The sequence below is a fragment of the Pelobates fuscus genome, chromosome 2 (assembly GCF_036172605.1).
Source record: "Pelobates fuscus isolate aPelFus1 chromosome 2, aPelFus1.pri, whole genome shotgun sequence".
NCBI classification, from domain to species: domain Eukaryota; kingdom Metazoa; phylum Chordata; class Amphibia; order Anura; family Pelobatidae; genus Pelobates; species Pelobates fuscus.
The window spans coordinates 138798176-138942354 of NC_086318.1; the positions used below are offsets into that span (position 1 = coordinate 138798176).

A 144179-nucleotide genomic window follows, 5' to 3' on the forward strand; every position below is an offset into this window, starting at 1 on the left:
TGGGTATGTATGGAGGGTTTTATTCTTAATGCCCAAGGGTACGACTATGCACCTGTCATGAACTAGGGAACGTTAGTGGTCCTTTTAAATCTCATGTGTGCCACTGTAATACAATTAAGTGTACTCAGCAAAATCTCCTAAGTATAGGTAGTACTGTGTAAACTTTATTTAATTTTAAAATAATTCTTTGTGTCAATTATCATATATTATTTTTTGCAGTCCCTTTGCATATTTAAATAAACATTTACTTACCTTTCTACCAATGCCAACAACAGTCCCCTCACGGCAGTCTGCTCCGCCCCTTTTGACGTCATTAGGTCTGATGACATTGGTCCCAATCCATGGCTTCTGATAGCGCATTCTAAGACACATAATCAGCCAATCAAATGTTACTCAGAGAGAAGATATGAATGCAATCCAGAATGTTTAGACTTGTGATATTTGAAACATTTTTGCTTTGCTGAATAACTTGGGTTATGTATGCATTGTTTGGAAAAAAAGGGGGTAATTTCAAGACATATCAAAAACTACTGTGGTCAGCTCCAGCATTTGTCAACCTTTCTTTTTTATGTGGAAAGTATATGGGCTCTGTGATGTTACTCATCTATTATCAATATAGTACAAATAAACCTAGTTTTTGGCTCTAAATCACATCAGTGTACCCATCTACCTATTACTTAAATGCTTGGCTATAGTTTAAAAAAAATATATATATACCTATTATGTCTCCTCTCTCTAATTTATATTGAATAAGGTGTACTGTGTCGGTCAGAATAGGTTTGGTGCCACCTAGAGATGCACCCAGGTAGCACATGCATACATTTATTTCCAAAAATTATAAAGGAAATCACGGTATCACATTACATATACAGTAAATACATGGGGCATGCAGACTGGAACACAATTGGAACACAATTGGGGAAAGAGATAGACACACACACAGACACAAGGTTATTGATTAAGCAAATTAAAATCTGAAATTTATGACAATAGCTCAATTCCTGATCTACCAAATGAGTTATGTTTGAAATAAATTGGCAATTTGTTTTTCAGACAAATTCTTGGTTACTGTAATAACAAGTTAATAACCAACTAATAATAAGTTATGCTACAAAAACAATTTGTCTTATTTACACATTTATTGTAGTTCATGAATTAGTTCCCACCCCCGATTTGCAGAATTACCTGCAAAGAAATATATTTTACAGACAAACCTTCCTATGCTGACCTCCATGCCTCCTCACGTCATCACAGGTGCCTCATTCCAATCACAGGTTTATCATAGAGAAGCCTGGGATTGGACCAATTCACTGGCTCAAAGCACATGCTCCAGACCAGCAAGGGGAATGAAGGGGAGGAGGAATAAAAGAGGAAGAGGACTTCTCCCAGTTTTAGATTACAGGGAGGCAAAAGGGATCGCCGACAGGGGGTAGAATGTGAATATCTTTATGCTTGTTTCCAACGTGCTGTGCGTGCTGTTGACGGACAGAAAATATGCACAGAATTGACATTAGGAAGCCTGAAACAGAGTTCTCGGCTGCCTAAGTCACGGATGCAACTAGCCTCTAGCACAAATAAAAATATCTCAGTATGTGCAGTTTTGCTAGGGATATATATACTGGCCATTTTATTGCTCCAAACATGGGGGCTTAGGGGTGTCTTGGTACATCCCTACAGTTTAATCAGTTAGAAATGGGGCCATTTGCACAGCCATGTAATGTTATCTGGTATTTATATTGTTATATATTGTTATTATTGGTGGGGTCATTGTCAGGGGTAATTTATGTATGGGGGGGATGTTGGTTTTAAATATACTAATATTTGTTGGCAATGACCCAGCCTCATTATTTGTAGGTGGCATTATACGATCTTATCAGCATTGCTTCTGTCTTTATTGGTATTGATAATACAACAGATATTGACCAAGATCGATTTTTGTGTGTAAACATAGTATATGCATCCTTTGTGCCATTGGGGTCATAAAATGCATCTTTGAATGTGTTGCCAAAACTCGTTACACAGGCCCTGGCCTAGGGTAGCAAAAATTTGAATAAATACATCACCTGGCTTAACATAGTGGGACGTATGGTACACGAACAAGCAAAAATATAAATGGGGTGTGTAAAGGGGAGGGGATAATTTAACCATATCCAAGACTGACACTCAAAAGTTTTTTCACCCAGCTGACCCTGATCCTTGGTTCACCATGAAAGGAAATTGTTTAAAAACAAAATTAACAAAAATATAACTGGATGGAAGACATAATCAATAATTAGGTGTTCTAAGTAGATCAAAGTCAAAGCTTAAGGTAAAACGCTTTTTTATTCAGTTTATGAGATGTGGACACACTCTGGGGTACGTGTTTCTATTACAGAAACTTTTCATTTGGTTTGACAGAATTCTAAATCCGTTTCCATGACATATAGAATGTTTAGGTCAACTGCCATTATTGCCTCAGAAGCACACATTGTATTTAGAGACAGCTTCAATAGTAAGCATATTTATGTTAAAGAAGCTGAAAAAAAAATCCCTCACACTTATTGACAGTCTGCTTATAAATAATGAACAATAAAAGGAAGAATAGGAAAGGTGAGATCTGGAAGCAAAGACCCAGGCCGTATTTCACTAAATGGGAGGAGCGTTGTTTGAGGAAGGCACAACAAAAAGAGGAGAAACCAGAATGGAAGGCCGAGCAGAGTAAGCAAAAACTCTGGCCCCACCTAAAGAGGTTAGCCACAGCAGTGGGGAAACTTTATGAGCAGGGACTTTGTAGACAACAAGGGCTGTGTCTGTGGATCCCATTCCAGGATGCTGCTAATTCTCTCACCAGTCTTTACAAAGAAAGTATGGATGCTCATCAACAATGCTTTGGCTTAGGATCTGAAATAGGACATCAAAGGCTCAATAAAGAACTGTTAGCCTGGGTAAATCAATGTCAACCTACTATTATGAAAGAAGATTTAATAAGAGTTCTACTTGAAAAAGTACCATCTCCAAGGAGCTCACATGATCCACCACATATGGCTGATGAATCATCCGTAGCAGCATCTCTCCACGGTTTATTAAATGGCAGAATGGCAAGCATGAGTACTCACGCAACCATCCCAGCATCTAGCAGCAGGTTGCGAAAGCGCACCTTGACACAGTGCTGCGATCTATTTACAGATTCACCACCCTGTAAACGAAAGAGACTGATTTGACTACATTTCAACTGTTTTTAGATAATGATTGTTTTAAAATATGTATGTATTGATATAAATAAATAATTTTAAAGGATAAATCTTATGTTTTGTTGTGTATTTTGTGAGGTAGTAAATGAGAGTGAATTCATTTTTATTTCAAAGTTTGGTATTTTATAATATGGAAATCACATAAGAAAAAAAATTAAACAACCTCTCTTTTGGTCCTCATTCTGTGTAACGCAATGTGCATCCTATACAAGGCATAACATTTCTACTTTATTAGTCTATTGTCATTGCAAAGCTAGATAATTTTTTTTTAAATTGATTGTAACTCATCATTCATGACATATCTGATAATTCCTTAAGATGAACCTTTTGAAATGTGAGGTCCTCGATATCACCACCCTGACAGATGAATATGATAATCTGGAACCCAAATTCCCATTCCGCTGGTGCACAGAAAAAAAGGAAGTTTCTAGGTACCTGGGTGACGGCTGACCCAATCGATCTCTACCATGCTAACTTCCTGCCTCTAGTACGCAACACCTTTGAAGACCTCAAGCAGGGGTCATACCCATATATATCCTGGTTCGGACGCATTAAATAAATTATGTTAAAGGACAAATCTTGTGTTTTGTTGTGTATTTTGTGAAGTAGTAAATGAGTGTGAATTACTTCTTATTTCAACATTTAGTATTTTATAATAGGGAAATCACATAAGAAAAAAAAAACTCTCTTTAGTCCTCATTCTGTTTGATGCAATGTGCATCCTATATAAGGGATAACATTTATACTTTATTAGTCTATTGTCATTGCAAAGCTAGATCATTTTTTTTTTTTTAAATTGACATTGGATCGTACAGCTGACTGATCTCCGGTTTGCCACACTCTATGGAACTGGAAGGCACTTAGAGGCCTGAATCCTATCTCCCCTTAACCGAGTCTCCTCATACCTCTGCAACATAACAAAAACCTGGGGGGGAGGGTTACCTTCCCGTGCATGGGCCTTTATAGACAGAAACTTGTTCATCTCTATTCGCATGCAACACTTCCTGTCAATCTCACAGGCCAGCCCCCTAAGGCAGGACCAGGGCCGGACTGGGGATATAATTCGGCCCGGGCATTTTTTATTCACAGCGGCCCACTGAAAAGGGGGCGGGGCCAGATAGGGTGTGTTTTGTCATCCCCAATGACAAGCACGCCCCATCTCAAAGTGAGCATGTTGGTTCAATGCTCTTCCAGGGCATGCGAAAAGGGCCCTGTATTTGTTCTGCACAGCGCAAGCAAATTTAATAACATGCTTGCGTTGTGTTTGCTTGAAACTTGTCTCAGGGGTTTCCATAATTGGGATACTGACGGTATCCCATTTATGGAGACACTATGTGTTTGCTTAAATGGAATCTAGTGTGTGCATAGGGTATCCAGAGTGTGTATATCAGAAATGTAGTGTGTGTGTAGGTGGTGCAGCGTCTGTGTGTAGGGGATCTAGTGTGTGTGAAGGAGTGCGTATAGGAGATCTAGTGAGTGTGTGTGTGAGTGGTGCAGTGTGTTTGGAGGCTGCTGTGTGTGTGAGGGGTGTAGTGTGCATTTGTGAGGAGTATAGTGTGTGTGGGAAGGTGCTGTGTGTGTGGGAGGATGCAGTATGTGTGTGTGAGGGCGCTGTGTGTGGGTGCTATGTGTTAGGGTGCTGTGCGAAGGTGTTGTGTGTGTGTGTTAGGGTGCTGTGTGTGTTAGGGTGCTATGTGAGTGAGGGTGCTGTGTGAGCTAGGGTTCTGGGTGAGCGTTAGGATGCTGGGTGAGTACGTTAGGGTGCTGGGTGAGTGTTAGGGTGCTGGGTGAGTATGTGAGGGTGCTGGGTGAGTATGTGAGGGTGCTGTGTGAGTATGTGAGGGTGCTGTGTGAGTATGTGAGGGTGCTGTGTGAGTGTTAGGGTGCTGTGTGAGTATGTTAGGGTGCTGGGTGAGTATGTTTGGGTGCTGGGTGAGTATGTTTGGGTGCTGGGTGAGTATGTTTGGGTGCTGGGTGAGTATGTTAGGGTGCTGTGTGAGTATGTTAGGGTGCTGGGTGCTGTGTGAGTATGTTAGGGTGCTGTGTGAGTATGTTAGGGTGCTGTGTGAGTATGTTAGGGTGCTGTGTGAGTGTTAGGGTGCTGTGTGAGTATGTTAGGGTGCTGGGTGCTGCGTGAGTATGTTTGGGTGCTGTGTGAGTATGTTAGGGTGCTGGGTGAGTATGTTAGGGTGCTGGGTGAGTATGTTAGGGTGCTGGGTGCTGCGTGAGTATGTTTGGGTGCTGTGTGAGTATGTTAGGGTGATGGGTGCTGCGTGAGTATGTTTGGGTGCTGTGTGAGTATGTTAGGGTGCTGGGTGAGTATGTTAGGGTGCTGGGTGAGTATGTTAGGGTGCTGGGTGCTGCGTGAGTATGTTTGGGTGCTGTGTGAGTATGTTAGGGTGCTGTGTGAGTATGTTAGGGTGCTGTGTGAGTATGTTAGGGTGCTGGGTGAGTGTTAGGGTGCTGTGTGAGTATGTTTTTTTTTTTTTTTTTTGAAAATCAAAATTTTATTAGTAGAAAAGTAGGGATAGTGGTGAGCACGCAGGCCCCCGAGAAAACAGTTAGCGAAATAATGCAGTAGATTAATATTTTTACAGATGACATGGTTACATACAGGTGTAAACAAGGTTTTGTCCCATTGCTTGTTACTTAACCAATAACATTGTGTAAAGTGTTCCTGTTCTATAGGGTGGAGTTCAAAAGATCGGAGCGTCAATATGTTTCGGGGCCGAGAGCATCCGAGTGTTTTAGGATTAAGTAAGCATAATAGCGGTCATAGGTATATAACAAGTGTGGTTCCGTGGTCGCAGTACCTTCCCAGACCGTCGTCTATGAGGGTATGTCGTACAGATCGATTTGAGGGAGGAGGGCGATCTACCTAGAGATCGTGTGGAGGAGTGAGTAGTGTTGGGGTGTTGTTAGGTGTATTGTGTAGGGACAGGGGAAAATAGTGGGGGAGGCGATCCGTGCGGATCGAGGTCGTTGTGTAGTCAGTGTCCCCCTATCTCGTTTCATACGAGTATATTTTGGTTTCGCTCTTAGAGCAGTTATGTCTCCCACCCTGAAGTGGGCATAGGTGGTCAATCGTAGGGAGCCTATTACAGTATCTAGTTTGGTAGTAGGTATATGGCCGGGAAGGGTGGTCGTTTTCCAGGCAGATGTTCTATCTAGATTCCCTTGGTTGTGTTGCGGCATGACGGGGGTAAAGAGTGAGGAAGTTTGCCTGTTACTTGCCTGGTTTAGTGTAATCGTGGGTCTATCTTGCTCATGTTTTTCTGGGAGGAGGTGATGTAGGGGTTTGGTGTGTGTATGTTGTGGCGTCTCGGGGTTGCTGCACACATCCCAGGACCCTACTGCAAAGTCGTCCTATTAGTGGTGTAGAGTCCCCGGTGGTGTCTGTGCGGGGTGCACTTCGTTGTGGTCACAGTGGGGGCGTGGTTGTCAACTCTAAGAGTCTTCCCGTGGCTGTGGTAGAAGGAAGTCTAGGGTTGTCACTGTAGGGAGTGTAGACTTATGTGCTCGTCCAGTCGGTAGGGATGTGTTCGTCTCTCGACCGTTTTGTGGCATCTGTGTGGTATGTTAGCGTCTCAGTCTGATTGGGTGGGTGGGGAACATTGGTCTCGGGGCGTAATGCGTGTAACGTGAGTGCTGCGGACGTGTTACTGTCCCACGGCCCGTCTACCTCCCGGGTCCCCCCTATGGTCTTGCACGGTAGGTGTACCACGGTGACCAGGCTTCAGCAAATTGTGTTTCCCTGCCCGTCAGTTCCGCTTTTAGGGCTTCGGCTGACCTGATGTCCTCGACTCTGTGGATCCATTCCTCCCGTGTGGGTATGCCTGTTTTCTTCCAATATGTGTGAGTATGTTAGGGTGCTGGGTGCTGCGTGAGTATGTTTGGGTGCTGTGTGAGTATGTTAGGGTGCTGTGTGAGTATGTTAGGGTGCTGGGTGCTGCGTGAGTATGTTTGGGTGCTGTGTGAGTATGTTAGGGTGCTGTGTGAGTATGTTAGGGTGCTGGGTGCTGGGTGAGTGTTAGGGTGCTGTGTGAGTATGTTAGGGTGCTGGGTGCTGCGTGAGTATGTTTGGGTGCTGTGTGAGTATGTTAGGGTGCTGGGTGCTGCGTGAGTATGTTTGGGTGCTGTGTGAGTATGTTAGGGTGCTGGGTGCTGCGTGAGTATGTTTGGGTGCTGTGTGAGTATGTTAGGGTGCTGTGTGAGTATGTTAGGGTGCTGGGTGAGTGTTAGGGTGCTGGGTGAGTATGTTAGGGTGCTGGGTGCTGCGTGAGTATGTTTGGGTGCTGTGTGAGTATGTTAGGGTGCTGTGTGAGTATGTTAGGGTGCTGTGAGAGTATGTTAGGGTGCTGGGTGAGTGTTAGGGTGCTGTGTGAGTATGTTAGGGTGCTGGGTGCTGCGTGAGTATGTTTGGGTGCTGTGTGAGTATGTTAGGGTGCTGTGTGAGTATGTTAGGGTGCTGGGTGCTGCGTGAGAATGTTTGGGTGCTGTGTGAGTATGTTAGGGTGCTGTGTGAGTATGTTAGGGTGCTGGGTGCTGGGTGAGTGTTAGGGTGCTGTGTGAGTATGTTAGGGTGCTGGGTGCTGTGTGAGTATGTTTGGGTGCTGGGTGAGGGTGATGTGTGTTTGCAAGGATTGTGTATGTATTGTGTAAATGCCAATATTGAGTTATTGAGTTTTTTTTTTTTTTATTATTTAAAATAAATATATTATATCCCCTCCCCCTTCCCTTCTTACCTGTAGCCTGGAAGGGGGGGGGGGAGCGCTGACATCCATCCCTGGTGGTCCTCGTGGTAAGTGAACTCTAGCGCGAGACCGGGCCGGTTGCCATGGCAACGGCCCGGATCTCGCGAGAAAAACCCGGCGGAGCTGCAAGTTAGAGCTCCGCCGGGTCCGCCTCTCCAGGCTGGCTCCCTCCCTCTCTCTCTCCCAGCCGGCAGCCGCATTTGAGAGCATGTGGGCCGGTGAGGGAGATCTTCGATCTCCCCACCGGCCCTTCATGCAACACAGCGGGGCCGGCGCTCGGATAGCGCCGGCCCTGCATAGACCGGCTGGATCTCCCCGGCCTCGGCCCGTGGCCATCGCGGCCCACCGGGCATTTGCCCGGTTTGCCCGATGGCCAGTCCGGGCCTGGGCAGGACATCCAGAGTAAAGGGTAGTGCAAGCACAGCTAATGCTTTATGGGGACAGTTCCCTGGCATCCCAGAGTGGAACACCAGGGAATAAAGTCAGGGCTCTCGTGTCATGTAATATTTCCTGAAAACAGAATGACCATCTTCACACACCCTTGCTAAGTTTTGGAGAAAATGCAAGGCTGAATTAATAACTATCCCACTGCAGGTTATTTTTTAATGGCAAATAGACTGATCTTCAATGATACATTTTGGGGCATTTTAGTAGCTCACACATTTAAATTGCTCCACAAAATATAAAAAAAGCTTTTTACTTGCTTTTTTCCAGTACCAAGTTCAACTCCCTCAGCGCTGTTCAAGGCCGGATTTAGGGTTGTGCGAGATGGACAACCGAATTTAATAAAGCCCCTCTACAAACACTACATTCTTATACACACACTATACATGGATGGGGGGCAGTAAGGTCGTCCCTGGCGCTGCTCATGTCCCCACCTTCCATTGCCATTGGGGACATGATGCACATGTGCATCCAAGCTCGCATCCATGCTTCCCCATAGGAAAGCATTGTATACAATGCTTTTCTATGAGCTTCCATGTCATGTGACTGAGTTTTATGCAGTGGGTGCAGCAGAAGCACCTCTAGTGCCTGTCAGGAGGACAGCCACTAAATATTTATTTAACCCTGCAGTGTAAATATTACAGTTTCTAAAAAAGGTTTAAACTGACAAGACCACTGCACCCAGACCATGTTATTGAGAGGAATTATAGCCCATGGAGCAGCACAGCTTAGTGGAATAGGGCCGTGTCAGAGCTAGGAGGCGGGCATTCATAGTTAGTGTGTTTGGATTGGCTAGCAATCTGGGATGGGCAGGCAGATACATATAGGGCAGCCATCTTATAATTGTCCCATTCTAATGCTTTCTCAAAGACCTTGTTGTTGCCGCCCCTCCCACCCTCCCTGATTTTGGTTAGGTTTGGAGTTATCCTCCATCTGGTCACAGCACCTGGATAGGTAAATTGGGGGCGTGGAATGGGTTGTTATTATGGATTGAATTAATTATGTGTCTGGCAATTTAAACAAAAATAAAACAAACAAAAAGAAAAGATAAAACAATACAAAAAGATTGGGGGCTGTGGGTGCAGCGCTACCCCATCTTTTTGTATTGTTTTATCTATTTGTTGAAGGATTTGAGGGGTTTTCTTCGTTTAGGTTGCTGCCCATTTACATATTGTCTGTTAATTAGCGCTGATTTCCTGTTGTATTTTGTAAAACAAAAAGAAAAGTTTTGCTCTTCTGAGCACTAACTCCTCTAACTGCTTTTGGGCAGCTTACCCGCTTCCAACCATATAAAATACACATTTTTGCACAGATCCTTTTTTTTGCAAATAAATGTTTCCTTTCTCCTTCAGAACACAAAGACTCTTGTAGGGAGAAATGCAGTCTCGCACACTGCTTGTCCGTCTCCCTGTGAATACCTGACAGGGAAATTTTATAGCAGTCCTGTGCTAATCATTGCCAACAGGTGAGCAGCTATCTGGGTGATCCAGAACTCCTGGGTTGGATTGCTCACCTGCTGTGCTGTATATAAACTGTGGAATGGAACACTGGCCCTCCCTTCACTCCAAATGCTCCACCCCCGGAATCCATATTAAATTGCAAAATTGCTCTGACTAAAACAGACAGACCTTCTTCCTGGAGCTATTAATATTCCAATACTATTGGAGAAATATACTCTCCATCTATAACAATACCTTGCACTCTGTCACACATCCTCCCCCTCAGCTCAAACAGAGTGGGGTGAGTGACCATTGTCATAAGGGTATGTTTTCGTGAAAATTGTTATAGCACATGAAGGACTCTCTTCATGCGCTGCACATTTTGAAACATCCCGAAAGATACTATACAGATGGTATATGGTACCAACCCATCTTCAATTTACCCAGATCAATTTACCCGGAAACAGAAGACATATGCTGGAGGTGCCATTTACATAAAGGTACCATGCTGCACATGTGGTGGTCATGTGATAAGGTAAATACTCTCTGGAAAGATATAGAATTAGTAGCTCAGGAAGTTACATCTTATAAGATTGAACACACACCGAAGATGATACTCCTTAAAGTCCTTCCAGGAAACATAGACAAAGTCTCACGGAAAATCATATTTCTTCTCTTATCAACAACAGCAACACTAATAGCCAGAAATTGGAAATCTTCAAACTTGCCATCTTAACAAGAAATAAAAAAATTAATTACCACTACAGTGGACTATGAAATTATCATGTGGAATCAGACAAAAATAGGAAAATTAAGCCATAAAGTGGCAGACTTATTTTCAATAACCTCCTTATTAATTATTAAATGTGAAAAGTGAAAAGATATTGGATCAGAATCAAAATCCAACTAACCAATAATTAACAAAACAAATGTATATCGGCACAGAGATTTTATTTTTCTTTACCCCTACTTCATTCCTCCCCTTTTCCTTGTTTCTCCCCTCTTTTTATCTATTTATTTATTTCCCATTTTCCCTACTCGGGACCCAAATGGATTTATGATTTAAATATATTCAATATTAGAACTAGATAGTAGCTCAATAAAATAAATATACTGAATATAAGATAAGTTAAACCTTAAGATAAATATCAAATAGACATTATTCTAATTTGAACACTATATAGAGGTGATTTACATAATATGTAAAAAAAAAAAAAGTGAATGTATGTTAACTCAACCCCCTCTCTTTCCCTTTTTTCTTTCTGTACCCCTTTTATTGAATAAAAAAAAAATGAATAAAATTCCAATTGAAAGGAAAACAAAAATAGCTGCTTGTGCCAGGAGCACACATATTCTAAACTCCCAACTGGCATTGTCTCTAAAACAAGTCGTTGAGGAGCCAACTCGTAAAGAGGCCATACTAGATTTAGTGTTAACAAATGGAGATTTGGTATCAGATATTACTGTAGGTAAAAGTTTAGGATCCAGTGATCATCAGTCAGTGTGGTTTAATATAAGAACAGTAACTGAGTCACACCACACAAAAACAAAAGTTTTAGACTTTAAAAAAACAGACTTTTCTAAAATTAGAATATGTGTAAAGGAGCCATTATCAGACTGGAGCAATTTAAATGGAGTCCAAGAGAAATGGGATTATTTAAAAGTTGCACTGCTGAAGGCAACTGAAAATTGCATTAGGCTTGTCAATAAAAGCAAAAAACCACTGTGGTACTCCGCAGATGTGGCCAAAATAGTAAAAAACAAAAAGTTAGCATTTTGTAATTGTAAAAAAACCTAGAGTGAGGAAGACAGAATGATCTATAAGATTAGGCAGAAAGAGGCTAAGCAAGTTATAAGAGCTTCCAAATCACACACAGAAGATAAAATAGCACAGTCAGTAAAAAAAAGGGGGCAAAACATTTTTTAGATACATAATGAGAAAATGAAAGTAAAACAAGGATTAGTTAGATTAAAAACAAAAGAAGGAAGCTATGAAGAAGAGGATAAAAGTCTAGCTGACTGCCTCAATTAATATTTTTGTTCAGTATTTACAGATGAAAATGAAGGAAAGGGACCACAGTTAGGAAAAAGAACAAATGAGTAATTTAGTACATGTGAGTTTACAGAGGAAGAGGTTATATTTCAACTGTCAAAAGTAAAGACAAATAAGTCAATGGGACCTGATGGAATGCACCCAAAGTTATTAAAAGAGCTTAGTGGTGTACTAGCAAAACCATTAACAGATTTTTTTAACCAATCATTGTTAACAGGAGTAGTCCCAGAAGATTGAAAGTTAGCGAATGTTGTGCCCATTCACAAGAAAGGTAGTAGGGAGGAGTCGGGCAACTATAGGCCAGTAAGCCTTACTTCAGTAGTGGGGAAAGTAATGGAAACCATGTTAAAGGATAGGATTGTTGAACATCTAAAAACACATGGATTGCAAGATCAGAGACAACACGGGTTTACTCAGGGAGATCATGCCAAACTAATCTTATTGATTTTTTTGATTGGGTAACTAAAATAATAGGTCAGGGTGGTGCAGTAGACATTGCTTACCTAGATTTCAGTAAGGCTTTTGACACTGTTGCACATAGAAGGCTTATCAATAAATTGCAATCTTTAAAGGACCACTCTAGTGCCAGGAAAACATACTCGTTTTCCTGGCACGAGAGTGCCCTGAGGGTGCCCCCACCCTCAGGGACCCCCTCCCGCCCGGATCTGGAAAGGGGAAAGGGGTTAAATCTTACCTTTTTCCAGCGCTGGGCGGAGAGATCTCCTCCTGCTCTCCTCCTCCGATCCTCCTCTTCTCCTCCCCGTCGGCTGAATGCGCACGCACGGCAAGAGCTGCGCGCGCATTCAGCCGGTCACATAGGAAAGCATTCATAATGCTTTCCTATGGACGCTTGCGTGCTCTCACTGTGATTTTCACAGTGAGAATCACGCAAGCGCCTCTAGCGGCTGTCAATGAGACAGCCACTAGAGGACATAGGGGGAAGGCTTAACCCATTCATAAACATAGCAGTTTCTCTGAAACTGCTATGTTTATGAAAAAATGGGTTAACCCTAGAAGGACCTGGCACCCAGACCACTTCATTAAGCTGAAGTGGTCTGGGTGCCTAGAGTGGTCCTTTAAGTTTGGATTCCAATATTGTTGAATGGGTAAGGCGGTAAGGCAGTGGCTGAGTGACTGGCAACAGAGGGTTGTAGTCTATGGAGTATATTCAAAGCTTGGGCTTGTCACCAGTGTGGTACCTCAGGGATCTGTACTTGGACCCATTCTCTTTAATATTTTTATTAGTGATATTGCAAAAGGTCTTGATGGTAAGGCATGTCTTTTTGCTGATGATACTAAGATATGTAACAGGGTTGATGTCCCAGGAGGGATAAGCCAAAGGGCAAATGATTTAGGTAAACTAGTAAAATGGTCAGAATTGTGGCAACTGACATTTAATGTGGATAAGTGCAAGATAATGCATCTTGGACGTAAAAACCCAAGGGCAGAGTACAGAATATTTGATAGAGTCCTAACCTCAACATCTGAGGAAAGGGATTTAGGGATGATTATTTCTGATGACTGAAACATAGGCAGACAATGTAATAGAGCAGCAGGAAATGCTAGCAGAATGCTTGGTTGTATAGGGAGAGGTATTAGCAGTAGAACGAGGGAAGTGCTCATGCCATTGTACAGAACACTGGTGAGACCTCACTTGGAGTATTGTACGCAGTACTGGAGACCATATCTTCAGAAGGATATTGATACTTTAGAGAGAGTTCAGAGAAGGGCAACTAAACTGGTTCATGGATTGCAGGATAAAACTTACCAGGAAAGGAAAAGGACCTTAACATGTATAGCTTGGAGGAAAGACGAGACAGGGGGGATATGATAGAAACATTTAAATACATAAAGGGAATCAACACAGTAAAGGAGGAGACCATATTTAAAAGAAGAAAAACTACCACAACAAGAGGACATAGTCTTAAATTAGAGGGGCAAAGGTTTAAAAATAATATCAGGAAGTATTACTTAACAGAGAGGGTAGTGGATGCATGGAATAGTCTTCCAGCTAAAGTGTTAGAGGTTAACACAGTAAAGGAGTTTAAGCATGCGTGGGATAGGCATAAAGCTATCCTAACTATAAGATAAGGCTATGGACTAATGAAAGTATTTACAAAATTGGGAAGACTAGATGGGCCGAATGGTTCTTATCTGCCGTCACATTCTATGTTTCTAAGCATAGCTTTTAGGGTTTTATTGCATCTCTCCACCAAACCATCTGTTTGTGGGTGATATACTGAGGTTTTCAGCTGCTTTATATGAAGGAGATTGCATAATTCTTTTGTGACTCGGGACATAAATGAAGTTCCATGATCTGTCAGTATTTCCTTGGGAATCCCAACCCTATTGAACATCAATTTAACTTCCTTAGCAATAGCTTTTGCTGAAGTTGTATGCATAGGTATTGCCTCAGGGTAACGAGTAGCATAGTCTACTTTTACGAATATGTACTGGTGTCCTCTAGCAGATTTTATAAGAGGGCCCACAAAATCCATACCAATGCGTTAAAATGGAGCCTCTATAATGGGCAAGGGTACTAAGGGACTACGATATGTTGTAAGAGGGGCATTAATTGGCAATCAGGACAGGATGAACAATAACATGTCATTTACACCATTACACCTGGCCAATAAAACCTCCTGAGAATTCTCTCTCTTGTCTCAGTGTCACCAAGTATCCCTATGTCTCCCAGTGTCCCCAAGTCTGTGCAGCTCTAAAATTACCTGGGTTTACCTCTAGGTCAGTCAGTTCTAGAACATAAAAGAAATAAGAGATAAAGTGGCGCAAATAAGAGAAAGAATCGCTAGTGCTGCTAAAAAAACAAACAATTAAAACTGTGATTAAAAACAAAGTGATTAGCGCACATAGATATCTGTAGTTTACCTTTAGAACAAGGGTTCTTTAGTGAATATTATGGTAGAGTTTCTTTTCCCTGTGTCATAATAAATATAAAATAAATACACAGAGTGTAACTTGTATTTAACATATATTGATAAGTAGAAATAATCCGAAAACTCACACTTTTAAGAGCCTAATAGAGGTTGGCTCAGGACTTATGGTGCATATCATGTCATTGGAGAGATATTAGATGAATTTGCAGCAGTCACACTCACAAGAACTCAATGCCGCTTTAAAACAGGAACTCCAGAGTCCAAAGTGGATATTTAAAAGTATTTAACACTAAATTCTAAAATAGCAAGTTGAAGAACAACGCGTTTCGACCTATAAAAGGTCTTCCTCAGGTAAAGATATGTCATAAGATAAACATACATTCTTCTATACATATTATAACTAATTTTAAAAGCATCTCACATGTGGAGAAAGGGCTTAACATTCCCTCCCACTTCCAAATATGGTCTGGACTGGATATGGCTTGCCATCCCCAATATGGCAGCATATCCAGTTTCGGACAGAGTTCCTCACCCACCCCAACATGTCTGTTCTTTCATTTTCTTTGTTCCTTCTAGCGATCTGTGGCGTCACTTCCGGTGACATACTTCCAGTATTGCGCGTGGTTGTCACTTCCGATGACCCTTTTCGGAAGCTCGGTCTGTTGTTTCTCCGGACTGAGGGAGCAGATGGCAAATCTCTGGTTCCATTTTTGAAAAGGGCATATTCGCCCATAGTTCATATTAGATAGCATAAAACCAATTGAAAAATAGTAAGAGAAATATATATATGTATTAGTAAGATACATTAGTAGAAGTACTTACAATAAGAAAAAAATATAAAAGAATAGACATAAAAAAGATATAGCATATAAACACACACTATAATCACATAAAAGAAAGTGTGTTTTAAAACCAATAATCAGAGAGAGGGTGGATTGATCGTAAAGGGGAGGATAAGGGCAATAAAATATTGGAGTCTTATAGAATACAGTTGATCTCAAAATCTATATTCAGACCATGTTAGGGTTTGCATTTGAAAATCCATTTTGCCTCCTGGGTACTCAATCTCCTCCTCTCCAATGTATATTCACCTTTTCTATTGCAAAAAAATTCCAACATTTTTGGATCTGATCCATGATTTTTTAAAAAGTGTTTTGACATACTGTGGTTAATGAATCCTTTTTTAATGTTCCTGATATGTTCACCAATTCTGGTTTTAATTGGTCTGGATGTTTTACCTATATATCGGTACCCGCATGTACATTTCAATAAATAAATGACATTATTTGTATGACAAGTAATAAGTGATCTGATTTTGTATTAAAATTAAAAACTAAACGCTATTACATTCTTATTAGATAAATTATAATTTTTACATGCATTGCACATGCCACAGTGGAAAAAAACACTTTGTGTTTGTGTCCAATTAGTAAAAAAAAAAATATTATTAAGTTTCTTGTCTATAAAACTTTTAGTTAAAATGTGTTTTACATTTTTTTGCCCCTCTAAAAACTAATTTTAGTTATTCACCGAGGAACTCTTATTTCATCTTCCTGTTTCAGTATATGCCAATTCTTTTAATTGTACCCACATTGTTTTATGTGTTTTCTTCAATGTGTTTTCTAATGTGTTTTCTTCAATGTAACCGTTTACATCTACATGTTTAACCCCTTAAGGACGGTGGGCGTTCTATGCTGTACTTAGGGAACCAGCTCTAAACGCCGGAGGGCGGCATAAAGTCACCCAAACCGTCCTTTCTACTTACCCGGTCACCGGCGATCCCACACCGGCGATCGCGGTATGGGGACTTACCTGGGAACCCAGGGAGTCCCCCTCCGTCCTCTTTGGCCCCCCTGGGTCATGTGATCGCAGGGTCCTTGTGAGGACCTTGCAATCACATGGACGTCATAGCCGTCCACTGCAATGCCAGCAGGGGGAGTGTCTGTAATGACAGGTACTCCCCCTGCTGCCTGGAAATAGTAAAAAAATTAAGTTAATAACAGTTTAGAATAAAATATATACATACATACAATGTATATATGTATATAAATATCAAAATACACGTACAATGATATTGACTAAATATATATTTATATATAATATAAAAAAATATGTAAATACGTTAAAAATTAATTAAAAAAATTAATTACAATTTGCGGGACCTGCCTGGCAACCCAGGCCAAAAGTCCAGGGAATTTATTTGCTAGCACTATATTTAATCCTGTAACTTTACAAGACACCATAAAACCTGTACATGAGGGGTACTGTTTTACTTGGAAGACTTCGCTGAACACAAATATTAGTGTTTCAAAACAGTAAAATGTATTAAAACGACGATATTGTCAGTAAAAATGACATTTTTTTACACACAAATGGCACTTACACGGACAATATAATTGTTGTGATACATTTTACAGTTTTGAATCACTAATATTTGTGTTCAGAGAAGTCTCCCGAGTATAAAAGTACCCCTCATGTATAGGTTTTATGGTGTTTTCAAAAGTTACAGAGTCAAACATAAGGCTTGCATTTAGTGTTTTCACATTGAAATTCGCCAGGTTGGTTATGTTGCCTTTGAGACCGTATGGTAACTCAGGAATGTAAATTACCCCCATGATGGCATACCATTTGCAAAAGTAGACAACCCAAGGTATTGCAAATGGGGTATGTCCAGTCGTTTTTTAGTAACCACTTAGTCATAAACACTGGTCAAAATTGGTGTTCAAATTAGTTTTTGGCATTTTTCACACACAAATATTAACGTTAACTTTGGCCAGTGTTTGTGACTATAGTATGTGTATATATGCTATATCTTTTTTATAGTATGTGTATATATGCTATATCTTTTTTATGTCTATTCTTTTATATTTATTTCTTATTGTAAGTATTTCTACTAATGTATCTTACTAATACATACATTTTATATATATATATATATATATATATATATATATATATATATATATATTCTTACTATTTTTCAATTGGTTTTATGCTATCTAATATGAACTATGGGCGAAAATGCCCTTTTCAAAAATGGAACCAGAGATTTGCCATCTCCTCCCTCAGTCTGGAGAAACAACAGACCAAGCTTCCGAAAAGGGTCATCGGAAGTGACGACCACGTGCAATACTGGAAGTGACGTGACGGATCAATAGAAGTAATAAAGAAAATGAAAGAACGGACATGTTGGGGTTGGTGAGGAACTCTGTCCGAAACTGGATATGCTGCAATATTGGGGATGGCAAGCCATATCCGGTCCGGACCATATTTGGAAGTGAGAGGGAATATTAAGCCCTTTCTCCACATGTGAGATGATTTTAAAATTTGTTATAAGATGTATAAAAGAATGTATGTTTATCTTATGACATATCTGCACCTGAGGAAGACCTTTTTTAGGTTGAAACGCGTTGTGCTTCAACTTGCGATTTTATAATAGTGTTAAATAAATACTTACTTTTAAACATCCACTTTGGACTCTGGTGTTCCTGTTTTAAAGCGACATTGAGTTCCTCAGTTCTTGTGAGTGTGACTGCTGAAAATTCATCTAATATCTCTCCAATGAGATGCTATGCACCATAAGTTCTAGAACATGTTCAGGGCTACTAGATGGACCTGTATCACTCTCTTCAGTGTTATTTACAACTAGGGTTTCCATAGGGGTTGAATGCTTGTTTTTAGCAGCAATTTCTGTGTCCAAGTTATCCCCCAATAAATCGGAAAATGGAAAGTCACTAAGAGCACCCTCTATGGGTACTGATTTATCCGGCTCAGTGCCGTCCATAAATGCAAAAAATGGGGAAGATCCCTGCCAACTATCATTTCATGGACTAAATGCTTTACCAGACTTACTGTATGATTTACAGTGCCACTTTGCATCTCAATTATTAGCTCAGCAGTAGGGTACTGATGTATGTCACCATGTATACAGGCAATTTCTAGATTCTGGGAGTCATTTATTTGAATATTTCTTAACAGACCTTGGTCTAGAAGCGTAACCATATTCCCAGAATCTAGTAAAGCATTTATGTCTCTTCCCTCTACCCTTACAGTACACCAGGGATGGCCCTTCAGACAATCATTTTTGGTGACTGCATATACTGAGTGAGAGAAGAGAGTAATCATCCCTCTTATCACCAACATTACATTGCAACAACATTCTCAGGACAGTCCTTTGCAATATGCCCATATTATTTGCATTAAAAACACTTAATGTTATAATTAGGCATCATTTTGTGTAGAATCTTTCAGCCTAACAAAATTATTGCCCTTTGCTGGATTGTACAAACACATCTGCTCCTCCCAAGACTCCCTTTTCTCTGCAATAGTCTTACCCCATTTACTGGGACTCTGGATCTTTGGGGCTCTAGGTCTCTCCTGGTTGGAGAGTTGCAGAAACTTTCCTGCAGACACATACCGTTCCACTAAAGCAACTAGTTCAGCCGCTTTAGGATCCCTCTGGCTGATGCAACGCCGTAGGGAAACAGGCAATCCTCTCAGGAACTGGTGCATCACAAGCTGTTCCACAATGTGACTGGATGAATTAACCTCTGGCTGCAACCATTTCCCGGCAAGATGTATCAAGTCAGACATTTGTGACTGCACATCTTTGTCTTGGCTATAATTCCAGGAGTGAAATCTCTGGGCACGAACCGCTGTTGTGACTCCCAAGCGGGCCAAGATTTCTGCTTTCAGTTTCTTGTAGTCTCAAGCTTGTTCAGGCTCCAAAACGTAATATGCCTTTTGGGGTTCTCCACTCAGAAATGGAGCGAGGAGGCTTGCCCATTCAGACTCAGGCCAACCTTCTCTTTCAGCTGTCCTTTCAAAAGCCATCAGGTAAGCTTCCACATCATCTGTGTCCACCATCTTTTGCAAATAATTACTCACTCTCAGAGCCTTTAACTATAATGTGGCATTTCCACAGTATACCTGGCCAGCCTCTGAGGTTCTGGATCTCCTGCTGCATGGCACGAGTGGCATTTTGCTGCTCTTCTTTTTGTGCAAACACCAGTTGCTGCAGGACTGTAATATTGTCTTGCTGGGTGGCTGTAGCTTGTTGCTGGGTTGCAGCAGCTTGTTGCTGGGTGGCTGCAGCCTGTAGTAAAGCCTTAACATCCTTCATTTTGCTGGTATTGGTTCCTTTTAAAGACTGTCAGTGTGATGCCCGCATTCTCCACCATATGTGACCATACAATCACACAGTCTTAATGATAGGAACACCACACAAATCGAATTTCTTGTAAATGCAGTCTTTTTTTTTGTCAATCTGTATTTTATTGAGGTAAATTAGATAGAGTACAGAATAAAGAAAGGGAAACGTGCATTTATAACACAGTATTGGGTTCAATAACAATGATATCTAACATTTCCTTAGTAGTTATACCTCTTTTTTTTTTTTTTTTTTTATATATTATAGTTTAACGTTGCGTTTGTAATCAGGATCAATCAATATGTAGTTTAAGTCGCTTAACATTAGCCAGTAAATAGGGATTAAGTGCGCAGGCTTTGTATCAAATAAACATGCATGTGACATCCCTAGGTACACCAAGATTCAGTAGCATATTTAGCAGGGTAAAAATTAGTTATTAAGCTATGACAACAGCAGTACTATCGTATTAATAAAATTAAGTGGTTGCTATGTGACAATGCTTGATTGGATGTGTCATGTTAGGGAACAAAAAAATAACCGGAACATTTTCGAGAACATAACTGTAGTGATGGTTAGGGCAGGTTAACAGTACACTTAACATGTCTATCACATTTAATCCTCATGCTGAATTGTACGGTCCCCATATCTGACTAGGGCATGGCCTGAGATCTGATTCTAGGTGTGTAGTCAGTGACAATATGTGGAAAACAAACACATGTGTAGACATTTATAACAGGCAAATAGTTTAGCTATGTCGTTAAGATTTGAAGAATAAAGTGAGTAACGTATATCATTATTACAGGTTAATGTTAATCGCTATTTAAGTATTGGCAAGCTAGGGTTTGATTGCACGTCCATAAGGGGACATGGGTACCTTGCTCGAGGGTATGTAGCACGGTCAGCCAATACCTCGGCTTGGCAGGCCCATGTCTACCCCGGAGTTTCTCCTGGTCGCCTGGGTGTTGGCACCGATTCTCTGGAAGGTCCACATAGGAGCAGCAGGGTGCGGACGGGTGTCGGTCGCCCTCCAGCCCCAGGTCGGTGGGAAGGCCTGCACTTGTATACCACTGACTCGGTTTCTCTGAGAGGCCGGGTCATCCCTTTGTCGGACGCCGTGGGGAGCTCGGATGTCTTGCCGCCGCCCGCGACGGGCGCTCCTCCGGCGTTGTGGTCGGTGCTTAGGACAGTTTCTCCACGTGGTCTTCGGCCTGGGAAGGTATTGTGAGCGGCCAACGATGTTCTCCTGAGTGAGGTGATAGAGGCTCTGGGTGGCCCGTCTCAGCTTACGGGTGCCGCACTTCTGCCGCAGTGGGAGATGCTTTGGGTCCGAAGGTAGGTCACTGGGCCTAGCCAGGGTCCCACTGACGGTGCCTGTGACAGTGGCTTGCGGGTGTGAGGCAGGCCGTGGGCGGGTACGCCTTGTGTCCTTCATTCTTGCTTGACTATGCAGGTGTGATTTGTTTTGCCGCCATATTGAAGCTTGTTGTTGTGCGGGCTCCGGGCGTATGTGTCTTAAGTCTGGCAGTCGCTTCCGCGGCAGTTTGGCAGCCGGGTAGGTCTGGGCTGGATGGAGCATCCTATCCTGTAGTTTCTGCCAAAAGTTTTGAAAGATGCTCTCTAGTCTGGCCGCATATCCCTGTACGTCCTGGCTGCCGGTAGGCCGCGTGGTCGCCGCCATCTTTGGTGAGTCTCTCAGGCCATCGGCGGGTTTCTGTGAGATTGTGGCTGGGAGGACTCCCAGTAGTGGTCCGGGATCACCCCCACCGGTCCATAGGGGTGGGTTGCGGGGTACCCGCGTGTGACACTCAGCTCTCGGGTCACTCCGGGCTGGGAGCTCGGCCGCTGCTCCCCGCCATTGCGCACCCGGCCACATGCCTCCACGGGTATAGCCTGTTGCCTGTCGTCCGTGTACGGTCCGCATCACCGGTTTACCGTGTGGACTGAATGTCAGGTCGTCGTTTATGGTCAGTCTATGCCGTTTTATGCTGTTTGGAAGTGCCTTTTTAGCTTGTTTTTCATAGCTTATTCAGGAGCTGCAGTTAAGCACGTCTTCCCTCCATGGCAGTCAGGCCCCGCCCCCCTCAATGCAGTCTTTTTATTTACTAAGAGGTCTGGCAATTTAAACAAAAAGAAAACAAACAAAAAGAAAAGCCTTGCTCTTCTGAGCACAAACTCATAGTTTTTTCTCTAACTGCTCTTGGGCGGCTTACCCGCTTCCAACCATACAAAATACACATTGTTTGCACAGCCCTTTTTTTTTTTCCAAATAAATGTTTCCTTTCTCCTTCAAAACACACAAACTCGGGGGCGGGGCCGGACTGCCGAGCAGAGCGGACGCTAAGCAGAGCAGCTCCTGCTCACGACCGCACAAATTGTGGCATAACTGCTCGAAAAGTGCATAAACTCGACAAATAACGCGGCCCAGCAACCGGTGAAGCTACGGGGCATCCAACGGTACCACTTATGCAGACCCACCAGCGAGAACCCCCCGACCGTACCTTGAGGCCTACAAGCAAGGCAGTAACGGGAGAGACGGCCGCTCTCCCACTGCCTCATGAAGCTGGAAGGCTGGCTGCAGGCCCTTGTCCTCCCCCCTATGGACCGGTGGGGGTTATCCCGGTCCCAGGAGGCCGCCCGCATGCCCTAAAGCAACGACTGCAACTCACTACTCCTGGCATGGCGGAACACTCCTGTGGGCCTCCTGCAGAAGCGAAGCCACGCGCTACACTCGACAGCATCGACGCCATCTTTGCAGCCTTCTGGCTCCGTCTGGAGCTGAGAATGAGAAGCTCTCCTCTGCCCACGCAAAGCCACTCACCTACCAAAGGTGCAGAAAACCTCTCGACCAGGCCGATACCAGTCAAAGCACAGATGCAACTAAATACTCGGGCTGGGCCGACCCTGGGCTGGAGTAGTAAGCGGAGCGGAGAGAAGCGGGGAGCGAGCAGACCCTCCCAGGGCACAGCTACCACGTCTCGGCAACACACAGCAAATACGGGCCCTCCTGGGTCGAGAGCCCACGTGGAGGCACACTCCCGGCATCGTCCACATAAGCGGAGGCTCCGACGCCGCAGGCGGCATAGAAACATCAGGAGCTCCAGCTATCCCCGACATGGGAAGGATCCGGACTCCAGCACGAGCCACCGAAACCGTGGAGCTAAGATGCGAGCTCTCTACAGAACCTGGGGCCGGAGGGCCACTGATCTCTGCCCCTGTCGTCTAACGCCCCACAGCTGCTTCAAGGAGAGCCAGAGCACAGGTGTAGGTTGAACACCAACGACATCGAGGGAGGACTTAAGCATACCCGTTGCCCGACTACCAGCCTGGAAACACAATAGGACTTGAGATGCTCTGATTGTCACTGCTGATAAGCATACTCTATTGATGTCAGACCTTTCCGTTTAAACTTTGTTTTATGTTAGACGTTTAAAATGTTGAGATAGGACTTGTAACAATCCTTAGTTTAACCATATAACTATTTTGACGTACTGCTGGGCCTTCCTAGCTGCCATGTTAGCTTAGAATGTATAGCAACCTAAGGCAACGCAGTCGATAATAGTTTATGCTCACTCTATAGCAACACTGTGGTTTATCAATTCTGTGTACACATCTTGAAATATCAGTCGCAAGCTGTCAGCTAGCATGTACTGTTGTTACTGCTTCTTCCTAACAAAAGGGTAATGTGCCAAACCTAGCTATTTCATGTTAAGACTTGATTATGCATCTTGTTTTCCTGTTATTATGTACTACGCGAGGTCTAACTTGTCAATTGCTATCTGCCTGCTTTCATTTTTCCCTATATGACATCTAATTAGACTAACGCCACTAGCCTGTGAATTAATGCACTTACCTAGAAAAGCTGAGCCAGACTGCCTGGTACTCATGTAATACTCCCCAATGTCTAAACCGCATTACTCGCTCAGTAGACACATGATTATTTTCACTCTATTTTAGTATCTTGTAAGCTTTTATGTATCGCCTATATGTGGTAACGGTGCTTAGCGTATACATACCTCATCAGCCTGTACAGTGTCACAGAAGTTCTATTGTTACTTGTTATCTTATTCATGTATAATCACTTTCTTTACTACTACACGAAACTTAAAAGAATAACTTTCCATAATATAAAATGAGGCTACGAGATTTTCAGGGATGATGTAAATTGCACTGTATTATACCCGAAATGTACGACACTTTATCGTCTCCCTTCTTCTATTCTGTATCCCATATAATTTTATGCCTCAATAAAAAAAAGAGATTGACAAAAAAAACAAAAACACACAAACTCTTGTAGGGAGAAATGCAGTCTCGCACACTGCTTGTCCGTCTCCCTGTGAATACCTGACAGGGAAATTTTATAGCAGTCCTGTGCTAATCATTGCCAACAGGTGAGCAGCTATCTGGATGATCCAGAACTCCTGGATTGGATTGCTCACCTGCTGTGCTGTATGTAAACTGTGGCCCTCCCTTCACTCCAAATGCTCCACCCCAGGAACAAATATTACATTGCCAAATTGCTCTGACTAAAACAGGCAGATCTTCCTGGGGCTATTAATTTACATATTCCAATACTTTTGGAGAAATATACACTCAATCCATAACAATGCCTTGCACTCCGTCACACGTGTCATAGGGTTCATTGACAATTACTTTTTGCATTAAAATTTATATTATATTACATTAAAAGCTGTGGACATCATTTTAGCCAACATATTGGTGTCCGTGCATTTTTGGGTATGTATGGAGGGTTTTATTCTTAATGCCCAAGGGTACGACTATGCACCTGTCATGAACTAGGGAACGTTAGTGGTCCTTTTAAATCTCATGTGTGCAACTGTAATACAATTAAGTGTACTCAGCAAAATCTCCTAAGTATAGGTAGTACTGTGTAAACTTTATTTAATTTTAAAATAATTCTTTGTGTCAATTATCATATATTATTTTTTGCAGTCCCTTTGCATATTTAAATAAACATTTACTTACCTTTCTACCAATGCCAACAACAGTCCCCTCACGGCAGTCTGCTCCGCCCCTTTTGACGTCATTAGGTCTGATGACATTGGTCCCAATCCATGGCTTCTGATAGCGCATTCTAAGACACATAATCAGCCAATCAAATGTTACTCAGGGAGAAGATATGAATGCAATCCAGAATGTTTAGACTTGTGATATTTGAAACATTTTTGCTTTGCTGAATAACTTGGGTTATGTATGCATTGTTTGGAAAAAAAGGGGGTAATTTCAAGACATATCAAAAACTACTGTGGTCAGCTCCAGCATTTGTCAACCTTTCTTTTTTATGTGGAAAGTATATGGGCTCTGTGATGTTACTCATCTATTATCAATATAGTACAAATAAACCTAGTTTTTGGCTCTAAATCACATCAGTGTACCCATCTACCTATTACTTAAATTCTTGGCTATAGTTTAAAAAAAAAATATATATACCTATTATGTCTCCTCTCTCTAATTTATATTGAATAAGGTGTACTGTGTCGGTCAGAATAGGTTTGGTGCCACCTAGAGATGCACCCAGGTAGCACATGCATACATTTATTTCCAAAAATTATAAAGGAAATCACGGTATCACATTACATATACAGTAAATACATGGGGCATGCAGACTGGAACACAATTGGAACACAATTGGGGAAAGAGATAGACACACACACAGACACAAGGTTATTGATTAAGCAAATTAAAATCTGAAATTTATGACAATAGCTCAATTCCTGATCTACCAAATGAGTTATGTTTGAAATAAATTGGCAATTTGTTTTTCAGACAAATTCTTGGTTACTGTAATAACAAGTTAATAACCAACTAATAATAAGTTATGCTACAAAAACAATTTGTCTTATTTACACATTTATTGTAGTTCATGAATTAGTTCCCACCCCCGATTTGCAGAATTACCTGCAAAGAAATATATTTTACAGACAAACCTTCCTATGCTGACCTCCATGCCTCCTCACGTCATCACAGGTGCCGCATTCCAATCACATGTTTATCATAGAGAAGCCCTGGATTGGACCAATTCACTGGCTCAAAGCACATGCTCCAGACCAGCAAGGGGAATGAGTGGGAGGAGGAATAAAAGAGGAAGAGGACTTCTCCCAGTTTTAGATTACAGGGAGGCAAAAGGGATCGCCGACAGGGGGTAGAATGTGAATATTTTTATGCTTGTTTCCAACGTGCTGTGCGTGCTGTTGACGGACAGAAAATATGCACAGAATTGACATTAGGAAGCCTGAAACAGAGTTCTGGGCTGCCTAAGTCATGGATGCAACTAGCCTCTAGCACAAATAAAAATATCTCAGTATGTGCAGTTTTGCTAGGATATATATACTGGCCATTTTATTGCTCCAAACATGGGGGCTTAGGGGTGTCTTGGTACATCCCTACAGTTTAATCAGTTAGAAATGGGGCCATTTGCACAGCCATGTAATGTTATCTGGTATTTATATTGTTATATATTGTTATTATTGGTGGGGTCATTGCCATGGGTAATTTATGTATGGGGGGATGTTGGTTTTAAATATACTAATATTTGTTGGCAATGACCCAGCCTCATTATTTGTAGGTGGCATTATAAGATCTTATCAGCATTGCTTCTGTCTTTATTGGTATTGATAATACAACAGATATTGACCAAGATCGATTTTTGTGTGTAAACATAGTATATGCATCCTTTGTGCCATTGGGGTCATAAAATGCATCTTTGAATGTGTTGCCAAAACTCGTTACACAGGCCCTGGCCTAGGGTAGCAAAAATTTGAATAAATACATCACCTGGCTTAACATAGTGGGACGTATGGTACACGAACAAGCAAAAATATAAATGGGGTGTGTAAAGGGGAGGGGATAATTTAACCATATCCAAGACTGACACTCAAAAGTTTTTTCACCCAGCTGACCCTGATCCTTGGCTCACCATGAAAGGAAATTGTTTAAAAACAAAATTAACAAAAATATAACTGGATGGAAGACATAATCAATAATTAGGTGTTCTAAGTAGATCAAAGTCAAAGCTTAAGGTAAAACTCTTTTTTATTCAGTTTAGGAGATGTGTAGACACTCTGGGGTACGTGTTTCTATTACAGAAACTTTTCATTTGGTTTGACAGAATTCTAAATCCGTTTCCATGACATATAGAATGTTTAGGTCAACTGCCATTATTGCCTCAGAAGCACACATTGTATTTAGTGACAGCTTCAATAGTAAGCATATTTATGTCAAAGAAGCTGAAACAAAAAATCCCTCACATTTTTTAACAGTCTGCTTATAAATAATGAACAATAAAAGGAAGAATAGGAAAGGTGAGATCTGGAAGCAAAGACCCAGGCCGTATTTCACTAAATGGGAGGAGCGTTGTTTGAGGAAGGCACAACAGAAAGAGGAGAAACCAGAACTGAAGGCCGAGCAGAGTAAGCAAAAACTCTGGCCCCACCTAAAGAGGTTAGCTACAGCAGTGGGGAAACTTTATGAGCAGGGACTTTGTAGACAACAAGGGCTGTGTCTGTGGATCCCATTCCAGGATGCTGCTAATTCTCTCTCCAGTCTTTACAAAGAAAGTATGGATGCTCATCAACAATGCTTTGGCTTAGGATCTGAAATAGGACATCAAAGGCTCAATAAAGAACTGTTAGCCTGGGTAAATCAATGTCAACCTACTATTATGAAAGAAGATTTAATAAGAGTTCTACTTGAAAAAGTACCATCTCCAAGGAGCTCACATGATCCACCACATATGGCTGATGAATCATCCGTAGCAGCATCTCTCCACGGTTTATTAAATGGCAGAATGGCAAGCATGAGTACTCACGCAACCATCCCAGCATCTAGCAGCAGGTTGCGAAAGCGCACCTTGGCACAGTGCTGCGATCTGTTTACAGATTCACCACCCTGTAAACGAAAGAGACTGATTTGATTACATTTCAACTGTTTTTAGATAATAATGATTGTTTTAAAAGATGTATGTATTGATAGAAATAAATAATTTTAAAGGATAAATCTTATGTTTTGTTGTGTATTTTGTGAAGTAGTAAATGAGTGTGAATTAATTTTTATTTCAACTTTTAGTATTTTATAATAGGGAAATCACATAAGAAAAAAATTAAAAAAACTCTCTTCAGGTCCTCATTCTGTTTGACGAAATATGCATCCTATACAAGGGATAACATTTATACTTTATTAGTCTATTTTCATCGCAAGAAAAAAATGGAGTAATAGGCGCTCTCTATAGTAGCTAACGTGCAGGCAGCAGTATACAAACAAGGATTCCCAAACCTTGTGAACAATGTACAGAAAAAGGAAAGGTGTATCCCGCGCCTAGTATATTATATGTGCAAAAAATACATACATATATTCTCAAATATATCAGGAAGGAACCGAACCTCAGGATAAAAACAGAGAATAAAACACAATAGTGCAATACAGTAATAAAAAATATTTTTATGGTGGTGAGTACGGCTATATATAATCCACTCACATTTATATGAGCTATAACAGAGCTCAGCTGTGCAGCGCTTGGACGGTACAATCCCCGTCTTGGGATATGTTGTTGTAGTATATGCAGGTGCTTCCAAAGTGCAATATGCGTGGTATATGCAGACAAAAGGAAAAATAGCAGCCAATGGTGAAGTAAGTCCCAATAATGGTGTAAATAATGAATAGTATTGTACTTACAATTAATAGAGCATGTAACCTGCTCTAGTGTGGTCAGCTTAGGTGGTATAATCCCCACCAAGGATATACCGGATCCAGGAGGTAAAAGAATGAATATAAAAAGTAACTTTAAAAGTATACTTTAATATTAATACAATATAAACAAAAACCATAAAAGGTATAAAAAGTAATGTCCCACTTAACGCGTTTCGCCTCACAGGGCTTCTTCAGAAGTGTGGTGCAACCTCCTCTCAGATCCGTTTTTATATGGTGGTAGATTGGTGGATTTTCGTCCGGTGTGTTTCTTCTTCCTAGTTCCGGGTGCCGGTGGAACGCATACAGCGCACCGGAAGTGACGCGGTACTCGCGTCGAGCCGGAAATGACGCGGTGCTCGCGTGTAGCTGGAGACCGGCATTGACTGATACTGTTGCGCTGGAACGCACGTAACGTCCATGATTCGGCGTGCGTTGCGTTCCAAAAGCGCTCATAAGGGGCCAGCATAGAGAGCGCCTATTACTCCATTTTTTTCTTTCCATATTTGTATATTCCCTTTATAGGCAGCCCTATAGAATGACTTTGTTTGAATATCGAGACAATTACACCATATATATCAATGATGTATTTAATGAATTAGAAGAATTCAATATAGATGAACCATTAATTATCTTCGATAACTTACCTGAATTACTTAAAGAACTAGAATTTTCCCTAACAAAAGAAATGAAATTAAGGTGGGAAATAGCAACGCTAACCAAATATATAGAAGAGAAAATAACTCCGAGAGGCCTGAGATTTTTTAAAATGCCTACATCAGATACTGAAAATAAAAATTTTATGGAGGAATGGTATAACCATCTAGAATTTTGCTCTTTTGGACTAATGAAAAGTCTTATAAAAGTCAAAAGTGAAAAACTATCTATAATAGATAAAAAAATAAATGCATTAAGAGAACAATTGATTCCTTTTGGTGATACTGAGGAGTTTTACAACTCATCACAAAAAAATTAAAAAAAATGTAGAAAAAATTGAAATGGACATAAAAAGGATAAAAATTCAAAAATATAATCGAGACAAACACGACTATGCACAAAAACAAGTTCGCACATATAACACAAAAAAACCCAACACACAAAATCAATGGAAAAATGGGGGAACGCACCATAACCCTTACACACAAAATAGCTACCGATTTAGATCCAAAAGACTACAGAGTCAAGAAACACACGAAAGGAAACACTTTTATCACAATCGTCACAGATCACCAATTAAATCTCCTGTAAGATTTAACACTAGAAATGATAGATTTCACACTAATCACCACCAGAACACTAACCACCACCAGAACACTCATTTTCATAAAAAATCTTTTGAAAAATCAAACACACACTACCTAGAAAAAGGAGAAGTTAAACCTAAATACACCACACATCGAGATGTTCCTATATCACCTCTGATTGTGAGACCCAAGACACACAGATATACCTATATACGAGACTCCCCCAAACAGAAACAAACAAATAGCAAGTACTCCTGGGAGAACCCAAAGATGTTATACAAAAGACAAGATGATACCAAACCACTATCACCACATGATCCAATCAAAAACAATAGATATCATGCCCTATCTTTCTGCGAACAGTTCGATGAAACTTCTTTTTTAGAAATCCCTTCCAACAGAGAGAGACAAACCCATCGTCTGAACATCACACCAATAAAAAGCCGCAAGAGAGAATTAGAGGAAGGAGATCAGGGAGAAGACAGCAAAAAAGGAAGGCTAGAAAGCTTTTAGATCAGAAATCACAGAACATACCTACAGGCATTTTTAATTTATCTGACAACATTTTAAACACTACTGAGATTAACATTTTAAAACGTGGTCTTAAGTTTGCTCCAACCAAGTCATACAATTCGTTCCTTGCATATATAGATATAAACAAATTTGTAAGGAACGCCACTTTAAAACGTTTTTATACTATTAAAGATAACTCTGACACCAATTTAGGTACCAACATAAGTGACACCAACACAAAAGAATATAGAAATAGCGAACTTAAAAGTAAATCCACTTTTTATCCTGCATATTTTAAATCAAGTGCTTTAGATATATTTGAAAAGAAAGTATGTAAGGACTTAAAAACATTAGATACGAAAAAAATCAATAACAGACCAAATATGAATAACAAGGAAATGAAAATACTCAAAGATTTATATAATGATACAACCATAGTGATTAAACCCGCCGATAAAGGCGGGGGTTTGGTTATCCAATCCAAAGAAAAATACGAAAAAGAAGCTCTGAGGCAACTAAATGACGGTGACACATATGTCAAACTACAGAAAGATCCAATAGCAGACATTAAATCTGAATTTAAGGTATATTTAGATAAAGGTAAAGACATAGGAATTTTAAGTGCAAAAGAATATAATTATATAAATATAAAATTCCCAAAAACCCCAGTAATATACTTTCTCCCTAAGATCCATAAGAATCTGAATAACCCCCCTGGACGACCTATCGTGTCAGGTATTGGATCTCTTCTTTCTAACTTATCCGAATATATTGATATAATGTTGCAACCATTTGTCAGACAAACAAAATCATATTTAAAAGATACGATAGACCTTTTAAAAAAATTGGAAACTATCGCTTGGAAGGAAAATTATATATTTATCACTTGTGATGTACAGTCATTATATACTATCATTAAACATGACAAGTGATGCAAAGCCATTCGATCCATTTTAGAACGAGATAACTCAATACCTCAAGAACAAATTAATTTTATAATTGAAGGCATAGATCTAATTTTAAAACATAATTATTTTTGGTTTAAAGATAGTTTTTATTTACAAAAGACCGGCACAGCTATGGGTACCAGGTTCGCACCCAGCTATGCCAACTTATATATGGCAGAATGGGAAGACCTGTCTGTCTGGAGAGGGCATGGCTGGGTGGAGAACCTGGTATCCTATTCTCGGTACATAGACGACCTCCTGTTTGTTTGGAATGGGTCTATGAGCACTGCTAAGGATTTTATCTCTTTTTTAAACAATAATGAAGAGGGTATTGTTTTAACTGCGGATTTTAGCAACACTATGGTGACTTATTTGGATCTAAATATTTATGTTGAAAACAATAAGATACAAACAAAAACACACTTCAAAGATGTTAACGTAAATAACTATATAAGTACAGATAGTTGCCATAACAAAATATGGCTAGAAAATATACCGAAAAGTCAAATCATGCGTCTTAAAAGAAATTGCTCTGATACATCCATGTTTCTTAAACAAGCCAACACAATAAAAGAAAGCTTCATACAAAAAGGGTATAATGCCAATAAGATTGAGTCAACAATAAATGAGGCAGCTATCATAAATAGGAACCAGCTTATACATAAAACAAAAAAGGCCCAAGTGAATCAAAGTAATCCAGACTTCACTTTACCAATTGTCTTGGATTACAATAATAAGAATAAACAATTGAAGACAATTTTAACAAAGCACTGGCACCTATTGAAAGAAGATGATATTTTAAAAAAAATAATTCCTGATAAACCCAAAATAATTTTCAGAGGGGCACCAAATCTTAAAATGCACCTAACGAAGAATTTTACCAAGACTAGCCCAAATAAAATCAATAATTTTATGGATAAAAAGGGTTTTTATAAATGTAACAGCTGTATGGCATGCAAAAAAACAAAAACTACAAATAGAACCATTACTAAATTTAAGTCAAACAATACTGGTAGAATATATAATATCAAAGAAGTTATTACGTGCAATAGTAAAAATGTAATATATCTATTAGAGTGCCCATGCGGCCTCCAGTATGTAGGCAGGACTATAAGATCACTCAAAACCAGGATAGCTGAGCATTGCAGGAATGTGGAAAAGGGTTTAAAAAACCATTCAATACCAGCCCACTTCTGTATACACAATAATGATCCAAAATACCTTTCTTTTATTGGGATTGCAATAGTTAAGAATCATTGGATTGGAGGGGATGTTGTTAAAAAGATCGGTCAAACAGAGATGCAGTGGGTATACCAGTTAGATACCCTACACCCTAATGGGTTAAACGCTGACTTTGATCTATACAACTTCCTATAAATCCTCCTACATTGTTTAATACTTTTCCATATACACTTTTTTAACTATTATTTTTTAGATTATTTTTGTCTTTTAATAGATTCTATATAGGTTTTTAATATTTCTTAGCGTATGTGTTTATATATGTACCTCTTTTATTATTGCAATCCTAAGTTTTGTTCATATATGTATTCTCTCTTTTATTACCACTGTTTTTTAAAACTTCCCCCCTGCTTTCTATAAGCATATATAAGAAACTGCATGTTGTTTTCACTTTAAAACTTTACTGTATATACATATATTATTTTGGATCATTTTTGTATTATACTTTATCAATATAAATACTTTAAAACTTTACTGTATATACATATATTATTTTGGATCATTTTTGTATTATATTTTATCAATATATTTGTAATATGGAAGCCTAATAAGTGCCATCAATGACTAATATCTGTTTCCCATATGTTTTTATATTCTATGCCCTCAACCAAGATGGCCGCCGCAGTACTACGACTAGCATGGAGAGAGAAGATATGCCCCCTCTCCATGCTTTATATCTTGCTTAGCTGGCCCCTTATGAGCGCTTTTGGAACGCAACGCACGCCGAATCATGGACGTTACGTGCGTTCCAGCGCAACAGTATCAGTCAATGCCGGTCTCCAGCTACACGCGAGCACCGCGTCATTTCCGGCTCGACGCGAGTGCCGCGTCACTTCCGGTGCGCTGTATGCGTTCCACCGGCACCCGGAACTAGGAAGAAGAAACACACCGGACGAAAATCCACCAATCTACCACCATATAAAAACGGATCTGAGAGGAGGTTGCACCACACTTCTGAAGAAGCCCTGTGAGGCGAAACGCGTTAAGTGGGACATTACTTTTTATACCTTTTATGGTTTTTGTTTATATTGTATTAATATTAAAGTATACTTTTAAAGTTACTTTTTATATTCATTCTTTTACCTCCTGGATCATTATTACACCATTTCATTATTTACACCATTATTGGGACTTACTTCACCATTGGCTGCTATTTTTCCTTTTGTCTGCATATACCACGCATATTGCACTTTGGAAGCACCTGCATATACTACAACAACATATCCCAAGACGGGGATTGTACCGTCCAAGCGCTGCACAGCTGAGCTCTGTTATAGCTCAAATAAATGTGAGTGGATTATATATAGCCGTACTCACCACCATAAAAATATTTTTTATTACTGTATTGCACTATTGTGTTTTATTCTCTGTTTTTATCCTGAGGTTCGGTTCCTTCCTGATATATTTGAGAATATATGTATGTATTTTTTGCACATATAATATACTAGGCGCGGGATACACCTTTCCTTTTTCTATTTTCATTGCAAAGCTAGATCATTTTTGTTGAATTGATTGTAACTCCTATCATTCATGACATATTTGATAATTCCTTAAGTTGAACCTTTCGAAATGTGAGGTCCTTCGATATCACCACCCCAACGGAGGAATATGATAATCTGGAACCCAAATTCCCATTCCGCTGGTGCACATAAAAAATGAAGTACCTAGGTGACCGCTGACCTATTCGATCTCTACCATGCTAACTTCCTGCCTCTACTACGGAACATCTTAGAAGACCTCAAGCGGTGGTCATAGCCGCATATATCCTGTTTTGGACACATTGCATTTCTAAAGATAAATGCTCTGTCGTGGTTGCTCTACCTCTTCCAGACAGTGCCACTCTTACTACCAAGAGCATTCTTCTTCTCATTGAACTGCCTTGCCTATCCAGACAGTGGGGAGGTCTAGCCTTACCTGACTTCAATAAATAGCATCAGGCAGCCACACTGCAACGTATCCATGATTGGCACCACCCACGCACCACACCAGCAATGGCCATCACTGGATTGGGAGGGACTCGACATACACATGCATGCTGCTGTTTGGCTTGGATAGTCTGAGACATTGGATCGTACAGCTGATGGACCTCCGGTTTGTCACACTCTAAGGACCTGGAAGGAGCTTAGAGGCCTGAATCATATCTCCCCTTAACTGAGTCCCCTGATACCTCTGCAACATAACAAAAACCTGGGGGGAGGATTACCTTCCCGTGCCTGGGCTTTCATAGACAGAAACTTGTTCATCTCTATTCGCAAAGCACTGGGTGATGCTGGTGTTCTGGGACTGCAGGACCTCATGGGGGAAGAAGCCCTGACTCTTATCATCAGTTACCAACACGCCTAACTGCAACACTATTACCAACAGCTGCCTAATAGAGCACTGCTGCATCGGGACTTGACCTGGTTCAAGAGCATCTTTGATGGAGGCATCATCCTGGAAAAAGTCATATCGGTCCTTTACAAACACTTACTAATAGGGGACAAAACTGAAAAAACTACCTTTAAATGTTGATGGGAAAGCTTTCTTGGTAAGACTTTCACTGAGGCACAATGGTAGAATCAGCTCTAGATATCAGGAAACTAACTATAAATTGCTATCGACGTGGTATCCAGAATAGGGAATGCCGTGCATGTGGAGGATTCTGATTGAAGGCAGTAGATGTACTCTCAGGCAGGCTTCCCCAAGCTCTGGCCCTCCAGATGTTGCTGAACTACAACTCAGCCTATTTCATTCATAGAATCATGGGAGTTGTAGTTCAGCAACATCTGGAAGGCCAGAGTTTGGGGAAGCCTGCTCTAAGGAGTGGGATACACTACCTTGATATTTCCTGACACAAATACCCATGATTCCATTGCCCGACCAACCCCACACCAATTTCAGCCTGCATGTAAAGCCATCACTACCCCCCTCACCACTTCCCCCTCTTTTTTCTCTCTTTCATCTCTATTTCTTTCTCCTCTATTCATTTCCCCCTTACTTCTTCTCTCTCTCTTACCTCTCTTCTGTTACTCAGAGAGATTTCTAATCAACATCTCTCCCAGCTCTCAAGGCATCCCTCAAGTCAAAATAGGACCTACCAAATGGTAATAGCAGATCACAGTGGAGTGTATATGGGGTGTCATGATGAAGATGGTATACATCACCAATTCAATGTTAGAATCTTAGAGACCCTTAATATTAATACGGCTATACGCTATCACAAATACTCGCTATCTATAGTACTGTATACAAGGTGCGCAGTGCACCCATGGCACAAATAGGGGACTGTACGTGGGTGTTATGGCTCCTTTACCAGAGCTTAAGTTAATTACACAAGGGATACCCCCCGCACCTTCCCCCCATATTTCTGGAAATGGTATAATTATTAAGTAACGCTTGATCATATGTTACGGTTGATGTATAACTGTTAGATATAGTACTGCACACCTCTCTACATTGATCTCTGATCTATCCTTGCACAGACTGAAAACTCAATAAAATTATTTCAAAAAAGACATATCTGATAATTATGAAATGTACAGACAATACATTAATGAAAGCACACGTATATTGATTTTGTTGCATTGTTTTTGCATGACACTAACTAAAAGTTTTGAATGCAACATCACTATAGTGTAATATGGGCTACTATATTTATTTAAGAAAAAACTGTTTAACATCTTAGCTGGGGTCTGGAGGCACCACAATACACTACTTCTAAAAGACAGAAGCTCCTCCTAGGAGCCTCCGTTAGCTCTCTGGAGCTAAACCCTGAAGCTCATTGGCTGAGAATATCAGCTGGTTGCTTATGCTTCAGCTGAGCAGTGCCTAGCAGGCCCCATATAAGATGTCAAACTGCTCTAAATTGTTTGCCTACTTACAAATGGGGGGTGGGGGGTGACAAAGCAGTCCCTCCCTAACCGCTGTAGCAGATATGGTGCTTGGAGTGTTCCTTTAAACATGAAATCACTAAATCTAACAAATCTTTATAAAAAATGTAAAAAGTAAGTAACTGTATGCTTTGCACTTGTTATCTCTATGGGTGTGTATATAGCATACACGATACAGCACACTCACTCACTAAACACCAACTTCAAAGCTACAAAACTTAAATGGAACCTCTTGTGAAAAAAATGCACTTTTTAAAAATCCCTCCCATACACAATGAATACACTATATATCACAAAGATACATTCTGTGTTCATTGTAAAATATATTGATTTACTCATCTTTCCTCCATTCCAGGCTGCTTCATTGCTGTTACTCTTTGTGTAACACCCACCTCTGGGCTGTGCTCTGCTCCACCTCTTCTTTGATTTGCCCTGCTTGGGACATCTCCATAAGCAGGACAAACCTCCCCAGTGATGTTGGCACACTGTCTTCATTGCCAGCATGCCGACGTGGGAATGGAGTGACGTCACGTTATCAGGGATAGGCAACCTTTGGCATCTCTCTTTAAGTGCATTTAGGGAGATGTAGTCCAAAACATCTAGAGTGCCAAAGATTGCTTACCCCAGCGTTACACTGTTCCCATACTTCCTGGTCACCTAGTTCTGCAATCCCTGCTGGGTTTTATAGTAGTCGCTAGATATAGAAACATAGAAACATAGAATGTGATGGCAGATAAGAACCATTCGACCCATCCAGTCTGCCCAATTTTCTAAATACTTTCATTAGTCCCTGGCCTTATCTTATAGTTAGGACAGCCTTATGCCTATCAAGAAAGGTAGTAGGGAGGAGTCGGGCAACTATAGGCCAGTAAGCCTTATTTCAGTAGTGGGGAAAGTAATGGAAACCATGTTAAAGGATAGGATTGTTGGATTGCAAGATCAGAGGCAACATGGGTTTACTTCAGGGAGATCATGCCAAGCTAATCTTATTGATTTTTTTGATTGGGTAACTAAAATAATAGATCAGGGTGGTGCAGTAGACATTGCTTACATAGATTTCAGTGAGGCTTTTGACACTGTTGCTCATAGAAGGCTTATCAATAAATTGCAATCTTTAAGTTTGGATTCCAATATTGTTGAATGGGTAAGGCAGTGGCTGAGTGACAGGCAACAGAGGGTTGTAGTCAATGGAGTATATTCGAAGCTTGGGCTTGTCACCAGTGGGGTACCTCAGGGATTTGTACTTGGACCCATTCTCTTCTTTAATATTTTTATTAGTGATATTGCAGAAGGAATTGATGGTAAGGTATGTCTTTTTGCTGATGATACTAAGATATGTAACAGGGTTGATGTTCCAGGAGGGATAAGCCAAATGGCAAATGATCCCACGCATGCTTAAACTCCTTTACTGTGTTAACATCTACCACTTCAGCTGGAAGGTTATTCCATGCATCCACTACCCTCTCAGTCAAGTAATACTTCCTGATATTATTTTTAAACCTATGCCGCTCTAATTTAAGACTGATGCATGATGGGGGTTAAACACTGGGTTTAGATTTAAGAAGGTATATATGAACCAACCATTTCACAGAAAGAGCAATTCACCAGGGTCTTGGACAGGGATAACCCTGGATGCCGCAAAGAGCCAGACAAAAGTTCTCACAACAATAGATTTTAGACTTTTAAAAAAAAAAATACTACCAGAGACAGCTCTTCTGGTGATATACCAGGTGGAAATGGTGGAGTTAAAAAATATATATATATAAAATAACAACCCACTTGAGTAAAATGTATAACTACAACAATATTAGTATAGCAGATTATCCATTAGAGAGATAAAAAAAAACGGGTCCCAATAGACTTATCTAGACAATATGCCCCCAAAGTTGTTTGAAGTAAATCCTACGAGACAAAAGACTAGATGTACAAAAATAGATTATGCTAAAAGACTCCTTTAAGAATCTGCCACAATAATTTTTGATTAACGAATATTCCAAATATAAGGATTAGTAAGACAAACTAAAATATATTTTAGTTGGTCTGCCTCAACAAGTTCCATTCACGCTTTCTGTACGGACGTAATTCGGTCAATTTGCTAGCGTCCAAGACTAAATGGCAGGCCGTTCGGTCATAGCGTATGCTGGCATCACATGAATATGGAGGAAAGAGGAGTATTGTGGGAAAACTTTCTTTGACACAGGAAATGGAACTGACTTAAGCTCCTCTCTTGGTCAAGTAGTCCCAACTTTGTCCTATGTTTGAAATAAAACTAGATCAGAAAGGAAGAACAGGTTCTGAGAGAGGAAGACAAGAGGAAAGGTAAATAGTGGAAAGGTAAAGTTCGGCGTGACAGTGCAGCAAGGCCTTCCTATAGAGAGGGTCTAATATGCTCGAGGCATTCACCTTGAATGCTCATTAGTGACCCCATAGGGTGACGGCATAGTAAGTGTTAAAATACCCTTACTGTACTTACCCGATCCCAGTGCCGTCACTGTCACTGGGGTCGGGTAAGTACAGTAAGGGTATTTTGACACTTACTATGCCGGGAGTAAAGGAGCGCAAGGGAGCACTGTGATTGGACTAATTTGCTGGCTCAGAGCACACGCTCAAGACTGGCAAGTGGAATGAGTGAGAGGAGGCTCACAGTTTTAGAGTGCAGGGAGGCAGAAGGGATCACCGACAGGTAGTCGTAGTGGTAGTGGTAGTGGGAGGGGAGAGCGCCTGCAAGGAGAAGATTTTTATGTCTGTTGCCAACGTGATGTGCGTGCTGTCGTCAGACAGAAAATATGCAAAGAATTGACATTAAGAATCCTGGACCAGAGTTCTGGGCTGCCAATGTCAGTGTGCAACTAGCCTCCAGCACCATTACAAATATCTCAGTATGTGCAGTTTTTCAAACTGAAACACTGCACAAACATACTCCTACCACAATAGCCACATCAAATCACTGATGTGGTCATGGTGGTTGGAGTAACATTTAATGTCACATTATTGGCAGTATTATTGCTGTGAAGCTCTGTAATTCACTCACACACACCAATAATATGGAGCTCCTAGAAAAGAGGGACATTAGGATAGAAAAGAGGGGTGTTGGGATTTGTTCCCAAAAATAGGGACTGTACTCATTTAGGAGGGGAGATTTCTGCTATCTGTACTTGAGTCTCTCTATAAAGATGTTACCCACTGGGTGGAATATAGAGAGAAAGTAAAAGGGTTGATGTTTCAGATTATAACTTTTCCCTAAATGAAGTGAAGCACACCTTGGAGACAGTCCTAGCTAATCACGTGCTGATATAATGTAAGGTTATCATAGAATATTCAGATTCAGTAGATGCAGTTTTTAAATATGACACTTTTGTGAAGGAAATAAAATGTCACCATTAAATGTCCATATGTTGTCTGATTGGACAGTGCTGACCCACGGTCAGGGTAGGATTGGTCTATAGCCCATGGAACAGAACAGCTAGGGGAATGGGCCCTGATAGGGCCAGGAGGTAGGCATAGCAACCAGTTTGAATTAATTAGCAGTTGGTTAGTTGGGGGAGGGGCTTGCTGGGGATATATATATATAGCGCCCATTTTATGAAGTGGCCATTTTAACCAACCAAAACTTACCTGTTAGTTCTCCATCCCACATTCCCATTTGTCTAATTCTTGTGGGCAGGGCTGATCCTGGGATCACTGACGCCTGGGTGCAAGAATATTTTTGGTCCCCTTCTGTGGGTGTGGCTATATTGCTAACCCCTCCCCTTTACAAATATAACACTTTTAATCATGCCTATTTTCTATGGAAACCACTCCACCCCCAACCCAGGTCACATGTCACCCACTTCCTACAGTGCCAGCTTTGTGCCCAGCTTCCCAGTGCCATCTGTCTCAATATAGCTCATCAGTGCCATCTCTCTGTCCCAATATAGCTCATTAGTGTCATCTAAGTCAAAAAAGATCTTTGTCTCCATCTTATCAGTGCCACTTTTGTGTCCAAACAGCTTAATAGTAGTGCAATTTGTTTGCCCAAATCGCTGACCAGTGTTATTGTTGTCCCAAAATTGCTAATCAGTGACATTTTCTTTTCCTCGGAGAGCTTGTCAGCTGGTAGTGTTTTTGTATGAACTGTGTGTAAGCTGGGTGAATTTTGCGGAGAGTCAAAGCATTGTAATGCAATGCAGAAATGTAGAATTGTAAATTAATGCATAAATGTATTTCCAGATGTGTACAGATGCAGTTATTGAATATTTGTATGAAATGTTTTAGCAAGTGCAAGAATGTATTTGTAAGACGTGTGTATGTTTATATGTATGAGTGTCCTTCACTGGACATTACTGTGTGTACATGCATTGTTGTTTTCAGCAGTATGTTTGTTTATTTTTCTAAAAGTCCCTGTGTGACATCTCACCATTTACTTCCACTTTTGGCTGTTTCCCATCCCCAGGGGCGTTGCGATGTGGACCAGGGACTGCAGCCCAAAAATACATTTGATAACCCCTCCTACAGTTGACATTAAGCTTGCCCAATAATCCACCTCAGCTGACGTAAAAAAATCAAAAAATAATAAAAATTGATGAAATGCTGGCCTTCCCTCCTCACCACAAGTAAGCAGGGGCGGACTGACCGGTCGGGCACTTCGGACATGGTCCGAGGGCTTGGCCGGGAGGGGGGCCCGCCATCAGGGGGCCCGGCCGCCCCTTTAAATGCTGCAGCCGCCTGAGCGCTCTCTTAAGAGCCTCAGGCGGCTGCAGCTTCTCACCTCCCCTCCCCTGTAGCTGTGCGGTCCGCGGTGCCCGGCGTGATAGGAAGGTGCTCAGTGTGCACCTTCCTGTCAGTCCGGCCGGGTACAGGAAACAGAAACTTCTGTTCCGCGCGGAACAGGAGTTTCTGTTTCCTGTACCCGGCCGGACTGACAGGAAGGTGCAAACTCAGTGTGCACCTTCCTATCACTCCGGCCGGGCACCGCGGACCGCACAGCAGCTCGGCCACGCTACAGGGGAGGGGGTAAAAAGAGAGTGGGAGGGGGGGTGTTAAAAAGAGAGTGGGAGGGGGGGTTAAAAAGAGAGTGGGAGGAGGGGGGTTAAAAAGAGAGTGGGATGGGGGGGTTAAAAAGAGAGTGGGAGGGGGGTTAAAAAGAGAGTGGGGGGTTAAAAAGAGAGTGGGAGGGGGGTAAAAAGAGAGTGGGAGGGGGGGTAAAAAGAGAGAGGGGGGGTAAAAAGAGAGTGGGTGGGGGGTAAAAAGAGAGAGGGGGTGTAAAAAGAGAGAGGGAAGGGGGTAAAGAGGGAAGGGGGTAAAGAGGGAGGGGGGGTAAAAAGAGAGAGGGAGGGGGTAAAGAGGGAGGGGGTAAAAAGAGAGAGGGAGGGGGGTAAAAAGAGAGAGGGAGGGGGGTAAAAAGAGAGGGAGGGGGGTAAAAAGAGAGAGAGGGGGGTAAAAAGAGAGAGAGGGGGTAAAAATAGAGAGGGAGGGGGGTAAGAAGAGAGAGGAAGGGGTAAGAAGAGAGGGAGGGTGGGTAAGAAGAGAGGGAGGGGGGGTAAGAAGAGAGAGGGAGGGGGTAAAAAGAGAGGGAGGGGGAGTAAGAAGAGATGGAGGGGGAGTAAGAAGAGTGGGGAGTGGGGTAAGAAGAGAGGGGGGAGTAAGAAGGGGGTAAGAAGAGGGGGAGAGAAGAGTAAGAAGAGGGGGGAGTAAGAAGAGAGGGAGTGGGAGTAAGAAGAGGGGGAGGGGGGTAAGAAGAGAGGGGGGAGTAAGAAGGGGGTAAGAAGAGGGGGAGGGGGGAGTAAGAAGAGGGGAGGGGGGAGTAAAAAGAGGAAGGGGGGAGTAAGAAGAGTGGGGAGCGGGGTAAGAAGAGGGGGTAAGAAGAGGGGGAGGGGGGTAAGAAGAGGGGGAGGGGGAGCAAGAAGAGGGAGGAGTTAGAAGAGGTGGGAATAAGAAGAGGGGGAGGGGGGAGTAAGAAGGGGGATAAGAAGAGCGTGAGTAAGAAGAGGGTGGGAGTAAGAAGGGGGGTAAGAAGAGGGGAGGGGGGGTAAGAAGAGGGGGTGGGGGGAGTAAAAGGAGGGCAATTGCCCCCTCCCCTGTCCGCAGGCACCGTGCGGGCAGCCAGCAGGGGAGGGAGGAAGAGAGGACCCGGGAGCTCAGCCTGCAGCTCCTCTGGGTCCTTTTTGCGCGAGCACAGATCGTTGCCGCGGTTACCACGGCAACGTTACGGCTCTTGCGAGAGTAAACTCTCCAGATGTTTTGTACTACACCTCCCATGATGCTTTGCCAGCATTATGTGTGTAAGAGCATTATGGGGGATGTAGTCCACAACATCTGGAGAGCCGAAGGTTGCCTATCCCTGGTATAGAAGAAAGATTTCTAGGTTTTATCCAAATCCGAAGTTCAACTGGAGAAGGTTTAACTGAGGCAATTTTGTCTGAACCTGAAAACCTCAAGATCCCAGCTGGTGATATGAAAGGACAAGGATACGATAATGGATCCAATATGAAGGGCAAACACCAAGGTGTTCCGAAAGGGATCCTGGATTTAAACTTGTATGCCTTTTATATTCCCCTCATGCATTAAATCTAGTTGTGAATGATGCAGCCATGTCATGTAGGGATGCTGCAACCTTATTTCCTATTGTACAGAAAATCTATGTGTTTGTCAGGATCCACAGTTCGATGGAATGTCTTGAAGAAGCACATTGGCAGGTAAAACCCTTGTCTGACACCAGATGGTCTTCAAGAATAGATGCTTTTGGTCTGTTTAGGTTCCAGGTTGGAGTAATTTTTTATGCTCTCTCTGATGGAACTCTCACACGTCAATGGCACAGTCTGATGCTGAATCGCTTTCAAAAGAACTGAGTAACTTTACATTTCTGTGTCTTATTGTGTTGTGGTATAACATCCTAAATAGAATAAACTTTGTTAGCAAACTTCCAAAGTAGAAGTATGTATCTTCCAGATGTAATAGATATTCTGGAATCCACAACCACTTTTTTTTTTTTTTAAAGAATTATCGTTCTGATAAAGGGTTTGGAGATTTACTGGAAGAGGCAAAAGACCTATCATTGGAAATGGAAATAGATCCTGTTTTTCCTTCTTTTGTGCGGCAAATTAAAAAAAAAAAAGAGGATGTTTTGTTTTGAAGCACCGGATGATCCAATTTGAAATCCTGCAAACAAATTTCAAAATTGAGTGCTTTTACAGCATTTTGGATGTGTGTATTAATTCTCTTAATGAGAGATTTGAGCAAATTAAGCACCACAGCTTCCAGTTTATTTATAATATTCAAAAACTGTACCAAGGGAAGCAGTTATGGAGTACTGTATAGACTTGCAGAATCTTTTGACTGATGATAAATCAGAAGATGCTGATCTGGATGGAGCACATTCTCACTTTGTTTGTGTGCAAAATCTGTTAAAGCACTTTACACTTTAGGTGAAATTGCACTTGAAGAAACCCAAAGCGTACAGTTTTATTCATTGTATAAAAGTTATTTATAGTAATATTTTTGTATGTTAATTTCAAAGCACCTTTATACTAGTTGCACTATGTCATGCAGTTTGAGTAATAGTTACGGGTTTTGCATTGATATTGGCTCTTTTAGTATAGCTATATCCATCTGTTTTACCATGATTATTGTGCATTATCTGGAAATGCAGGCCCTTTAATAAGACTAGATGTAGCTATATCAGCCAGTAAACTTTAACAAGTACTCTACTGAAACTGTGGTCGTCCTTTCCATTAACATGTAAACACCTTTAGCTCATATCATCCAGTTAAAAGAAACTTTGCACAATTGCATGCACTTTAACCCCTTAGTGACCAGGCCGTTTTTCTAAATTCTTGCCGCTGGGACCAAGGCTCTTTTTACATTTCTGTGCTGTTTGTGTTTAGCTGTCATTTTCCTCTTACTCGTTTACTGTACCCACACATATTATATACTGTTTTTCTCGCCATTAAATGGTCTTTCTAAAGATACCATTATTTTCATCATATCATATAACTTACTATAAAATAAATTATAAAATATGATGAAAAAAACACACTTTTTCGAACTTTGACCCCCAAAATCTGTTACGCATCTACAACTGCCAAAAAACACCCGTGCTAAATAGTTTCTAAATTTTGTCCTGAGTTTAGAAATGCCCAATGTTAGCATGTTCTTAGCTTTTTTTGGAAAGTTATAGGGCTATAAGCACAAGTAGCACTTTGCTATTTCCAAACCAATTTTTTTCAAAATTACCGCAAGTTACATTGTAACACTGATATCTGTCAGGAATCCTTGAATAACCCTTCACATGTATATATTTTTTTAAAAGAAGACAACCTAAGGTATTAAATCTGGGGTATTTTGAATCTTTTCATGCAGCCATTTTTGCCAATTTAAAAAAAAACAAACATTAATAATTGGTGATTTTTTGGAGACACATAGTAATTTAAGAATATATGTACTGAGAACATTAAGGGTTACTGCCAAAGAACACCCCAATATGTGTTCAGCATCATCTCCTGAGTACAGGGATACCACACTTGTATAGGGATGTCGGGTTCTCTGGGGGCTAAAAGAGCGTGCGCATTCCAGTTTTTCAACTTGGAATTTTCACAGTTAGTTATCATGCACCCATGTCCCATTTGGGAATTTTTTTAAGCCGGACAATATAATTTACCCCATCAAACCATATATTTTTGAAAAGTAGACACCCTAGGGTATTTCAAATGGTGGTAGTTTTTGTAATTCTTTATTTTTGTGTGCAGGGTTTATGACAATACAGCCCATATGGCCACAACAGCCGTCCGGGTTTCTGAGTTTTCATGATATCACAACATATTTCAGGCATACGTCATTCTGTCAGTTCTAACCTGTGATGTCAGAGATTTCTGTACATTTTTATTTGTGGGTCAATTGAGGTCAAATTAAGGCTTCTTTGGGGTAGAATTCGAGGTGCCTGTCTGTCCCCTTCTATTTCTAAGGTTGTGTTCGCGTGGGGGGTGGGTTGCCCGAGGATCGTCTGTCCTGGGTTAGCTGGTCGTGTATTCGTCCCCCTTTATATGCTTCAGTTGGGGTGGTTGAGTGTATACATAGTGGGCCTTAGTGGGGTGTATGTGTTCGAGTGAGTATTGTGAAGTCTGCGTGTGTCCATGTGTGTTCACTTGCGCGTGTACAACTGGTTGTCGCTCTTTGAGCCAGTTGAGCCTGTACGGTCGTCTAGTGGGTTGGGGTTGACTCCTTACCGAGGGAGTCGCGGGGGGGGGGAGAAAGTATAGTTTCCCTAGAGCTTATGTTGTCCTATGTATTAGATTAAGTCTCGTCTGATGGTGGGTCGATACCTTTCTGGTGTTGCGTGAGTTAGTCTTGTGTGAGGTATAAACATCGACAATATCTTAATATCTTAAAACAACCCAAAACAAAGGGCAATGCAATAACATGTTAAAACTGTGTGAGCTTGCTAGCTACGGCTTTTGCAGGTTAGGTCAGTTCACTCCGGATCCCTCTGTTCCTGGGGACGAAAGTCTTTCTCTCGGGGTCCCAGACGAGAGTTGTCGTGGGAGATTCTTGTTCCGTTGTTCCGGTGTGTATTCCCAGTACGCTCAAGAACTGTCCTGCCTCCTGCAGTGAGCAAAGATTGTGTGTGGTGCCGTTTTTGATTACGATCAGAGTACTTGGCAGAGTCCATTTATATTCCAGGTCAGCTTCGCGTAGACAACTCGTCACCTGTGCCAAGGAACTGCGCCATAACAGTGTGTTTCGTGTTAAGTCCTGGTAGAAAGAGATGTGTGATGACTCAAATGCAAGTGGTGTCTTTCCCCTGACCGCTGTGAGGAGCTTGATCTTGTCCGCCACTGAGTGGCACCGGATGATGACGTCTTGTGGAGCTGTGGCTGGGGCTTGTCTTGCTTTTCTGACCCTAAAGAAGCCGTCTAGTGCAAATTTTTTGGCTTGGGCGTGCGGTAGCAGCATGGTCATGAGGCGCCTGAGGTAATGGGGTAGTTCTGTGGAGTCAACGCTATCTGGTATCCCCCTTAACTTTAAGTTGGTGCGTCTATTGCGGTCTTCTGCAAGGTCCATTCTCATGGTGAGGTTGGGCTGGGATGTTTGCATTGTTATTACTTGTTCTTTTAGCCCCTTTACCTCTCGTGTCAGGTCTAGGATGTCCTCTTCGTTGGCTTGAGTGCGTGCTGTTACTGCCTGCATTTCAGTCTTTAACAGGTCCATATCTGCTGCGTGCATTTGTCTCATCTCTTTGAGCAGGTCTGCTATATCTTGTTTAGTGGCCGGTGTGAGGTTGTTCCCATTAGGCTATTGCTCCCTCATTTGTGGAGCTGCTGTTTGGTCTTGTTCAGCTCCGGATTGTGCTCCCTCATCATGGAAGGTATGTGTGTGGTCCAGAGTGGCCACCATCTTGGACACCATTGGGCGTTGCAACAAGTCTCCTATATCCTGCGTGGTCCTGCCTGCATTCTGTGTGGGTCTCTGAGATTTGCGGCCCATGCTGTACTCTTCAGGTGCAGCTGTAGCTGTCTGCAGGTAGGCGTCCTGGTGTGCACTCAGGGCCGCGAGTTCCTGCGCTAGCCTCGTGGTCTGATAGGCGGTGTAGGCCCCGGTTTTCCGACGGGTCCGTCTTACCGCTTGTGGAAACTGGAAAGGCATCCGCTTGTTGCTTGCCATTTGAGGTCGCCCCGGGGGCCGGTAATTGCTTTTGTATGCGCCTTAATGCCTCGTTATGGTGTCTTTTTTCCGTCGTTTGTACGGAGCTCAGAAGTGATGCATCCGTTCCTGTCTGGCGCTCGGCTCCGCCCCAAATGGTGGTATTGTAACACTTTTCATGCACTAATTCTACCACCAGTCTCTGTCAAACGTTTGGGTAGTCATTTTTTTGTGTTATTTTTCACACTTATTCTACTTTAGGCATGGATTCTCAGCTCCTGTTAGGTGTTACTGCCAAAGAACACCCTAATATGTGTTAAGCAACATCTCCTGAGTACAACAGTGCCCCCAATGTACAGGTTTTATGGAATTTTGCAATCTTACAGGAGTCAAATGTAGGGCTTTCCCCTTTTTCATGTTTGCACATTGAAATTTGCAGATTGGTTTGCTGGGACTATGTTGCCTTTGAGACCATATAGCAGCCCAGGAATTAAAATTAACCCCATCATGGCATACCATTTGTAAAAGTAGACACCCCATTTTGAATACCCTGGGTTATGTCCAGTCTTTTGTAGTAGCCACTTAGTCACAAACGCTGGCCAAAGTTAGCATTTTTCTTTGTTTTTTGCATTTTTTTTACACAACTGCACTTTTACTGGTGATTTCATTGTCGGAATACGTTTTACTGATTTAGAACACTCATATTTGTATTCAACGAAGTCTCCCGAGTATAACAATACCCCCCATGTACAGGTTTTATGGTGTTTTGGAAAGTTACAGGGTCAATATTGGACTTGCCCAATCTAGTTTGCCAGATTGGTTTGCTGGACCTTTGTTGCCTTTTTAGACCATATGGTAGCCCAGGAATGTGAAATAACCCCATCATGGCATACCATTTTCAAATGTAGACAACCCAGGGTATTCAAAATGGGGTATGTCCAGTCTTTTGTAGTAGCCACTTAGTCACAAACGTTGGCCAAAGTTAGCACTTTTCTTAGATTTTTGTCTTTTTTAACACAAAGTGCACTTTTACTGGTGATTTCATTGTCGAAATACTTTTTACTGATTTAGAACACTCATATTTGTGTTCAACGAAGTCTCCCGAGTATAGGGAGGGAGGGGAGATGGAAGGAGAGACAAACTGGGGAGGGAGGGGAGAGGGAAGGAGAGACAATCTGGGGAGGGAGAGATGGGAGAGAGAGAAAATGAGAGACCACCGGGGGGTGGAGGGAGAGAGGGAAGGAGAGACCATCAGGGGGGAGGGAGAGAGGGAAGGAGAGACCAAAGAGGGTCTCGGGAGGGAGACACACAAAGGGGCTGGGGGGAGTAAGACACATAAGAAGTTAGAAGGATGTAGGAAAAATACAAAGAGGGGGGATAAGAGAAAAACAGCCCTTCAGCCCCTATCCTACCCCACAAACTCTTTATTTTACAACACACACACACACACACAGAAACACATAATGCTTCCTTTACACACAGAGAAACACACAATGCACCCATTAAACACACACACAATGCATCCCTTGCACACATATACATAAACACACAATGCATCCCTTACACACACACACACACACACTGCTTCTTTTACACACACTCAATTTACCCCATCAATGCACCCCTTACAGACACACACCTTGCATCCCTTACACATACAAACACAGATTCACACAATGCATCCCTCACACACATAATACATCCCTTACACATAAACACACACTGCTTTCTATTCTTTACACAAAAACACACTGCATCGCCTACACAAACTGGTATCCCTATACTATACATTCCATAAGCACACACATTAGATCCTCTTTGGGTGGGCCTTATGGGCATACTCACCGTCAGGCCGCGGAGGCGCAGACCTTGAGCTGTGTAAGGGGCCCCCAAAAATGGAGCTGCTTCACGTTCCCCTAGAACATTGATTTTTGTGACCACAGTTACAAACAGCCTCCAGAGAGCCTGTTCTAAACCAGACCACTGGAGCCAGACTGCAGCTAGAGCCCATCCTCATCCTCATCTGGTTGTAAGTAGGCATTCTAGTATATTATTCGTGGCACTAATCTCTAATTTACCTCACATTAAAGGGACACTATCGTCCCCAAAACACTGCAGCTTAATAAAGTGGTTCTGGTGTCTATAGCCTAGGGCGGCAAAAATCCTTGCACCGGCCCTGCCACTATGGCAAAACCAATGCAATGTACAATAAGAGTTAAATGGCTTTATCTCTTAAAGAAAGGGCCCTTTACATCTAAACACCTCTGACATTACAAAAATAAATGTTAGAGAAGTCATTATAAAAAACATTTAGCTATATAAACATATAGGTGTGTGTATCTCTCTATCTTTACAATCCAGTGTTTTGTCACACAAATCCTTGCACCGCCCGTCTGTGAGTGAATTTTTCTAAATGCAAATTAACTCGCTAGGTTTACAGTCAGTGAAATATAAACCATATATAAAATGCATGCCTGACCTGCTAGGAGGGGGAAGTTGACTTATCTATAGTAACAAATTTCCGGATTTGCCAGGTTTTAGGGTAGGGCTTTTTATAGTGTGGATGACAGATAGTGATCTGCTTCTTTGTAGGTATAGACACCGTGCTTGGGTTTCAACACGTTTACTTATATTTATTTACATGAGTTACATAAACACAGACATTCCTGGACACAAAGGAAAGGAGCCTTTGCTGACAGGTAGACGCATGAACCCAGCAGGACAACAACTCAAACTTATCAGCCGCACCTTGTAAAACCAACAGCCCAACTACAGGAAGCTCGCAGAACAGAACACAGCCCGACAGTGCGCCATCTGGCCTGCAGGGTGCGCTGTGCTGCATACACCTGGCCTGCGCGCTGCACCGTGTTTCCCACACCTGGCCTGCAGGGCGCGCTGTGCTGCACACACCGGGTGAGCTCCATGTCCAGATGCAGATGGATGTGGCCCCGAATGTCACTGCCAGTGAGGGGCCAGGGCTCTGGAACTTGGAATATCTGATCACCTGCTTCGCTGATGAGAAAGTCTGCGTGTCCTTCGGGCTCTGGATCCTGTCCTGCCTGTTCTGGTTCACCTCCATCTCCCTGTGAGTCAACTTTCTGTCCGCTTTCTTTTTTTGCTTAAAGTAGCCTTTCTTTTTTTTTTGCTTAAATAGTAATCACTATTGTGATTAGTAAACTGACTTTTTTTTTTAAATAGTTGTTCAGCCAGTTTTCCTGGAATACTGTACGTATGCAGAGTTGATCATGGGGGAAAAAAGTGTGGTGATATGTAATTTCTTGTGACTGCTATTCGGATGGGTACAGGGCCGGGGGTCCTATTGTATCCCTCCCACTCATAGACTTATGTAAGGGGAAGAGGCACTGACACGTGCTGGGTGACAGGGCTAAGTGCTGGTTTTGGGAGTTCTGGTTTTCTGTCCTGAAAGCATTGATTGGGCTTCATGATTTACTGGTACTGCAGGGGTTAAGTCTGGATGTGAGCAGGAGGGGTGGATGAGGATTATATCCTGCTAGAGTCTTACCTGGCTGGCCCTCATTAAGCAAACAATGCTGATATATTGTGTGCTCCACAAGCCTTGAGTACATAAAGCAATACTGTATTATGGGCTGTATTTGTCAAAGCACATTGGACACTTGGGTGCTATTCTGGGACAAAGTGCTACATATGAAACAATCACCATAGAAACCAAGAGACTTTCTGTAAACATTTGTACATTGCAACAGAATAGCTCATATTTGCCTTGATAAATCTTAAAAAAATCCCCCATACGCAGGATACATAAATAACACTGGCTGGATATGAGAAGCAATTTTGGGGGGCATAACCAAGTTCATTTATAAAGGTGCCACTGCACTTTCTCTAAACTAACATAATTGGAGACACTAAAGCTTTTCAGCAAGCTAAAGTGCTTTTGTTATCTGGAGTGTCCCTTTAGTACAGGGGTGCTCAAAAGATAGATCCCCAGATGTTTTAAAACTACAGCTTTCATGATGCGTTGTTATTCCAAAGGCATTCTAAAGCCATGCAAAGCATCATGGGAGTTGTACTTCTGCAGCATCTTTGGATCTACCTTTTGGGCACCCCTGCTTTAGTGGTTTGCTTACTAAACAGTGAATAGAACAATTATAAAAATGGCAATAGGTCAAACTGTGACTAAAACTGAAATGGAGATTCTATTTTTACAAATCAGAACGTTTTGCCTACATTGTGCAATTTGATATCCCCCCCTGAGGGATTTACACGCTAAACTAAACCATGCATTATGAAGGCAACAAAAGGGAATTGTAACTGTAGGTTAGTTGGAAAAATATCTAAGCTGGAAAACCTTTCAGTTCCGTACTTTTCCCAGTATAGTGAATAAACCCCTTTATGTTCAATCTATATGTAAAGTGATTTTGCTTTTGGACAGTAATGTATTAGTATATTAACTTAGCATAACAAAATGACATGGGGCTTGGCTCTTTATCCAGCTCCATCTAATCGCTGTCTGTAAATAATAATGTTCAGGCTTTCACATTGTCTTTCAGGCATTTCTATTTGAGATGCAAAAGAAAATCCACTCATCATGTATCTGTGTTCTGGCATGTCTATAGCTTTTCCGGATGCATGTGTAATACAATTGGAGCTCTCTTGTCTAAGCAGCTAACCATCCAGGTATGTTTCTTATTCCATGCTTGTCTTTATCTGATAAGTCATATGTTTTTACCAGCACACACTAACATTCACTTTACTAAATTGTAAAGGTTGGTTGGTGACTATAAAATGTGTAAATGTTTTATTACCCGCTGATTGTGCAGCACTGCAAAAATGTAATTCTGTCTTGAAATAGAATTTTAATGAGGTTTCTAGAATTGGTTAATATTAACATTTCATTGTTTTATCATCTATTTTCCTCAGTGCTGTCCCTCAGTAGGAGCCGTGGAACGAAGACAGCATTTATAGAGCTAGCAGATACATCTTATAACTACGTATATATGCCACTTGCATACTTAGTCTTAATTGAATTCCTTTTTCCTGGGCTTGGGCCTTGGGTTCAAATCTGACATTCTAGTGCAGATTTCTATCTCCTGCTCTCTGATAAGCCAGTTGTTTTGGTGACTTCTTTAGCCATTGGAGCCATTATGACATCATCACGTTTAGATTTATCTAAAGGCTCAGAAGGCAACTCCCTACTGGTGCCTGTCTGCCTTGAGCAACAATTTCATTTTTTTTCAAAAGCTGGTAAATTATGTATAATGTCACCCCTCCTTAATTTCTAATGTCACTGAAAATGGTTGAAGTCACAATCTGTTTGGAAACAGCAGATATTACGTATCTTCCCATTGTTTGGCTATATGCACCAATATAACACAGAGCCAAAAGGAATTTAATTTTTTACTATGAATTTATGGCTGTAAATGAAACACAGATACTTAATTGTCATTTGTATTAATTGATTGATTTGTCTTCAAGGTGATCACTGGGAGTTATATGGCAGCAGCAGATGTTGTACATTTTATGTTAACTCTCTTCCCTGTCTGCCATTCTAAACACAGATCCAGATCTGGTATGTAGCTATGTGTAATGGTTCATCTCTGTATTTTATGATTGATTTACAAGATTAGCAACACCAAGGTCCACAGTGTGGTTAAAAATATTTTAGGGTTGTTGTTATGTTAGCCAGGTTTCAGTGGGTTTATTTGCATTTGAATGTAAACATGTAATAAATACTGTATTAAGATTATATAAGACTCCAGAAAATGTCTTCTGTCTCTAGAGATTGAATTACCCAGTAGCTGCTGTTAACCTGCCTGAGTTTGCACTACAGATTCAGGGAGCAATTAGTTACTTGAAGGGGAACCTAAAGTCCTGAAAATAACAATCATCATTTTGGGACCATCCATTGGTTCCCTTCTGTCGATGTGATCACTGTCCAACCCCTTTGCTCTGTGAAATTGATGTTAAATATAGCCAACTTGTCTCATTTCCAACCCTTAGACTCCTTCACTGCAGCTTCCAGCTCCTCCTCCATAGATGTAAGTAGCCCTGCTGATGCCACACACCATCTCGTCCAATCCAATGCTTCTCCAGGAGTAGCATTGGGGATGAGAATGCATGCACAGCAATATGTTGCCAGTCATCCAATCAAATACAGAAGCACCTCTAGTGGCTGTCAGGAAGACATGTACAAATGACTTGCACAGTATCTCTAATAGATATCTATGAGAGCTCTCACGCATGTGCTGTTGCATTCACACACCCCCACTCCCAAAAATTAATAAAAAATAAATAACATGTAGGGACTGAGCTGTAGTTTATTGACTATGTACAGCACTTCCATTGAAAACAATGGGAGGTTTTAGTCACTTACTGTATCCTGCAGAAGCTGTATCCTTGAAGCTAATGCAATGTGATTATCTTTCATTGTACAGTTTTGGGGCTCATTTTGTTTTGTGTGTTAGTGCTTTGTCTCACCTAAATGTTTGGCCTGAAGTGACAGATTAACTTTAATGGCCATTGCAGTGTTTCTAAGACCTCTGTTATTTAAATGTGCATTGCTGTTTGGGATAGTACACGGGTAGGTTTTTTGTTTTGAACCTATATTAACCATCATGACATATATTAATTGTCCAAAACAGGACAGTTATCCACCATGTTTGTTTTTAGAATTCTTCCATTGTAGACTCGTGTGTAATTTGCACACAATTAAAAAGACGTTTGTATTGTGTAAAGACTATGTATCTTGACATGAATTTTGTGTTTACTAAGCTTTAAAGATAAAACAATAAGCTTATGTAGATAAAGACCTGTATCCTATAATTTAAAATATATATATATTTTTTATAGATCAGAAGAATTCTATAAAAAGAAAAAGGCACAAAGCCATACTTTCTGCTCTCTCAATTTATTTATTTGTCGGCGTTGGGTGTTACTCTTTTAGCCCAAACAGATATACGTATGGTGAAGTAACTCACACTAATCAAAGGCGTTTGCTTGGGACCGTTTTACAGGTAATTTAAAATACTTAATTTTGCAAAATATTCTAACCTATTTTTATACGTTATGAAGAGCGATTGATAATTAGGCACTTGATTGCAACTAAGCACAACTGTCACCTGAAAAGTATTTTTAACGTAATAATCCTTTAAATGGAATTAGTTTTTTTTTTTTTTTTTTTTTATGAAATCTATGTAAAAATTAATAAAAACCCATCCCTACCTGTAGTATATGATGACAGGATCCTCAGCCATGTACATGCACTTAGGGTCAGAGAGTGTTTACATGTTTTTTCTAAATGACAGTCGCTATATTACTCCGTTTCTGTACAGGGAGTAAATCAGGAAAGACTACAGACTGTCTGTTTTCAAACACTGTCTGACCCAAGTTGCATGTATATGGCTGAAGGATTATGTCATATATTAAAGGTAGGGATGAGTTTTATTCATTGTTGTTTTTTTTTTACGCATACCTATTTTAGAGAAACATGTTTTCCCTTTAATTTGGATTACATTATTTGCACCCTGGTGTTTTTCTCCCTCATTCAGTCAAGGCCAACCCCCGGAGTGGATAAGGAGGGGGAGCATGACTGCTGCCCGGAGAGGTTGCCATGGTGACAAAAATTGATACAATGTTTGGGATGAACTTGGACCGGGGTCACTGGGAAATACTTACCAGACCACTGGAGAGCACGCTGAGGGAACCTAGCAGTGCTGTTTCTGGTCACCTTAAAAAAGAAAAACTGCTGTTACTGTTTTAAAACTGCTGTTCCAGAATTTTGCCACTGCAGTTAATAACCTAACATCATGGCTCATGTCCCTGACATGCCCAGAGAGGCTCTACTCACGATTTTGCAGGCCTTTCAGAGGACACACGGCGCAGAGTCCTATGCTGCACTGCTTCACAGCGTCCAAAACACCCAGGAGTCTCAAGAGGGGTCGGGGCCCACCAGAGGACGTCGTACCCGCCGTTCCAGGCCGCCATCCAGATTGTCTCCCAGTCCGGTGAGGAGAGCCAGGGCTGTGCCACCAACTACTACCAGTCCAGGGCCGAGTGAGGCTGGCCCCCTGCGGAGGAATCCGGTTTCCGGAAGAAGAAGGAGCGGGGAGAGGTGTTCCACGCGTCGGATGGCCCGGTCGGGGCCTGGCCATCAAGATGGCGGATCCCAAGATGGCGCTGTGGGAGAGGTGAGGTCGCGCAGTCCTCACCTTTCTCTTCCGGCTGCAGCGGATGTGACGTCAGGGCGTGCGGCCGCACGCCGGAAGAGGCGGGGCGCCGCACGCCGGAACGCCGGTGGCGCGTACGTGACGTCTGCGGGTCAAGGAGCGCAGACGTCACAGGCCACTGCCGAACCCGGAAGTCCGGGTGAAGATGGATCCGGGGATTCCGGAACGGAGCACCGCTGGCCCCCCGAAAGTGGAGATGGCCAGCGGGTGCAGGCAGGCCGGCGGAGGAACTCGCCAGGGCATCTTGGGACCACCAGGGAGAGGAGAGGGACGCAGGATTCCCCTCTTCTTCATCACCCCAGGAGACCTGAACGTGCTTCTGCAGCCACAGAGGAGGGAGGGACGCAGGATTCCCCTCCACACACCCACCCCAGAAGATCTGGAGCTACCATGGGGGTGAGCCGCCAGCCCCCTGGAGGGCAGGCTGGCAGGCTGGCCACAGGACCTGTATTGACGGATGGATCGGATGTGGAGCTGATGGAGAGACCCCTGCTCCAGAACCGTGAGTTGGAGTGCGCACGCGCTTGGTTAGGGACAGAGGAGGTCTCTGGGCTGGAACAAGGGAATACTGGGGAAGTCATAAAATTGCTGCGCTTAGTATTAGATCGCTTAGGGCAGGTTGGCTTAACTGCGCAGGACGCTTCACTTCCCACGGGGCCCCCTCCGTTGGGTTCTATGGAGGGTACTGCAGGGGGGCCGGTGTGTGACATAGCCCCCCTGGGGATGCATGTGTCGCTGGAGGTGAAGGAGAAAATATTGAAGGGTGAGTATGTGGACCTCATATCGTTAGTCCCTTTTGATAGGGAATCTGCGGATAGACCGCGACGTGGTGAGGCGACGGAGATTGGAAAAGGTAAGGAGCTCCCCCGTACCTTCGGTAATTGGTTGCAAGGATTTGCAACTTACGCTAGTATTTTGTCGACGAGGTTTCCAGAGCGGGCCCCGTCTTTGTTTTCTTATTTGGATTTAATCTGGGGGGCTTATAAAGTTTATGGGGGTCAATGCTGGTTTAAATACGACCAGCAATTTAGACAAAAAATGGCGGTTCGACCACACATGCATTTTGGAATGCAAGATGGTAACCTTTGGTTACTTCTCATGACCCCGTGCCGTCCAGCCTCATCGTCCTTTCCTTCGGCCGCCGGCGCTCCTGGTGGAGCGTCGGCCGGGATCAAGAAGGGCATCTGCTGGCTCTTCAATGAGAGTCAGTGCAGGTGGTACAACAGTTGTCGATTTAAACATGAGTGTTCCCACTGTGGTGGGGCTCACCCGGCGGTTCGGTGTTTTAGAAGAGGAAAACCCCTCCCCAGGACGGCATCTAAGGATGACGCTCCTCGGGGGGAGGACCCCGGTACGGGCGGAAAAACTGCTTCCGTGGCTCGCACGGTACCCCAGGCATAGAGATGCGCGGGTGCTTTGGGAAGGTTTCACCGACGGTTTTAGGATCCCATTTACTCCGTCTGGGGAGGCGTCGTTTGCGCACAATTTGTCATCGATTCGGGGTAGGGAAGGGATTCTGGCGGCTAAGCTGCAAAAAGAAGTGGACTTGGGACGGATGGCGGGTCCGTTTTCCTTTCCTCCGTTTGATAATTTGCGGGTGTCCCCATTGGGCCTCGTTCCTAAGAAGGATCCGGGGGTGTTTCGGCTGATTCATCACCTGTCTTTTCCAGCGGGGGCTTCGGTTAATGACGGGATTGCGAAGGAGGATAGTCGGGTCCGATATGCTTCTTTTGATCGGGCTCTGGATCTCGTTCGGGAAGCAGGGCCTATGGCCCTGATGGCTAAGTCTGATATTCAATCGGCCTTTCGGTTGCTCCCAGTTCACCCTTCCTGTTTTCATTTGTTGGGATGTCAGTTTCAGGGGGAATTTTTCTACGATATGTGCCTCCCCATGGGTTGCTCGATTTCTTGTTATTATTTTGAAGTTTTTAGCTCATTGCTGGAATGGATCATATCGGAGGTGTCAGGTTTTTCTTCCCTCTTGCATTATCTTGACGATTTTCTGTTCGTCGGTCCGGGTCACTCTTCGCAATGTGAATTCTTGTTGGGACAGTTTAAGGCAGTTATGCGAGATTTAGGGGTTCCAGTGGCAGAGGACAAGACAGAGGGCCCGAAGGCGGTTATTTCCTTCCTGGGTATAGAGATTGACTCCATCGGTTTGGTCTTTCGTTTGCCCAGTGATAAATTGGGGACCCTTACGACCATGGTTGATCGGGTGAAGGGTGCGCGGAAGGTGCAGCTTCGTCAGATGCAATCCCTGTTGGGCCACTTGAACTTTGCATGTCGGATCATGCCTATGGGTCGGGTGTTTTGTAGACGGCTGTCTCTGGCTACTGTCGGCATTAGCCTTCCCCATCATTTTATTCGGGTCACCAAGCGGCTCAAGGACGATTTGAATGTCTGGAGTGAGTTCCTCGCAGGGTACAATGGTCGGACAATTTGGCGTCGAGAAGCGATATCTAACGTGGCCCTGGAGTTGTTTACGGATGCCTCCGGCTCCCTGGGCTTCGGGGCATTTTTTCGGGGACGTTGGTGTGCGGAGCCTTGGCCTGCTGCATGGCGCGAGGCGGACCTGATACGTAACTTGACTTTTCTCGAGCTTTTCCCTATTGTGGTAGCAGTGGAATTATGGGGGGAGGAGCTTGCGAACAGGCAGGTGGTTTTCCGCACGGACAACATGAGCGTGGTCCATGTGGTGAATCGTTTATCATCTGGCTCGGTTCCAGTATTGGCTTTGTTACGCCGGTTGGTTCTGCGTTGTTTGGAATTTAACATTTGGTTCCGAGCAATCCATGTTCCCGGAGTGTCTAATGTCATTGCCGACTCTCTTTCTCGCTTTCAGTGGGATCGTTTTCGGGAGGTCGCTCCAGGAGCCGAGGAAGCCGGTCTGGTATGTCCCACGTGCTTATGGACCCTCGATTTCGGAACCTAGCAGACCTGTTCAGGAGATCGCTGGCTCCCGCTTCGTGGTCTGCCTATCGGGCAGTGTGGGATCGGTGGCTGGTCTTTGCGAGAGAGTTCGGTTTGTACTCCTCTGAGGGTAGGTTGCTGTCTACTTTGGCTTTCATGTCCTCCTTACGGGAGCGCGCAGCTTCGGTGTCATCGGTGGAACGCAGTTTAGGGGCTCTTTCTTTCCTGATGCGTTGTATGGGGTGGGAGGACCTTTCAAAAGAGTTCGTGGTCCAGAGGGTTCTTCGGGGATGGAGAAGAGAAAGGGTTCCTGATTGTAGACGGCCGGTGTCCGTCCACTTATTGGATGATCTCTGTGGGGTTCTCTCTGCGGTGTGCTTCTCCCCCTTCGAGGCGCTGCTCTTCAGGGTAGCCTTTTCTCTGTGTTTTTACGCTGCGCTGCGGATAGGTGAGTTGGTGGCCGCGTCGGCTAGGGCTCTGGCATCTCTTCGAAGGGGGGACGTTCGCATAGGGCAGAGTGGAGTGGAGGTTTTCATTCGGAAGTCCAAAACAGATCAGTTAGGTCGGGGGAGGTCGGTTAGCATTGGTGCTACTGGGGGTAGGTGGTGTCCTGTGGCGCTGGTAGGTCAATACGCGCGATTACGGCCGGAGGCTGCAGAGTCCTTTTTGCTTCACGCAGATGGGTCAGTCTTAACCCGGTCTCAGTTCTCCAGTGTTTTTAAGACTAGTTTGCGGGCTTTGGGCATAGAGGATAAGGGATATTCTCCCCACTCCTTCCGGATTGGTGCAGCAACTCAGGCGCGACAGGTAGGGTTGTCCGATGCTGCAATTCAGCGCATGGGTCGATGGGATTCTCGCAGGTTTCAACTGTATATACGTCCTCATCTGTTATAGTCTGTTGGTAGTTATGATGTGTTGTTTTCTTCACAGGTTCCCCCCGGTATGTTTGGATCATCGGTCACTCCTTTATTTATTGGGCGGCTAGGCGCGCTGAGCACAGACCATACGGCCGGAATCTAGGGCTCCCGCATGAGCAGGTTAGGGTTCGATGGCGGGGGATACGGGGTTTGGAGTGGCACCAAGTGTATCCGGAGTGCGTCGCGCTCCGGCGCTTCGTGACCGGGTCAGTGGTTCTGGTACTTCATGCCGGGGGTAATGACTTGGGACGGTGCCGAGCTGTGGATTTAATTTACGCGTGCAAGCACGACTTGGCCCGCTGTATGGCGCTTTTCAGCGAGGTCACACTGGTGTGGTCCGAAGTTATTCCTCGACCGGCTTGGGGGGCGCTGCCACACGCCAGGGCGGTGGAGCGCGGCAGGCGTCGTTTCAACATGACGATTTCACGTTTTGTGCGTAGGCTGGGTGGCTTTGTGGCACGTCATGTGGAGCTGGAAGGGAACAACGCAAACATAATGAGGGCTGATGGGGTCCACCTAAACGAAATTGGGCTGGATATATTTAATTTGGGGTTACAGTCAGCCATTGAACAGGCGCTGGCTTCGGGGGGACGCAGTCCTCTCCAGGGATAGGGGAGAGGCTGCGGTGGCGGTTTGTCCTTCGCCAGCAAGTGGAACTGAGAGCAGTGCCCGGACGGGCTTGGGGAGTCGCAGCCTGGTCTGGTTGAGGACGGACTTCAGGCTGAAGAGGCTCTGGAAGATTTGTTGTGTTAGCTGTCTGCTGGGAAAACCCAGCAGCTGACAGTTGGTTTAAATTATGCTGGCTTAATAATAAAAGCTGTGGCCGTTGCCCTTACCCACAATTTGGTTGTCTGTGTTTTATTGGGGGGAAGGGTAACGGAAGATAAAAAGGGAGAGGGTCAGCAGTCAAGGCCAACCCCCGGAGTGGATAAGGAGGGGGAGCATGACTGCTGCCCGGAGAGGTTGCCATGGTGACAAAAATTGATACAATGTTTGGGATGAACTTGGACCGGGGTCACTGGGAAATACTTACCAGACCACTGGAGAGCACGCTGAGGGAACCTAGCAGTGCTGTTTCCCGCCCACCCTCCCTGGGTTGGTGTGAACACGGGATATGTTATGGTTATATGTGTTGTGTTTGGTGTGTTTTCTTTTCTGTTTCTTTTGTCACAGCTGCGGTTTGTCCTTCGCCAGCAAGTGGAACTGAGAGCAGTGCCCGGACGGGCTTGGGGAGTCGCAGCCTGGTCTGGTTGAGGACGGACTTCAGGCTGAAGAGGCTCTGGAAGATTTGTTGTGTTAGCTGTCTGCTGGGAAAACCCAGCAGCTGACAGTTGGTTTAAATTATGCTGGCTTAATAATAAAAGCTGTGGCCGTTGCCCTTACCCACAATTTGGTTGTCTGTGTTTTATTGGGGGGAAGGGTAACGGAAGATAAAAAGGGAGAGGGTCAGCAGTCATGTCTTTCAGCCCCCACTTTGTGTCTTTTGAGTTTCTGTTCATGTTAATATTGGAGCTTATTTTCGGGAGATGCTCGTAATATAAGCCCTAGTCGTTTGCTAATCTATGTTCGGGGAATTTTCAATGTACTAATGCCAAAAACATTGGTTTTGGTTTTTTTTTTTTGTTTTTTTTTTAAATTGCTATTGAAAATGTAGATCAATCGGCACGAAACATTCATTCAAAGTATGTGAGATTTAGAAACTCAGATATTTGTCAATGGTCTCAACATATTCAGTACTGTGTGTACAAACACTTACTCTAAACACCATAGCACCTTCTGTTCTGTCACTTATTTCAGTGCAACACAAGTCTATCCATGTGTTTCATATGTTACTCTCCTGAATGGCAATTCCCCTGTGCCTACACTGTTTTCCATAATCCTTTACAGGATTTAGGGCTATGGGATATAATCAGATTGTACAGGCCAGAAACACAAGCTCCTGATTGGTTGAGCATATGCAATATTTTTGCATATTTATATCATACATCAAGAAAATTGGATCCACTTCCTGCCTACATTTTTAGGATTGCAGGCTGCTTGCAGGAGTTAGAATTTGGCATGGTGAATGTCACAAAGCTTGGCATTTTGCAGATAAACAGGTTTTATTTCACTTGCTGCCACATGATCACTCATCAGTAGGAGAGTGAGCACTCACAGCATCAGAGTACACCCAGCCAATCAGCTCTGACTGTCACACTGAAGAACATTGTAGGAGATTTAACAAAATATTATGATCTTAGAAGTGACGCAAAATAGTGTAAGTGTTTTCACAAATGGAATGTACTTCTTGGTTCCAAAGTGCTTCCTCATCACATATGGGATTTATTCCTTTTTTTTTTTTTTAATTCTTCACACCATTTATTAATATATTATGGACAATTTTACTTTGGCAATTTTACACAATTTATTTACTTACCTGGTAAGTGCTCCCTTCTCTTCTTCTCACTATTCCATGTAAAGATGCAAGTTCATTCCCCCTCCCCTCCCCCCAACCCCTCCTGTTATAAATTAGCAGGAAAACAACCTTCACTGTGTCAGGAACAATGCAGTTAGAAGCAAGGTGCGTACAAGGTATTATATATGCCTGTACTGCAGGGCCGCCACCAGAAATTATGGGGCCCCTAACTCAGCTCAGGGTCTGGGCCCCCTGGGGCCCGCCTCCAAAAACCGCCCACTGGGTCCACACACAGACACAAACACACACACTGATACAAAAGGACACAGATACATACTAACAGACACACATACTGAAACAGACATACACGCATACAGGCATACATACTGAGACATACACACAGGCATACATAGTGACAGACAGACACATACAGACACACATGCAAGAGGACATAAAGACACATACATACATACATACAGACATACATAGACATACATGCATACAGACATACATACATAGACATACAGACAGACATACACAGACAGACAGACAGACATACATACATACATACATACATACATACATAGACATGCATGCATACAGACAGACATACACAGACAGACAGACAGACAGACATACATGCATACAGACACAGACATACATACATGCACACACACAGCTCATTTTCCAGCCACCCTCCTGTCTCTTACCTTTTCTTTGCAGGAGGGTGGCTGGGGATGATGGGAGTCGGCGCTGCTCCCTCTTCACTGCCTGGCTCTCCCTCTTCACGGCTGGGCACGCGCGTGCTCCTCCCGCGCGGAGTGAGCTCAGCAGCACTTGCGGCTGCTTTTTTTTTTTTTTTTTTTTTAAATAAAGGGGCCCGGTCGCGCGATACAACAGCCACAGCGCTGAACGGGCCCCTGAAGGAGGGGGCTCATCAGGTGGCCCTAATTGTGTGGGCCACCCGATGGGCCCCACACGTGGGGCCCGGGCGGCCGGGCCCCCCAGGGCCGCCGGGCCCGTGACAACTGTTATGGTTGTCACCTCCTGATGGCGGCCCTGCTGTACTGTATTAGATGCTTATATCCAATACCCTGTATTCTATCTCTTTCAGGAGAGTACAGACATTGTAGGATTCACACTTGGAATAATTGCTGTAATTGTGTCATGGACAGTACGGGTGCCTGTCATCACAAAAGTAGTGAGTATTTAACAATAAAACGTGGTAGTCTATAGCAAACACTGAATATGTAGTGCCTCAGGGAATTCTTGTGTCAACTAGCTATCTTATTTTAACTAGCTTTCTGCATTTCACTAGGGTTTTTGTTTGTTTCCTTTTCCAGATGTTGATATGAAAATGTTTTATTAGGTGAACACTGACTTTGATGAAAGAAAAGTTTTGTTTTTTTAATTGGGGAATAAAAAATGTATTTAAGAAAAAAAATGGGAAAAAACTAAACAACTCAGTGACTAAAATAGCTTCTTGTAAGTAGTGAACTCAACTGATGTTCAGTAACTATCCTGCTTGGTACCAGAGTGCCCTGAAACGTGAGCAATCATAAATCTGTTAAGAGTTGTCCTTAAAACAGATAATCAATGAGTTAACAGTAAATTGCAGTTACTTAACAGTTTCACTCAAGGCAATTCTAGTGTCATTGACTCATGTTCAGGTTTTTCCAGACATCTCTAATGACATTTTGTTCAGAACATGTCTGCTTCAGGCAAATTTGTAAAATTATTAAAACGTTCTCTGAATAACTTTTGAAGCTGGAAAAACATCTCAACTTTTAACAACCCTTACGCCACATTAAAAAAAAAATTCCCTCTGATTTTAACAGAAGTTCATGTGCCACCTTTAAAATTCTTTATGTGAAGATATCACTAAGAATATATCTTGTAGAAATAAAATGCCTATTTGAGAAAATTATCAAAAATCATAAAGTCATTAAAGGGTTACCGCAAGCATCATAACCTCTACAGCCCACTGTAGCATTTAAGATGCCAGGAGTACCCTAGCTTGGTAATGGAACAAACTGTTTGTTTGCCGGTTACTTTCTTACCTGGGTCCCAGTGGGGCTCCGAGACATCCTTCTGCTGTGGTGACTATCTTCCTGCCTCTGCAGACCTGCAGAAGTAGGTAGCTGATCTAGTCGCCATTCATTGACTGAGAGCATCAGCCAATAAATGGGAACTTTGCAAAACAAAATTGACATTAGCGAGCCCCGTAACTTCTGTTGCTGGAGGTGGAGTCAAGGGGTTAAACTCAATCTATGCAGCATTTTACAGTGAAACGCTGCACATACAGACTCCAGGCATGGAGTCAAAATTCTCATGTATTTGTGGTCACGGTGTTTGAAATAGCCATTTAAAGAGTTGACAGATGCAAATATAGAAAGTCTGATACCTGAAATTTTCCAATAATTTTATTGAATGTTAGAGAATGTAGGTTATCATTGGCTCACATAAACCATGGAAGATATAACTAATATATATAATTTCCTGCTCTAGGGGCCACAGGTAAGATAGGATACACCTGTGCTCCATGTCGCACAAGAACCCTTGTTGTATCACATGCTAACAATCACTAATGAGTAGCAAATTATACAGAATTTCTCACTTGGTATCTTTTTTTGTCCTTTATCCCTTTCTCTTTATTGGATAATAACTATGGTAATTGTATTTCCAGTGCAGAGGTATGGTGTTTTCTGTTGTGCATATCTGGGCGGTCTTCTTCTCCGCGATGGCCAGCATTATGTACACGGCAGCAATTATGTCTCACAACCGCCATCCGGAATATTTTCTAAGAGCAGCACCTTGGTTCCTTATCTTCATAGGTTCAGCCGCCATGGATATTGCTGTATCCTTTTTTTTTTTTTTAAATGTATTTTATATCTGTGACAGTCCAGCCTTTATACCACGGTACAGTAAGGTTAGGTCAGGGTTAGCTAACCGGTAACTGAACTACAATTCAGCAAGGTTCAGTAGCAAGACATTGGACTTTTACTTCTATCACTCTTGGCCAGCTTGACCTCAGCTAGCTTCTGGTTGAGGTTCCAAAGAGATGAAGGTAAACTATATGCTAGAACCTGCAATCATTTTTGCATTTTCTATGGAGAGACCGTTGTCCTGACTCCATGCAGTCTGTCAGTTGGCTCCTCATCATCTGAACAGCGTAACTTTAGATTAGATTAATCTGAAGACAAGCTTGAGTCACATATATTCAATATAGGAACTATGGTGCATTGACGAGGGAATTGCAAGTTTTATCCTAAATTATAGATTTGGGAGAATAACAGAGTTGAAGAATTATTTTCCAACTTGGCAATTTAGGCCTAAAATTTGCAATTTCGATTGTCAGAACAGCATAGTTAATGACAAATAAAAAACATATTTTTCTATAAAATATCTGTGTATCAAGTCCTTTTATTTTGCCTTTGGGATTGAACCTGGAAATCTTATTTCATAATTCCTTCTAAATAGCAGTTTAAGTATGCTAGGATTACTGTAAAGTAAGTATGGCTGGCTGGGTGTGATGACCTTATTACTGCCATTCTTTCATTTAGCTTGGTATAGTGTTTTTTATGAATTAAGGCAGCAGAGGACTAATTGAACAGTGCAAACAGAGATTCTAAAAAGGATGAATCCCTTAAGGACTCAACTTCAGAAATAAAAACCCAACATGTGTCCTTGAGGGGTTAATATAGATATATCATGTACCATTGCTGTCTCTGCTTAGAACACTAATTTTCATTAAAATACTAATTTTACAAAATCCCTGGAAATGTTCTCCAATCCAACTAGTTTTCCAGCTCTGCTGTTTGTTGTAAAATTTGCACTTATTTTTTCCAATGTATCTCTTCCTGTCACTCCATGTAGATTGTGCTTTGGTTAAAACACAGCTGCTTCCGCTGGTTTGTTCTTTTGAAAGGATGCGTTGGGATGAATGCTGTGCCATATGGTAGTTCATATAATCATTTTAAAATTTTCAGCATTGTGTAGGGCATATTATAGTCACTTTCAAGTTGATGAACTAATTGGCTATACAGCCATGTATTCCCTTTCCACACCCACCTACCCAATATGTTCCAATTAAGTTCGGTTAAGTGTGTGTGTGTGTGTGTGTATTTTTCTTTCCCAATGTTTGAGCACTGAAAAGATTAAGAAAGGCAGTAAACACTGTTCTCACTGATCAAACAAAATCAAGTTATATAAAGTTAGGACTGAGCAAATGTAATCTTGTCAGAAAATGTGATAACTAGAAAGTTTGATTTTGATCTATTTTGTTAGCTGATGTATATTTCTTTTATGTTATAAATCATTGAAACATCCTTAACAATACTCTGACAGCTCACAATTCTGTCCTGCATGATGAAAAACAGATTTATGTATCAGATGGGGTTTGTAGTGGAAGCAACAGGTGAAGAAGATAACTGTGAGCTGCTGGTAAAAGACAATAAAGAGGAGAAAGATAGAGGTGCCAGTCACACACCCAAAGATGATGATGAAGAGGTTGGTAGTGAATGTGTGACAACTGTCTCAGCACTAACAGGGTTATACACATTGACACATATACACAGATGTACATACACACATAGACATGCACTCAGACATACACACACGTGCCACACAATCCAAACAATCTATGTGTGTGTATAGACGCAACAATTTTTATTTTAGTCAAACAGTAAACTTTTGTTTCCGGAAGGGGGTGAGATTGGGGGACACTTGAGAATGCTGTGCCAAAAAGTGCTCATTACTAACCATGGCCAGAATCTGGCCTTGGATTTGTATGTACCCAACTAGTGGCTCGAGCCCCTGTCAGCTGCCCCAAAGCAAAGCATACCTGTGTGATGAGAGGATACAAGTCAAATGCCAAGAAGTTATGTGACAATCTGTAATATGACACCACCTAGAGTACACATGCAGAAATGCCATGGTTGTGAAGTACAAGGCACAAATTAGAGAAATTAATTTGAAGAGATTTGCAGCAGAAATCAAAAATGTTAATTTTTACCGTCATCCTTTCATTTTAATCAAACATATCTGAACATGTGTGTTTGTCAGATGTGAGGGGGGAAGCCTGTAGATTAGGGGAGTGAGGCGGGGGGGGGGGGGGGGGGCAGCCTGTAGATTAGGGGAGTGAGGCGGGGGGGCAGCCTGTAGATTAGGGGAGTGAGGCGGGGGGGCAGCCTGTAGATTAGGGGAGTGAGGCGGGGGGGCAGCCTGTAGATTAGGGGAGTGAGGCGGGGGGGCAGCCTGTAGATTAGGGGAGTGAGGCGGGGGGGCAGCCTGTAGATTAGGGGAGTGAGGCGGGGGGGCAGCCTGTAGATTAGGGGAGTGAGGCGGGGGGGCAGCCTGTAGATTAGGGGAGTGAGGCGGGGGGGGGGCAGCCTGTAGATTAGGGGAGTGAGGCGGGGGGGAGGGCAGCCTGTAGATTAGGGGAGTGAGGCATGGGGGAGGGCAGCCTGTAGATAAGGGGAGTGAGGCATGGGGGAGGGCAGCCTGTAGATAAGGGGAGTGAGGCATGGGGGGCAGGCTATAGATTAGGGAAGTGAGGCATGGGGGGCAGCCTGTAGATTAGGGAAGTGGAAGTGAGGCATGGGGGGGGGGGGCAGCCTAAATGAAGAGTCAGCAAGGAGCAGGAAGGTAGAGAAGGAGCAGAAAGGAGAAGGAACAGGAAGGGTCTGCAAGGAGCAAGGGCAGCAAGGAGCAGGAAGGGTCTTTAGTAACACGTTTTATGTAAATCAATGGAATAGTACAATTTTCCCAAGGGATGTTTGTTTCCTGCTGAAGCCCAAATTAATTTACTGCTCTCGAATGAAAGGCTGCCTTAAAAAGGGATTGGGTTTCCATTACTTTGGATTATGGTCGCTGCTACCACCTCTCTCTCTGACGTTTACCAGACCGATACATAGGTCCTCTTTTATCCCATAGGTCTAATTTTAGCTTAATATGTACTGTCTGCAGACGCTAAACTTCCTTACTTTAGATAGGGGGATTTTAAACTGCTCTCTTGAAAATTTAACAAATGTTGCCTGTTTAAAGTTTAAGTTGTTTCAATGAATTTTTTTAGAATTCTAACTGGACACCGTTAAAAATAGTTCCAAATCGAAGCCATAGCAACAGAGCATCATTTGATCGTTGTGTGAGCCTGAGCATTGAGCCAGTGCAACAGGTAAGATGGAGAACAGATGTACAGTAATTGTGTAAGAATGTCGTTTATAGCATAGTGGGGGCTTTTTGCCAGAGTTTTATGGCTCTGTCTGTTTTTGTTTTCTGTGGGACTGGCATGTATTCATCTTATCTATCAAATCTACCTATTATAGCTAGCTATCTCTGCCAGCTTGCCAGTCCCATGCTTAATGCACAATAGAGAACTATGCTTACAGTGACAAAAGCTGCAGTATAGATACATTGCTAGGTGGCAAAATTACCAGCAACTTCAGCCCAAGGGTTAATTTTATGGACCGTTCTCTTTCAATCTCAACATATGAATAAAAAAATCCTACTATTTGTAATATTAAAAAAATTAAAAAATTTGATTTTTTTCTTCAAATGTTCACTGGAGCCCCTCCGGAAATCAACCCTATACTAAGTCCAACTCTAAATCCTAATGTGCTCTGTAATTCAAATTGTGACACCAACTGTTTGATTGAATTCAGAGGATTAAATAAACCTATATTTTTAAACTCCACATCTACTGTATTAATCTGTCATCACACTATATTAAAACCCAACACCTTCAGAAGTTATCACAGTATAATTAATGCCAAAACTAGTACTGTCAAAATAATATAATTGGAGGTAGCGTAGTATGAGCGACTGTTCTGCCTGTTAAAAGACCCTTCTGTACTTGCTCTAAGGTGTCTGCTGTTTACCAACAAGAGCAGAGGCTGCTGGACTCTAGGAACACTATACAGTATTCAGTTTAATAAGCCTGGTATGTACATGGCCTCACCTCCTCATACTGAACACAGTGCTCTGTGCATGGCCCCGCCCCCTCACAATGAACACAGTGCTCTGTGCATGGTCCCGTCCCTTCAGACTGAACACAGTGCTCTGTGCATGGTCCCGCCCCTTCAGACTGAACAGAGTGATCTGTGCATGGCCCCGCCCCTTCAGACTGAACAGAGTGATCTGTGCATGGCCCCGCCCCTTCAAACTGAACACAGTGATCTGTGCATGGCCCCGCCCCTTCAGACTGAACACAGTGCTCTGTGCATGGCCCCGCCCCTTTAGACTGAACACAGTGCTCTGTGCATGGCCCCGCCCCTTTAGACTGAACACAGTGCTCTGTGCATGGCCCCGCCCCTTTAGACTGAACACAGTGCTCTGTGCATGGCCCCGCCCCCTCAGGCTGAACCCAGTGCTCTGTGCAGGGCCCCGCCCCCTCAGGCTGAACCCAGTGCTCTGTGCAGGGCCCCGCCCCCTCAGGCTGAACCCAGTGCTCTGTGCATGGCCCCGCCCCCTCAGGCTGAACCCAGTGCTCTGTGCATGGCCCCGCCCCCTCAGGCTGAACCCAGTGCTCTGTGCATGGCCCCGTCAGACTGAACCCAGTGCTCTGTGCATGGCCCCGCCCCCTCAGACTGAACCCAGTGCTCTGTGCATGGCCCCACCCCCTCAGACTGAACACAGTGATCTGCAGGAGGAAGAGGGGGGAGATTGTGGCCAGCTCATTAATGACAAGTTCACAAGCTCCCCCACACTGCTAGAAAATGTCTTTCTCCAGTGTATACACACACACACCCTGTTACCCACACTGTGCACACATTACTACACACTGCTACACGCACTCTACTACACATACTGTTACTTGCACACACTGCTGCCCACTCTGTATACATTCACACTAGTACACACACACATATACTGCTACACGCATTACTATAATTTTCTGCTACACATTGACACATATACACAGATATATATACACACATAGACATGCACTCAGACATACACACACGTCTACACGTGCCCACACAATCCAAACAATCTATGTGTGTGTATAGACACAACAATTTTTATTTTAGTCTAACAGTCAACTTTTGTTTGTGGAAGGGGGTGAGATTGAGGGACACTTGAGAATTCTGTGCCAAAAAGTGCTAATTACCAACCCATGCCAGAATTAGGCTTTGGATTTGTTAGCCCCTGTTAGCTGCCCCATAGCAAAGCATACCTGTGTGATGAGAGGATACAAGTCAAATGCCAAGAAGTTATGTGACAATCTGTAATATGACACCACCTAGTGTACACATGCAGAACTGCCATGGTTGTGAAGTACAAGGCACAAATTAGAGAAATTAATTTGAAGAGATTTGCAGCAGAAATGAAAAATGGTTGTTTATTCACTAATCACTAAATCGTGGTGAATTGAAAGCTTGTGGTTGATTTCTCCAAAGGGTATTATTTTCCCATAAAACACAAACCACTGTAATGCATCTTTTAATATAACTTGAGTTAGTGCTGGTAAAAGTACTAAAGGAATGTAGGTGTTAATGTTTAGTGTAGTGTACAGGTTAATGTTTAGAATAGGGTTTAATCCCTTAAGGACACATGACATGTGTGACATGTCATGATTCCCTTTTATTCCAGAAGTTTGGTCCTTAAGGGGTTAAGGTGAGAACTTTATTGTAAGAGTAACACATACATGTCCCACACTGCCCATGATTAGTGGGAGTAAACGTGCCTGGCAGCACCCCCACTATTCTTGGACAAACCAGCGCATGTGTATCCTGGTCAGTGCCTGAGATTATGGCCCCACACAGCACAGATTTGATTCCTGTTCGTTGTGGGAAGTAATTCCATGAATGATATTACCATCCATACCGTACAGCATTTAAAAACATCTGTCCCTTTAAAGAATGGACATCCCATGTAATGTGCACTTTTTATGCAAAGAGTCTTTGCTATTTGTGCAATGTATTGATTATCTCTCGGAAATAAATAGTGATATATGCTAATTGAACTAATACACTGTGCATGATCCAATCATCGATTTCCCTTTATGTCAGGAAGTATCTGCTAGAGAGGGGGTGCTGTTAATAGTAAGGGGTAAGATATACCCCTGGGGATATCATACCACACAAGACACACCAGCACATATTCATCTTCCAGGCTTGGCAATCTATATAGTAATAAAAACTTTAAAGTAGGATTATATCTTTGCTATTGTGTTTTCTAATTGGGGTAAATTTTACTCTCTGCCAGTCCTTCCAACATAGCTCACTTTTAATAAGCTGTTGAAGTGATGACCATTCTGGTGAAAAATCCCAATTTTGTCGGGGGGGGGGGGGGGGGGGAAGCTGTTAGATCTCAGGGCTGTTGCTTTTTTAACATTTATATTACTAGAATTTCATTTTAACTTCTAGTGCAGCTATTAGCAGACCTTTCTGACTTCCATAGGAGAGATTTTACTATTAAAGAAAGTATGGCATTGTATACTACACAAAAAGATTGCCCAAAGTGTTTATGTTAAATAATACAAACAATGGTTTAATGTGCATTGTAATGGGCAGACAGCAATACGTAATAAGCCGGTGACAAATTATTAAATAAGGTAAGAAGAACCTTGCTTATTCTATGAATATATAAACCTGGAATGATTTTATGGTTATGAATCCCTTCCTGGCAGTTGTATTATAAAATGTATATAGTTTGTGATAAGCCCTAGTTGCTCCTCCTGAAATTGTTTTATTGTTATAGCCTTCTCTAATGTTCAGGTAGGGTTTGGTGCAGTGAGGTTACCTGGAGATGGACAGACCAGTACTGTGAGCCTTTTCAAACAGGAGACACTCTATTACCCAGACATACCTGTGTTTACTCCAGCTCATGCCACCCATACCAAGTGGTCTTCTCCCAGTTACTCTGAGGAGTCCTCTATTAACACTAAACTTGAGGTACGTGCTTTTTTTCCTCCCAAAATGCATTATTGCATCAGCTCTTTTTAGTCGCCTCTTACATCAAAGAGTTTGTAATGACATTTTAGTAAATGGACAGGAAGGATCTTAATGGATTTAAGTATACAGGCGTCTTGGAGACAAAACTATAGATTTCTATACACTGCTTGTTTTGTTTGTTTTGAGCCATCACAACTCTGAAAAAAAATGTGCTATTCTGTTCAAAAGAATAGGCTGTTTGCTTATAATATTCCTGTTCTGCACTTTTGCACTTGGGCATCCATGACATCACAAATGTCAAACTGCAGGTTATCATATGAGCTGATGATATTGCCTTTAACACTTTCCTTGCCATGTTGAGCACATTCCATGGCAGTAAAAGAGTTATAGTGCTTATTGCACTGGGTGCTGCTGTACAGGTCCACATGTAGCAGCTATTTCTTTATGTGCAATTACACCCAGAACTTCTGTCTTCTAACTGTTCTTAGAACACAACTCCCAGAATGCTTTGTCAATGCAAATATACACTATATGGACTAAAGCATTGGGACACACCTCTTAATTAGTGACTACAGGATTTTCAATTGGACCCATCACCACAGGTGTATAAAATCAAACACCTAGCCATGCAGTCAGTTTGTGAATTTTATCCCTGCTAGAAATTCCACTGTCAACTCTAAGTGGTATTATTGGAAAGTGGAAGTGTTTAGGAACAGCAGCAACTCGGCCACAAAGCAGAAGACCAAATAAGGTCACAGAGCATGGTGCGTAAAAGTAGCCAATGTTCTGCTGATTCCATAGCTGAAGAGTTCCAAACTTCCACTGCCATTAATATCAACACAAAAACTCTGCGGCGGTAGCTTTACGTAATAGGTTTCCATTGCCTAGCAGCTGCATGCAAGCCTCACATCACCAAGTACAGTGCAAAGCATCGGATGGAGTGGTGTAAGCAGTGGAGAAGTGGAAACGTGTTCTGTACAGGGACAAATCACACTTCTATGTTTGGCAGCCTGATTGGCAAGTCTGGGTTTGGCAGGTGCCAGGAGAACATTAGCTTCATGACAGCATTGTGTTACCTGTAAGTTTGGTGGAGGAGACCTATAAACACACACACACGTAGTCACAGACCTATATACACACATGTAAACACAGACCTATACACAAATGTAATCACAGACCTCGCTGGTTAACTGTAGTCTACCAAGCAGACTTTCAGAGACTTTTGGATTGTGGACATTTTCTGGGTCTTCAGGGGGAAACCAGGGGCCCCGCAGGAAAGGAGGTACAGGCACAGAGGAGATCTGATTAAGTGTATTGCAGCTCCCTCGTTCCTGTTTACTTGCCACTCTTTCTCTAGCAGTCCAGGCTGCGTTGATCATATCAGTCTGCTTGGCTAAGCAAGTCAGGTGAACGTGACTGTGGAGATTCAGGAGTTTAGTTAAAGGACCACTCTAGGCACCCAGACCACTTCAGCTTAATGACGTGGTCTGGGTGCCAGGTCCAGCTAGGGTTAACCCATTTTTTTTATAAACATAGCAGTTTCAGAGAAACTGCTATGTTTATTAATGGGTTAAGCCTTCCCCCAAATCCTCTAGTGGCTGTCTCATTGACAGCTGCTAGAGGCGCTTGCGTGATTCTCACTGTGAAATTATTTTAAATGCTTTCCTATGCGACCGGCTGAATGCGTGCGCAGCTCTTGCCGCGCGTGCGCATTCAGCTGACGGAGTGGATAGGAGGCAGAGAGCTCCCCGCCCAGCGCTGGAAAAAGGTAAGTTTTACCCCTTTTCCCCTTTCCAGAGCCGGGCGGGAGGGGGACCCTGAGGGTGGGGGCACCCTCAGGGCACTGTAGTGCCAGGAAAACGAGTATGTTTTCCTGGCACTAGAGTGGTCCTTTAATGACTTATAACTATCACTTCTTCCTGGGAAACACAGGGAAACACAGAGTGTTCATATGGTCCTTTTGATAAAGTGGAGAGACTTTTTGTTTTGAGGCTAACTTACTGTTTTACATTCTATACTTTACTACGTTCATCTACTGGATCTGCAAGTCCACACTTGGAATAGGATATTACTTAAATGGGCCTGCAAGGCCACGAAATCGGAAAATACAAAATGTGGTGATCTGCTTAGATAGGCTTACCCAGCTTCCCTACTATGCTCTGGGAGAGATGGAGTTGATCTTCTATCTGGTGACCAGTGGTTGCTGCTGTGATGAGATCACTGTGCTCTTCCTGCACAGGTCCCTCGCGCGCCCAGTAGGGATGCTGATGAATTCCTATCCAGTGGCGTACCTACCATGGTTGCAGGGGTCGAACTGCGACCGGGCCGTCACTCCAGGGGGCCCAACCGCAGCTGTGACTCCTGCTACCGTGGGCAGCCTGCAAACCTCCAGGGTGGTGCACTGTTACAGGTCACCGGCAGGAGGGGAAAGCTGTGCTGCTCCCCATCTGCCACTGTGTGTAGCGCTGCTGAGCAGTCTGACAGGAAGTGCTCATAAAGACGCATGGGGAGGGGGACCCAGGACAATTTTTGCACCGTGGCCCTGTGATTTCTAGTTACGTCTCGGGTCATATCACAACTGCCGGATTACTGCAGTGTACACAAGGGAGTTGTGCAGAAAGAGCACAGTAAGTAATGGGCTCCCATATCGCCCGGCAGCCTAGGCGGCAAATGGGATGCACACAAAAGGTTTAGGGCCGTGGGTTGGACATGCCTGATTTAAACAGTTTGTCCTAGCATTATCTGAAAGAAGCGCAACAGAAAGAGAATGTCTACAAAATGCCTCAGATAATAACTTTTGCCTTGTCTTCCATTATGATCAGTATTTATAATGGATGGAATCTTTATTAATTTGTAGGCATTTGATATAGTAGGGGGGAGACTTACACAAATTTTATTAATATAAAAGTGTGCAAGTTCCAAAAGTGGATGGTTTAATCAATAATGTTCTATAGGTTTCCATGGTGATTGGTTCACTTTTAGATTACTGCACTACTTATCTAAAAGTAAAACTTTTATGAATTCAAATCGTTTATCTAAACAAATACATTAGGCTCTGATGGCAGAACATTCAGGCAGAACAAATATAATAATAAGCAGTTCTAGAAATTATTTTCATTTCATGCCAGTATGACAATTTCAAATGCAGACAGCTGTTTTCATTTCATTGCACATGATAAAAAAAAATCTGCATTTGTAATACTCTCCTAAGCCACTAGAGGGAACAATTGGTTAATATACCATCCATCTACATATGTTTCTCATAATCTATACACCAAAAAACACTTGCGCTAAATTTGGTTTGGTGCTTAGAGTGTCCCTTTAAAATACATTCTAGTAATGTGACTTTGACAATTTTGTGGCCCGTATAGGATTTTTCCCCTTTATTGCCCACTAGAGACTAGTAGATGAATGAGGAACTGGAGCAGCTGCTCCCATGGTAATGACAACTATAGTTAAATATTTCATTGTTTTAAATAAATGTTTATTGATTATTTCATAAATTCCTGTGTTTTTTCAATTTTATTTTGAAAACTTGAATTTTTAAATCTTTAGTTAGATGTCAACTGCCACTACAATTACATTGATAAAATTACTGCAAGATATAATGTACGGGATTGGACGTACTGTTAGGCATCATATGTACACTGATACAAATATTGAAAATTTGCACTTGGCATTGCATACTGAGAGTAACAGAAATATCATGATGCATGCTTAAGTGTGACATGTAAATAAAGCTACTTGTTAGAGCAGTACTCGGTTCTCGGACTGAAAATGACACTACAATACCCCTACTTATTTTACGCTCTGTGTTGTTATTATTAGACAATCATAGCTTGAAAACTGATCAGTGACTGACAATCCAATTCCCTACAAAATTGTCCTGTTTTTCACAATACAGAGACTACCTTCCAAAGCAGGGTTGGCCAAGGGTAGATGCCATTTGTTGTAGAATTACACCTACTATGATTCTTTGCTAAACTTAAATCTTTAAAGCATCATGGAAGCTGTAGTATGGGGAACTGTTTTTGGTCACCCTTAAAGGAACACTATAGCGTTAGGAATATACATCTATATTACGAACACTTTAGTGCCTCTGCTGCAATGGTTAAAAAAGAGTAGTTTACTTTTCCTCCCTCACTGCACCTGTGTCCTATGTGAAACTCTGCCTTTTTGGCTGAGATAATCGAGATATATGATCTCAGCCAATCCAAGACTAGTACAATGCGAGACAAAACGCCATGCTGCTTAAATCAGTTGGTCTCTGTGGGACCATCTAATAGAAATAGTGGCTCCACTATTTTGCCGAGCACCTTTAGTGGTTATCATACTGACAGAACGGCAGGGTTAAAGCAGAGAGCACATGGCACCTTTTAGTGTAAGGCACTGCTCCTTTAATAGAGGGCCAGGTGTCATATTTAGCACATAAAGCTGTCTTGGGTGTTGGCTGTATGTATATTTGTAGTGACAATGACAAGGCACATTTGCGTATTACTATAGGGCTGCAATGCACAGTGTGAGATTAGTTTGTATTGTTTTTGCTTTCAATCAATGGCAATTGTTTGCCTTGAATGCCCCTAATCTGTGCAGAGCAGAAAATGTATCATATCATGTTTTGATCAGAATTCCCAGATTTTACTAGTAACATGACGTAAAGTCATGATTTTATTAAAGACACGGAGGCGAGTATTATGCATAACTCTTTCTTTATTTCCTCAGCAGCAAAGATAGAGGAATATAAATATTGTCAAAAATGAAAGAAAAAACTGTATAGGCATAACGGGTAGCCAATCACATGGTAGAGGAAGTGGCTATATAAGTCCTGTGTCTCCCACAATCCCCCTCTTTCTTGCGAAAACCGAAGACCAGGTAAGAAGAAACGATGTCCTACTTGATCAGCACAGGAAACAGGAACAATGCGACAACATCAAGCTAAAAAAGACAGAGAAATATGGTAATTTCCAGACTCAAAACTGTAGACTTACCAAACAGCATCACAAGGAGTCGCAAACAAGGAAACCGGATTCTGAAATACAAAGGATAAATAATTTAGTGAACATAAAAGATGTATCAAACCATCCAAACATATAAATAAACATACATAATCAATACCTAATCAATACATAATCAATACATAATCAATACATACCTATTGAACAGGAAAAAATCCGTAGAGTCTCAAGCATCTCGTATCCCCATTCCACACCGGGAGGGCGGGAGGGAATAATACTCGCCTCCGTGTCTTTAATAAAATCATGACTTTACGTCATGTTACTAGTAAAATCTGGGAATTTTATTAAAGACACGGAGGCTCATATTATGCAAGTTCAAAGCTGTGCAACTATTCGAGATGCGATGTGTTCAATAGGTCTGAAATAGAAATCTCTAAAAGTCGATTCACTGGACCAATCTGCCGCCCGCATGATATCCTCCAGACGACAACCGACCGAGGAGGCTTTAGAAGCCATCGCTCCCCGTACAGAATGGGGCGTAAACACAGAGGTGTCTATACCCGCAGAGGATAATAATTCCCGTATCCAACGTGCCAGGGTAGGTGTAGAAACCGGTCGATAAGGCGACTTGAAAGATACGAACAAATCGTGTAGATCAGCAGAGCGAAGGGAACTCGTGACATCCAGATAAACCCTGAGGCAATCCACCGGGCAGAGCGCCGGACAGCCAGGAAACCTGGGATACGAAAAGGACTTGGATGCAGATTTAGTCCTCCTGGATATATCAAAAGTAACACCTTCAGGGGTGAATGCAATGGCGTCCCAATCCATGGCCCTGACGTCGGAGACCCTCTTGCAAGAGATCAAACAGAGTAACATCACCAACTTGGATGACAGGCGTTTCAAAGACAGCTCCTGATTAGGGTACCATGAGGAGAGGAACTGCAACATTACGTTAACGTCCCAAAAGGCAGAGAAGCGAGGCCGAGGAGGGCGCGCAAGGCGGATACCCTTGAGAAGACGACACACAAAAGGATGCCTGCCGACAGGGGAACCATCCAAACCCCTGTGTCCGGCCGAGATAGCCGAGCGGGAGAGGTTAATCGTGCGGTACGCCTTGCCCGAGTCAAACAGGGACGTGAGAAACTCGAGGATCAAAGGCAAAGGGGCAGATACGGGATCCATTGCCCGTTCCAAGCACCAACCAGACCACGATCTCCATGAAGCCCGATAGGCAGTTCGAGTGCCTGGGGCCCAAGCGTTATCGAGGAGTAGGAGAGTTGTCTGCGGAACGCCTGGGACAATCCAAGGTCCCCTGAAAGGAACCATGCTATCAGTGGTAGCTGGCGTTGCAATACTAGTTCGTGCGGGTTCCCATCCGGGTCCAGAAGGAGGTCCTGGAAGATTGGAATCAACCGAGGATAATCGATCGACAACTCCATCAAGCGGGGAAACCATGGTCGAGATCTCCAAAGCGGGGTGATTAACGCTACACAACAGTCGTGGCGAACCAATTTCGAGATCGTGCGAGCTATCATGTTGAATGGAGGGAATGCGTATAGCAGGCCCCCTGGCCAGTCTTGAAGGAAGGCATCGGTCGCCACCGCTGCCGGATCCGGCCTCCAGCTGAAGAACTTCGGCAGCTGAGTGTTCAGACGAGATGCGAACAGATCCATCTGGAACTTTCCCCACAACATGTCCAGGCTTCGGAACACCGAAGTGTGTAGACGCCAATCTCCAGAGTCTCTTAAGTGTCTGGAATTCCAATCCGCTCCCGAATTGTCTAGTCCCGGGATGTGTTCCGCTGTCACAGAGACGTTGTTGGAGAGGCAGTATTGCCAGAAGTCTTTCGCCAGAATTGCCAACATCTTGGACTTCGTACCCCCCAGGTGGTTTATGTAGCGGACCGCTGATACATTGTCCATCTTGAGGAGAACGCAGCAATTCGCCCGTCCTGGGGTAAGACTGCGGATCGCGAAAGCTCCAGCCAGGAGCTCTAGGCAGTTGATGTGCAATGATTTCTCCACGTCGGACCATCTGCCTCCTGTGGAAACGTCGCCACAACGAGCACCCCAGCCGTGTAAGCTGGCATCTGATTCGATCACCACATCCGGGATGGAGCCGAAGATGGCTCTCCCATTCCACGCCTCCATGTGTGCTAACCACCACACCAACTCGTCTCTGGACTCTGCGTCCAAGCGTATCCGAGACTCGTAGGAGTGACCTGACCGAAGGTGTGACCCTTTGAGTCGCTGGAGGGCCCGGTAGTGTAGTGGGCCCGGGAAGATTGCCTGAATAGAGGCCGCGAGAAGGCCAATTACTCTCGCCAGCTGTCTGATGGACAAGTCTGCGACGCGCAGAGCTCTTCGAATCTCCTTCTGAATGGTTTTCACTTTGGAACCTGGTAGGAACAGGAACTGTTGGACGGAGTCCACTCTGAACCCCAGGAACTCTATGGACTGGGCGGGATCTAGGACCGATTTGTCCCAGTTGATCAGGAAACCCAACTTCTGTAGCAGGGTGGTAGTCCATTCTAGGTGTAGAATGAGATCCTCCTTCGATTGGGACAAAATCAGAATGTCGTCCAGGTAAACAATGAGGCGAACCCCTCGGGTACGGAGGAACGCCACCACAGGCTTCAGAAGCTTGGTGAAGCACCAAGGGGCCGAAGAGAGACCGAAAGGCAGGCAGGTGAAACGCCAACGCCGCCCGTGCCATGTGAAATGGAGATAATCTCTGAATTCTAGAGCAATGGGGACCGTGAAGTAGGCGTCCTTCAGGTCTAGTTTGGCAAGCCAGTCCGACTGGCGTAGAAGGTCCCTGAGGCAGTGAATACCTTCCATCTGGAAGTGCTGGTAACGTAGGAAGGCGTTGAGGGGACGAAGATTTATTACAGGGCGAACTCCGCCTCCTTTCTTGGGCACCAGGAACAGATTGCTCGTAAAGCCCTTGGCGGCGAACGGCAGTTCCTCTATAGCGCCCTTGGAGAGCATCTCTCCGACCTCCGCGGAGATCATCTCGTCTTGTTCCCGTGGAAGGGACAGTTCTCTGGGGGAGTAGAACTGGACAGGCATTGAAACAAAATCTAGGCGATACCCCTTTACACACTGCAGAACCCAAGCATCCGAGGTGAGCTGTGCCCACTCTCGGTAAAATAAGGCCAGTCTCCCTGCTACCTGAACGGGAGGGGAAGAAAGGGTACTCACCGTAAGGACGTCTGCTGGTGGCACCGCTGCGGGGGTATCTGGAGCCCCAAGCCCGACCTCTGGCTGGGAAGAAAGGAGGGGTTCTTTGGTCCTGAAATCCCCGGGAGGGAAAGAAGGAACCTCTGGTAGCGCGAAATGCGCCTCGGAAACCCCGGCCGGGTGGACGGTTCCTGCTACGCCCGGCCCCTCCAAAAACCTTAGGCGCGAACACACGCTTCATGCTCGCCTGCGCCTTGTCAATCGCCGTGAAGGTCTTGACATATGACCCCATGTCTTTAACGAAGGAGGTGCCAAACAGTAAACCCTCTTCAGTCGGGTCAGGCTCCGCCACAGTCATAGTGGCCAGTTTAGGGTCGATTTTTAGTAATATCGCCTTACGTCTCTCCGCAGATATCGCCGTATTGGCGTTTCCCAGCAAGCATATGGCCCGTTGGACCCAACCAATGGCCACGTCCACGTCCAAAACTGAATCCCCAGTTTTAGCAGTATCTAGAAGCTCATAGAGCTTCGAGAGGGGCCCTAGTGTGTCCAGGATCTTGTCCTGGCATCCCTTCAGGGAATTGTCAAGGCCCTTTTTGGGCTTCCAGCCCGACTTACCCAGGAACTGGGCAATCTGTGGGTCAATATCTGGTGTTTTACCCGCAGCGCCCGGGAGAGAAGGGCGAGGGCATTCGGCCCGCAGCTTATTGCGGCCTTCTTTGGAAAGGGGTGTGCGGATACGTTTGGCCACATACTGGGCAATATGATCCGGGGGAACCCATTCAGCGGACCGGGGGTGACGTAGGTCGTCTGGGTCGAACAGGGGGTTACCCTGAGGATCAAGAATAGTGTTGTCAACCCCGGAGGGGCCTAAGACTGGACCCCGGGTCTTGGCGGAGGGCTCTGATGGGTTAGCGCCCGTAAGGGGCAAATCCTCGCCAGACACATCATCATCACCAAAGGAGTCATACTCCATATAGTCGGATTCCTCCTCCACACTCCGGTCGGTATCCGACCCATCATCAAGGGCTCTAGCCCGTTTCCATAATCTAGCCTTTTTAGCCCGGCCAGGGGCTCTTTTGCGCGTGGGGTGCGCGCCATCTGTGACCGCCTCAAGCGTGTCAGTCATGGCAGGTAAAACCTGCATCGAGGAGTGGGAGCCGACGTGTTTTGACTTGGCCTTCGCCTTACGGGCTCCAGGCACAGTCTGAGCAGGGGAGGGGGACCCCACGCCCGTAGGGGCGGGGGAGGCCAGAGTAGGCAAAACCAGGGAGTGCATCGATTGTGAAAATGAAGTAGTAACAGCTCCCATGGCCGAGGCAATAGCCTTCTGAATGGAGGAGGCCATAGTGGCTTCCAGCATGGCCTGAAATTCTTGGGAGGCCATAGCGCCCTCAGCGCTGTCTGAGCGGAAGTCCCCAGGGGGACCCGCAGGCCCATCCTCCCTATCCTGCATGCTGCAAAGTGGCAGTGGGCAATTAAATACTGCTAAATGACACTAAGGTGGGTGAGAAGAGCAAAGGGTTGAGTAACCCACAGAAAACGAAACACACAGACCGTCTAGCGTTCCCAGGGGACCCGGCAAAGCAAAGGTGACCGCACGGCAGCACAGGGGAAGGATCGAGGTCCGCCCAAGATGGCCGCCGCACGTGAGGGAAGGCGCACGCGACTGGGCACCCGGCGGGGGAAGGGGCTCGTGCACCCGATCCGCCGAGCCCGCCCGCGAGCGGGGAGGGATGCGTGCGCAGCCGCGGTCGACAACAGAGCGGTTGCGGCAAAAGCACAGAGCCGGGAGTCGTGCGGGAGCACGAGGGGGATAGAAAAGGCAGGTTACAGAAATCCCCGGGTAGGGGGGGAAACGCACCAAGGGGGTCCCAAGGGGAACGCTAGTGGTAACAGGTAATTAAACAATAATAAATAGTATACAATGAAATATCATACAAATAAACGATCATCAAATTTGAGTCAGAGAGAAACAAAAAGTACTTATCTGTCTGAGGAAGCAGCAAAGAAAGAGGAGGATTGTGGGAGACACAGGACTTATATAGCCACTTCCTCTACCATGTGATTGGCTACCCGTTATGCCTATACAGTTTTTTCTTTCATTTTTGACAATATTTATATTCCTCTATCTTTGCTGCTGAGGAAATAAAGAAAGAGTTATGCATAATATGAGCCTCCGTGTCTTTAATAAAATTGTCTCATTCCATTGCTTTGATTATCTGCGAAGTCTATTTCAGGGAAATAACCACGCTAGGCCTAGGCTGCATCAATGTTGATGTTTCTGCTTCAGATAAACCTTTTGTTTGCCACATTCAATCCAAAGAATATAGTCTTCTAAGTCAAGGATATAATGAACAACCACGCCAAAAAAATCCCCTGCTAAGATTTGATTTAAAGGGACACTCCCGGCACCAAAACATCTCAAAGGTATTACATAGAATTTGGCCTTATTAACCCCTTAGTGACCAGACCTTGTTTCAGTTGTCTTACCGTGTGGCCCAATGCTGTTTTTAGATTTCTGCGGTGTTTGTGTTTTACTGTTTTGAAACACTAATATTTGTGTTCAGCAAAACAGCTAAACGTATCACAACAATGATATCATCATTTAAATTTTTAGGGTGTCTTGGAAAGTTACAGGGTTAAATATAGTGCTAGTAAATTAAATTCTCTGGACTTTCGGCTTGGTTTGTCAGGCAGGTCCCCAAATTTGCAATCAATAAAATTACTTAATTATGTAGAAATATTACATAAATATACACGTAGAATGTAAATATGTATACATATGTATATATTTGAAGTCTACTTGTATATTTATGAAATTATTTATGTAATTATGTATATGGACATATGTATATTTTGTATTATTTTTATCCCTATTCGGGATGAGTGAATTGAGTATTTGAGAAAGGGAAAGACACTGACACCAAGTACTTGTAAATAACCAATACAAACTTTATTGATTAAAAGAGACTTAAATAATAAGTAATAACATTTAATCTATAGTGCACATTCAGCTTAAGGAAACAGTTTAATTATCTAGATATTCAACTTAAGTTATACATTACCATTAGAGAAGCTTGCTGCACTCGACTGAGAGAACTTCTGGCAGTCTGGCTTGAAGGGGACCATCTCTTACTGGGAATCAGCAGAACCAGCAATATACGCTTTTTTTTTTTTAACCAATGGGATGGATAGTCTGTACTTTTCCACCAAGTTTCCTTATCAGTGCAGCCCAGCAAAGACCTTGCAAAAGCGTTGGATGGGACCAGCAGCTGGCCAGGCTGTTCAGGCCCACCAACAATGCCATGGTGCAGCATTCTGCAAAACGTTTATAGTTTTTGCATAAAATAAATAAAGATTTGAGCATGCAAAAAATACAGCATATTCCTGAGGCCAAAACCTATTTAATGAATTAAATTGGTGCCCAAAGGTGGGGCTGGGCATTGTGAATTCTTGTGTTTTTTCTTTTCTTTTAATGAATGGAATAGGAAGGGAGGTTGATCATGATCATTCCCATTCCCTGGCGGAACTACTGCGGTCGCAGGGGTTGCAGCTGCGACCGGGCCCGTCATTCCAGGGGCCCCTGTGACCGAGGTGCCCGCTAGCATTTTGGAGCCCATTGGGTGGCCCATGCTCTTGGGGCCACCCGATGGCAATGGATTTCCTGGGGCCTGGTCAGCGCTCTGACTCCCATTAGCATGAAGCAGCCACTGGACCCCAGGTAAGTCACTACATTTTTTTTAACAGTTTGTGCGTGTGTGATAGAGAATGTCTGTCTGTATCAGTATATCTGTCTGTGTGTGTCTGGATGTATGTTTGTCTGTCTGTGTCTCTGTGTGTGTCTACATGTCTGTGTATGTATGTGTGTCTGTATGTATGGGTCTCTGTGTGTATGTGTGTCTGCATGTATGGGATGGGGGGCAGGGGCGTATGGGGTGGGGGGTACAAATATGGTGGTGGCCCCAGGGCAATTTTTGCACCGGGGCATCGTGGCTTCTAGTTACGCCTCTGTTCCCGTTGCTATTTTTAAGGGGCAACAGTTGGCCACTAGGACTCTGCAGTAACATTACTTTATATTCCTGTCCCACAGTCTAAGGGATGACTGGAACAGTGAGGGTCATTTAGTTAGATCTCCTTATTTTATTAACCAAATCCAAATTTTCTACATTCTTGTATAAGAGTCAGAAAAACTCAGTAGGTCACATCAGGTTAGTAGGTGCTTGGACAACTCTAATGCAGTTATTCTGCTTTAGCACAGTCCTGTTTTTATCCACTGTTGGGCTGACACCCCTCTCCCCCATGTAATTTTAAGAGGCACTCGAGGCACAAAAGCAATCACAGCTTGTTGTTGTGGCTATGGTTTGAGGATGCAGCGTCTCCATTTTTTTTGTCAAACCATTTTCCAAGTGGTTTGTGTAAAAAAAAAAAAAAATATATATATATATATATATGGTTTGTTTGTGATCCAAAGCACAAACCTGATTAGTAGAACATCATTTTTATCTTGTTTCAACATTTGTCACAAAACAATTTTTGTTTTGTTGTGAATTGTGTAAGCTTAATATATGCTACATATACAATACAATATAAAATATGTCAATAGTGCAGGGTCTTTACATGTGATATTCTCTAATAATGTGAGGACGAACCACTGAACCAACACGCAGAATTAAGTAAAACACATAACAAATACAAACAGTAACAACGTATCACCGGGCCTTAGAATGGCTGGAATTAACGTAATATAATAAACGGTAACGAGCCGAGGTCAGGAATACAGAAAGGAACAAATACGGAAAGAACAAAGCCAAAGGGTCAGGGATACCAGAAATACGGGAAGTCAAGCGAAGCCAAGATCAAAAACCAAATAACAGAATCAGGAACGCACTCTCTGTTAACCAACAGGATGGAAACCACAACAGGGCACTGAACAACTGCAGGTTTGGGTTTAAATAACCCAGTAAATCCTGCTATTGGCTGATTTGGGTCCCATGACCCCAGAAGGTGCGTGCATGGCGAAAACATGACACTGCACGCACGTTCACGTCACTAGTGGCTACAGTAGTCACGTCCAGGAAGGGTCCGATGGGTCAGAGTCCCGGACCTCCGTGCTGGACCCCCAACAGATACAGGCTTTGTGTTAGCTCTTTTGGGCTTCAGGGGAGTGGTGGAGCTTTGCTCCCCTGGCTTCCGTTGGATCCCTTGGACATTCTGAAAGTCTTTGATCACTCTGGCTATATTGGGGAGGGGGCCTGAAGCTGCTGTTAACCACATGAGTGCCTGTGAGCTGATCAGTACAATGCTTTGATCTACATTATGTGCTGTTCTGGCACACAAATGTTTAACCTCCAATCGGTTAAATTACAATTGGTTGAGTTGTGCGAGTTGGTAATGCGTGGGTATGCCGCCCTCCTTATTGGCTTTCGAGGTTTAGAAGGCGCTGGTGGACTCCGACACTTGTCAGCCATCAGGTACTTGTGGTCTGGAGGTGAGTTAAACTGCCTGTCCCCTCTCCACTGCTCTCTTGCAGCTTTTGCCCCTCTACACAACAGCTTCTGCCAAAATTCACTGAAGTAAACCTCTAGTCGTTTCTCAAAGGTCTCCAGAGGGCTTGTTGCTGCTGCAGCAGGCTCAGCCGCCGCCATCTTGTCCTCGGTGTCGGAGCAGAGCATGAGTTTCAGGGGTTGCGCTGTTCCTTGCTTCGCATAGAAGTCAAGCTTGTATGTTTATGCCGTGATAACCCCCACCGGCAAGGGGGGAAAACGGGTGTCCCGATCACCTCAGCTTTTTCCAGCTGGCCAGCTAGCAGGGAGAGCGGCCGCCTCTCCCACGTTCACAGCCGCTGGTAGGCCGCAATGTGTTGTCGAGTATAGTTTGCCCTGCAGAGCACAAAACCCTTACAGGTTGCAGCTCCAGGTAATCCTGATACATTCCAGCACTAAAAATCAGCTTTTGGTCGGAAAAGGCAGCTTAATAGTGGTTCTCATTTGGAGCTCACGCTTAGTGTAACCAGTCAGCTCAGCGGCTAGGCCCTGCCCCCCCTGTGTATTTTTATATTTTATGTAATAAAAAGAGTATACTTTTTATTACATTTGGATCCTGACTCACTGCAAAATTGTTGCTGCACCAGTACATCCACAGGCGGGGATCATACTGCCCAAGCGGTATGACCCCCACTGATCAGAAGCTCAAAAAAACTGTGCGTATCTATATTTTCTTCACTAAGCATAAGTACCTACTACACTATATTGTGTATCCTGCTCTTTAACATGCAGTGAGAACCATCTGGTTCAGAAGACTCTTCTACTAAATTGTTAAAAAAAAAAAAATAATTGTATATAATTTTATTCCCCCCCCCCCATGAAGTGTTCCTCCTAGAAGAGTATGCCATTGCCCAAATAATGTGATAAAATGTAAAAGTGCTGAAATAATTGAGTTGAGATGTCGTCAAAATAGAACATGTCTTCAAACATTTATTTGTTGACCATTGTTTCATATCATTATCTGTTTGCTCTTCTGATTCTGTGTTTGCTTTATAAAACCAAATAAAAACTGGATTTTAACCTTGAACATGTCTTAAATCAATAATTGATTCTAATTATGTGTCACTGCACAGAGAATGAAATATTGAAAACTTTGGTGAACCAGATTGCACCAACGTGCATCCCACCAAAAATCTCCACTTAAAGGATCACTATAGGGTCAGGAACACAAACATATATTCCTGACCCTATAGTGTTAAAACCACCATCTAGCCTCCCTGGGCCCCTCATGCCTCCATAAATATAGCAAAATCTTACTGTATTCAAGCCAGAAGCTGTAGATCTGCATGCTGTTTGCTTCAGAAAAACATCAGTCTGCTGGCATCATCAGAAGTGGTAGCCTGATCCAATCACAATACTTCCCCATAGGATTGGCTGAGACTGACAAAGAGGCAGATCAGGGGCCGAGCCAGCATGATTCAAACACAGCCCTGGCCAATCAGCATCTCCTCATAGAGATGAATTGAATCAATAAATCTCTATGAGGAAAGTTCAGTGTCTGCATGCAGAGGGAGGAGATACTGACTGTTAGGATGCATTTTAGGCAGCCATGACCCAGGAAGGATCTCTGACAGCCATCTGAGGAGTGGCCAGTGAAGTTATCACTAGGCTGTAATGTAAACACTGCATTTTCTCTGAAAATACAGTGTTTACAGCAAAAAGCCTGAAGGTAATGATTCTACTCACCAGAACAAATTCAATAAGCTGTAGTTGTTCTGGTGACTATAGTGTCCCTTAAAGTCCCATGCTTGGGGGCGTGGCTGACCGCCGAGCAAGATGGCCGCTCAGTGAATTGCTCCGGCACATGGGCTCCAACAAAAGCAAATCTACACGAGACTGAAACCGTAAAACAGACTTCAAGTGCGATGGCTTCCTCCAAAACAGAAATCCACCACCAAGGCTGACAAAAACAGCTTTTTTGGGCAGAAATCCGTCCCTGCAAGCGAGACCGCACGGGCGGCCATTCAAGATGGCGCGGACGACTCAGACACCATAATGCAGCACCCGACGCCAGAATCCACACTGCCTGCAGAATACCTCACGCGGGACCACTTTGAAAGGGCTATGGAGGGAATGGCAGCAAAACTTATAAATACCTGGCAGACAACAGCGGAGCAGATCAAAAGTGAGGTGAGAGACCTCTCCACTAGAACCGTCACGGTGGAACGACATTGTGAGGAGTTGTCCTCCACACAGGCAGACATGTTGGGTCAGCTACAAGCTCTACAACGTCACATGGAGCAGATAGATACCCGGTTGGCAGACCAAGAAGACAGAGCGCGGCGAAATAATTTAAGGCTCAGAGGCATCCCAGAGTCTGTCACTCCGGCCGACCTACACACTTACGTGCAAGGCCTCTTCCATGCCTACGCTCCAGACATCCCGTCTGACATGCTCCTAACTGACAGGGTGCACCGAGTTGCGAGGCCGCGACATCTACCTGAAGCCATCCCGCGGGACGTCCTAGTGCGAGCGCACTACTACCATATTAAAGACCTGATCCTCCGGACACATCGCAGCAAAACAGACCCGCACGCTGATTACCCATCGGTACGCATCATGGCGGACATCTCTGCAACCACCCTCCGACGCAGGCGAGAATTCATCCAGTTCACAACAGCTCTCCGCTCCAACGGAATCAGATACAGGTGGGGCTTCCCCACGAAGATCATACTCACCAGGGACGGGGAAACCACTACCATCTCGTCACCGGAGGAAGGGAAGTCAGCACTCGTGAAATGGGGCCTAGATTCCACGCCTACACCGGGACCACACTCCTACTCACCCCGAGGAAAGCGCAATGGAAATATGGACTAATCATTTAACACCATACTCGTACTAAGTAACGAACTGATAGAGGCACCGTAATGCAAGTATTGAACACGCTGATTGCTATGCTAGGTTTGTGAGTATCAACACTGTTTCACTTCACCCCAAGTTGCTTCCAAGTTGGTTCCCCTCCCTTACTGGCACCGGTAGCTACGGACCGGGCGTGCATATCCCCCATATGTTTGCCGAGATAAGTGCCCGACGCTAAGTCCAACCAATCTATGGCGCCTTTACCCGCCAAATATTACACCTCCGCCAAATATTACACCTGATTGCAGTAATAGCACCTGATCCCGCTGCACACACAATGCTTCCGACCACGGCTAATACCCTCTGAACAGGGGTTATTTATCTACCTGCCGCGGCCCAACTAGGCCGTCAAACCCTGGGTAAAGTAACTATATGGCACGGGATTAGGCGTTTGGCAAACCACATAAGCGCCCAAAGTATTCCCTCTAGGGACCTCAGGGGGTGTAGCTCATATGGCGGGAAATTAGCGAGCCAGGATTGCCTAGCCACTCAAGTTAGCCCACTATATCATGGGGCCCTACACCTGTCCACACCGGACTGCAAATTTACTGGGTTTGAGATGTATGTATGCACTATGTAATGCTACAAGTCAACAGCAGTTTGCCCCGATCCAATCAACAATGTATGTATACTTTGTGTATTCTTGCATGCCTCCTACAATGCTCAAGTTAATAGTATGTCTCTTGTGATAATCGTTTAATAACCGTTCAAAAAAAAAAATATGTTTTTCACCCTCACACTGAAGGTTTCTGTTCAAAACACCTCCTTATTATGGAGCCCAACCAGCCACCCAATTGGAAAACTACTTCCAATACCCCACGGTACGACCAGAGTACCAGCACTACAGGTTTCCTGTACACCCCACTACACATCCCCGCCCCTACCCCCCCCACCGCACACACCCCACGCTGCTTAACGACACTGCAGAGTAATAGTTACCTCCTGGCTACGTGACGACACGATCTCAGCAAAACACGCCAACAAAATTAATATGCTGGTATACTCACACAACACCAAAGGCCTCAACACCCCACACAAGAGGCGAATCCTATTAGAAGACTTGAAGAAAGCCAACGCAGACATAGTCTGTATCCAAGAAACCCATTTTGTCACCAACCGAACCCCAAACTTTGCAAATAGGGAATACCCAATACAATACCATGCAACGCACACGTCAAAATCTAGAGGTGCTTCCATCTTACTACACAATTCTCTGACGGTAGAAACACTCCAAGTCAAAAAGGATAGCCAGGGTAGATATGTGATCCTCCAATGCATCATAAACAATATCCCGATGACCATAGTGAGTCTCTATAGTCAGAACGACCAACAGCGTAACTTTTTACATAAAGTCCTAAATAAAATACCAAATGACATGACAAACCCTTTGATCATATGCGGAGACCTTAATCATACCATGGACTCACGCATTGACTCTACGATACCCACCGCCTCAGACAGACACCTTAGACTAAACAATACAAACAAAGCACTCACAAAACTTATACAAGAATATGGTCTGTATGACGCATGGAGAACGAAGCACCCATCAGCAAGAGAATACACATTCTACTCACACGTGCACAAAACTCATTCTAGAATAGATCATATACTCATATCAGGCACATTACTCCCACAAATGGAAGAATGCAACATCGGAAGCATTGTATGGTCAGATCATGCCCCAGTGACCCTCACTGTGCACAACCATTACCAACATAGAGGGAAACCACCATGGCGTCTCAATGACACCCTATTATGTGACAATACATATGCGGCAAGCCTAACCGAAAACCTAGAAAGCTACTTCCAGTTAAATGACAACCCAGAAGTATCACCCGTCTCAGTATGGCAAGCTCACAAAGCTGTTATGAGAGGTCATCTGATAAGCCGAGCCTCCTATCTCCACCGTCAACGCAACAAAACACATATAGACCTCCTCAGGCGACTGCGAGATGTCACAGCAAAACACCTCCTGAATCTGTCAGATATCTCGGCAGCAAGCATTAAAGATATTACTAAACAAATCAATGTCAAATCGCTAGAAAAAACAGCCCACATCCTTACCAAACTGAAAATGACCATGTACACCCAAGGCAACAAGGCAGGGAAACACTTATCTCATACGCTCAGACAGAAACAAGCGAACTCCAAAATCCCTTTCCTCCTCACTGGCAAAGGTGATAAGCTTCACAATCCTCAAGACATCAATGATAACATGGCAGACTATTATCACTCCCTCTACAACCTTAACACAGACCCAACGCTGCACCAACCAGGAAGACCAGAAATAGAAAACTTCCTAACCTCAGTTACCCTGCCCACGCTCACAAATGAACAGAAAGATGTCCTTAACCAACCTATAACGACGAAGGAAATACTAGACACTATCCACTCCCTCCCACCTGGGAAATCACCAGGCCCAGATGGTCTGTCTAACGCCTATTACAAGCATTTTGCCCCTACTCTAGCTCCGTATCTACAAAATGTTTTTCACCATGCGCTACAAACAGGAACATTGCCAAAAGAGATGCTCATGGCGCATGTAGCCACCCTCCCCAAACCAGGAAAACCACCCAACAAATGCCAAAATCTGAGGCCTATATCTTTGCTAAATACAGATGTTAAGATTCTAGCCAAAATTTTCTCGAATAGGCTCACACGTATAATCCCAACGATCATAGGGGATGACCAAGTGGGGTTTGTAGGGGGCAGACAGGGCTCAGATGGCACGAGGAAAACCCTAAACATACTATATGAGATACAACACCAATCAACCCCCTGCGTTCTACTATCACTAGACGCAGAAAAGGCCTTTGATAGGCTAAACTGGCCCTTTTTACTCTCAGTCCTACGAAAATTTGACTTTCCGACTCAGTTTATATCGCTAGTTACTGCCCTATACTCTTCCCCCAACGGCCAGAGTGGTGAATGGGGGATTCATATCTAAACCGTTTGATATCTCCAATGGCTCAAGGCAAGGCTGCCCACTCTCCCCGCTGCTTTACATCCTTGCATTAGAACCCCTAGCCCAATTAATCAGGGAGCACCCTGACATTCATGGGATTAAGATACGTGACGCAGAATACAAAATGTCCCTTTTCGCGGATGATATACTCCTAACCCTTGAACAGCCACATATCTCGCTGCCCAACTTCCACAAACTCCTCTCCCAATACAGTCTCTGCTCTTATTGCAAATTAAATATTGCAAAGACCCTAGCACTAGGAATAAATATCCCAACCCCCGCCTTAAGAAACTTACAATCAAATTTCAACTACGACTGGAGACAAGACTACATCAAATTCCTAAGGGTCAACCTCACACCCACCGCAAATACACTACATAAAGCAAACTATGTAAAGCTGCACACGGAAATCAAAAACCTCTTGCAAAGCTGGAAAAGCAAATACATATCTTGGACAGGTCGAATAGCAGCGATAAAAATGATAGTAATGCCAAAAATTCAGTATTTATTCCGCACACTCCCAATCAAACTGCCAAAGCAATACCTCATGGACCTACAGACTACCCTGACCAACTACATATGGGACCACAAAAAAACGAGCGTAGCCAGAACGACCTTATATAGACCCACCACGCAAGGAGGTATGGGCCTCCCTGATATCGAAGGTTACTATAAAGCCGCCCACGTTGCACCCCTTATCACACTCGCACACCGACATGACCTACCGGCATGGGCTGAAATAGAGAAATCACGCGCGCAGGGACTTTCCATACCCCTCCTGGCATGGCTACCAAAACAGAATAGGCCAAAAACTTCTGAATTACTGCCCACAACGGCAATAACCCTATCCATATGGGATACATATCGAAAGAGGATGGGGGCAACAGCGACACTCTCCCCGGCACTCCCATTGGAAGCGCTACGGCTCCTAATCCCAGACTTCAACCACAAACTCTGGCATAGGCACGGAGTGGTAACTATGTCGCAAATAATGCAGAGTAATGACCTTAAACCGCTACCATCCCTCCAAGCGGAATTCAAACTACCAAGTACTGCGACCTTCTCCTACAGACAATTGAAATCCTGGACTCAAGCTCAGCCCGACTCCCCATACTCTGACAGGGTGAACGCACACTGGATAACCCTACTACAAATATGTACAAAAGCTAAACCAGCAACAAAACTTATCTCCACGATATACGCCTCAGAGCATGTACAACCTCAGATAAAACCGCCATCCTTCAAAATAGCATGGGAACAAGACTTCGGTTACCAACTCAACGATGAACAATGGCAATACATCTACCGAGCTCACAAGAAAATGACCCTCTCTACAACTCACACAGAACTCGCACGTAAAATACTGTACAGATGGTACCTAGTGCCCACCAGACTTAAACACAGCTATCCGGATGCGTCAGACACATGCTGGAGGTGCACTGCCCACAGGGGTACCATGATACATATATGGTGGCAATGCCCGTCACTTGGAAGTTTCTGGCCCCAAGTCGCAAGCCTAATACAACACTGCACCGGAGTGTGCCTCAACGCCTCGCCAGAGACATTTTTACTCCTCCTGCTACCGCAAATGCCACACCTGCATCTTCGATACTTAATGTACCACATCATAATTGCTGCTCTTACACTCATTAGTCGCCAATGGAAGAAAACAACCATTCCGACGATAAACCAATGCATCACAGTGATAAACAATACCAAAACCTACGAAATTATGGCACGGAAGAGAAAACAGGGAAACATCTACTGGCAAAAAGCATGGGAACTATGGGACAATACCCAACTAGAACCCTCTAACGTACAAGACCAGCTCACATCAGAACCAAGCACATAATTTCCTTGACTGGAACTACATCACCACACCCCAGGGCAATACGAAACATACACCCGACATATAGTCAATCACAGGCACGACACGCCACGTAGCCAGCTATGCACTCTCACACTCTGCTGCTACCCCCCACCCCCACCCATTCCTCTCTTTGCTTTTATCTCCACTCCTCTCCCTCCTCCCGCCCCATAAATAAGCGAACTTACAACGGCATACGATAATGAGTAAGGCATGGGATACCTTCCTGCCCTCCACTAACCGAGACCCACTACCATACACCAACTCTAACCAAGCCTGACAGGCCCACACATTTTGTGAAACTATGTTGCCGACTAATAACGAATCCACCCTACTCTGTACAGTTGCATATACAATAATCGTTAAACTTAACAAATGTCAATGGTCAATAATGTCTCAATTATGCCTAACCCTTTTCCTTTCTGTATCCCCCCCCCCCCCCCCCCCGTTAACAATAAAAATAAAAATTGTCAAATTAAAAAAAAAAAAGTCCCATGCTTGATAACGTATACCTATTTCCATAGTAATACCATGAGACTTTTGTTACACAGAATTGAGCTATTGCACACATCTCGCATGCCACAAATAGCTTGCAGTGGCCTGATTTAGCAACCTATTTTTTTATATTAATTTTATAGAATTATTTGATTTTTATCCAACTTTTTTTTTTTATCTTACTGTTCATATAAATATTTGAACAAGTAGTGTCCTGTAGGACCATGTACTATAAGGTTACTGATATTTGCCAGTGGTGATGCCCTCAGGAAATCTATGCTGGCTGGTTACGTGAGAATGCACCTTTTTAATTTTCTGGTTGGGTTGAGAGCTGGCATATGTTGGATCCCTTGGACATTCTGTAAGTCTTTTGATCACTCTGGCTATATTGTGGAGGGGGCCTGAAGCTGCTGTTAACCACCTGAGTGCCTATGAGCTGACCAGTACAATGCTTTGATCTACATTATGTGCTGTTCTGGCACACAAATGGTTAACCTCCAACACACCATTGAAACATGTATTATAATACAGTAGTATGTATAGCTTCACTTGAGTATGCTTTGCCTCTTAGTACATTTGTTAAGTATATGTAGTATCAGAGTCAATCTGTTTAATTAATCTTTGGATTTTCTAATTGCAGCAAATCAAATTTAAAAGATTTAGATGCCAGGAGCAATCACTTTTCAGTTTAACAATGTGCCACAGCACAAGGGGAATTAAGCTCTACAGAATATTAAAACTCCGTATCCAAAGTTAAATTCAGAGCCTATATTCTGCACTGTGTATGGAGCATTACATTTATGTGTAAATAATATCCAGCATTATTGTCCGCTTGTCCTTTGTTTGAACTTTTTTTTGCCTGTGGATGGTGAAGGGGAAATCCTAAATTGCCTCTAGAGGCTAGAATCCGATACCATACAAATTACTGCATTGATTGTTCTAAAGTAAATATATCCACTGATTTCTCCTAGGACCTAATTAGTGAAAGCTTCCTTCTGTGCAACTGTATGGCTGCTTAAATCGCAAATAGCGATCCATGCTTATACAGTTTATATATGCTTTACTACCTCATTCATGACAATTACTATTTCTGTAAAGGGTTGCCATGCCTTTACTGGATTATGTGATATCTACATTATTGGGCCTTGATTTTCATACTGTTTGAAGTATGCAGTAAATGATGATTAGTAAACTTCGGTTAAAAAGGATTTATCCATCTTAGCCTCTGATGTAGAAGATTTGTGGTAAATAATACACGCAAGGAAGGAGCACGGCGCTTATAATGTGGATACATTCACATTAGTTAGATGAATATATATATATGAAATCACATACTGGTTGCTTTCTTAATCAACACGTTAGTCGCATTACTTGTGTTCTGCTACTTGAGTTTGATTTACCGTTAAAGGGTGTATAGATTATGCCCCTGCAGCGTCACTGCTCAATTCTATGCCATTTAGGATTTAAATCACTTTGTTTATGCAGCCATAGTAACACCTCCATGCATGTGACTTACACTGCCTTCCTAAACACTTCCTGTAACTTTCATCTAATGTTTGCACTTCTTTTATTGCAAAGTCTGTTACATTTAGAATTTCTTATCACTTGCAGGAGCCTCCTGTATGTACTTAAAGTTCAATTTACAGAGCAGGAGATAAAAACATTTAAAGTAAGTTGCATCTGATTGAAAATGAAACCATTTTGTGTTCATGCTGGCTGTGTGAGTCACAGCTACGGGTGGTGTGGCTAGGGCTGCATAAACAGAAACAAAAGTGATTTAACTCCTAAATGGCACATAATTTAGAAGTGAGACTGCAGAGGCATGATCTATACACAAAAACTATGCTACAGTTGTTTGGTGACTATAGTGTCCCTTTAATACATATCTGCAGTGGAAAACCAACACACAGCCAAGTCCTCAGTTACCATTATTTCATGCTGTAGATTTAGTGAGACTATTAATTTGCACGGTGTGTCTGCTAACATTCTCTACATACAAAGTGTCATATACTTTGCAGGCTGTCTTATGAATGCCCCTCTTTGGCATGCTCCAATGGAAAATATTCGAAGATCATTCCAACATTTGTTCAGGACACTTTAAAACCACAAACTTTATGGCTTCAGTTTCCATTAACGAGTTTAGGGCTGAGGGTATTATGAGCATTATAGAAGATTGTCATGATACCTTTCATACATATGTAATTTTAAGGGTGTTATTTATAACTCTGTGGCTGACCTTCCCAGTGGCATCTTCTATCTTTAAACTTCAATATAATATATATATTTTTTAAATCGGTTTATTGATTTTTCAGAAAATGTAAAGATGAATCAGAGATTAATATAAAGAGACACGCAGATCTCGAACATTGCAATAGCGTTCAGTCATAGAATAACAGTGTCATATTAGTAAACAATGTTTTTAAGTTACATCAATTAGAACCAAGCAAGTGAGTTTTCCTTGCGAAAATACCTGAGGCTCTGGTATATGTGCCACTATTATTATGACAATACCCCTAAGTGTACCAGGGGTGAATAGTTAACAGTAGTAAAACTAGCGAAAGATTATGATAACGTATGGAAGATTAATATTGTGAGTCTCTATCGCTCTTCGATTCATTTGGTTGTGCATACCAACTATGTTGCAAAAGTGATGGTAGGAGCCGCACTCCATTCCAGCAGCCACCTGGTGCTCCGGAGCAGGACCACCAATCCCACAACGACAAGGCAATGAAAGAAATTCTCCAGGCACTCAAGGTGTTAAAGCCGCAGGCAGTTTTAATGAAACAAAAAAAGAACAGCAACGTTTCGACCTACTATGAGACTTGACAAAGACATCACAGTAGGTTGAAACGTTGCTGTTCTTTTTTGTTTAATTAAAACTGCCTGCGGCTTTAACGCCTGGATAATTTCTTTCAGTGCATACCAACTATGTCACTACACCCCACATGTACATGTGTGGTCTGCAGTTGTCCCTCCCCATAATGACGAGGAGAGATGTATATCGAGTAGAGGTGTCTCTGAGAAACAGAGTGAAGAGTCAACATAATTAGAGGAGAAAAAAAGAGAGGAAAAAAGGGGGGGGGGCAGAGAGGGGTGGGGGAGTAATGGCAGTATACGCATACTGTAATAGGTACAGATTCGGTTAGGCAATAAACATGTGGAAATTTGTGCCAGTAAGTGTCAAGTTTGCATATCTTCTTCACTGCTTAAGTTGAGTCTACCACAGACGCGGCATCCTCCTCTCTAGTCCCCAACCTGTCGGCCATGTATATGAACCAAGGTCGCCATCTCTAAGCGTGTTTGTCACTGTTACCTTGCAGTCCCGTCTGAGCTGCTTCCGCTGCCTGTATATTCTCCACCCGCCCTAGCCACTTTTCCCTTGGGTTTCCAGAGGGCAGGTATCAGAGACTATGCCGCATTAAGGAGGTGTCTCTGGGTGGATTTTCTCTATGCCCATATCGGAGCCGCTGTGAGGTCAGTACCTGTTCCGCGAAAAGTTGCGGTTCCCCAAAGATATCCGTCAGCGCCTCTCTAATCATTCATCATCCAGAATGGCACAATTTAGGGTAACTCCACCAAATGTGTTCTATCGTTCCCATGTCATTGTCACATCTCCAGCATGTTGGGGGTGTGTTTGGAAATATCCTATGCAAGGGAAGGCATTGGATACCACGTTGATAGCAATTTATAGTTAGTTTTCTGATATCTTGAGCTGATCGAGCTCTTATGGTTTAGGATCAATACTTTCTTCTACTGTGCCTCAGTGGAGGTTTTGCCAAGAAAACCCTCCCAACGTCGTTTGGAGGTTGTTTTTGCGGTCTTGTCCCCTATGAGTAAGTGTTGGTAAAGGACCAATATGGCTTTTTCCAATATGATGCTTCCATCACATATGCCCTCGAACTAAGTCAAATGCGATTCAGAAGTGCATTATTAGGGATCTGTTGGTAAAAGTGTCAGCTGGGGGGCAGGACCTGACCTGCAAGTTGACCAGACATGTTTACAGAGAGCACCTGCCAGCACAAACTTTAAATCGACTAAACCTACACAAAGAACTGGCAGAAGGATCAGAATTTTGCTTGACAAGCACCTTAAACTACAGGGATATTGCGGATCCCAAATTACCAGCTCCTGAAGGCGTACTTTACCTTCTGGCCATGCGGCCTACCAGGACTGCGGGCCTGACGGCTGGGAGAGGCGGGCGATCTCCTGCTGGGGACTACGCATCCTGAAGAACAACCACAGACATCCCATTTCTCCCCCCCCCCCCCCCCCTCCCCCCCCTCTGGACCGGTGGGGGATATCCCGGTCCCCACTGGGCACACCACTTACCGAAATAGCCTGCAATCGGCAGAGTCTCAGACTGCCTGGTGGATTATAGATGGCCGCCATGCGGAGGCCTTCACGGCAACAAGCAAATCTAGATAGCCTGTACTGGGCACAGGGCTTCAAAGCCAGATTTGAAAAGTTAAGCCAAGATTTTTGGACCCACATAGCCAGCACATCCAACACTCCAACACTCCTATCCCACCTGCCCAACTCCAGCGCAGTAAACAGAGATCAGCTACGGCAGCACCACTCCACCCGTACCTGCAGCACGGCAAAGCTATGACAAAACCCGAGAATCCTGACATTGTGCCAAAGGGGGTAAGCGGAAGCAAGTGCCTCAAACACTGTCAAGTCGCCGAAAGCCCGGTCATCCTGTGCGGCACAACCTACATAAGCCTCGGCCCGACAACCACAACGAGCTCCTACCCAGCATACTGTAAAGGCACAAGCAAGGGAAAAACCCGTTAGGGGCCCGCCGACAACACAGCGACTTCAACAACCCACCTCAATCCCTTGCAGTCGTTCCTCTGTGGGACACACTAGCGGAGGCAGAGTCCTGGCCCACAGGCCGCAGGGTGGCATGACACACACTCGGCTACATGTTAATTAAACAAAATTAAACATGTTATAAAATAAAATAAATATTTTTATATATATATATATATATATATATATATATATAATAGATGTGTGTATATATATTATATATGTAATATATATGTATATTATATATATTTAACGTCATACATAGTGTATTTTAATACTAATATAAGTACATATATTAGTATTAAAATACACTTAGAATGACGTTACATATATATATATAATATACATATATTATATATATAATAGATATATACACATATATTATACATATAAATACGTATAATTACAATAATAAATAAATAAAATTAATAAATAAAATATTGAAACAAAATTTTATATAAATTATATATCCATATGTAATTTCATTCTAACTGTATTTTGTTATTAATATATATATATATTGGTAACAAAATACACTTAGAATGACATTCTGTATATATCTATCTATATATAAAATGCAAATAACCGCAAATATATATATATATATATATATATATATATAGATAAATACATATAATTACATAAAAGATTACATTAGTATACACGTAGAAATTAAATACCTATAAATGCATATATATTAAAATTCTACGTGTATATTTAAGTAATCGCCTCCCAGAAGGGTTTGATGAGTGGGCATGTCCACCAGATGTGGAAGAGGGATCCCAGTTTCCTCCCGTATCTCAAGCATTCTGGGTCGCAGGTGGCTGTCATTACAGATAGTTTCTCAGGTGTACTGTACCAGTGCAAGAGCATTTTATATCCAGTTACCTGGAATTTGGTGGCTATTGAGGCTTTGTGTATGAGTGTAAACACTGTGGTCCATTGCTCCGCAGATAATGTGTGTCCTAGGTCCCTTTCCCAGTATCTAGTGAAGTAGGGGAGGGGTGCATCGGTGGGAGGCGTAATTTGCAAGCGGTAGAGAAACGAAATTGCGTGCAGTGGGATTGGGTGGTTCGTGCACACAGTCTCGAAGGTAGAGCTCTCGAGCTGCTGAGTCCAGCCCAGGCATGGTCTTCAGGAACCTCGTCAATTGATGGTATTTGAAGCGGAGTGTTCGGGACCAGGTCTCCCAGGGGCGTGATCGTGCCCTGTTTGTACAAGTCCTTCAGCCTGCAGGGGGTCGGTAGTCCCAGTGCCATGGTGTAGTGGGGATCCGCCGCCGGAGGGAATCGTGGGTTGTGTGATATGGGGCAAAGGGGTGAGAGCTCCGGGGCCATGTCCTTATGTAGTGCCAGTCTCCTCCAGATGATCATTGTGGCATTCAGAGTTGGGTGTTGCTTCGGCAGTTCGCCTATCATGGCTTTTGGTAGCCACGGGAGGAGAGAGAGAGGCGTCCGCGAGAAGCTCGCCTCTATCGGGATCCAAAGCTTGTCTTTCGGGTTATGTGTCCATTCTATCAGCCGTTGGAGGTGGACGGCCTGCCGATATTTTGCCAGGTCCGGCAGTCCCAGACCCCCGTGTAGCTTGGGTTTGGTGAGGGGGGCGAAGTTCAGTCTCGCTCTTCTACGGTGCCACACATAGTCTGCCATTGTCTTACGAGTTTGTGCGAGGAAGGATTTGGGGATGTGTATTGGTAGGGTTTGCAAGAGGTATAAGAGACGTGGGAGTATATTCATTTTAAGTACACTGATCCTCCCTAGCCATGTGATGTGGGGAAGGTGCCAAGAGTCCAAGTCCTTTTTTATCTGGTCGAGGAGGGGAGGGAAATTGATGCGGAAGGTGTCCGTGAGGTCCGCCGATAGCCAGGTCCCCAGGTATTTGATCGCCTCTGTGCACCAGTGGAAGGGGAAGTCGTTCTGTAGCCTGGTCACCAGCGTTTGGGGGCATCCCACGTTGAGGATTTCAGATTTTGTGAAGTTAATTTTTAAGTTCGACAATGTGCCGTACATGTCGAATTGCTGCATCAGTTCCCTGAGGGAGTGTGCTGGGTTGGTTATAGTGAACAGGAGGTCATCTGCATATGCGGAGACTTTGCTGACTCCCCAGCTGCCTCTGATTCCTGAGATGTCGGGTTGAGTTCTAACGGCGTTGAGAAACGGCTCCAGGCTGATGACAAAGAGCAGGGGCGACAGTGGGCAGCCCTGTCTCGTGCCGTTTTTAATCTCAAATGGGTCTGAGAGGATTCCGTTTACTTGTACTCAAGCAGTCGGGTTGGTGTATAGGGCCGATATCAATGCCATCATGTGCGGTCCCATCCCAAGGTGCTCCAGTGTGTACAGCAGGAAAGACCAGTCGACCCTGTTGAATGCCTTCTTCCACGTCCGTTGAGACCAGTAGGGCGGGTGAGGGCCCCTGTCTTGCCGCGTGGATCAGGTTGAGTGCCTTGATGGTGTTGTCCCTGGCCTCTCGTCCCTCTACGAATCCCACCTGGTAGGGGTGGATGAGGTCTGGCAGTAGCGGTTAGATGCGTAGGGCCAGGATCTTGGCAAACAATTTGAGATCGGTGTTCAGCAGGGAGATCGGTTGATTGCTAGAGCATGAGGACGGGTCCTTGCCTTCTTTTCGTATTATCACAACATGGGCTCGAAGCGAGTTGGGGTCCAGTGAGCCTCCGTTTTGGATGGAGTTATAGAGGGTAAGCAAGTGTGGGGTGAGAACGTCTGCGAACATCTTTCGCCGTGTATCTGTCCGGTCCTGGGCTCTTAACCTGTTTGGCCTTTTTAATGGCTAAGCATAATTCTTCGCTCGTGATGTCTTCCTCTAGGGCGGATATGGTTCGAGACGGGAGCTTAGATGTCACATTTTGCGTGATATATGCTTTCTGGCGTGCTATGAAGGTCTCTTCTGCTACGGTCTCGCGTTCGGGGGCAGGCTATACAGTGAGGAGTAATATTGTCTGAATCCCTCCGCTTTAGCTTTCGGTGTAAGCAGGGATTTTCCCGTCAGGGAGATCCGTTGGACATGGCTCTTTTGCCTCCATGCTCTCAGTGCCCTTGCGAGCAATTTGCTGCTCTTGTTCCCGAATTCATAGAAAGTTTTCTTTGCGAGTTGGAACTGGAATTGAATCTTTGATGTTAGGCATGTGTTGAGTTCCGCTTTGGCTTCCAGAAGTTGTTTGTAGGTAGCGTCTGTAACGGATCGCCTGGCACCCCGACTTGGTACCTCCGTTAAAGGATGCTCCTAGTGCTTCCTGAGGACTCCAAGCACTCTGGCAGACACCACAATCACCGAATCCGAGAAACCTTTTAAATTCTCCCAAGCATATGAATGCTGTAGACCATTGAATAGGAACCATACGAATAGGCTTGTACTCCTAGCAGTCAACTGGAACAGCATACAATAAATCCTTCCCCCCAATAATGAGACGACACATCACTTTGAGGGTAAAACAGGAACTCTGGACTGGCTCATCCAGCCTGGCTTTTATTTCCAACTCACACATACAGGCCACACCCAGGGGGAGGCATAAAAGAACCAATGACATAGATGTTACCTCCCACACATCCCCTCCCCTTAGTGTGACACATAATCCCATTATGCATACAGTGTAAAATATACTTTTACACAACTTTCATAACTTTAAAACCATACATCACATTCACATAAAAATACATATCCACAATCAATCCATTCAGGGGAACAACATATAAAAAATGGCATGAATCCAACCAGGGGTTCAAAAGTTACTAAAAGTATCTTTTGTTCCTTTCTGGCTGGCAGAAAAACATCCCCACAATGCACCCTGGTTTCCTCCCTTCTGCCCTGGAGTTAATTGGAGAAGTAATCCAATTACCCAGGACTAAAGGCAGACTCCATTAACCACATGGTTGCAAAACAACATAAAACACTTTAAAATACATAAAGTCACATTTACACATAACACACAGACATTTCACCTATCCCCAGATAGCTGGGATCTGCGCGCACAAAACTACCGAATAGCGCGCAGATCCTACTCACACAGTACAATTGCCATGGAGCTAAAGTCTTTCCCATAGTCTTTCATTATATGAATAGGCTCCATGGTATGGCTATCTGGGGTATCACATTCCCATAAAGTCTGGTCCATAGTCCAAAGGCAAGAGGCGGGCAATCAGCCCCCTCCAAGAACACGTGGCGAGGTCGGTTTCGCCACAGCGTCGTCGAGGGTGCGCTTGTGTCGCGCTTCCAGTTGGGTCACCTGGTCGACTAGGTGTGTGATTTCTTGCGCGCGCTGTCTTTTCAGGCGGGTGCCGTGTTTAATGAGAATCCCTCTGATGACGCACTTGTGTGCTTCCCAGATGGTGGGCGGAGTGCAGTCAGGTGGCTTGTTGGTGAGGAAGTAGTGCTCTAAGGCGGTGCGTATTTCTGTTTGTATTAGTGGGTCCTCCAAGAGGGATTTGTTTAGTTTCCACGTCCATTGCGATCTGTAGGGCCTGGGATTTTCGATGGTGCGTGGTCCGACCAGGTCATGGGCGCTATGCGGGCAGATATCAGTGTGTCTAGGTCTCTGTGTTGAGTGAAGAAGTAGTCTATTCTCGAGTAGGATCTGTGTGGTGTCGAATAGTAGGTGTAGTCCCTGTCCGCATGGTGGAGAATGCGCCAGCAATCTGCGAGTTGGTGGTCTGAGAGAAGAGTCCTCATGCCCCGAAGGACATGGTCCGATATCGTGGAGGTACCTTTTGATGTGTCCGTTCTGGGGTCCAGGGGGGCATTGAAGTCCCCTCCGATTATGATGGTTCCTTCTCCAAATGTTTCCAGGGTTCTCAGGGCATATGACAGGAACTGCTTCTGGCCCTTGTTCGGGAGGTATAAGTTCGCCAGTGTGATTCTGGAGTCACCGATTTTCCCTTTAAGAAAAAGGCCTTCAGCGTCCTTTATCTCCGCTTCCAGTTGGAACTGAGTGTCCGCCGAGAGCAGTATGGCCACTCCCTTGGATTTGTTCAAGGGGTTGTGTGCGAAGTGCCCGGTGGGGTAGTATCTGTTGGAGAACTTAGGAGCCTGGGGCGCGTGGAAGTGGGTTTCCTGGAAGAAGGCGATCGATACCCCTAGTGCTTTGATCTCACGCAGGGCTTTGGCCCGTTTGTGTGGGGAGTTGAGGCCCCTCGCATTGATCGTGTAGAGGTTGATGTTGTTGCTGTCGCTTCTGCCCGCGCCTGGGGAGTGGGGGGGGGGGGCGAACCCATGTCACCAGGTCCCCCTCGGGCCTGAATTAGGCGGTGTTGTGGGAGAGGAGGGTAGGGGACGGTGTAGTGAAGTTTGTGGGGCAGTGAGTGTGGTTGAGTCGCGGAGGCGACAGTAGTTAGGGGTAATGTGCCGCTGGAAGGTGGAAGTCTAGGGACTGTGAACCCATGGGGTTGGTGGTGTTGGGGGAGAGCCGGTCACCCACTAGTGACTTCTCGATGGGCGGTGAGTCACAGTCGGTCCTCATCCGTCTCCTGCTGCCCAGTAGCTCTGCGGTGTAAGGTAATGTGGCACCCATGAAGAGTAGGACCATAAAAAGGAACAAAACAAAAAAAAGAAAAAAAAAACGGTCTGTGTAGCGTGGGTCCGTTTTGGCCCCTTTATGGTGCGTACCGGGGGGTGAGCGAGGTGAAAGTTGAACGGGGCAAAGGGGGAACATCATGATATGACAGTATAACATTTAGCATTAGCATTAGCAAGAAGAACTTGGGTAACATTTCAAACAATTCAGACATTTTAAACGGTTTAAACATGCCCATGTGGTGTGAGGGCCCTCCAGTGTCGGTCGACAAGAGTGTGCGTCGTGTGGATCACACCTGGCCTGAAGGTAACCAGTCCGGTATGAGAGAGGAGAAGGGGGAAGGGAAAGAGAAGAAAAAAATCATGTATGTATATTTGTCTCTTTTTTCTCGTCTCTGTGTTAGCTTAGGCTGTCTCGTGTAGATAGAGGTGTGTCTTATGTCAGCGTGCCCATCCCTTGTTTGTTTTGTGTGGGAGTCAAGAAGTCTCAATCATGGTCATGGGACCGCTGCTATGTGTGGTCAATCCTGGTAATATGTGACTAAATGTTTCTGCGTGATCTGTCTGCCCCCCCTGACGTCGGCTCAGTCGCCCGTCGTGGTACGGTGATGTTCCAGTCGTCTGAAGGGCTCGTCAGGCAGGGCTCGGTGCATTTTAGCGGTTAACAATCCTTGAGCTATTGTAAGGGCATATGTTACATTTACAATAAAGTACATGGTTTAAGACACAGATAAATATCATTAGCAGTTTAACACTGTGACCATTGTGAAGCAGGGTTCTGGTGTCCCGTCCCTCTGGTGTCAGCGCCCCTATGTTTTCGTGGAAGTGTGGTGAGTGGCTATGTGTCGTGCTGGTGTAAGCTTATGTATCGAAGCGTGAGTTGGTTGTTGTCTCTGTGTGTGCTGTCTCATGGGGTGTGTGCGGCTGGTGGTGTGTCTGTAGTGGTTACGGTCCCCTGAGTTATACTTGCACAGTTGGTCACTTTCCCCCACAGTAGTCTCCTGGTGGGCGTTCAAAGCGATGTTAAAGCAGCAGTCCTCAGAAGTTTGCGGGAGGATGGCTCCAATGTAAGGTTGGAGCGTAGTCGCCGGGCGTTTGTAGCCCAGCCCACCATGGGGAGCGTGGGCAGGGTGGTGGATCGTCTAGGGGTGCTCGGTGTGGCGTGTCGGAGGCCTGAGTTGCAGGGCCCATTTAGCCAGCTGGAGAATATTCGGGACTGTCCAGGGTAGGTGGGGGAACAGGGTGATGTCCAATAGTGCGAGGCTGTGGGGTGCAGTTGCACGCAGTCCCCGGGTGGGTGGGTGGGCGGTATCCAAGAAATCTTGTAGTAAAAGCGAGAAAGGGGTGAGAAAAAATTAAAAAGTTTGGGGGTGGTGAGGGATAGGCATTGAGTGGTAGAGAGTAGGTAGTACCCTCTTTATTCCTCAGGTTCTGCTTGCTGGGGAGGGGTGTAGTTGGTGTCTGGGCCTTGTTGGATGTTGCGGCGAACTGGTCTTCCTGCAGAGCGTTCATTCACCGGGCAGTTGGTCCAGTCCGGGATGGGGATTTACATAGTTACATAGTAACATAGCTGAAAAGAGACTTGCGTCCATCAAGTTCAGCCTTCCTCACATATGTTTTTTGCTTTTGATCCAAAAGAAGGCAAAAAAAAAACAGTTTGAAGCACTTCCAATTTTGCTAGGAAAATAATTCCTAGGAATTATCCTAGGAAAATAATTCCTTCTTGACCCCAGAATGGCAGTCAGATTTATCCTTGGATAAAGCAGTTATTACATATTATTATATCCTTGAATATTCTGTTTTTGCAATTATGCATCTAGTAGCTGTTTGAACATCTGTATGGACTCTGATAAAACCACTTCTTCAGGCAGAGAATTCCACATCCTGATTGTTCTTACAGTAAAAAAACCTTTCCTTTGCCTTAGATGAAATCTTCTTTCTTCTAGTCTAAACGCATGACCTCAGGTCCTATGTAAAGTCCGGTTTGTGAATAGATTTCCACACAATGGTTTGTATTGGCCTCTTGAAAGGCCTGGATATCTTGCGGTGTTCGGATTGTGGCTTCAGAGTTGTCCCGTCGGGCTGTGAGGGCAAAGGGGAATTGCCATCGATATCGAATTTGGGCCTCTTGCAGCGCGGCGGTTATGGGCCTCAGTGCCAGTCGGGCCTGTAGGGTGAGGTGGGAGAGGTCGTTGTATAGCTCCACCACCTGTCCCTCGTGCCTCCAGGATCATTCTGCGCGGGCTTTCCTCATAATGTCTTCCTTTAATTGGAAGTCATACTGCCTCTTGTGCTGGGGCCGTCTTTCGACATCACGGAGCCTGGTTTGGAGGGCGCCATATTGGAGGCCTCATCCTGTGAGAGGAAGTCACCCGGAGTGTGGAGGTAACTTCTGATCGAGGGGTGCGGGTTGTTCCCTTGCGTTCTTGGAGTGGAGGGGGTCATTTGGGTTCGTCTGGTGCGTCCCATGGGTGCCAGATTGTGCGAGTTCGTTGTGCAGGAGCGGAGCGCAAGGATTAGGCGGCCATTCTCGGCCGGCGCCAAGCCACGCCCCCAGGAAATGTGTTTCAACTCCTCCTGGAATAAAGAGATATGCAGCTGTGTCGGCTTGGATTCTGATTCTGGCGGTATATTCGGATCACAAGAAGGACACTACAGCACTGAAGAAGACTTCAGAAGGAGTTGAAATGTCTTTGCTGGTGACATTATTTTGGGATTCTTTTATATACTTGTTTGCTGTGGGGGTTTTTTTTAGGCCCTATTGTTCTTTTTATACTTTTATCCACTGCTTATTTGTCCCTTATATTTTAATAATTGAATAAAGTTTAATTCATTCTATAGAGGTTTCCTCCTGGTTCTCTCCAAGAATATCGTGTTAACCTTAATAGGCATCCTGGAGCCTTTTATATAGAGCCTCGGACGGCTCTCTATCCTTGGATTGTTATCCTATTTGGGATTATCGCTTATTTATTTATTCAGTCTGCACTATGTTTTTTATTTTTTAGATTGTTCCAATTTTGGTCTCCATTTGCAAGTATTTCTGTGTGCATTAACTTGGTGTAATAATTATTTTATGTTTGTGCTTTCTAAATTATATATAATAGTATAACATGGAAGCAAATAATCTCTAAATTTTCACCTTTTTTGCAGTGGGATTTCGAAGATTTGAACCAAGATTGGAGCAAGGACATTGATGTACCAGATATAAACCCCAATGACAGTTCAATCCTGAGCGTTGGCACTGAAACATCAAGTCGCACTCAGACATAGGTCTGCCTTCAGAGAGAAGAATGCTGGTTGTCTATCTAGATGCACCATAACTGTGAAAGCAGCAGTGTTCCATTTCTGTTGAGATGCCGACTTGTTATTACACTCATGGCTACTGAATATTTCAAGAGATACCCTAACAGTTTCAAATGATTTCAGAAAAAGGTCTTGCATCTCTCACCTTATCTTCTTGTCTTCCATTTATGTCTACCAACATTAGATTAATTGTTTGCCGAGTTATTAAAAGGTTGCATCAATGCAGCAGCACAGATTACGATTAAAACTGTGATGGTCTTAAGCTTAGCTTAAACTATTTTGATATATTAATGTAAAGTATTTTTGTTTGTTTTTTGAAAATAACTTTCAGTTGGTTGAATAAAATAAGGGAATAAAGAAAATTTCTGTAAGTGTTGATATGTAAAATAATGACTTTTTTGGATTTTGTTTCTAGCACAATTTACCTCCAAGCTTTTGGTATACAAAAAAACAATGGTTAATAAACAAAAAAAAATAATTCCCTGATTGCATTAAAGGATAGGATAGCTCTGTCCACTCACAGTAGAAAAGATATTCTTATGTTGGTACAAAAAGAGCAGCCCATTCCATAGCAACCTTTTTTCTTCTGTCCTGTACAGCAGAAGGATTGGATATTGTTTTAGCAGACTGTACTTTTATTTTATGCTCACCAAAACACTTTTTGAACAGGTCCGGCCAGTAGGGTTCAGCCTCTGTCCTCCCTTTTAGTTCTGATCTAAGCTCTCTCTTGAGAGGCAGTGGTTTATAGCGTGCATAACGAAACCTAGTTTAAACATATCAGGATGTCAGTTTTTCAAAAATCCCCATTTGCCAGTGCAACACATGCCTTCAGCTGCTTAGTTTTGGGTTTATTTTTGTTTTGATTTTCCTGTCTCTTGTAAGTATATCATTAGTATAGATTTCTGATTAGTCTAAGTGTGGGAGTTACTGTTATTCCAGTTACTACTACGCTATGTATGGTATTTCCTTTTAATAAATATGTCACATTTAGGAGATTATTATTATTATTAAACATCTAGGTAAGCATTATACATCTTGTGTTTGTGTCATAGAAAAGAGTACTCTCGGGGGGCGTGGTTTGCAGCTGAGCGAGCTGGACGTGTCTGGGTAGAGCTCTGCTGCAGCCACGGTGCCAATAGCCTACATTAGCGGAGACTGACCTTTGAAACTACGATACCAGGTGGGGGAAATACGATGGACAAAAGGGCTCCCCGAAACCAAAAGAAAAAATCAACGGAGACGGTCTCAGTACCCGATATGTTCGCGGCCTCTCGCGCCATGAGGTCGAGCACTCAAGATGGCGGACGAGAGGGCCCGGGCACACCCCGTTCGCCCTCGAGCCCAGCGAGCGGAGGAGCTATGGGGTCTGCAGAATCCGACACTAGTCAGATCCTGGCAAAGCTGGCTGAAGTCCGCAGCTACCTGGCTACCGAGATGGTCCGCAACACAGCCGAAGTTAAAGCTGAGATCCAGGCTTTAGGGGTGAGAACGGAGACGCTTGAGCGGCGGATGGAGTCCACTGTCGTGGCCCATAACGCTGCAGCTGCCCAAATCAACCACCTAACCTCTCAGCTATCCCTTGCAAGCCATGCAATCGACGATCTTGGGAATCGATCGCGGCGCAACAATATCCGCCTTCGAGGACTGCCGGAGCAGGAGGGGGAAGGATCCCTGAGCGATGTGGTCTTGGGGATTTTCAAGCCACTTCTTCCTAATATCCCCGATCATCTATGGCATATTGAGCGGGCGCATAGAGCGCTTCGCGCCAAACGGGCGGATGACCGGCGTCCCAGGGATGTACTCATCAGATTCCTTTCCTACCAAACGAAAGAGGCCCTGATGAAATTTGGCAGAGACCACCCGATTATCCACAATGGGGCAGAACTTGCTCTATTCCAGGATTTGACCCCTCTGACTCTACAGAGACGTCGGGACTGGCGCCCTATTACTGAACTACTGCAGCGGCACTCCATCAAATACGCCTGGGGGCATCCCTTTCGGCTTCTGGCCTTCAGGGATGGACGCACCAAAATTTTATTTTCAGACGGCGACCCGGAGAGATTCCTGAGCGAGCTGGGGATCCGGACCCCTGAGGACTTTGCGGTTCCGAAGGGGCCAGGGGAGGTCCTGCCTGCTCTCCCCCGAGAGTGGTATGCGGCGGCGGATTGAGGTGATTGGGGGTTTCAGCTGTTCACCCCGAGCTGTGGCCCGAGGTCCTAGATGGCAGGGTCTCGCGGGTGGGTACATATTGCTTGGGAGGGGGGAAGCTGGATCCCACTTGGTGGGGCCTTTCCTTTTTTGATGGGGGCTACGGCTGCCGGGTTCTCGCGTAAGGCCCTAAGGGGCTTTTGGTTTGCCCTTGCTGCGGGTGGGATCGTTAATTCTGGGGAGGGTTAGGGTTGCTCGCTCTCCCCGCCTATGGCTTTGTTGCCCACGTTGATTTATCGAGGGGGCCCCTTCTTTACCCACTGTTCCACTTGACCCGAAGCCAGAACTTGTTTCGTTGATTATGGGATATCTGGGGTCTGGGGACTTACATGTACTTTCTTTTCGTTAAGGCAGGGCTGCGGGATTATGGAGGGGCGGCGGAGGTCATATACCATGATTCCCTTTCCGTATGCTCGGTCATTTTTGTTTATATCCCGAGCTAGGCTGATGTGTTGGTGTTTTATTATGTGAGGGGTTAGTGGCCGGAGGGGGTTGGGGCCCTGACAACTGGGATCATATAGACAGCATCCTTGGCTTTATGGGATGCCCCTATTGCAGGTGGGATCGTGGCCTCGGGAGGGGCGGGATTCCACGTTCTCTCTGAATATGGCCCTGATATTCTTCATATTAATCTGACGAGGCCCCTTCTCTGCCTTTTACTGTAACATGTTCCCCCGCTCGACTCATATTTTTGCTGGGTCTCGGGGGCCCGGTGATTGCTGTACATTTTGGTTTTTTAGTATGTTTCTTTGTTAAGAGGGGTTGCGGGATCGTTGCGGGGCGGCGGGCGCTGTCGAATGTTTTCTGTTCCAAGTGTGTCGGGGCTGGATTAGGATGCATTTTTGTATAACTTGAGGCTGTATATGCAAGGTTTATGATGCTGGTGGGGGATGGGGCCTGGGGATCTGATTGTGGATCGTTGTGGTAATGTGCATTCTCTACTTCGGGGCCCGGCCGCGTCTCCAGGATACTGACTACCTTCCCGGGCACAGAGCTAACTCTCAGTATCTTATCCCTATTATCCTCGTTTAGGGGCCCGTGGACTCGGGGGATGGGGGGCCATGGGCCAGTGCCCCGGCTGACGGCTCCGGGGAGGAGGGATTCTTCTTCCGGTCTGAAGTGTACAGGGAGTGCAGAATTATTAGGCAAATGAGTATTTTGACCACATCATCCTCTTTATGCATGTTGTCTTACTCCAAGCTGTATAGGCTCGAAAGCCTACTACCAATTAAGCATATTAGGTGATGTGCATCTCTGTAATGAGAAGGGGTGTGGTCTAATGACATCAACACCCTATATCAGGTGTGCATAATTATTAGGCAACTTCCTTTCCTTTGGCAAAATGGGTCAAAAGAAGGACTTGACAGGCTCAGAAAAGTCAAAAATAGTGAGATATCTTGCAGAGGGATGCAGCACTCTTAAAATTGCAAAGCTTCTGAAGCGTGATCATCGAACAATCAAGCGTTTCATTCAAAATAGTCAACAGGGTCGCAAGAAGCGTGTGGAGAAACAAAGGCGCAAAATAACTGCCCATGAACTGAGAAAAGTCAAGCGTGCAGCTGCCAAGATGCCACTTGCCACCAGTTTGGCCATATTTCAGAGCTGCAACATCACTGGAGTGCCCAAAAGCACAAGGTGTGCAATACTCAGAGACATGGCCAAGGTAAGAAAGGCTGAAAGACGACCACCACTGAACAAGACACACAAGCTGAAACGTCAAGACTGGGCCAAGAAATATCTCAAGACTGATTTTTCTAAGGTTTTATGGACTGATGAAATGAGAGTGAGTCTTGATGGGCCAGATGGATGGATTGGTAAAGGGCAGAGAGCTCCAGTCCGACTCAGACGCCAGCAAGGTGGAGGTGGAGTACTGGTTTGGGCTGGTATCATCAAAGATGAGCTTGTGGAGCCTTTTCGGGTTGAGGATGGAGTCAAGCTCAACTCCCAGTCCTACTGCCAGTTTCTGGAAGACACCTTCTTCAAGCAGTGGTACAGGAAGAAGTCTGCATCCTTCAAGAAAAACATGATTTTCATGCAGGACAATGCTCCATCACACGCGTCCAAGTACTCCACAGCGTGGCTGGCAAGAAAGGGTATAAAAGAAGAAAATCTAATTACATGGCCTCCTTGTTCACCTGATCTGAACCCCATTGAGAACCTGTGGTCCATCATCAAATGTGAGATTTACAAGGAGGGAAAACAGTACACCTTTCTGAACAGTGTCTGGGAGGCTGTGGTTGCTGCTGCACGCAATGTTGATGGTGAACAGATCAAAACACTGACAGAATCCATGGATGGCAGGCTTTTGAGTGTCCTTGCAAAGAAAGGTGGCTATATTGGTCACTGATTTGTTTTTGTTTTGTTTTTGAATGTCAGAAATGTATATTTGTGAATGTTGAGATGTTATATTGGTTTCACTGGTAAAAATAAATAATTGAAATGGGTATATATTTGTTTTTTCTTAAGTTGCCTAATAATTATGCACAGTAATAGTCACCTGCACACACAGATATCCCCCTAAAATAGCTATAACTAAAAACTACTTCCAAAAATATTCAGCTTTGATATTAATTAGTTTTTTGGGTTCATTGAGAACATGGTTGTTGTTCAATAATAAAATTAATCCTCAAAAACACAACTTGCCTAATAATTCTGCACTCCCTGTATATATGTGTTCTACATACTCCTTTTTGTTTTTGCCTTCTCACATGATGCTCTCTAATGCCAATCCCTTCACATGCAGTCTATACTCCCTTATCAATACCTCTGGAGGTGGCCCTAGACCCTGATGGATTCTCCCACCCTCACAGTGGGGGGACCTGAATCGGAAAGTATAACATGTCAATTACACTTCCGACCTCATGACACATCACACACAAATTGCTACATGTATACATAATACCACTTTGAATGCATGATCGTAGTCAGGTGGCCACCATCATTTGTATTTGGTAACACTGTATCCCCCCCCCTCTACTGTTAGTTGCCGCCGGGGGAGGGGGTAATGGATTTGCCGGCTGCCCCCAGACACCCTTTCTAGTGCCCCTTCAATAGGGGTCATGACACTGGGCTACGCCCTGACGCGACCCGAAAGTTTTCCACCCACCGTTTGGTATCTCCCAATACTTATTAATTTGATCTCTGTCTCCAATTTAAATGTGATTGGCACCCTTGGGGTGCCCATCTTGATTGGTCTATGTTCCTACTTCTCTGGGGCCCAATTGGTGCTCTGGAGAGGTTTCAACATATACCCCGTATTGTCCTGGCAATAGGTAAGACCAGGCTACTGTTTTTCTCATTGTTACTCTTTACATTTTCCATTCTCTCACCCTACCCTCCTACCCCTAGTTCGTTCCTCTCTCAACCCCACTTTCACTCTTTACCCCCCCTGGGAGGGGCAGTCATTGGACCCACTGTGCTTCTTCTAAGTCGACCCAAAACGGGATTGCCAGATAAGACTAGCGTGACCTCCCACCCATCGTCATGCCGTTAAAGATTTTGTCTTTAAATGTTAAGGGACTTAATGCCCCGAATAAAGGACGTCTCATGTTCCGGGAACTCAAACGCCTCAACCCCGACATAGCGTTCCTACAGGAGACGCATCTCCCACAGAACGCGAAGTTTGCTTTGAGAGACCACACATTTCGGACTGTACACGAGGCTAGGGCCCTAAATAAGAGGAATGGAGTAGCGGTACTTATACACCATAGGTGCCCTCTCCGGATAGGGACCGTGACAACGGATCCGGCGGGCCGATTCTTAGTGCTTTCGGGGAATTTATACTCCCATACGATCCACCTCCTTAATATATATGCCCCCAACGACCCCTCCGCCGAATTTTGGGACTCCATGGCCCAAACGGTTAATGAGCTGCCGCATGGAATGATTATTGTGGGGGGAGATCTCAACGCCACTCCATGTCCAGCTGTCGACCGGAGCCAGGGGGGTGGGATACCAAGGTCGCATAGGAGGGGAGGACAAGATAAACTGCTTCGCACGTTCATCCAGCGCACTGGCCTCCTGGACATCTGGAGGGCTCACCACCCTGACGACCGCGATTATACCTTTTACTCTGCCCCCCACGATACGTACTCGAGGATCGACGTATTACTGGTCAACTCCCACCTGGCACCAAAGGTCTCGGACTCCTCGATTGGATCTATTACGTGGTCGGACCATGCTGAGGTCACATTGTCATTAGACAATTTGTGCACTGCATCTCCGTGGTCTTGGAAATTGAATACCTCCTTGCTACAGGATCCGGCCGTGGTGGAGACTATCCGTATGGAATTGTCCGATTACTTCGACAGGAATGTGGTGCCTGATGTCCGTCCAGCCACGATATGGGCCGCCCATAAAGCGGTAATACGGGGTATATTTATTCGTGAAGCCACTTTAAAGAAAAAACGCAAAATGCAGTTACTGTCGTCTCTCTTGGAGGCCTTGGGCAAAGCTGAGGAGAAGCACAAGACTGCTTCGACCGCTGATACGCTAGCGAATGTACAGGCGCTGCGTTCCTCGGTACGTGAGACGCTTCTGGACGATACGGCCAGAGCTATGGTATGGTCCAAGAGGACGTACTACGAAAAGTCCAACAAAATGGACCCACTTCTGGCACGATCACTCCGCCCGAGACAAGGTCACTCCCACATCACTAGAATCAAAGACTCCGCTGGTAAGTACCGCACTGATCCCACTGATATTGCAAAGATTTTCTCGGAGTAGTACTCAGCACTATACAACCACTCCGGGAGGGGCGGCAGCGACCAGCAACAACGCGAGACGGAGGCAACTAGGATATTCTTGGATCAATTGGCACTGCCAAGGCTTGATCTTGTAGCTACAGCTAACCTGGGAGCGCGAATCACGGCCGATGAAATTGATGCGGCAATCTCAACGCTGAAAGGCAACAGAGCCCCTGGACCGGATGGATTCGAAGGCGGCTATTATAAAGTCTTTCGGGAAACTCTTACACCACACATGGAGACGTTGTTTAACGACCTCATGGAGGGGGGGGTGCCGGATAGAGACATGTCGCTGGCCGACATAGTCCTCTTACCGAAACCGGGCAGAGATGACTCGATTCCCGAGAACTTCCGCCCGATCTCGCTGATCAATCATGATTCTAAGATTCTGGCTAAGATCTTAGCGACACACTTGAACCCCTTCCTCACACACTTAGTCCATCCGGACCAGGTGGGTTTTATACCCGGCAGACAATTGTATGAGAATACTCGGCGCAATATCGACCTTATTTGGAGGCAAGCAACCAAAAGGATCCCTACCCTGATCCTGTCGCTTGATGCGGAAAAGGCCTTCGATAGAGTTAAGTGGCCCTATTTATTCGAGGTCCTGCGGCACTTTGGCCTACCTGACTCATATATCACTGCAATTCGGGCTATGTATACGGATGTTCGGGCAAGGGTCCGAATAACGGGATCAAAGGCACTACCTTTCACATTGGGCAATGGCACCAGACAGGGCTGCCCTTTGTCACCCCTGCTATTCGCCCTATCGCTGGAACCCCTCCTACAAAAGGTGCGTAACACGCCCGAAATTCGGGGAATATCTCTAGGGGATAGGCGATATGTGGTCTCCGCCTTTGCAGACGACGTATTGTTGACTCTGACATCTCCGAAGGAGTCGATAGACACATTGGCGGCGGTACTGGAATCCTACGGTAGCCTGGCAGGCTATAAGGTGAACCTGCCTAAATCGAGTGCGCTCCCTATTTGTATGTGTGACCCTGACGTTACGTACGTAGGGACTGTACATGATATTCGAATTGAGAAACACCGTCTCAAATACCTAGGGATACACCTGACAGCAGACCCCGCCCAGTTATTCAGACAAAATTACACCCCTCTGATCCGCACTCTGATATTTGACATGGAACACTGGCAGGATAAACCGATCTCATGGATCGGTAGGATCCACGCTGTAAAAATGAATGTGCTCCCCAGGATTTTATTTTTGTTTCAGGCCCTTCCGGTCAAGCTGATTAGGTCTGACCTAGGGGCACTGCAACAGGCGGTGGGGAGGTTCATATGGCAGAACAGGAAACACAGGGTCTCCCGTAATATCTTGTACAGAGCACGGTCGAGGGGGGGCCTGGGATTACCAAACTTCTTTTTCTATTACTTAGCGGCCCAACTCTCGCAAATCGCGTTTTGGCACTCTCCCCCGGATGAGAGAAGATGGGTGGATTTAGAATCGGCTCTTATGGGACCTGATCTCCCTCAGTTCTACATCTGGGTCCCTCGGGACCAGAGACCGATAGCACAGGTTGCTTGCCCGGCCATAGCGAACTCGGTGAAAATATGGGACGCTACATCGGTCAAATATGGGCTGTCCCCTCGGGAATCCCCGCTGACTCCCTATTTGAGGAACAAAGCCTTCACCCCAGGATTGGATGCCAGGGCATTCAAAGGGATCAAGAGTACGGGCCTCCAGCGTTTATGCCAACTCTACGAGGGCGGAACACTTCTTAGGTTCGAAGACTTACAAACTAGAGCTGCCCTGCGCCCATCGGATTTTTTCCGATACATCCAACTTAGGGACTATGTGCAGACTTCGGCAACTAAATTATGCGCACTCCAACCACTCACCTTTTTTGAAACCCTATGCCTTAAGGAACAGTTCCCAAGGGGCCTTATCACAAAATTATACGCGCACTTGAGTACCTCCACTTCGGAATGGGGGGAGCTTACGTATATAGCCCAATGGGAAGCTGACCTTGGTGAAGAGTTGGAAGGGGTGGACTGGCAGGAGATTTGGGAAGCTGCGGCGACCTCCTCTATATGTGTAACTATGCAGGAACAAGCATATTAAACCTTGTTCAGGTGGTACACCACCCCGGTGAAGCTCTGTAGAATGCATAGGCTATCTACGGACGTGTGCTGGAGAGGCTGTGGGCAAAAAGGAACATACTTGCACATGTGGTGGGAATGCCCTGTGGCCCAGACTTTCTGGGGGCAGGTAGCGGGGTTATTGAAAGACATCTTTGGCAGGGAGGTAGGGCTGGACCCATGGGTATTCCTCCTGGCCCGGCCACTGGAGGACTGGACCAGGACCGAACAGAAGTTGGTCCATAAGGTGATTCTGGCGGCGAGGCGGGCCCTTGCGCAGGTTTGGCGTTAACCCTCAGCTCCCTCACTTCGCATGTTGCTGCAGAAAATCAAAGATAATTACCTCATGGATAAACTCACTGCAAAGGTCAGGGGCACGAACGCAAAGTTTGACAGAATATGGGCACCTTGGGTGGATAGTAACTTAGGAGATTAGGAGCCACGGGAACTGGACCTGACTTCTCCTTTTTGAGGAGACATGGGGGCTTCCGCTGGGAAACCACCAAGGGGCGGACAACTCCTTGGGGGTTGTGCTGCCCACAGGCGGGTACAGGGATGTTAGGTCAGGACCAAAAGACATGACTATTTACACGGGAGCTTAGGGCTATATGACTATGCCATCCCCTCCCACACATCTTCCCATCTCTTTCCCCCCTTCCCGTCCCCTTCTGACTCTTCTCTTTCTTCTCTTTTCTTTCCCCATTTTCCTTCATATTCCTAGTTTAAGTTCCTCTATGTCTTCTACCTCCTTTAATATTCATGTGTATGGCTACTCTACATTTACCATGATTTAATGAACCCCGCCCCTGTACTGTTTGGAAGGGGACACTACAGCACGGATTACCGATCACTGCGTATAGTCACACCATTCAGCTCCCCCAGACACCGGGGAGGGGTGGGATTCTCAGATATGTTGGAGGCTCTGCTATTATGTGTTAGTAATCTTTGACCTATGAACCTCTACTTCTGGCAAGATAGCCATACCAGATTTCCTTGATTTTTATATATATTGAAAATTGGATGGACACCACCCACATATCTGGAACATTTCAAGGACGATTTGCCAAATAAGCTATCAATCTTGCTAAACACTTATGTTTTACTTTGTATGATGTACCTTTTACATGCCTAAACCCATGAATAAGTCTGATATGTGATGTTTGTATTAATATTGTTTGTATTAATGGTGTTCAACCTTGTTAAAAAAAAATTTAAAAAAAAAAGAAAAGAGTACTCTCGATGGCTCTATTGGCTATATGATGTCACCTGTTTGCTACAGTATATTTACTTGACTCTGGTAACTGTCAAAGCAGTCGAAAGGTGGTCAGCTGCCCCAGGACTAAAGCTAAGGTTCCTTAGGACAAAGTTTGGCATGGAAAGTGATGTAGTAATACGATTAACAGCATTTTGAGAAATAAATGTGTTTAAAGTGCCACATTGTTCCCATGGTCAGTGTGTTTCATGACAATCTTTGTTATACAAAAGTTGCAAAGATGCTCAAACTGTATTGATTGGTGTGTGTAATTTGAGGAAAAGCTAATACTTAAAGGAGCACTATAACCACTACAGCACGCTGTGTCCCTATCCCCCCCATTGTAGGTGGTCAAACTTACCTTCTTACATAGGGTCCACCGAGTACCGCTGCCATCTTCCACTTCAAGTACAAAGAGCCATAAGCTCTCTGACTGAGCGAATCTCAGTGGTACAGAGCTTAGCTCACTGGCTGAGAGCGATCAAATGATGCAGTCATCCCTACGCTGCATGGCTTAGATCAGAAGAGCTTATAGAAGTTTGTAAGCCAGAGTTTTGGGTTCTCCTGTAAATCTTGTGGAGGTGGGGAGCAGCAGCCTTGGTACTCCAGGTAAAAAGTCTAATCTAAAGACTCAGCTGCATTCTCCAATACAACTGAAATCTGCTTAATAACACATGGTTGTCTCTCTTTCTAAACTTTGTTTACATTTCTAACAATTGTCTTCACTTTGGGAAATTGTTTTAGTTTGTTTTACTTAACTTATGAACATTCTCATGGATTAATTAATTACTGGGTAGGTGACAATCGCCAGAGAACTAGACATTTTTATTTACAAATTCTAGCTCATATGCTTCCCTATGAGACGAATAGAAGATAAATTGCTGGTGTTAAACTAAAATCTGGAGAGTGAGACAATAGACAAGTTTCAGCTCACAATGGAAGGAAATTCTTAGCCTGTATTGCCTTTTCCCATTAAGATAAGATAAGATAATGGAGAGATTCATTTATTTTCTCACAATAAGAAGCTACACTCAGAACATTCACTGTGTAATGCTTTAAGTGGACTTTAATCAAAAGTTCAAAGTCAATAGCTCTTTGTAAGACTGCTTAAAAAGAGAATTTAAGGAAACTATGTTCAAAAGAGGTCCAATTTCTTTAAAATGCTGAGTAAAATTATCTTTTTTTTTTACTCTCCTTCAAAGAAATATTTTGTAGCAATTAACTATAGTGTTCCTCAATAAATGAGGGATCTTATTACCCAACCTGAAATGGGTCCAAAGGCAAACTTGAGCTAAAATGTAAGCTGTTGCAATATAGAAATCTGCAAGTCAACGATTATATATATATATATATATATATATATATTTGTGTTAAGGGCTCATGATAGTACAGAAGATACAAACACTGATAAGTGTAGGATGGTATTAAAAGAGCAAGTCGGTTGTGGTGTGCCGGAACCGACGATGAGGTAGGCCTGTAAATAAAGAGGGCCCACCAAGAAGAAATGTAAAGAGAAAAGGAGTTAATAATGAGGAGTGGGTGGGAGGGTGATGCAGCGCTGACCTCGAACGATATGGAGCCAGGTAAGGGGTGTCCCTTAAGTAGGGAAGAGGTGTGTCATACGCCCCTCCCACAATTACAGGCCAAAAGGCCTTAATACTTGTGTTAAGGGCTCATGATAGTACAGAAGATACAAACACTGATAAGTGTAGGATGGTATTAAAAGAGCAAGTCGGTTGTGGTGTGCCGGAACCGACGATGAGGTAGGCCTGTAAATAAAGAGGGCAAAAGTAGAAAATCAAATTTCTTACATACCAGCAATATACATACTTTAACCAGACATGTCTTGAAAGGCATTTCTTACTTCTTGTACCGGGCTAGGTATGTATCTAGAGTAAGCCGATGATTTCCAGCGCCCTAGTGACTTGATAACATGAACTGGAATGTTTGCACTGGATGCTGTGGAGGCCGCTCCTATGCGGAAGGAGTGGCCCGAATAGTTAGCTGATTTGAGGCCCAGCTGTGTAAGTAAAGACCTGACGTGTGTCATAAAGGTGGTGGTAGTGAGTACCGAACCTTGTAGACTGAAAGTGGTTGAGATGGTGGTTCGTTGTTATGCTGGGTATATGAGTCCAGTAGTTTGACGGGGCTCCACCTGTTGTTAGTAGGATAGTACTTAACCTCTACTGAAAGTGCATGTTGACTGGTTTTGGAGTGAGGCAGAGTCAAGATATAATAGTCCATGTGTTTTGTTAAGTGTGAATGAAGTAGGATGTGAGTGGACTGTGTTGTGCTGATGGCGGTAAATTCTCTTGATCTCAAGAAACCATAAACAAGGCTACGTATATGGTGGTTTTAACGATGAGGTTTGTGTTGTTGGCAAAGGGTTTAAATCTAGTGAATTGTATAAGTCTTTAAAAATATGGAAATCTATGGGTAGCCTCTGGGCCGTACGTGGGAGTTCGGATCTCTTAATACCCCTAAGGATGTTCTTAATTGGTAGGAGGATACTTGATTTGTCTGGTTGTAAAGTTAGCATGTGATGTTGGATGCCTGTCAGATATGGTTTGATTGTGTTGTATGATAGTTTGAGTTTGAGGTGGCAAAAAGAAGCAAAGCCCAACCAGGATGTCACGATGAAAGGTTGTAAGATGTTGTGTTCAGAAAGGAATCTTTAAATCAAATGAAAGCTCTATCGTAAGTTTCCCGGGTATTAGTAGACAGTGCTAATTGGGACAATGTTCTGCTATGTTGCATAATAGCATCTAGTCCATTACTAGATGGTGGAATAGTGGGGTGTTCGTGGCTGTGAGTGCGGCTGACGGGAGTATTTGACGAAAAGCCTGGAAATTAAAGCGAGACAAATTGTCAGCAGCAGTGTTACATACACCTGGAACATGAATACAAAACAAGAGAAAATTATGACATGCAGCCAGCCAAGTGAGTTTCCTCAAGAATCTCATAATAGTCAGTGATTTGGATCGGCCTTGTTTATAATGTGACAAGTTACTTGGTTGTCTGAGTAGCAACGTACAGACGAACCTGCCCATAAATGCACCCATGCCACGGCAACCGTCACGATGGGATATATCTCAAACAGAGCTGAGGTAGTGGAAAAACCCTCCAGGTCCTGAACTTCTGAAGGCGAGCTGCCCCAAAGCCATTCGTTCCTGAAAAATTGCTGCAAAACCTGTGGTAGACGCCGCGTCTGACCAAATGGTAGGTGAGGAGTCAGACAATTTTGGAAGGAACATGCTTTTACCATTCAAGGTGGTTAAAACTTTTCTCCACATAATTACGCCTGCCGTGGCTTGGGTATCCAGGGGTGACCTGTGTCCATCATGTCTAAAAGTGGGAAACATGTAAAGGAGTTGTGAGATGAAAGCCCGGCCTTGAGGTATGATGCGAATGGCAAAATTCAGTGACCCAAGCAGAGACTGTAATTCTTGTGGTTGCAAGTTACCGAGTTGTATGTAGAGATTATGTTGATCAGAATGTTTTCTACCTTGGGCGTGGCAGGCTAGCTTGCATGGTGGCTGAGTCTAGTATGATACCCAGGAATGTGATGAAGGTATCTGGTGCTTCAGTCTTGGTGGAGGAGACTGGGACACCCACCTGTTCGAATAGACTGATGGTTTCTTTTAGGCTACTGGGAGGGGAAATATTCTCCTCGACCAGTAAGAAATCATCCAGATAATGTATAACTGTAGGGCATCTGGCTATATTTAATAAAACCAGCATAGGGTTTCGGTGAATACGTCGAAAATGGCCAGACTACTTGGAACCTAAATGTTAAACGTGAGCAAAATAGTAGTTCCCTGCCCCCTGATACCATGCAGGTGACACAGTGTAGGGTGGATAGGCAGTAACTTGAAAGCATTGTGATATCAGTCTTACTGAGCCATGCTCTGGCCCCTGCCTGCATGATAGCCGTAATGGCGTGATCTATGGTGGAATATTGCAATGAAAATTCCTCAGAGGGTATGAGGGAGTTCAGACTAGGAGTGGCAGAGGTGTGAGATGTTGATAGATCAATGATAAGTCTCTGTTTGTGAGAAGATTTCCCTGTGACAATACCGATGGGGTTTGTCCGCCATGTGGTGAACGGAGGGGACTGGAAGGGCCCCCATAGGAAGTCCTCTGCCACTTCCTGGCTATGAGTGTCTCCACCGCTGTAGGGTTTGTTGTGCGGATTGTAAATTAGGACATTCCAGGATTCCGGAAGGCATGTGTATGAGGCCTGTGTGAATCCTTCTGATAGACCCGAGATAATGAATTCCACCAAATGTCTAGATGGATGATGTGGCAGTAATGTCGTAAGTACAGAAATGTTTATTGATGTTAAGTATAGTTTTGGGATACATTTTATTTGGACACAGATTTAGCATGTGCCCTGAAACAGATGGCTGGAGAAAGTGATTGCAACTCAACCAATGCTGGAGGGGTCGCAGCGGCCGACCCAGCCATGGTAAGGGGTGTAGTGACCGATTCCCCAGGGGTGATACTGGCAGGCTAACTAGGCCTGAAAGGTGAAAAATTTATCTTGTTTTGTGACAGGTGAGGCCCTGCTAGTTGCCAAGTGGCTATGAGAGGCTCTGTCTATGAGTTGGCGCGAGGGGTTATTGAGGCCACCCGTCGTAGTGGCAGGAATCGTAGGCCTCTCGGTGATAGTAAAAGAAAACAGGGGGAGGGAGTGACAGGTGAGGCCCTCTCTATAATATTGCGAGGCGGCTAACTCACGTGTGGCCCGATGGCGTTTGCCTCCGAAAAGTTGAGGCGGGGTGTTGGCCTCGCGGACCACTAAACGATAGGCAGAAATGCCAAGAAGGGAGGTACCTATTTGGGCCTATACCCCTAACTTGCCAGTACTCTATGGCCTAGAAGAATGAAACGTATGTGAACTACAACGTGAGCAGGCTTACGTACCTGGTAGTATGTATGAAGTTTTGAGATTCGACAGGTATGAAAACCTGGATAAACCTAAAAAGGGATAGAGTGAGAATGGATCCTGTGAGGCCTGTGTAATCTGTATAGGCTGGGATTAGGGCTTCTAGCAGTATGTGTGGGAGGTGTAAAATCTATGAGTATGATAGTGACATGACTGCCCATGCTTGGTGACAAGCGTTACGCTGAGTCCGATACCTGGCAGCAGGGGATTGGCCGTGTAATGTGTATATATGGAAGGTGATCAGATGATATGCATGTCACTAAACTGATCTGGGAATGCAAGGGACTTTTTAATGTGAAGTGACAATATGCAGAATCATAAATGTTGCTGTAAAGTGACGTATGAATGTATGAACCAGAACGTGTGATTCAAAAACCGAAAGTCTTGTTAGACGTATATGCCGTGTTCTTGAATACTCGTGTTACGTCGTCAGAGTGTGTCAAGAAAAGGCCTGAGTTTGTAAATGCCATGTGAAATAACAATCTATGCAGAAAATGTTGTAACGTGACGTATGAGTGGTTGAACCAATGCGTGTGATTCAACCCGAAACCCTCTGTGGAAGGTAGGACCGTGTTCTTATATACTCGTGGTATATCGTATGAGTATGATAAGAAATGGCCTGAATAGTTAGTGCCATGTAATCGTAATGTACATGGTTGTAATAACATCATATCTCCATTATACTCTTTGAAAATAGGACCGTGTCCTTGAACTCGTGGTATGTCGTACGAGCATGACAGAAAAAGGAGCCGTAATGTAGGCTAACCATAACAGTAATATACATGTAATATCTGCATTGTAAAATAAAATAACTATTATTATTAAAACCATATATATATATATATATATAATAAGCAAACTGAAACAAAATAGACAACCTAAGATCGTGTAAAATAAGTATTTGAAAGTTTAACCGATTACTGTGCAGGAAACGTATGATTGGTTGGATCAGTACGTGTGATTCAACCCGAGTATGCATGAAAAGGAATTAAATCCTTGTGTCATGGTTAACAACAAAGAAATGAGGCCTGTAACGTAGGCTGATTTAATTGTAATGAAATGGATAATTATAAAAAAAAACTCCAGTAAGCGTGGGAGTCCAATGTCTATACAGAAATGTTAGCTGGTTTCATACCCTGATGTAATAAGTGATACCTTAAAAATAGCATGAAAATGGTCTGTCTATTTAACCAAGCAACTTTTTAACCAAATGTAAATACATGAAATGATGAAATGTAACTCACGAAAAAGATCTATGTGAATACATAGCAGAATAACCAAATCTTAGTATGAAGGGAAACAGAAGTTAGCATGAATAGCTTAACCGTATGCATTTTAATGCGAACAGCAATCGTGCATAGAATATACTATGAATAAGTGCCGACCAGAAAACACAAACCGAAATGACAATCGTTTAAATGAAGCAAGGTTGGTTTTTACATGAAATGCAATAATGTCTGAGAAGCCTGTAGTACACTGAATGACCGGTAGGGGTCAGTGTGTAGGCGAAAATGCAGTGGTTCGATGGTTTGTACATGAAATGCAATAATGTCTGAGAAGCCTGTAGTACACCGAATGACCAGTAGGGGTCAGTGTGTAGGCGAAAATGCAGTGGTTCGTTGGTTTGTACATGAAATGCGATAATGTCTAAGAAGCCTGTAGTACACCCAAAGACCAGTAGGGGGTTTAAACGAATGATATGCATGAACATGCAATGGTTTAAGAACAGACTTAGACAAAATGCAGCCGTAAAGTGAGGACCTGACCCGTGCATGGTGCCGTGGGACTGATGCCTGGCATAACGGGTAGGTTGACTTACAGTTTGAGAGTCACTTGGACACCATCCACGGCGATGGATTGAAGAAAGAAGGTGGTAGGCCGGAAAAGCCTGTGGCTGGATTCCTGACACAGCTCTGCTTAAAAAAACCTCATGGAGTAATCAGGTAAAATGGCATCTGGATGACCCGGAAGTGGAAATGATGCAGCGCTGACCTCGAACGATATGGAGCCAGGTAAGGGGTGTCCCTTAAGTAGGGAAGAGGTGTGTCATACGCCCCTCCCACAATTACAGGCCAAAAGGCCTTAATACATATATAAAATCTAATGTATATTCCTTATATTTTTATATGATATTTTGTAATATTTTACAAAAAAAAAATATTTTAAAACTCTATCCAAAATATTAAATCATTTGGAAAGCTTATCTAGTAATATTAAAATGAGGCTAAATGTCATGGCCGATCCATCTTAAAGGGACACTATAGTCACCAAAACAACTTTTGCTTAATGAAGCAGTTTTGGTGTATAGATCATTCCTCTGAAGTTTCACTGCTTAATTATCTGCCATTTAGGGGTTTAATCACTTTGTTTATGTTTATTCAGCCCTAGCCACACCTCCCCTGACTGTGACTGACACATCTTGCATAAAAACAAAAAAAAGTTTTGTTTTCAATCAGAAGTAACTTACTTTAAAGGTTTTTATCTCCTGTTCTGTAAATTGAACTTTAATTACATACATAGGGCACCTGTAGGGTCTAGCAAGCTATCAACAGAGCAGGAGATGAGAAATTCTAAATTAAACAGACTGTGCAATAAAGGAAGTGTAAACATTGGTTGACTCTTTACAGGTAGTGTTTAGGAAGGCTGTATAAGTCACATTCAGGGAGGCGTGTCTAGAACTGCATAAACAAAGTTATTTAACTCCCAAATGGCAGAGAATTGAGCAGTGAGACTACAGGGACATGATTTATACACCATGACTGCTTCATTAAGCTAAAATTGTTTTGCTAAATATAGTGTCCCTTTAACCTATAACTGCTGCTAAAGCAGTAAATATATAAATTAGATCCTCTATTCTTAAAGGTCTATGGGTATTTTACTACTATAACACGCACCTTCCATTCCTGTCTTTCTCCTGTCCTTCTATAAAGCAATTTTCCTTGTTTTGGGGAAATACTCCCAAATGATTCCATCACATCGGTGTCAGAATGTTATGACCGCATTCACTACGTTCCTATAACCCCAGCAAGAGTGAAATTTGCCTGCTGGGAAAGTAGCAGAGTGACCGCACGAGAACCAGCTGTAGTATAACTCTCCTGTAATTCAGTCCATGACATACATCCCTATGCCTTTCTTTTCAGTACCTGTATGGCAGTGATGGAACGAACGTACAGAGGGCCCTGGTGCAAGAATGTTTTGGGTACCCCCTATCGCAAGAGTGGCCAAAAGGTGGATCATCATTTGTCTTACAACTCCCACAATGCTTTGCCAGCTGGGGATTTGTGCAGTTGCCCATATTTGCAGAGTTGTATTCAGCACTGAGCTGTGTTTGTATGTAAGAATGTTTCTGTATGGATTATGTGTGAGTGAACGTAGTGGTGTGCTTGTATGTAGTGTTGGCATTTGAATGAATGAATGCATTTGTGTGTTTATATATAATGGTGGTGTTTTATACAGAGATGCGTTTGTATGCAGTGATGTTTGAATGCAGGGGCTGTTTGTAGTGTTGAAGTTTGAAAGCTTGAGCATTTTTGTGTAGTTTTGGCGAGATGTTACACATAACACATATACACACTAACACGTGTACATATATAGACACACTGACAGACAAACACAGACACACATGCAGATACATAGACACAGGTTCACACACATACAAATACACAAAATAAAGATACACAGGAACACACATGAAAATACACACTGTGATATGCTGCTACTAGACTATGTTAGTCTGGAGAAAGTGACTGTCTTTTACTTCAACCCAGTGCTCACATGACATTGTTAAACGCACGTAGCGTACGACCAGGGCCCTGAAGATACATGACTATCGGGTGGTCCTAAGTGCGTGGACTTTCCGATGGACATGAGATTTGTCATTCTATTTAAATGAACTTACAATTCTGAGTTCTGTGAATAAACATATGTCTCCAAATTCTGCATGCTAAGTTTCTACTAAAGTTGCTTTGTATTAATTTTAAATAAAGAAATTCACACTTTAGTGTAGTAACCATGTAGGCAACACAGCTTCTACATGATTAAAACAATGAACTTTTATGACATCAAAGGGGCACTGTCACGCCGAACATACCTTTTCTCGATCCCTACCTCTTCTCTTCCTCTCTCAAAATCTGTTTGCTTTTTTGTTTATTCCTGATGAAGTTTTCATTAAAACATAAGATAAAGTAGAGACTGCTTTGTCTTATGTGTTTTTCCTACACCTGACATTCTCTGACACAAGGAGGAGGTTAAGTTAGCTGCATTTTCTGTATCAGAGAAAATTTTCCCACAATACTCACCTTTCTCAGTGTTCTCAAGTTGCATCCTTTCACCATTCCCAAATGTTCTGTTATTTAGATTTGGATTCCAGCGAATTGCCTGAATTTCATCTAAACAAATGTCGACAGTTTGGACAAAAAAAAGTCGTGTTTGGACAAAATTCGGTCATTGTATTCATGTCATAATTTAATTCAGAGAATTAAATTCTGATCCGGGCCAAGGCTGCATCTTGCACAAGGATTAGGGCGCTATCTACTAAAAAGCTGAAATACCAAAATTCAGCCAGCTTTACTAATACTATATAAAATTAGTAAGTGTTCATAAATAAGGGAGGTTAAATTCTCCCTTCTGCCCCTTCTCGCTATGCTGCAAGCAAGGGGCATGTCTACTAAACAGTGATCAGCCAGTGGCTGCTCAATGTTGTAAACAAAAATTTATAAACACCCCCAAATCAAATATAGGGGAACCTGACACAGGTCCCTCATGGTGAGGCACCTATTATAATAATTAACGGGGGTGAGACATAGTGTCCCCCTCCAGCTCCCACCCGTGCCCTGCAAGTGGGGAATATTAAACTAAGTGGGCCTAGTTTCCCAACCATTAAAGGCAGGTGGGGGCCCTAAATGATAATGGGGGGAGCCTACTGTCCCCTTAGCCCCCATCCATTGACTGCGGGTGGAGACCCCAAATAATAAAAGGGGGGAACCTATTGTTCTCCCTCAGCCCCCACCTATTGCCGGTGGGTGGGGGCCCCAAGTAATAAAAGGGGGGGATCCTATTGTTTCCCCCAAGCCCCCACTCATTGCTGGTGGGTGGGGTTCTAAGTGATAAAGGGGGGGAACCTATTGTTTCCTTACCGGTCCCCCCCTCATGTCTCAAGAGAAGTCCACTGGCCCTGTTAACACAGCAATTCACGTTGAATATGAATAATTCTGCTGTCAGCTTTCATTCATAGTTTTACGCAGGGAACCCAGCATTCCTTCATCTCTTTTGTGCTGGAATTTCACAGTGCTAGCTGGTGGGGGCAGACCTTCACCTGGCAACACTAAGATGGCAATGTCTTGGACCTGGATCCAGGCAAGAAATAAAGCGGTAAAAAAAAAGTGAAATGGGGAACCCTGGGGGCGTTTAGGGGTGACTAGAGGGACAATCAAATGTAGTGGAGTCGGGAGGGGGGTTTATAAGAAAATCAGATGCGGCCATGACAGAGCTGCTTTAAGTTTTCTTTAAAAATATTTTGTATAACAAAGCAACATTCAGATACGAGTCTATTAAGAACAATAGATTATCATCAGTAATGACTAAAGATTAGCTATTGCCCTAAATGGACCTATTTCTGAATGTGTTGCTATGGTATATTTTCTTTGCATAACACAATGACCCAATGTGTGACCAGATAAATTCACATCTAATAGTATGTGTCTCTGCAGCTGCAAATCCTAATAGGCTTCACTTTTATAATTACTAGGCATTGTCTTTATTGAAGTCAATGTGACTGTGTATGTGATAGAGAATTTGTACTTTTTAACTGAACATTAAAACAAAGGAAATTAATGATAAATTGCATAAAGAAATGGATTGGGAATGAGAAAATATTAAAGTGAAAAGGATAGAGGGTGGTATGCCACCTTTATTTCCATTTTTATGATTTAAGAAAGTAGAATAGCAATAAAGGACATGCTTCAGACAATCAGAATTATTAATTGTACATTACAATGTCTTTTGGGCAGAGCTGGATTAGGATTTCCCTAATGCCTGATTGCCCCCCGCTTCCCCCTCTATGTTCTTTGGTGGTGTTGTATGTGTGTGTTAGTGTGCGGGGGCGGTGTGTTGTGTATGAGAATGTGTATTGGTGGAAGGAGGCTAAGAGCTCTATGTGGGGAGAGAATGAGTTTGCCTTTATATATGATGACTGGATTTTGTGTGTATGTGGTGTCTGAGTGTGTGTATAGTAGCCATAATGTCTGTATATGGGATGTAGGAAGCATGTGTATAGGGTGTGTGAATATGTGGGGTTGGATAGGGGATCCATTTAATTATTTTTTTCTTCATTCTTATTTGTTTGCATAAATTGCTAATAGTAAGTAAGACCTAAATTTGCTCAGCTCCATGCTGGGCCACAACCCCACTCATTAAAATAAAAGTGGCCCTGTTTGTCCTTTTTGAAATGTTGACAGGTATGTTTGTAGGACACACTTCTGTCTATTAAGAACTGTCATAATAACAGAGTATTTCCTGAGCCTTTGAAAGGTTTGGTGGTATGGTCAGGGCTGGCCTTAGGGGTGTGCGAGCTGTGCGGCCGCACAGGTTGCCATGGAGCAAGGGGCGCCATGGAGCAGGGGGCACCGTGTGGCCGGCACAGCTTGCACATGGCTGGGTGAGTGCAGGGGGAGCTGAAGCAAGTCCCCGGTTGGAGAGTTCATAATTTCCCACCGGGGACTATGAAAGTACCGGACGGCGGGGGTGGGGCTTACCGGACGGCGGGGGCGGAGCTTACTGCATGGAGGCGGGGCTAAAAAGCAGCCGCGGCGGAGCTTGCAGCTAACTGGAGCTCCAAGTACTTGCTGCAGAGAAAAGAATCCCTGCTTCCACTCCTCCCTTCCAGGTAACTGTGTGTGTGACTGTAGTGTGTGTGTGTGTGTGTGTGTATGACTGTACTCTGTGTGTGACTGTTAAAGTGTGTGTGTGTGTGTGAGAGACTGTACTCTGTGTGTGACTGCAGTGTGTGTGTGTGTGTGTGTGTGACTATAGTGTGTGTGTGTGGGTGTGTGAATCTGTACTCTGTGTGTGACTGTAACAGCGTCTGTGTGTGTGTGTGTGAGACTGTACTCTGTGTGTGAGTGTCTGTCTGTATGCCTGTGTGTGTGTGTGTGAGAGAGAGACTTTACTCTGTGTGTGACTGTGTGTGTGTGTGTGTGACTGTACTCTGTGTGTGACTGTCTGTAGCAGTGTCTGTCTGTATGCGTGTGTGTGTGTGTGAGAGAGAGAGACTTTACTCTGTGTGTGACTGTGTGTTTGTGTGTGACTGTACTCTGTGCGTGACTGTCTGTAGCAGTGTCTGTCTGTATGCCTGTGTGTGTGTGAGAGAGAGACTGTACTCTGTGTGTGACTGTCTGTGAGAGAGAGACTTTACTCTGTGTGTGACTGTGTGTGTGTGTGTGTGACTGTACACTGTGTGTGACTGTCTGTAGCAGTGTCTGTATGCCTGTGTGTGTGTGTGTGTGTGTGAGAGAGAGAGAGACTGTACTCTGTGTGTGACTGTCTCTGTGTGTGTGTGTGTGTGTGTGTGTGACTGTCTGTAGCAGTGTCTGACTGTCTGCCTTGTGTGTGTGTGAGAGAGACTGTACTCTGTGTGTGTGTGTGTGTGTGTGTGTGTGTGTGTGTGTGTGTGTGTGTGTGTGTGTGTGTGTGTGTGTGTGTGAGAGAGAGAGACTGTACTCTGTGTGTGGCTGACTGACTGTCTGTGTGTGAGACTGTACTCTGTGCATGAGTGTCTGTAACAGTGTCTGACTGTCTGCCTGTGTGTGTGTGTGTGTGTCTGTCTGTACTCGGTGTGTGACTGTCTGCCTGTGTGTGTGAGACTGTACTCTTTGTGTGACTGTCTGTAGCAGTGTCTGACTGTCTGCCTTGTGTGTGTGTGTGTGTGTGTGTGTGTGTGTGTGTGTGTGTGTGAGACTGTACTATGTGTATGACTGTCTGTGTGTGTGAGACTGTACCTGATTGTAACTGTGCCTGACTGTCTGCCTTTTTGTGTGACTGTAACCAGGGATGGCCTTTGGGGTGTGTGAGCAGTGCGGCCAGGTGGCCAACACAGCTCGCAGTCAGTCACTGACAAACCGGCCTGAATTGGAATGCAGGAGGAGCGTGGAGGAGAAGCATGGGGGCCCGACGTCTGAAGGATCCGCTCAGTGGGTGTCAGGGCGGCAGGTGCTCTTCAGTCGCAACGTCAGGCAGAGTAGGAAAAACTGACAGCTGGATCCAGGGAGCAGCAGCCTTTAATGTAAGTGCTTGTCCTTATTGCGTTATATATATATATATAGATAGATAGATATAGATATAAATAGATATAAAATGATTGCGTTTAATTGAAGTGAGCAGGTGGCTAGTGATAAAGGGGGGCAGGGGGCTAGTGATAAAGGGGGGCAGGGGACTAGTGATAAAGGGGGGCAGGGGGCTAGTGATATAAGGGGAAGGGGGCTGGTGATAAACAGTGGGCAGGGGACTGGTGATAAAGTGGGGCAGGGGGCTGATAAAGCGGGCAGGGATTTGTTGAAGAGGGTGTAGGCGACAGATTGTGAATGTGCCTGAAATTGTCTAGAGGGGGTCAAACAAAGATGGCGGTGGGGGGAGGGGGGAACGCCACAAAATTGGCTCGCACAGGGTGCCCGAACACCTAAGGCCGGCCCTGGGTATGGTTTTGTCATTAGGGATATATTCCTGTGTTTGTGCTTTTTTTAAGAGAGCCATTTAGTGAGCGAATTCAGCCATATGGACTATAATATCTTCAGGGAAGTCTATTGGCTCTGGTAACATAGCACGTTGAATCTGATAGATTAATTCTGCTGCAGCTATCACTCATAGATAGTATTACCCAGAAAGCATAGCATTCCTTCACAAAAGACTTAATTTCTTTTGGGCTTATGTGTTCTGGAATCCTGCTGGGCTAACAGAAACTCCACAACCATCTTCAGGCCCTCCAGCCTCTTTTAGACTGCAGATGGTTGTTTAGTAGTTTAGTTTCATTTCCATGTGAAACAGGGACTTGAATTCTCTTAAAATAGTCCTAATATCTTTTAATATAGAGATGTTTCCATGTCTGAGCCCATATCTTGACAATAAGTAGCGCGGCAGTCTCAATAAAATTGGTTTGTTGTGGAGCAATGATTAACATTGTATAGGCATTGTCTTAGGTGGTACAGTGGTAGTCTTTCATACAACAAATTGCTCAACATTTAAAAGAATAATCTTTCACATTTTCCTGCTCTTTTACCCCATGTCTACTGTGGGAGCTGGTTTCAAAATATAAGGCAACCTTTTGTGGCTGGATTGATAAAAATATTAAACCAAGTCGCATGAATAAGAAGCTCTAGTAACCTGTAGCCAGTCCCACCATCTTTTGTGGGATTTTTTGTTTTTTGTTTTACATTTTTTATTTTATTATTATTTTAGTTCTATATTTTAGCAGACACTCTAACCATAAGCACTACAGCTTGTTGGTGTACCCTAACCCCCTTTCTTTTATAGTATACCCTACACTCAAAGCTTGGCCCACCTGCTGCAACCAAGATAATTCACAGGTTTTATTCCTAGATTCCTGTATAAATTTGTCCAAACTTGGACAGTAAAGATATTTTGCAAGTGACGCACTAAGCCACCCAAACAGCCCATCTGTGACATACAAAATTTGAATGAATGAAACTAGTGAAACAATTTATGAATTACTTTCAAAAAGAAAACCAAACAAAAACCAGCAGGACATTTAAAAGACAGAGGATTCTGGAGGCTATATCACAGCTGACTGAGGAAGCTCGTGGAATGAGTGAGACGCATTTTGGCTATTTGGACTTTTTTACTCTTTCTTTATTTTATAATTCTATACACTATATTTGTGTTTAAATTTGCAACCATTACATTTATATTTTATTCCAATAAGTCCTTTGAGCCTCACAGAATCTTCATTGAGGGAGATGGCATCCCCAGAAAATTGGCACACTGCTAATTACCCCTAGAGCCGGGATCAGAAGGCTCTAGAAAAGGTGAGCACATTACTTACCATAAGGATTCTTCACCTGTTATTATACAATATTACACACGCTTTTTCCCTTCTGTAACCCCATTTGGAGGTAACTTCACTGAGCGAGTGGTGTGTTGCTGCCCTAAGAGCAACAAGGTTAATTTAACGGAGCCAATATTACGTAGGCTCCGGACCATGTGAGTGGTTCTATTTATCTATTTATCACCAATCACAAATGTAAAAGACCATCTGCACTATATATGTTTTCTTGTTTCTTTGCATATACCTTCCAAACTTGTTGCAACACTCAATTAATGGGGTAAGTCCACCCCTTTACAGTTTTCAAATTATGTAGCACTTCACCACCTGGTATATATTGTATACCAAATATTTTATACTTTGAAAAATAATCTAATTCTGGTCAGTACTGTTTGCATTAGTAAGGGGTCTGTTTCTACTGATCTAGAGTATTTGCTATTGTTTATACATTTTCCATACAATACTGTTTTCACACATAACAGACATTAAGATACTACTCCCATATATACCCAAAGAGTATATAGGTCTGTCACTTTCAGGGATCTTTACATATTCTTCAAAGAAAGACCCCTGAAGGTGATATCTGCACCTAGAGTCCAGTGTCTACGGGATGCAGGAATTGCTAGGTTTGCTTATCTGATGCATGTCCCTCATGACGGCTGCCACCTTCTTCCTGATGACTGACTTTAGCTCCTAGTGCTTCATCTGCCCGGAGTTGTGTCAGTGCTGTACTTTCCTTCATGTGCAAGAGTACAACACTAAGGTCTATGGAGGATACAACAAGACCATGGGAGCCTCCACAGATCACATCTCATGATGAGCGAGATGATGCCCCAACAATCACTTGCAATGGCTGCAGGGATTGGACAAATGATAACGACTGAGTTCTGCTTTTTGTCAACTTTTGGGAACCTCAGGCTTGTCCATAAGACATAGAAGTCCCTCTTTTGTCTTTTGGTGTCTTTGGAATGCATTGGAATTTCTCTGAAATGCCAACACAGTCAGCAAGAATATTTCATAAAGATTGTATGAGTCACTTTAACCCCTTAAGGACTAAACGTCTAGAATAAAAGGGAATCATGACATGTCACACATGTCATGTGTCCATAAGGGGTTAAACATATGTACAGGCTCTGATAACACCACCACTTCAGGCAGAGAATTTCACATCCTTATTGTTCTTACAGTAAATAAAAAACACTTTCCTTTGCCTTAGACTAAATCTCCTTTCTTCCATTCTAAATGTGTGACATCATGTCCTATGTATAGCCCTGTTTATGAATAGATTTCCAAACAGTGGTTTGTGGTTTGTAATATATGTGTATAATACTATCCTATCCCCTCTGAGGTACCGTTTTTCTAAACCAAACAGATTTAAATTTGTTAACCTTTCGTCATAATTAAAATTAAAATTCCTACAGCATATTAAAGGTGTGGCTTTACCATTGCTTTATAAAGAGGCAAAATTATAATTTCATCCTGAGAATTAATACTCCTTTTTATACATGACAATATCTTACCGGCCTTAACAACTGCTGATTGACATTGCACATTATTGCAAATTATTGCCAAGTTTGTTGTCTATTAAATTTCCTAAATCCCTTATTCACTACTGTTTAGGGTATAAGTTGATTGTGCGTTTTTTACCCCGAAGTGCATAACTTTGCATCAATCTACGTTAAATTTCATCTCCCATTGGTGCTCAGTCAACCAATCTATCCAAATCCCTCTGCAGCAAAATAATATCCTGCTCACATTGGATTGCAGAGTTTTGTGTGATTTGCAAACAGTGAAACGTGACTTTCAATGCCTACTTCAAAATCATTTATAAATATGATAAATAGAAGTGGTCGCAGAATAGAACCCTGAGGGACCCCATTTACCACTTTTCTCCAGCTTGAAAATGTACCATTAATGACTACCAATCAAAGGTTGCCTCTTTTTACAGAGGAGTGTGTATAACAAAAGTGCTCAAAAAAGTCAGAAAGTGATTTACAAGCAGCTCAATACACTAGTGTGGAAATATCCTCTATTCCACTGAATAAATTTAGTAGATATTGGTGCGGTGTAAGTGACAAGGACCTACACCTATAAGTGGAGCGCTCAAACACAGATAAATCTTACCAAAACGTAGTCTCATTCAATGGTAAAATATGGGGTACATGTCAAAGTAAAATACAGAAAATACAATATAGTGTAGATGGTACTGAAAAATGGCTTCACAGTGATTATAATGATATCGTGCTGAATATTACACTCACATTTCAAGGAGCCTGTATATAGAAAACACTGGCTCCGTATAAAGGCTTGTGTGCTGTTATGGTAGCACCACCCTCCTACTTCGGCTTGAAGAATTTCTCAGGAACACGAAAAAAAGGGAAGAAAGCAGACCAATGTGTAGACTTATGGTGATAAATGACCCAGGTATGTGTTCCATAAATGGGGTGCTCACCTGGTCCTGAGCCTACGAGTCCCGGCTCTAGGTGTGTAGGTTTTGTGCCAATTTGAATGGGGATGGCACTTCCCCTGTGAGGATTCCTTGGAGGCTCCAAAAAGGACTTGGATGAGGTTTTGAATGAAAATGGTGAATTTATTGGTTTAAAATAAACATAAAAACAAAGATGATAAAAGTCCTCAAATAAAAGTCCTTTAAAAATGGCCATTAATGACAACTATCTGTACTCTATATTTAAGCCAATGTTCTACACCAGAAAAATTATTTTCATCTACACCAATTTCTTTTAGTTTGAACACTAACCTATTGTGTTGAACCATGTGGAACTATATTGAATGCCTTGGCAAAATCCAAGTAGATCACATTCACTGCAACACTCTGATGTATACTTATACTTACTACTTTGTGGAATGCAATTAAGTCAGTTTGACATGACCTATGTTTCATAAAACCATGCTGAGTTTTGCTAATAACAATGTTCTCAATGAATTCTTGAATATTATCCCTTAATAACTCTACAAATATTTTCTCAGCCACAGAAATTAAGCTCACAGGTCTATAATTCCCAGCAAAGATTTTGAACCCTTTTTGAATATAGGATCCATATCTACCTTCCTCCAACCCTCCGGTACAATTCCTCAAAGAAAAGAATCCTGAAAGATTAAAAATGGACATTCATTTATTTCCACACTTTGCTTCTTAAGTAACATCAGGCCCCGGAGCTTTGTTTACATTAACTTTCCTTAGTTGCTGTAGCACCTTGTCTTGACTCATCCAATCATACTTTTTCTGCAAGTTTTTGCATCAAATATTGGCATATCTCTTGACAAAAGTTCCTCTTTAATATATATATGAGGAAAATTCTTTATTTAAAATTCCTGCCTTTTCCTGGTGTTCATTAACTAACACGCCCATCTCTGTTTTCAGTGTACCTACTTTCAATTTTTGTGGTTTTTTAGAATTTATATCATTAAAACATTTTAATGGGATTGGTTTTGTTCTCTTTGGCTATCACTTTCTCATTTAATAGTTTAGCTCATCTAATTGCCTTTTTGCATGCATTATTGGCTTCCATATATAAACACCCTTTTCTTATTATTTTTTTATTTAATGGTTTACCTTCCCACCGAGTTGCCAATCAATATGTTGTAAAGCTGCCCTGATTTTATTAAAATTATATGTTTTAGTATACCCCATTGCTTTTTCAAGTTTATTTTAAAAGATACCATATTGTGGTCACTATTTCCCAAGTGCTCCCTTACTTTGAATATTTGTCAGGAGATCATCATTGTTTGTTATTACCAGATCCAGACAAGCTTCCTTTCTACACTGAACAAAATTAGAATATCAACACTTTTGTTTTTGCCCCCATTTTTCACGAACTCAGAGATCTAAGACTTTTTTCTATGTACAAAAAAGGCATATTTATCTCAAATATTGTTCACAAATCTGTCTAAATCTGTGTTAGTGAGCACATCTCCTTTACCGAGATAATCCATCCACCTCACAGGTGAGGTATATCAAGATGCTGATTAGCCAGCATGATTATTGCAAAGGTGTGCCTTAGGCTGGCCACAATAAAAGGCCACTCTAAATTGTGCAGTTTTCTGTATTGGGTTATGCAGGGGGGTCCGAAAGCCAGTCAGTATCTGGTGTGACCACCATTTGCCTCACGCAGTGCAACACATCTCCTTTGCATAGAGTTGATCAGGTTGTTGATTGTGGCCTGTGGAATGTTGGTCCACTCCTCTTCAATGGCTGTGCAAAGTTGCTGGATATTGGCAGGACCTGGAACACGCTGTCGCATACGCCGATCCAGAGCATCCCTAACATGCTCAATGGGTGACATGTCCGGTGAGTATGCTGGCCATGTAAGAACTGGAATGTTTTCAGCTTTCAGATTGTGTACACATCCTTGCAACATGGGGCCGTGCATTATCATGCTGCAACATGAGGTGATGGTCGTGGATGAATGGCACAACAATGAGCCTCAGGATCTCGTCACTGTATCTCTGTGCATTCAAAATTCCATGAATAAAATGCACCTGTGTTTGTTGTCCATAACATACGCGTGCCCATACCATAACTCCACCGCCACCATGGGCCACTCGAATCTCAACATTGGCATCAGAAAACCGCTCACCCACACAACACCATAACGCTGTCTGCCATCTGCCCTGTACAGTGAAAACCGGGTTCATCCGTGAAGAGAACACCTCTCCAAAGTGCCAGACGCCATAGAATGTGAATCAATAGAGAAAACTACCTCAAAAAAGAGATAGAAAGTGTTTCTTTACATTGCCCAAAATGTAAAAGCTGCTCAACACTAAAAGTGGAATACCCCTAACCCACAATAAAAAACAAATATACAGAAATAAGGTATACAAATTATACCAAACAAGTGGAGCGCTCTAAACAGTAGAGGGGTTTACTCACCCCTTTGGTACAGTGACAGTCTTGAAAAACTTGAATGTACATATAAAAGGAAACAAAAAAATATAGGGCAGATGTTCCAAAAATGGATAATTGGTAGTAAGTAATGACTGAAACCACTCATATGGACAGGAGCCTATATTGTATTGGCTCCGTAAAAGAATCCTTTATAAGGCAAAGGAAAGTGTTTTTTATTTACTGTAAGAACAATAAGGATGTGAAATTCTCTGCCTGAAGTGGTGGTGTTATCAGAGCCTGTACATATTTATACAACGAGAAGAAAAGCAGAAAAACAACTGTGTAGAATTGCACATACTATAATGGTATTATGAGATATAAATAGTTGTGCTCACCTTCTGCAGAGCCCTGAAATCCCGGCTCTGAGGTTGATAAACAATGTGCTACTTTAAAGGGGGAATAGCACTCTCCCCAATGGAGTTCCTGATGGCTAAAAAGGACTTTGGACTAAAGTAAATATACTTTTAAATAATTGAATTCTTTTTGATTTAGAATACCTTTTTCATAACCCTTCTCTAGGTACTTATGGAATTTTTCTTTTAATTCTTTAGTGGGGTCTACGTTTAATTTTTTATATGTGTTATCATCATCCAATAATCTCTGAGATTCTTTGTTATAGTTCTCCAATGTCATGAGGACTACCCCCCCCCCCCCCCCCACCCCTCCCTTATCCGCTGGTTTAATGACTATTGAATTGTCTTTCTGGAATTTGTTTAGGGCCATACGTTCTTTTTTGGTGAGATTCTGCTGATATTTATTGGGTTTCTTAATTTTGTTAAGATCCTTTAATACCATTTTTTCAAACGTTACCATTTCGCTTGATATCAAATTCTTAGGGTAAAATTTATATTTTTCTTTTAGATTAGGATGTTTGTAAATGTCTTGAGAATTTTCCAAATTAGTCATGATGGGATTCTTTTGAAAGAATTTTTTTAAACATAACGTTCTTTTGAATCTATTGAGATCAACATATGTGTTGAATTTGTTTAAGCTTTTAGTTGGTGCAAATTTAAGGCCCTTCTGTAATAGTTTGATTTGAGGGGATTTAAGAATGTGTGGAGTTAAATTAAAAATTCCTGCTTGTATCTCCGTTGCTTTCTTATTTAATGGTTCCGCTTGTCTCTTTTTCCTCCTCTGAAAGGGAAGACCCTGCTCTAACCGTCATTCTGCCAGAAAAACTGAAACTAATCTTAAGAGGAGCTCCCAATATGAAAAAATTACTATTGAGAAATCACATTCGAAAAGATTGTAATATAAAACCGATTGACTGTAGAAAAGGTTTCTTTGAATGTGGTATATGCCTAGCATGTAAGAATACTGGAAATAAGAAAAGACACATAGAAAATTTCAATAATGCAAAAAACAATGAGGAGTTCCATATAAAAAGTTTAATTACTTGTTACTCTAAAAATGTCATTTATATGTTGGAATGTCCATGCAGTCTAAAATATGTGGGCCGCACGAAACGTAACTTACATACAAGGGTAGAGGAACATGTTAGAAACATCAAGAAAGGATATGAGGGACATAGTATTTCTAACCATTTTAAGATCTCCCATAATAGTAATCCTAAGGGACTGTCTTTTATTGGTATTTATAAAGGTTTAGGAAATTGGAGAGGGGGGGATTCCAACCAAATTTTAGGCCAACAGGAAATGAGATGGATGTTCAACCTTGGTACTCTACAACCCAACGGTTTGGACATTGATTTCGAATTATGCCATTTTCTTTAAATCTATGCCAAAGTGTAATTTCACACCATTAAATTAAGTCACCATTTAAAATGGAGGATGGAGATGGTTGGCAATATCACTTAGTGATGTCACTTCCGCCAACCATTCACACCATTGGATATTTAAAATTATGTTACTACCAATGAACATTACGTAACTAAATATCACTGATGATTGACAATTTTGTCAACAAATGAAAATTCTCTACCACAGATGTTTTCTCTTGTAACATATAATGTAGAGTGTAACCTGTTTTCCAATTTGTGATTAATTCCACACCATGTGACTTCAAGAGGAGGATCCACAAGGACTTTCAAACATTTAAAAAGAAGGATTCCTGTGGCTATCATGCAGCTACTGAGGAAGCTCATAGAGTGAAACGCATTTAGCTGATTATTCTGGACTTTTTATTGGACTTTTATTGCATCTTTTTACTTTCTAAGTACCCATTTATTTTGTTTTTAATGCATTGTTAATAAATGTATATTTACTATTTTATACTTTAGTCCAAAGTCCTTTTTAGCCATCAGGAACTCCATTTCCCCAATGTGTGCTATTCCCCCTCTAAAGTAGCACATTGTTTATCATCCTCAGAGCCGGGATTTCAGGGCTCTGCAGGAGGTGAGCACAACTATTTATATCTCATAATACCATTATAGTATGTGCAATTCTACACAGTTGTTTTTCTGCTTTTCTTCTCGTTGTATACCCCTGGAGGGATACTACCTTGGATAAAGGGGTGTGTTGCTGCCCTAAGAGCATAAAGGATTCTTTTACGGAGCCAATAACATATAGGCTCCTGTCCATGTGAGTGGTTTCAGTCATTACTTACTACCAATTATCCATTTTTGGAACATCTGCACTATATTTGTTTGTTTCTTGTTTTTTTGTTTCCTTTTATATGTACATTCAGGTTTTTCAAGACTGTCACTGTACCAAAGGGGTGAGTAAACCCCTCTACTGTTTAGAGCGCTCCACTTGTTTGCCATAGAATGTGAGCATTTGCTGACTCAAGTCAGTAACCAGACGAACTGCAGTCAGGTCGAGACCCCGATGAGGACGACGATCATGCAGATGAGCATCCCTGAGATGGTGTCAGTTGTGCAGAATTTCTTTGGTTATGCAAACCGATTGTTGCAGCAGCTGTCCGGGTGGCTGGTCTGAGACTATTTTGGAGGGGAAGATGCTGGATGTGGAGGTCCTAGGCTGGTGTGGTTACACGTGGTCTGCGGTTGTGAGGCCGGTTGGATGTACTGCCAAATTCTCTGAAATGCCCTTGGAGACGGCTTATGGTAGAGAAATTAACATTCAATTCATTAGCAACAGCTCTGGTGGACATTCCTGAAGTCGTTATGGCCACTGCACGCTCCCTCGAAACTTGCGACATCTGTGGCATTGTGCTGTGTGATAAAACTGCACATTTTAGAGTGGCCTTTTATTGTGGCCAGCCTAAGGCACACCTTTGCAATAATCATGCTGTCTAATCAGCATCTTGATATGCCACACCTGTGAGGTGAATGGATTATCTTGGCAAATGAGAAGTGCTCACTAACACAGATTTAGACAGATTTGTGAACAATATTTGAGAGAAATAGGCCTTTTTTGTACATAGAAAGTACAGCTCATGAAAAATGGGGGCAAAAACAAGTGTTGCGTTTATAATTTTGTTCAGTGTAGTTGGTGCTTATACCTGTTGTGACATGAAGGTATCATTTAACAGGTTCACAAACCTGATTCCACTTGCTTAACAACTAGTTCCTCTATCCCATGTCCAGGGTAATTAAAATCTCCAATAATTAACCTGTTATCCAGATGTGCAGCTTTCCCAACAGCTGTTCATCCTCATCAATATTAACATTAGGTGGTTCATAACATAATCCCAACCAATAACCGATGTCCCTTCTTTTGCCTCAAGCAGATACAAGGCAGCATAAGGTTTCCAGATTTTCCTCGTCACATTCTCTTGCTATACTTCCTCCCCATATTTAATGCTATAAAGGCAAATGTCAACAGTAATATTTCTATGTCAAAGGATTATTATACTCACATATTTTCGTTTTATTTTGGTTATTGTTATATTTTTGCTATGTGTTACATGAATTTACTGTAATGTTTTACAAGGTCATGGTATTGTTTCAAACATTTCAAATATAACTTGTTGAAATGCTGATGATGCTCAAGTTTCTATTTTCATATCAAACATTTTTAACAGGGTCAGAGATAAATATGTAATTTGACAAAGAAAATATGACCCATGTTTTCCTGCTATTCTTTGATATTTTATTTATAATATGCAATATTTTATATCGATGACAGTGAGATTACATATATGTAGATAACAAGAGGTTATAGAAGAGCTGACTTGATGTGGCACTCTCAAACACTGTTAGATAATCCCATAGATGTCAAAGGAAGGGTAAAAGTAGAAATTCCATAAAAATGTAAGGAGATCTAGTACTGTTCTTTAGAGAGTCTGAAATAACAACACAGCCTCCAAAGAGGCGATCAGTCTAATCAGGAACTAGAAATGTGCCAAGATCTGGAAAACAATTGTAATCAAGAATATGCCAGATGTCAGAATTGGTAACAATGGACAGCTAGCCAAGCAGGCTACAACAGATAGCAATACAACAGCCAATGCAACATTATGGAAGTAACTGTGAAAGAACACCATGACACCTACTTAACCCCTTAAGGACCAAACTTCTGGAATAAAAGGGAATCATGACATGTCACACATCAGGGGAGGGCTGGCAGCCTTAGGTCTGGGGGGAAAAACCAGTCAAGTGGCACATTGCACCACCAAATCAGTTCACCATCCATGCCCACCTTTTCTTGGTTTTATAACGGATATTGATGTTATGCTAATCAGTAGCTCTTTGCCATACCCGCTCCTTCACAGCTCTGACTTTCAATGTTGTCAGAGCACAGGCTGAGAATCTCTGAGCCTGTGCTCCGACTCACTAACTGAGCGCCGGAACCACGAGGGAGAGGATATGATCTGACTGCACCTACTGCTGGTGCGCACCAGTGGACCACCAGCGAATCGTTTAAATTAAATATGGTGGTGTCCCCAACTTGTGAGCTGTGTTGGCCGCCGGGTGCCTCTGTTGTCATGGCACCCTGCGTGACCGCACAGCTTGCCCACCCCAACGGCTGGCCCTGCTGACACACACTGACGTTACTACTTAGACATCCCTCAATATTAATACAGACATCAGAGTAAACACCAATAAACTGTGGAAACAGAACTGATCCCCCCAAATTTATAAAGGTTTGCTTAGAGGATTTGTTGTAAGATTAAATCATGCCTCCTCCTCTCTCTCTCCCATGCGCTGCTCTGTAGGCTGGGAGAAAGTGAAGAGTAATCACATTCTCTCAGCACAGCGCCACCTGTGGCTGCATGGGGAACAGCTGTTTAATGTAATGCTTGCAGGACGGCCAGCTGCCGCAGAACCTCTTTGTTCCCATCTCTGCAAAGGGCTCCAGGCACTGCTTGTTTTGAGTGTGAGCCTCTGTAAATTAGGGGCAGAGGGCAGAGGGCACTTGCACTTCGGTAAAGACGGGTCTGGGCAGGAGGAGAGTGCAGTGCAATTAGTGCACTCCCCTCCTGTGGGTCACCAGTAGACTGGTGCACCTACCCAGGATCAGAGCCGGTGCAAGGATTTTTGCCGGCCTAGACAAAATAAAAATTTGCCGCTCCCCCATGTGACATCACAATGCCCCAGTGCCAGTGCTGCACACAGTGTGTGTTTACATTAAAAAGCCTGCAGGGACCAGCTATAGACACCAGAACCACTTCATTAAGCTATAGTGTCCCTTTAATGTGAGGTAAATTATAGATTAGTGTCACTAATAATATACTAGATTGCCTACTTACAATTAGATGAGGATGATGATGGGCTGCAGTTTGGCTCCACTGGTCGGGTGTAGAACAGGATCTCTGGAGGCTGTTTGCAACTGTGGTCACAAAATTCAATGTTCTGGGAGAATTGGAAGCAGCTCCATTTTTTTTGGGCCTCTTACACAGCTCAAGGTCTGGGCCCCAGGGCCTGACGGTGAGTATGCCCATAAGGCCCACTCATAAGTCCACTTATATGTTCCACCCACCCATGAGTTCGCTCACAGGGAATGGAATGTGTAGGGGATGTGTTATGTGTTATTGTAGAGGATCTAATATGTGTGCTTATGGTATGTAGTGTATAGGGATACCAGTTTGTGCAGGTGATGCAGTGTGTTTGTGTGTAGTGGAAGCAGTGTGTATTTGTGTATAAGGGATGTATTATGTGTTTCTGGTTGTGTGTAAGGGATGCATTGTGTGAATCTGTGTTTGTATGCATAAGGGATGCAAGGTGTGTGTCTGTATGTGTGTGCATTGAGTGTAAGAGATGCATTGTGTTTCTGTGTGTATGTAAGAAAAGCAGTGTGTGTGTTTGCATGTGTGTGTAAGGGTTTGCATTGTCTGTTTCTGTGTATGTGTGCAAATGATGCATTGTCTTTGTGTGTAAGGGTTGCATTGTGAGTGTGTGTAATGGATGCATTGTGTGTTTCTCTGTGTGTAAGGGAAGCATGTTGTGTTTTTGTGTATGTATAGGGATGCATTGTGTGTTTCTGTGTATGTATAGGGATGCATTGTGTATGTATGTGCACGTAGTGTGAAAGAGCTCCCTGTCTTGCCCCCTGTCCTATAGAGCTGTCCCTTCTGTCCCTTAGAGCTCTCCCCTGCCCCTTAGTGGTCTCTCCTCTCCCCCACCCTCCCCTAGCAGTCTCTTCTCACACTCACCCACCCTCCCTGTGTTCTTCTCACTCCCCCCCCTCCATGTGTTCTCCTCTCCACCCCTGTGCTCTTCTCATCCCCCCTCAACCCTCCCTGTGTTATTCTCACTCCCCCCTCCATGTGTTCTCCTCACCCCCCTGTGTTCTTCTTACTCCCCCCCTCCACTCTCCCTGTGCTCTTCTCATCCCCCCTCCATCCTCCCTGTGTTCTTCTCACTCCTCCCTGTATGTGTTCTCCTCACCCCCCCTGTGTTCTTCTTACCCCCCTCCTCCTCGTGTTCTTCTTACTTCCCACCCTTGTTTTTCTTACTCCCCCCTTGTTCTTCTTACTCCCCCACCTGTTCTTCTTACCCCTTCTTCTTATTACTCCCCCTTCTTCTTACCCCCTTCTTCTTATTGCTCCCCCCTTCTTCTTATTGCTCCCGCCTTTTCTTCTTCTTCTTACTCCCCCCTTCTTCTTCTTAACCCTCCTACTTCTTCTTACCCCATCTTCTTCTTCTTACCCCATCTTCTTCTTCTTACCCCCCTTTTTC

The 144179-nt window shown here is 43.6% G+C and overlaps 3 protein-coding genes across 3 annotated transcripts; all 3 read left to right on the forward strand.

The window, feature by feature from the left end:
• The first annotated feature begins 2561 nt into the window (after positions 1–2561).
• On the forward strand, positions 2562–3200 carry LOC134586210 (HUWE1-associated protein modifying stress responses-like). The gene has a single exon (XM_063441706.1). It carries the CDS (start codon positions 2562–2564, stop codon positions 3198–3200), a length of 639 nt encoding a protein of 212 aa, XP_063297776.1.
• A 24054-nt stretch (positions 3201–27254) lies between these two features.
• Positions 27255–27893, forward strand: LOC134586211 (HUWE1-associated protein modifying stress responses-like). Its single transcript, XM_063441707.1, has one exon. It carries the CDS (start codon positions 27255–27257, stop codon positions 27891–27893), a length of 639 nt encoding a protein of 212 aa, XP_063297777.1.
• Positions 27894–49781: 21888 nt separating this feature from the next.
• On the forward strand, positions 49782–107182 carry TMEM44 (transmembrane protein 44). Its single transcript, XM_063441069.1, has 10 exons — positions 49782–50174; positions 51619–51745; positions 52544–52637; positions 53918–54081; positions 62630–62716; positions 64202–64372; positions 65863–66024; positions 67589–67690; positions 71235–71411; positions 106772–107182. Exons 1-10 carry the CDS (start codon positions 50020–50022, stop codon positions 106889–106891), a joined length of 1359 nt encoding a protein of 452 aa, XP_063297139.1. The 5' UTR covers positions 49782–50019; the 3' UTR covers positions 106892–107182.
• Positions 107183–144179: the final 36997 nt, after the last annotated feature.

Coding starts and splice junctions, on each gene's coding strand:
- LOC134586210 (XM_063441706.1), top strand. CDS start 2,562: ATGAACAATAAAAGGAAGAATAGGAAAGGTGAGATCTGGAAGCAAAGA.
- LOC134586211 (XM_063441707.1), top strand. CDS start 27,255: ATGAACAATAAAAGGAAGAATAGGAAAGGTGAGATCTGGAAGCAAAGA.
- TMEM44 (XM_063441069.1), top strand. CDS start 50,020: ATGCAGATGGATGTGGCCCCGAATGTCACTGCCAGTGAGGGGCCAGGG. Junction 64,373..65,862: donor CAGCCGCCATGGATATTGCT/GTATCCTTTTTT, acceptor ATACTCTGACAG/CTCACAATTCTGTCCTGCAT. Junction 71,412..106,771: donor CTATTAACACTAAACTTGAG/GTACGTGCTTTT, acceptor CCTTTTTTGCAG/TGGGATTTCGAAGATTTGAA.